General features: G+C 40.5%; 4 protein-coding genes across 17 annotated transcripts in view; 1 reads left to right on the top strand and 3 right to left on the bottom strand.

The window, feature by feature from the left end:
* Positions 1–10026, bottom strand: part of LOC139813579 (uncharacterized) — an 11163-nt gene extending 1137 nt beyond the window's left edge. Inside the window, exons 1-6 of one of the 2 annotated variants that reach the window (XM_071779162.1) lie at positions 9848–10026; positions 3140–3226; positions 2407–2784; positions 1898–2066; positions 1528–1712; positions 1–20 (exon numbers count right to left, since the gene is read on the bottom strand). The exon at positions 1–20 is cut by the window's left edge and continues 1137 nt beyond it. In XM_071779162.1, coding sequence (XP_071635263.1) covers positions 1–20; positions 1528–1712; positions 1898–2066; positions 2407–2784; positions 3140–3160 — 773 coding nt within the window. In that variant the 5' untranslated portion in view covers positions 3161–3226; positions 9848–10026. Of the gene's footprint in view, positions 21–1527; positions 1713–1897; positions 2067–2406; positions 2785–3139; positions 3227–8838; positions 9062–9847 lie in introns of those variants that run through there. The other variant, XM_071779161.1, reaches the window with a different exon arrangement.
* Positions 10027–40344: 30318 nt separating this feature from the next.
* On the bottom strand, positions 40345–101427 carry LOC139813341 (WD repeat-containing protein 47). 4 transcript variants are annotated; one of them, XM_071778819.1, is made up of 11 exons: positions 101348–101427; positions 86322–87021; positions 85403–86000; positions 84762–85113; positions 77780–77890; positions 77338–77413; positions 49030–49229; positions 44249–44418; positions 43583–43890; positions 43036–43276; positions 40345–42909 (listed from the first exon to the last, which is right to left on the bottom strand). In XM_071778819.1, exons 1-11 carry the CDS (start codon positions 101410–101412, stop codon positions 42764–42766), a joined length of 2967 nt encoding a protein of 988 aa, XP_071634920.1. In that variant the 5' UTR covers positions 101413–101427; the 3' UTR covers positions 40345–42763. The 4 variants fall into 4 exon arrangements, with proteins under 4 accessions (XP_071634920.1, XP_071634921.1, XP_071634922.1 ...); XM_071778820.1 differs by having other exon boundaries at positions 43036–43258; XM_071778821.1 differs by lacking the exon at positions 101348–101427 and adding an exon at positions 96758–96928.
* Positions 101428–108205: 6778 nt separating this feature from the next.
* Hiw (MYC binding protein highwire) overlaps positions 108206–144179 on the bottom strand; it is a 175329-nt gene continuing 139355 nt past the window's right edge. The window contains exons 17-41 of one of the 10 annotated variants that reach the window (XM_071778807.1): positions 119888–120110; positions 119432–119794; positions 119076–119282; positions 118621–118826; positions 118408–118558; positions 117980–118334; positions 117721–117901; positions 117243–117433; positions 117053–117079; positions 116794–116859; positions 116337–116426; positions 115736–115965; positions 114047–115591; positions 113802–113973; positions 113326–113711; positions 113112–113241; positions 112640–113046; positions 112447–112561; positions 112089–112279; positions 111590–112015; positions 111138–111509; positions 110852–111076; positions 110007–110779; positions 109558–109925; positions 108206–109479 (exon numbers count right to left, since the gene is read on the bottom strand). In XM_071778807.1, coding sequence (XP_071634908.1) covers positions 109364–109479; positions 109558–109925; positions 110007–110779; positions 110852–111076; positions 111138–111509; positions 111590–112015; positions 112089–112279; positions 112447–112561; positions 112640–113046; positions 113112–113241; positions 113326–113711; positions 113802–113973; positions 114047–115591; positions 115736–115965; positions 116337–116426; positions 116794–116859; positions 117053–117079; positions 117243–117433; positions 117721–117901; positions 117980–118334; positions 118408–118558; positions 118621–118826; positions 119076–119282; positions 119432–119794; positions 119888–120110 — 7516 coding nt within the window. In that variant the 3' untranslated portion in view covers positions 108206–109363. The remainder of the gene's footprint in view (positions 109480–109557; positions 109926–110006; positions 110780–110851; positions 111077–111137; positions 111510–111589; positions 112016–112088; positions 112280–112446; positions 112562–112639; positions 113047–113111; positions 113242–113325; positions 113712–113801; positions 113974–114046; positions 115592–115735; positions 115966–116336; positions 116427–116793; positions 116860–117052; positions 117080–117242; positions 117434–117720; positions 117902–117979; positions 118335–118407; positions 118559–118620; positions 118827–119075; positions 119283–119431; positions 119795–119887; positions 120111–144179) is intronic. The other 9 variants (XM_071778808.1, XM_071778811.1, XM_071778812.1 and 6 more) reach the window with 9 other exon arrangements.
* Positions 122961–141703, top strand: LOC139813342 (uncharacterized). The gene is made up of 4 exons (XM_071778823.1): positions 122961–123724; positions 137909–138328; positions 138705–138997; positions 139259–141703. Exons 1-4 carry the CDS (start codon positions 123518–123520, stop codon positions 141045–141047), a joined length of 2709 nt encoding a protein of 902 aa, XP_071634924.1. The 5' UTR covers positions 122961–123517; the 3' UTR covers positions 141048–141703.

Genomic DNA, 144179 nt, shown 5'->3' with positions numbered 1-144179 from the left:
GTGTTCATATTTATGATTTCCTGTAACATACATAATGCGTTTTATTAAAATTTGTTAAAAAATGTTTCGTTCTTTCTCTTTTTTTCTAAAAATATTATATAAGATATTTTGTATCATAGACCATACGAATATTTATATATTTTACATTGCAGAAATAGTATATTGTGCACCAAAGGGCGAAAGTAGCGTTTTTCAGACGAGTGTGAAAAGGCGAGGGCGGCAAATCACATGAGTCCGAAAAAGCTTTCGACCCGAGGTGCACACGATATTTTTCACAACACCTTTTTATGGAAAATGTACGACTTTTGAATGCCTGTAGAGTGTATGCGTTTAATATTCCATTCGTACAGTTTGTACGCGCGATGTAGTTAAATAGAAAGAGAAAAAGAGAGTGATGCGGAGTCCAGGGGCGAAGCTCCTGGTGGGGGGTGTGTGGGGCCAAGCCCCCCACATAACACAAAACTAAAATAATAATAAAATTTCAAAAAGAAATATAAATAATTTTCGAATAAGATATAAACCGTTTTCGGTCTAAGCTTAGATCTTAGGCAACTCAATATTAATTTTTGTGTATATGTATTATTATAATACATATATACATATATATTCCAACTTATTACTGCACGCCGATCACAGTCGGATATAAATAATTTTAATTATTGCAATAAATCTGATTAATTTGGGATTTTATTTAGGGATATTATGTAAATAGGTTTAATTAGTTATCTCATTAGTGATATTATTAAGAAAAAATAATTCCAAATCAGTAGTGTTTTAATACAAGTAATTTTTGAAATAGTAATTATTTTTTTATTTATTGAAATTAATATAATTTTTACAAAGAAAAAGTCTTATTAGTTAGTGAATTTAATATTTACATTTTTCAAATTGGAAGATCGGATTATTTTCTCGATTTTATATTGCCCGTTACTTTACTTTTTGCCCGCTATACGGGGCAGAAAGTACCAATTTTTCTCCCTAGAGAGGAAAGTAACAACTTTCCTCTCTGTTTAGCGGGCGGAAAGTAACAACTTTTCTCCCTGTTTAGTGGGCGGAAAGTAACAATTTTCCTCCCTGGCGTGAAATTGGCCACTTTCGCCCCTCTCTACAGACATGGAAAGTCGGACTTTCCGTGGAGGTGTTGTGAAAAGAATATTTTTTAAACTTTATGAAACACATTCATAATGTTCGAAAAATGTTCCATTTTCAATATTAAAGTTGTGCACATAGTGCATTTCATTAATCAGATTTAAATTGAGAAATTTAATTAAATTTTTAGATTTTAATTGAAAAACATTTGCGCAAGAAATCCATATTGTCCCGGTCGTAATAATCAATTAAATTTCTATAGGACAAAAATAAACATTTTTAAGCACATAAAACTTTACTACTTTACTACTTTACTATTATACTTTACTACACATAAAAATTTACTACTATAATCGTTATCGTCCGATTTCCACAAACTCGAAGATATTGCGCGAATCTCATAAAAAGTCTATATTAAAATAAATCGTTGCAACATACCTCGTCTTGGGCGACGTATGAAGGTTGCGTATGACGATTCGTATAAAACTGGTGAATTATACTTTGCATTGTCTTGGAAAAGGGCATGTTGTATGTACGTCCAGGGTGCATATTTTCCGTGTAAAAACCGAATGAACGTGGATTTGTTACATAGTCATTAATCTGACGGTTTTCCACCCGCTTATCTGAAATTGAACAGTTTACATTGAAGCGTATTAATATATCGGTATTAATATATCGGTACAATGATTTATGTTCCCGTCTCATTGGAACTCGTATAAGCTGAAGTTACACGACTTTTAAGATAAGCGGTGCATTAGGTTATTATTTGAAGATGTCAATATTTAATCTTGTTCTATGAAATATTTACCAGTAGTATCAGTAGGCTCATGTTCTGGAAGTAACGAGTCGATGGTTGTAGGATGCTTGGCGTCAGTTAAGGGCGACTTCGCGGTCACATCCTTGTCATGTGCAACGACCTCAGATTTACTCGATTTAGTGCTTGCAGAATCCGATCTTTTCCTTCGGTTGTGTACCATCTGGAGAAATATCATTCTTATGAAATATTCAGTAACTTACATGATCAATACGTGTACAAAAACACGACAAATATTAGCGTTTTGTTATATAATTAACTCAAAGAAAAGCTGTTTGTCAATAATACAGTGACGTACATATTTATCGCATAAGCAAATTGCTAGGTGTTACATACAGGTGTTTTTAATTAAATATTACACTTAAAAATATCAAATTAAATAAAATTTGAACTTTCAATGAAATAATAGTAATATAAATAAAATATTGCGAATGTGTTAAGTTAACGAAACGTTATATTTATACTATTTTCTCAGATCAAATAATAGGATAATGAGCATTTACCAAAGATTGAGGATGGCCGACATACACCGAGGGCCGTACATATCCATGACCTCCTATTCTTGCGAAATGCACATGGTGTGGCCTCGGTAGATAATGGTGGTACGATGGATGATATGGATAGCTTAACACATGCGAACGAGCATCGGCTTGGTTCGATTCATAGGGATACACCGTCTGAACTCCCGAAAGATATTGCGTCGATTCCTGGTTCGGTAATTGATCTGCGCGATATTGCTCAGTTGGAGATTTTATCCAGGGCCGCGAAACAGACTGATGTTGCAAATAGCGTGGATTCCTATCGTATTGATGTTCATACCCGGGTTGAACGAGGACATTAGCAAGTACGATACTTGCTAATGAGATAGTCACTGTTAAGAACTGAAAAAGAATGATTAAGTAAATTTTATGCAGATTGTTCTTGAATAGATATTCGATATGGCAGAAATTTGTTCCCTAAATTATTTATTTACTTAATAATTTAAAATTATTGGGAGAGAGATTACATATTTATGGATTTACTATGGAATATTATTTTATTAGTAGATAAAAATCGAATTAAAGGAAAAGTAAAATGTAGAAAAGAAATAAACGTTTTATTATATATACGTATTGATTTTTACAAAATTTATGTCTAACGGTGATGACATATGACTTTATGCAGAAGTTAAAAACTCATAAAAATATTAAATAAATATAATATGTCATTTAACATATGTCAGAAAAGTTTACTCACTAATCCTCGGTGCGAAAACATCGTGTTGCTCTTACAGTTTCACTTGATGTGACTAACGCGATTCCTCAGTGGACTAACTTAAATAACCTGAAAAATCGCTGATGTTATGTTGAATTTTCCGCATTCCATAATGTCGTCAGTTTGCACATTGTGAAATCGTTTCGAGGCAAAAATACGGACGTCGTTAAATTTTTAAAATCGTTGCTGCAACTTGGTGATTGACTAACTGGCCTAAATTTTTTAAAATTTTATTCAGTTTATAATTCAAGATTTTTTCAATCTTATAAAATAAATAATTCGCTAAACATGTAGCTATATTAATTGGCAGTATGTGAAGTGATAATGTGCCATGTATATATTTTGACAGACAATTAGGTTTCCTCGTTGACTTAATTAATGCTTAATTGTAATAAAATTAATTCACTGTTACGTGCGTATTCTTGTCGTTCTTACGGTAAGCATTATGGAACGACTGGACAACAATTCGTACTCTCTAAATCTGAATTACTAAATAGTCACTGATATCAGTGACTATTCACAGTAATATTTACTGATTCAGATTTAGAGAGTAACTTCCGTTTAATAAATGCGCTTTTCCCTAAATTTCGGGTGAATTAATTACATGTAACGGCAATATCAGACTGCAACGCAAGATGATACAAACAAAACGGCCTACTGCAGCCTAAATTTATCAGTAAAATTCTTATTACGTTATTGACAACCAACTTGAAAGAGGACGCGGCGGAACTCAACTGTTTTAGAACTGATCGTACAAAAGACCGAATTTATTTCGCGATAACGTTCATTCAGATGTAAACCTGCTTTCAAGTTAACGAACGTCTATCACAGATTTGTTGTCTCATCAACCTGCTGTTTTTAAGGATGTAAGTAGCTAGAAATATGGATTTCTTTATAACATAAAAGTCAATCCAATATTTATAATCCAGTCTTGAGGAGTCGAGACCATCAATTCTACATTTTTGCACCGATATGAAAAAATTATCGTAATTTCGACGATGCAATATTCACTGTATAATGGAGGCTTTTTGAGAATCGACGATGACCCGCAGGATGATTCGTCTTCCTTATCTGCATGGGCTGGATCTGCGCCGCGTGCGGCCAATAAAAAAAATGAGCCGTTAAATGAGATCACGACGGTGTATATGGTATTTAAACGATCTCATAAATTATTATAAATAGGGATTGCGAGAGTGATTCCTAGTCCGACAACAAGCTACGAAAATTATCCGCCCGATGCATGTAAGCCGGCGCACCTGCTCTCTCTCCTTGCACGCACCGTCTCGCCGTCGCGCGCGATAAGGGGAATCCAATTTAAACGACACTCTCGTAATTTTATATGGAGCGAACAAGCAATAAAATTCATTTTCGCAGAAGCACGGCCGAACGGCCGCGCGCGCCCTATAGTTAGCCAGATGAAATCATCAAATTCGAAAGTTATATGATAATTTTAATCGCAGACAGGTTCATTGACGTTCCCGGCAGTAATAATAATAATAATAATGTAGCGAATAATAAGATAATGACGTGCAGCGGTGCCGTATCGGGGAATAATGTTCACGTACGTTAGTACTCACATATGACCTATCATCGCAAAGATCTATCGAGTGCCAGCCACGTATTTTCGTCCCAAATTATTTCTACATGTAAAACAAACATGTATACGTTGTTATATTTTATTAGAGAGCAGAAATCAATGTACTGGCATGGACTCAAGCGTTTAAATTTTATAATACAGACGTAAATTAATTGCGCCGTAAGAATAACCGGATTGCGCTCGTGCATATAAATATCCGAATTTATGTGCACGCCGTTAAAAGCGTTATGTAGACAAGTGTATATTTGCGCTGCGCGGCATAGTAAATCGTCAAACAATAGATTTGTCCTGGGTGCAATTAACATTTCTGCTAAGTTTCGTATCTCGCGAAGCGGGAAGAGGCTCAAAGCGAGCTCGTGCTCACGCCGGCCTTAGCGCTCATTAATAACGCGATTATTAGGCGCGGCGCCAATTTACGCTATTCAGATTTTAACCCAATTGGCATCGGACAATCGGCCGCACCGCGAGCCATTTTACCTTCCCATGAGATTTATCTTCTTCTTTCTTGCGATGCACCGCGTGGCTATGCTACCTCTATAATTCTTCCTCTCTGTTTTCGTTTGCGTAGCTCGTGCTCGTCGAATAAATTTTTACCCGTCACCGACAGCCTCGGCGTGCTACGCCTACGCGTCCATCGAGATACGAGAATAATACGCCCGGAAAATAATACTCGCACTTCGAGGACATATAGAAGAGACTTGCGCCGAAAATGTCTCTTTTGCAAAATAATTCGATTGCTATTCAATCATCACTGATTTCTTTTTCATATATTATTTTTATTTTTATTTTACATCAAATGTCTCTCCAATAACTTTTGAAAGCTTTTAAACATATATTGACTTAAATATATCGTTATTTGTAGTTTTGTTAATAGAATTATCTTTTCTATCCATTAATCGTGCGATACCTTCTATGTTTCCAGGTGGGAGCTAGGGGCACAGGCGAAAGCAGCATTCCGGAAAAGAGCTCGCTTGCTCGCGCACAGCACGTTTGCGTGGGTGGAAGGTCGAAACAGGATTCACGGATCAATGTGTTTTTGTCGACGGAGGCGAAAGGCAGGACGTGTAAGAAATTTTGACATAAATCGCTCTTGGGAACTTTCATTGAACGTAATTGGATCGCGGCCAATTGCTGGCCGGCTCGTCATCGATGGGCGAAAGGTCGCCAGAAATCGATTCTTATGCCGCGGGCGAGCACCGATCGCGCTCGTTGATGGCAGGACGTCTCGCGAGGAAAGAAAATCGGGACGAGCGATTTGCCGGAGAACAGAAGAGAAAGGATATCGATATAGTCGCGGAAGCGGGCAGCGTCCGCTCGAGATCGATATCGAGAGCCTCGCGAATTAAATCGCGATGTGTGCCGGCGCGCTTCCGGTTAACGAAGATTCTATCGCGAAGTTGCGATCGCCAGCAGCTATCCTCTCGCTATCCTATCGATACAACGCGTATCTCCTTTTTTCTTCGCGCGTGATTTCTAATAAGATTAAAGAGCCGGTTGTGCCAGCGCGCGCAAGCCGGCACTGTAACAAATAGATCGTAGCGTTTGCAATAATAACGATCGCAACTAGGCCGCGGCCTAGGCGTGTAAAGCTAAGCCGTTTTGAAATACCGAACAGCCGGATAATTGCAGCGACAGGTGGCGTTGGATTGAGATCAGAATTTTTATTCATGAAATTTGCAAGCGCGGATGCTTAATGCCCGGCTCGGGTAACTCACATTGGCGTATTATCGAGCGGATAATCATCACCGATTCTGTCTGCGGCCTCTTTCTTATTCTTCATAATATATGTAAGAAAAGAAAGCTTTTCTACTCTCTTGCGATATATTTTTCTAAAATTTATTTAATTCCCTCTCTCTCTCTCTCTCTGTCTCTCTTTCTCTTTTCATTATATACGACTTATCCTTTCAGTTCTTATTCTTTCTGCATTCGTATTAAGTCTAATCTCCGATTATATATGGATTAACGTCAGTATCGATTAATAAGCACACCAGCAGAGATGTATTAAGATTAAGGCAGTAAAAATCGCGGCGCGGTCCTTTTTCTGCGGATCACGTTGACACTTTGTTTCCAGTTGCTGTTATCATAAATTTATCAGGATCCCGCAACTCGGCAGGGTATGTGTTTCTAGTCACATCGTCCGTCTAATAATCGACCGATCAAGCTACGAACCGTACGCAACATGCCTCGCATTACCGCGAACTCAACGTTTGGGATTTACATACAATCGCACGACTTGACGCAGCGTTTCGCGCGTTTTCGACGCTCTCTTCTTAGACGCTGCGTTTGTATCACTGTTCGATTTCCTGAAGCCGGTGACATTTATTACATTGACTCTACGCACGATTCAGCTACTAAACTTTTTCATCACGAATCCTCTACGGAAATGCCTGAATTATTTGTGTAAAAACATTCGAAAATTGCACGTTTACAAATAAGAAAGAAATATAATTTTATATTATTTTTTAGAGGCAAGTTTTATTTGAACATAATCATAAATTTTTAAAGAAAAAAAAGGAAAACTAATGAAAATGTAAATTAATTAATATGATGTAAATAGATAGGCTTTGATAGAAATAAAAAATATATATAAAAATAAAACGAAAACACCTTCGACCGCGTTCGAAGGTCTGTCGATAGTATAGATGGCTATCGGAATTATGGCTCCAAATTGAGCGTTATATGCACATTATAATATATCGACCGGGGTATACTTTTTTTCGGGATCAGGCCGACGAATCATCCGCGTTAGTGATGCGCCCTGGCGAAGTTCACGTTCAGAGGACCGTTACGCGAAGAAACAGCTATAAATCTGCTGGATCGACACTGATTGCGTCCATAAATCGATCGACTTATTAAATCAATTAAATCGATTTATTAATTTTGACGCAGAAATCGCGGGACCGGTCGCCATCTCGCCAAGGTGATTGATTTATCGGCCTTAATCAATTTCCATGCCGAAAGTTTCGCATGAATAAGTAATTCCTCTCCCTGCGTGGTCCTCGGCTATTAGCAAGTCGTCCGAATATTACGGATATTATCCGGACGACTTTCGGCGTCGTGACGCAGCGCGCTCCATTTTTCAAAATGACCAGAATTTCTCGAGAGGAGGAAGGATCGTTACGTTAACCCTTACGGAAGAGACACGGTTTCGTAATGGGGTACCGCGAAAGCTGATATAAAAGATAAATGATATAAAATGAGACAAATTTAAAAAGCTGTTTAAAGATCCGCTGCGCAAAGAGACGTTGCGCTCTCAAGCAATATCCGGAAAATAAAATAATGCATTGATGCTATGTCTGCAGATCATTCAGTACACGTGTTATTAATCATTTACGCACAGTTTTTTTTACAAACATCCCATTTCCTAGTTTGATGGATTCTAATGTTAGATAGGTGGTTTAGAGCCATTACTTATCCTTCGATTTTATCTGTCCGTGACTCCCGGTCGTTGTTTAGACACGTTATACTTATACAGCGATCTTAGTCACGATGATCTGTTATCGTCGCGAGATAACAACATTGTGTAATACACAGCGGTACCGATCGCTCCTGTCGGTCGCTACTGGAAGGTCGGCAATACGTGTCGATGACTATCTGAATGACACTCGACTGTCTTCGAGTGCTCCAATTTGTTTACAGACGCGCGCGAGTATTACCTTGATAGACCTCCTGTCGAGATCGACCATTTTAAGTAGCATTCAGAACTCTTAAATCGCGTTGAAATTATGGTGAGAATAGAGATCCGTGTCTGATGTCTTTCCTAAAAGCTTTGTGGAGTTTAAATTAGATTTTGAGAGATTAACATCTAGCTTTTTTTTCTTTTGAGTAGCTAATGATACTTTCGTGAAATGTGATCGATTACATATTGACTCATTAGAAAGATTAATATTGTAACAATATCATCGAACGATTATAGGTATTATTAGTATAATTATATGAGGCGCTCGGTGAATACGAACCCGTGATTAAAAATGAGCCGTGACGATGTTTTTACAAGCACTTTTTATCGAGGATTCTCTCCGATATGGAAGATTGTGAGCTATGAACATGATGCCTTTTGAATTAACGATCGCTGTGAACGCACCTTTAATTGTCGGACCCTGCCAACTCCGCGGGATGCCATGCCTCGAGTCAAGCATTCCTGACACCCTGAAGTGACTGTCGGAACCAGAAATGGAAGGCGAAAGAAGGAGAAGCAGAAAGAGACTAAGAGTTAAACCAAGAGACCGAGAAAATATCTAGAGTTCCGTGGCAATAAAAAGACACTCTCGTCATCTTCGCTCATTATTTGCGTCCGACGATTATCCAGAATCAACAATCACGTAATAACACCTTCGTCGGAGTCTTTAGGCTCGCCAATTGGTGTCCTCACTTGGTGCTAAAATAAGTGCCTCACGGCGATTCAGTAATCTAATAGTTTTTATCTAGAGCACTACGTGTGATTTCTGTTTTATTTATCTTGTTTATCACAGAGAAAGAGAGAGGGAGGAGGAGAAAGTATTGTACTAGTAAATTAGCGTGATTTCGCTGCGTATTAAAAATATTTTTCGTGACGAGGATGGATTTCACACGAGAATGCAATGCGGAAATTTCAGGAGGGATCTCCGTCCCGATCTCCCCACTTTACGCCGCTTTGGTCACCGTGCTCGTTGACTCTCTTAGTAACCCCATAATGCACCGGCATTGCGACGCCGAAATGACATTAAGAAATAACGGCGCCTCAGTCTCCTCGTAAATACCACACGCGACCGCTCAAGAGTGTGCCTAGCGCCTTCTTGAAATACTTAGTCTTCGACGCCACACATAGAACTCCAACTGATCTCACCTGATCTTTTACCAAAAGAATTCTCTAAGTTTATATAAAATTTTGTACTACTTTTGGAAAGTGAGAGTCATCTTTGGAATTTATTCCGAAATATGCCACTCAAGAATTGGATTTTAATATATAATGTGCAATTGAAATAGTCTTGAGTATTTATCTCAGGAGTTTCAACACAGACATGAGATTCTCTTTAGAAATTCTTTTTGTGTAAAAAGGGTACTATGTTAACTGCACAAGAACGGTCGTGGATAATATAATAGCGGATTGTTACCGTTGTAGTCTCGTACGTTGTCGTAAATACGCGTGTAGTAAAGCATGAAAGCTAATCCGCGCAGTTTTCCAGCGTCGTCGATTAGCCGTTAGTTAGAGAAGAATTACGGGAGGGAGAGACGGAAGAAATCGCGCGAACAGAATCAACGACGTGCGAGTACGCGCCAAAAGTCGTCTACGACGGCGTCTCGGGCGTATACTGTTGGTCGGCGGTCGAGGAAATAAGAGTGCATCTGCCGCAATCCCTGACGGAAATAGTAGCCAGACTACAGACGGAGTCTCGTTGCACGATATTTTAAGTGATATCAAGTTATTAATACCACGCGATAGGTATCCCGCGCCTAAATATACATTTTTGGCGCGAGCCCAAGTCATCCCCGGCTGGTTTTAATCGCGGGGGGATAATGTTTTACTCGATAATTGGAAACTGTTGGTTTCTCGCGTGGTCTCTCCCTCGGTACATCGGCACTTGACAACTTTTAATTGGGTCTTATCGATGTTTACAATACGTCTCACATCTGCTATACTGTATGCCATCTCGATATTCATCGGGGAAAATAGCGAAGTATCCAGATACTTTAACGAATCCTTAAAGTTTGATCGTTCCTTCAAGCATTCTTTCATGGTTTTTTTAATTCTTTTTTCGTCTTGCGTCAGGCAAGATATCACTCCCCTGATTTGATAATATTCGGTATTGTTATGATATAGTTCCAAAAAAAGAAGGAAATTATCTATATTTTTTAAATATTATATTTATACATATATATATCATATTTTACACAGTTGCTTTACGCAATTATTAAGCGATCGATATTTATTGGAATGATCAATCCTTCGCGATTAAATGAGAGACGACGGTTACGTCTCGCGAGAAGGAGGAGGTCAATGGTCTATCAAAAGACGGTCGAAGAACCCTCTCGCGACAGCTTTAATGGTGGGAGGGTTGGTAGTTAGTAGCTGAAGAAGCATCTGTTAGCGCCAAGCATTCACATGTAAATCAAGCACCACTAAGAGAAATAAACAATTGGAAACAAGCGTGCGAGACGAGCCTGACGTACGGGAAGATGCGCAAGCAAGTTTCTGCTTGAAGAAAAAAAAAAGGACGAGACGAGGAAGATCCGACGTCGAGTACGAGAAGGGTGCGTATGAATTAAAATCGTTGCTCGCAGCACCATTGTCACTCGATCTGTCCGATCTCATCCGTGAAAGTCACTGTAATATTATCTAAGATTCCGCGCTCCACTTTGTGAAAAGCAAAGCCTCCTGCATTCAGTGCCCGGACATGGGCACTTTCCGAGTAACGTTATAAATGTATTATTATACACGCATCAATGTTGGTGTAGTTGAATGGCTTCCAATTCGGCTCTTGGATCCTTTTCAACATGACATTATATATTATGAAACTTATTACAAAGATACGTGAAAGAATCTCCATCTCAGAATTTGAAAATATTCTTATTTTTTTAACGTAAGATTTAAGTTTAAAGCGAGCTTTTCCTTAGCATTTTAATAGTCCGTACTTTTTTATTAGACTTCAGTAAATCAGTAAATCGAAATATCCACATTTTATTGCGCCAAAAACAATCTCGATAGCTTAAGAATCGCGTCACGTAGGAAATAGCGGTCAAGGAAAAAGATTAAACGCCCGCTCGAAATCGGACTATAATTACCCGAAGAGTAAGGTCACCGCATTACATCGCCTCTCTACGCTGCGCATACGTATATTGAAGTTCGGTGAACCCACACGCTATCAATCTTGAGACGTAATCGTCGACATTTCATTAGAGCGGCACAATGTAGGCGCGCGAACAATTTCCGTTCGCGTTCCTCTCGGACGTATGTTCAAATATCGCTGTAACGGAGCGGCGGACGTTAATTCGCATCTTCCTAATTTCGAGTTCTCATTATTTATTCTCCCCGCGTTTCCAAATAAAGCGCAGCATGCCGTCTGCGTCTCTCTCGTATGGTTCGGCGGTAATTTCGTATTTTCTCTCGTTAAATCGACGTCATTATTGGTAGCTCGCGCGCGCGCTTTTGAAGGGCGAAAGTGCCAGTAATTGCAGGTGTAATACGTCCTTCGTTACGGACGATTTATTCGTTTCTGTTAGTCGCACGCAGAAGTCCGATCGCGATCTGTACAAATATTTCAGGATCTCGCCCCGGTCTTCGTTTCAGCTTGCGTTTCCGCCTTTTTCTTGTTTCTTACACTTCGATACTGGGACGCATCGCAGATATATGTTGACGTATGATAATAGCCAAGCAGCAGCAGCAGCTGGTTTTAACACTGTACGTCTTGTCGACTGCATTCTGATAACAGTAAATCCTTGTCAACTCTCTCTCTCTCTTTCTCTTTCTCTAACACGCCTTATGTTTTTGTATAAAATAAGAACATATTCCTATGCTTTAACATCTTCCGAAGTAATTTCAATAAAATGTTAAAGTATATCTCTCTCTCTCGCGACTTGTACAAATAATTTTATACACATCCCGGTCATTACATAAAATGTAAAATGTAAAGTAACGCTTCCTCTCTTGTGTATTTTAAGTTTATTAATTACAGCTCTGGTCGTATTCTACCGCCAAACGCGCGGCGCTTGAAAACTCACGATAACCGATACCGATAGTAGCGCCGACCTTGGCGAAGTGAGCGAGGGTAGCAATTTCGTCGCGACTTAATAAAATATCAAGCACAACTCTCGTTTCTCTCTCGACGAATCCTTTTCATCTAAACGAGCGGGTACGGGGATTAAAGTGAGTTCATTGAGAGTTTCTGAATCACGTTTGCCCCATTCCCGAGGGGCACACTCGTGCCCGCCAATTACGAGAGAAGCTGCTTCCCTCTACGGTTCTTCCCGTACTCCAGCCTCGCCTCCTGCTTGCAACCGCGAAGGTCACGATATGCGCTCGACCGCAGTTACCGGCCTCGGGGAAACAACGAGAACGAGAGGAGGTGACGGTGGGAGGCATCTGGGCACCTGGCCTTTAACCCAAACTCCTTCATACCGCGAGATCCGCGATCCTATATTGCTTTCCTTTTTATTTGTCTTGTGAGGTCATCGATTATTATTGTAATCGAGAATATGTTGACTGTGAAATTGTTGTGTGAGATATATATGTATCAAAAATCAATTATGTGTTGAAAAGATTTCAAATTTATAGGAAAGTGAGTGTAATCTTAGTCGAGCAATTTTAATTGTTTAATTAAAGTTACTTTTTCCATTAATTACAAATAACTTATTTTTTTAACACATATATTATGCCGTAAAATGTTACAGAATATAACTCTAAAAATCCATTAGAGATGCGCGAATCTAATAGAAACTTTTATCTTCAGATTCGAATCTTTTTGAATTTAAAGCCGAGTCCGAGTAATATTATCTGATAGAAATCGACGAAACCGAATACGAATCAAAATAGTAGAGGTGAATGAAAGATATCATGTGGTGTAACGCCAGCGTTATCAATCGCGTGTAAATCACTTTCGTTCCTTTTTATCTTTTAACGATAATAATATGAATCCTGTATTCCGATCTTGAAAATTTATCTCTAGCAAACAGCATAATTTCAATTTTTGTTGCAAGTTATCTTTAATTAAATAAATAATTCACACGACAGTCTTGTAATGAATTATTCTAGAAAAACAAGTAGTAATTTATCGAGAATTTCTAAGAAGCTAGCGTAAAACTTGGCATAAATATCGGTATGAATATAAATATCATTTATACGCGGTGAAGAGAGTGAAGTAGCGGTGGAGAATGACGTTGACCTAATTTCAGATTAGTAACTGTCGCACATGAAGATAGACCGCACATGTTTCATTTGATTTGTGTCATAGCACCACGAAGACAAGTTGTCCAAGCATCTCAGCCTTTCCCCATCTTATCTTAATTAGACCAGCGTAAACATAATAAATTGGATGAATGTTACTACGTATTGACAAAATGATAATTACAAATCCAATATATTAATTTTGATTGAACGATTAGATTCACATCCACTATAAATTTAAAATCTTTTTAACGCAATGCAGGATTTTAACCTTTAGAGCGCCGGCATTTGATGAGCTTTAATTCTCTTAGAAAGTCCTCAAATTGTTGTGCTTATATCTTATATATAACATATACAAAGTTCCGATCATACGTAGAGTCTATATTTAGGTTTTCCGGCGGTCTAAAGGTTAATATTATATTATTATACATATATATGATGATTATTACATTTCGATGATTATTATATCTCTAGATCTTTTCCATTCTTTATTGAAGTATTAACATATTTATAATAATATTGCAAATTTCTATTAAAATCTCCATCAGATATATATGGTGTAATGAAATAATGAAATAAGGTATAATGGTATAAAGGTATAATGACTATAATGAAATAAGAACCAAGAATGAATTATAACAAAACTGTATATATATAACGCTGAAAATCGATATAGAACAAAAGCTTGGAAAATTTGACTGTTAAAGAAGAAATCTGTCTGAGAGAATCTATTCCGATAAATCTATGAATCTAAAAGGAAATGTTGAAGAAACGCATCTATACGTGCTCGTGTCCATTCTCACGGACAACTTTCTTATAAATGACGTGTTTGTGTGTGCGCGCGCGCATCCGTGCATGTATGTGTTTGATTGATAAAAAAAATCAATCTTCCTGTAGAAAGTCGCCGTAAACACTCATTTTCACGGTCGAGGGAAATCGTGGGTGTACGGAAGAGACGAGCGATAGGGAAGATAAAGGTGGAGGCGAGTATGCGCGCCCTTGCCCGTTACGAGAGAACGTGCGCCGGCTTTCGTGCCTCGCCGAGATAAGTGGTGTATGATTTGGCGATGATTGATGGGGTCATAGGTCAAAGTGATCAGCGGCGCTCCGGGCACCTCGGCTCACCTGACTCGGCGCGAACCTGAAAGTCTGGAATACCGGGGGCCCTCCCGGCCCTCCCCGCGTGTAATACGCCTTCGCTTATATCCTGCTTCGCTGTTCCCCTTGCGGTTTTTGCTCTCCCTTTCTCTTTCTCTTTCTCTTTTTCTTCTTTTCTTGTTCGTTGGTGCCACATGCGAGTGCTCATCGCGCTTGATATCGCGGTGCACCGTCGTTCTCGTCGGCACCTTCGAACGGGCCTCAAGCGACGTAACGATTTAAGACTTCGATGCGTGTTTGGATGATGTTTCATTCGCTGCAAAACGACATGCCGCCGGCTTGGATTGAAAGAAAATTATCGCCGCGCTTTATAAATGCCGCGAAGGAAATGTACTGTGTCCAAAGAACATTTCGACGCAGTTTTTGATCACTGACTTTTACTACGTTTACGCGAGTGTGTTACTTCTGTAGTAACTTACGATATATCACTCGTTTACGCGGAATAAATTATCGTATTACTGCAAATCCTGTTTACGCGAAGAAAAATCCCGTTTACGCGAAGGAATTATCGTAAGTTACTACAAAAGTAACGCTCGCGTAAACGTAGTATTTGTCTTGTTCATCTTACTTGAAAAAATTTTATGAATCTTTGACATTTGTATACCTGAATAATAATAATACTCTGCAGTGTAAACGAATAATTATTGGCAATTTAAAAATTATTTTATAAAGTACATTGTAATATTAATAATGATTGAGATTTTTAAATTGTTTTTGAGCGCAATAGATTTAATTGTCAAATTTAATCGAGATGCATCTTCAAATGTCCCAATCGCGAAACGATCATAACTTTAGCATCTTCAAACAGATTTTTAAATTTACAAGAATAGTCAATCATTACGCGGGACAGTCGGTGATATACGCAGTAATAAATAAACACCAGTGAAAGTCTCCATGTTGAATACAGGCATAAATTTAGATTTATCGACAAAAGTTTAGCGACGCCGCGTCGGTGACTTCTGCAACCCTCAGGGGCGAAAGGAGAGAACTCGCTCGTCGCGCCATTAAAATATATCGACATCCGCGTGTAATAAAATAGAATCTCGCAGGTACGTGTTCCCCGCAATCCATTCAATTTCCACCTGCATGCGCGCCGATTAATTATTCGATCGGATAGTTAATCATCGACACTTATGATAATGAAATAGATGGATTCGACCAAGTGAGAAATGCTGCCCGTTGCACCTCTGACTCCTCCCGACTCAATAGTTTTAATTGTGGCGTATAAAGTGCGTTTCGTCTCTAAATGTGAAACGATCCTGGGTATCGACGAGAAAAATTACCGTCCTGGGTAATCGACGAGAAAAATGACCGTCCGGCGAAAACGGACAGAACGAAGATCTACTCCTTACAAACTCTTTTCAGCTCCGTGCATTACGAAGCCTGCTCAAGCAATGTCGACCGCATTAATTCGGGATAATCAATTTGGGCCTAATTGGGGATTACGACGAACCGCTCGAGGGCCCTTAGTCCCGCCTCCTCGTCCCTTTTTCTCCGTAGGAACGCGGGCGCGACCGCGGCGCTAATAGATTAATTTATTACGTCAAAGCCCTCAAAGACACCGCCCGACTTCGTAGCTCGGCGACATATTAGTATCGTGTCACGGCCATCGTTAAACGAACTCAACGGAGAACCGCGAACCTTCTACCGACGGAATGTTAATTCCGTCGCAATGTACGCACCGGATGCATCCAGGAATGCACGCACGATGTGGGTGATATCGGACCTTTTTTTGATTGCACCTTTTTTCTGAATAAAGTTTCGTAAAATTCAAGGTTTACAATTTTTCTATTTACTATAAAAACATAATATCAATATATTATATTAAAATAATTAACATATGGCGTAATTCAAGTTTCTAATTTAATTACGGTTATCATGTAGGCAACAGATATATCCTATTGATCTCGAAGATTTGTACACGTCGCAGATCTGAATTCTTCGAAGTTATACGCTCTCAATCTCCGGAATATGCAAACGTGACAAAGCGCGCCCATCATATAATAATATTACGGTCCTTTACACACAGTCTAATCACAATTGCCCCGTTACGGTTGTCTCCCTCGCATTTGTTAACGTTAGATCTTATCCCTTTTCATTACGTTCTTATGACATTACGATCATGCACGGAATAAGCCCATTAGTGCTATCATAAAACCAGCGCCGCAGACTAATACTGGTCAATATAAACGATCTATTCCTGTCTCACATTGCAGTTTTCTCTTATCGTCTCCCGACGATCATCGTCAACGTCTTCACAGTCTCTTCCCCGCGATTGCTTTCTGCGATTGCCAATTGAATATTGAACGACATACTTAACACATCGAGTGTTACGAGAAATATCAGCCTATGATGCTAAAATTATTTATGTAGAACGTCTGATGGATTGAGAATTGATTACAACTTTGATTTATAGTTATGAAAGACGTATTTCTAGCATTTCTCTAATAATAAGTTATATAAATACTTAGAATAGTTATTTTATTCGTTGCAATAAATATAATTGATTATGTCGTGATCTCGCGAATCGAGCATATATCATACATTTTATATATATCTTCCTTTTTCTTCAGATTCTTTTTCGACAGATTTTTCATTGAATCACCATAATTATGATATTTCTCGCACGTCCGACTATTTGTCGATTATTTGTCGGGGACGTATAAAAGCTTCCGCGAAAGCTCGATTTACACGTGGCATACTCAGTCCAGCATTCGTTCCCCGGGAAGAAGCCCGCGTGAAATCGCGAGAGGCCCTTAACTCTCAACACCATAAATCCAGGCCGCGTAGCGTCATTAGCACCGAATAACGAGGCCGATGTTATGGTTGCTCCAGCTGGAGTCCCTATCGCGGTCCCACGTCCGAAATAACGATACCCGTCACCGATGCAACCGTGGCGCACGGGGTGCGTCACATTCCCGGGAGTTCCCAAAATAAGCCCTCTCCAAACGCGACTCGTTTGCACAAAGATTCCGGGATTCGCTGTGCGGAAATTTTTCGCTGTTTTCCTGCGAATTTTTTTGTGTCTGCAATCGCTCATTACGAAGCGTAAGATTTTGACAAAAAAATCACTCAATATTATTAAAAAGTTTTTATGTGAAGTATATCATGTGCTTTCGATGGAACATCAGATTTATAAATTATGTTTAATTATTATACTTAATCTTGATTGATATAATACGTCGGTTCTAAATAGTTTTTTTTTACTCTTTTTCAGTTTTATGTAATACTCCTTTCCAAAAATGCTTTGCGTAGGAATATTGTGTAATAAAAGCGATGACTCATATTTACGAAGAAGCGTCGCTTGCGATCTCGCGAAATTCATTTTTGACGTGTTTGGTTTTCGAGAGTATACCCATTTTATATATGCTACATAATTTAAGTTTCCAGATTATAGAACACGTGCTCGCGTAGCTTCCTTCCTTCACTTCTCTCGCTCCTTTTCTGCTTTCTCGATTTCTATACACGCGATTGAGTTGGAGAACAACGCACTAAATATAACGCCGAAAGCATTTAAAATTATACGCAAAAATTGGACGTTTATCTTGATATTAAATTTATTTACCCATTTTGAATAAACATAAAATTTATCCCGTTAAAAATTAAAAAATTCCATTGTTTACAAAAATGTCTGAGGCTGTCTGTCGTACCTTTAGATAAATAGAGATAACTTAGCCCAGAGATCGCGCGCAAGCTGAACCGAAGGACGATGACGTAGCAAGAACGAATCGATCCCGTCTCGTCATCTATTCATATCGATCTACGTGGCGCGACGAGAGTCCCATGGAAATTTATTTATCTTATACGATCGGCCGGCGAACGACAACACCCACGTACTCTCACGTCCCTCATTTACGGCCGTCTGAACGCACAACGCGCATTCTCGCGACGCACAGAACTGTCGACATCGCTCAGTTCCGCCAATGACGATTACGCTCAAAAAATTAAAATCGTCGTTGCGTATCCTGACCGCTTTTACACGGTTTTTTTCCCTACGCTACGTAAATCTACACACAACGAGGTAAGGTGACTCACACAGTTGGGAAAGCGTTGGAACGCCGGGCTTCGTCATCGTCCAACGATCCTCTTTACGGCTAACGAAATCACGTTCGTGGACGGCGAGTAATTCGAGTTTAATATTCTCGCAATTTTGAAGAAATTTTTTGGATCGCTTTAATGGTAGCATCGGCCGCGATAATCAGGAGGGCTCGCGCGCGCGCGCGCTCATATTATTATCGGTGTGCTCCATATTTTTCCGCCCTCAACGCCGTGAGTGTGCACGCACACCGGCACCGAAATCGTTGTGCAATTACTCGCCCATAAACGAGCGACGCTAAAGGAAGTTATGCGCCCGGCCAATAAAAGCACCGTCAATGACACACACGGCCGCTAGCAAAAAGCGTTAATGGCCGCCGCGCACCGTGCAAGGCCCACGGAGCACAATGTGTACGTTATACAGGGTGCTTCTTCGCTTGTCTGCTGTTAGAGAAGCGGGGCACGGAGGAGCCCCGGCGATAAAGCCGATCGGTCAAGCTGCCGCGCCGAAAATTAACGCGGTCAATCACCGCCTAACGATTCTACTGCCAGATAAGAATGACATTTTAAATATCTTTATTGCGCTTTTTTACAACGTATACCGTCCATTTAGGCTCGTCGAGGAAACGTCAACTCTTTTATATCTTTCCACTTTGAAGTATAGATAATTTGCGAAACGAAATGACGAGATGTTAACATTAGAAGTGTGCTAATGAACGTGCTGAGATAGATAATGCAGTAAATAACTAATTAAGAAATACTCTTAAGTAATTAAATTTTTCTCGTAAAAGAGAAAAAGATTATTTTTATTATACTGTTATCGTCAGACTAGCAATCAAGTTACAAATTTTTGAATATTATTGATTTCATTCAAAGAGAATACAAGAATGTAAAAAAATATATATTATTATTATTTTAATATTGATATAACGATTCATAATTCGAATATAATTATACGATCTTTTTCAAGAAAAACTTATTGTATCTGATTGTATGTAACGATATAAAATGAAAAGCTAAAGGTTAAATAGAAACTCGTTATTAATTAAATGGACTAATTGAATATTTATTTCAAACATCGCTCATCCTCTCTTTCTCAGCGCCTCAATTACATTACTCCATACGATCACAAAACAAGTAATAGATGCAGCGAGACCATTCGTTGTCTGCTCTATATACGTATGTACATCACGCATATCTTCGATAATAAACATTCGCGGGCGCTGCATCGCGCACACCATCTCTAATTGAACTACTTCGAAAGTGACACCCTGTGTGCATCCACGCATCCGCGATTAAATCACTCGGCGACGTCGAGAGCCACCGCGGTCAACAACACGCGGCGGCGGGCGCCGCGGCCGCGCCGATCGGCAGCTCCCCTTGCTCGCGGACCATAAATGCTTCCTTTGCCGTGCGCGCTCTACGCGAATATAATACGCTTGTCAATAATTTATAACGCGGTCGTTAACGGCCGCTTTTTTCCCTCCCGAAGGTTCTTGCCGAGGAACGCCGACGACGTACTGTCTTGCGCACTTTGCGCAACGACGCGCCCGCATTCGGACATCTCTTCTTTCTCCGGATAATCGTTTATGGGTTCGGGGCTTGATTCCCATCGTCATTAAAATCTCTCGCTCGCTCGCTCGCTCGCTCCTCCAATTAATTGCGCGCGAAATGCTTCGGCGATCGGCGTGAGCGATGGCATACCGCGGCTGAACTGCAGTTGCGCGGTATGCTTTCCATCGTGGGCTACTGTATATGTACGGCTTATACCGATCGCGGCGAAGATTACGTCGGAGTTCCTCTTGCCATCTCGAGTCGGCGGTCACGGTCTACCATTGAGATCGATGATAACTGCGTATAGACTGCATCGGAATTAATTAAACGAGAATCGTGGAAGCTTCATAAGAGTGCCGAAGAAAAAATGAAGGAAGCAGCTCTTGTTGCTATAAAACTGAGATTAAAATCGCTACAATTTTGATAGGAATTTACTTTCCGTAGATAGGGGAAACGTTTTTTCATTTTTGAAGTCAGTTGCTTCAAAATTTAAAATTATATTTGAGCGATTATACATTTCTCTCTGTTAAACGTATCCCTAATGTTAAAGAGAGCGGTATTAGTTCTGGTGAATAAATTGAGATATTGGCCTCTCTTGCATTAAGACGCTGTGGACGCTGCTTAAGAAGGACAAGCAGTACGCTGGCAGGTCAACAAAAGCATATTTTGCATTCGCTGGGCATAAGCAGCATTAACTCCAAGAATAGTGCTAGCGTGGGCAGCTCTCCCACATGCCTCCTTACACGTCACACGCGCGTCACGCGAAAGAAGCAGGTAAAGCATTCTGTCCTGAGACAAAAACGAGCATAAATACGATATCTGTCCGGAAAAGTTGTGAATTTAATTAAATCGTATGGTATCTTAGAATCAAAACGTCAACACAATATTATTAGGGACTAGTTAGAAAAAGTTACAATAAAATTCCAAAGACTATCTACTCTATTTACAAATTACAAAATTTGCATGATTTCTTTACATTTACTTATTTAAATTATAACATTACATGCTCATGTGACAGACATTTCATAATCATAAATTTCTAAAATTGAGAAATTAATTATCTCCTTGATACACCAAAGTACATTCCTTTCTTAGACTGCACATCATACTTTTACTACCGCTATAATATACAAAAAATATGTAAATAAATAATTACAAGTATATTTCCGCAAGAAAGTATTTTAATTATTAAAAACAAATGATATTTGATAATGAAAAAAAGTTTAGTATCCCCCAGTCAAGTTCTCCGTGGAAGTATCCAGCAGAGAGGTGATTACAAAATTTAAAAGTGCTCTGCAATTACATTTATAGTATCTACATTATTATCATCAAGAAACTTAAAGTACCAACGAAACGATCAAAGTATAAATCGTTCTTAACGTTAATGCTTCCGAACACGCAACTGATATTAATCGGCCCTTAATGAACACCCACTTAAGACGAATCGATAAACAACTTTATTTTCGAATCGAGGAATATCTCTCTCTCCTTCTCGTAATAAGATGTCGCGCTATCTCGGAGAGGAGAGCAACTCCCTGCGGGAGAGTCGTCGTTCCTCTCTGTCGGTCCGTCACGTCGTCCGGAGCGGTCGGCCTCGATTAGGCCTACAGAATAAATTTCTGCGGAGTGTGGGAGCGAGGCGGCCGAGGTCCTCGTCTCCAATTGACCCCACTTTGCTGCGAAACTCAAGTCACTACGCGGGCAGATTTCAGTACGTATACGCGGGCGCATGCCTAGATTTTCGCAGATTACCCGCGGGTCTCCCGCAGGTGAACCGTGCCGCGGTAGATCGCGCCGGATAAACACTCTACGCGCGCGCTTATACCTTGGCCAAGATTAAGAAAAATAAATTTCAGCGATAATAATAAATAGTAATAATATTAATAACAAATTTATGATATTAATAAAAATATAATTATAATAATTATGTAAATGTACAATAATCTTCTTATTCGCAAATGAGAGAGAATGCATGTCTACACTTTAGAAATCAGAGATCTTACAGAATACATTCTCAAGTTTAGCGCGAGGCAATTCCGCGAAATTTATTTACCGTTTGTTACATGGCTAGATGGGTTATCACTGCAGTCGGCCATTATATTGCGCCTACAAAAAGATTCGAGGGATCAAGCAATCGCAGAGTTTAATTAAAATAATATCCTTGTGAAAAAAAGAGAAAGATAATGTTTCAAGAGAGATTTTCATTTCTAAACTCTAATTTTTGTATAATATTGCACAATTTTATTTTATTTATTATATTACCATCTTTCTTTCTTTTAAGCATTTATTCCTTGATATAAACTTTCTCAATACGGAAAAAAATTTCAATTTAAATAATTGTTTTTATATATTGAGAATTTAGGTCAATTATATTGGTGTTCGTAATATTTGAAAGTTTTTATGGATTATAATTTCTCTAAAAATAAGTATTTATTCGATCGTCTTCGGTAATTGAGCAATAACACGACTTATTTTACATGTGAAAAGAAAGTTCAATAATCGAGAGAATTTTCACGGTTGCAACATTGCACACGTAATTTCTCGATTTCGACATTAAACTTATTTTCATTGACGTCACGCAAAATTAAGATCATTATCACGACTCTCCTTATAAGATAACGAGTCGGTCTCACGCGCAAATATAGTACATAAATGACGTAGTGGGTGGTGGTTTCGTGTGGACGAGTGTTTAAGCATTAATTGAGACAAGAGCCGCGCGTTGGTGGTCTAAATTCTTCGCTATTCCGGGAAAGCTATTTTAAGAGACGTGTATCTACGACAATTCGCCAAGTCCAAGGAAACGAGGGGTGAACGATGACGTGCATCGATATGTAGGCTTCCACTATTTGCGAGATGTCGCAGACGTGTCTCGCAGCTGCATTTTATTGCGTTCGATAAGTACTGACACTTTCCATGAAAATATTTGTTTCGCTTTTGCTAAACGAAACTGATCGATATTTAAATACCATTTATTTGCATCCATATATAATAAAGGCGACTTTGCTAGAGATAGAACAAAACTCTATAAATTTTTGAACAAATTAAAATACATTATTAGAATATAATTATGGCAATTAATGCTCAAGTTTCATTTATTCCGATGTCTTTATTTACTTATTACGAATCATTAATAATCCAAGAAAGATGGAACTTATAGTCGAAGTATAATTTTATTTTTCTCGTATCGTAATTATGGCTTGTATATTTTTTTAAATTATATTTTAATTACATTTTTTATTCTTATATTTTATTTCCTTATTATATATACTAGTCTCAAACACTCAATCCTTCCAACACTACGATTACCATCAATAAAATTCATGCTCCTTTACAGGCTGACTACTTGATAATTTGATGGCACGTGAAACTGATTATATCCCTTGCTGATAAAATCAATGAATCTACATATATTGAATAAAAAGTAGTAAACATGAAATAAAATACATCTCCCAGGTGTATCACAAATCCATTTTTTTATTTGCGACAGATTTGTGCCGATCATTAATTCAATAAATCATAGTTGTCGTCCCGGTCGCTGTCTAGAGTTATTAGTGTCAGACGTGTCCAATATCATTTAGATTAGCTCGAAATTGTCCAGCTCGGAGCAGCACTCTCGATCGTGTCGGGCGGGGAACGACGCCCACACGCGCAACGCTACGTCGCGTCTTAAGTGGTCCCAATGAAAAAAGCACACGCCCGAGTCTCCGAGGCCGGGTTCCCCGACAGTTGCATTATAATTACTACAAATTGAATCGTTTAGCCGCTTTTAAGGTCGTGAGATAGCGCCCGGCGGGAATGGAACGCACCGAATAAATCCGTCGTCGCATCCGTCCTTGATGTACGCGCTCGCGCGCTCGAGTTTATCGGTGTGAGGCCACCTTTAATGAATGTTATTTGCGCAAGAAAACGGCCGGTCCGACGTTAAAACCGCTTTACCACCGATCATCCATCCGCAATCTCCATCGGCTTAAGAGAATATCTACGATAAAAGCAATATTCGATAGGCGTCTCCAATTTGAGACTCGTTAATGGAATAATTAAACGATTACTTTTCTCTATTTACTTCATCCTTCCTTGCGAATGTGCAATGCCTGAAATTGATGGAAAAGTCGGTTAGTCGTTTGTAACGTGCTTTATTACATACATAAGACATTTGAATCTGATCGTTACTATATAGTTTCATAAAGAACTATAAATTACCAGGGAAATTGCTATTTGCTACGATGGGCTTATTAAATAAATTCCACAAAATAAAGTCATTAATTTTGTTAAAAATCCGTAAATGAACTTGATAAGATCTTATTTTGTCTCTTTGCAATCAATATTTATTGAATTATTGCATGATTTTTATTTCTCGTCCTCTTAAGTATTTTTATTGAGTGTATTTATAATAAATTTTTTAATCCTTCATAAAATACATAAAATATTCGGATGTTCTTAATTTTGCGGAATTTTTTTCTCAACTTAAGTTTGCACTGAAAAAGTAAAAAATAATTAACTCTTGATATTTACAAAGTTAATTTTGCTATGAAATAAACTTCTGAATATTTTGTAGGTACGTTATATTTACGCTCCAGAATTTTATATTTATAATATATGCTAGAGGCTAAATTCGCTTTAAAGAAACTAAACAATTATTAAGCAATAAAGTAGATATAATTTTAGTTGACGCATTGTGTTTCCGTTTGCATTCCTTCGAATCTTTTGCTTGATGAGGGTCATAAATGCCTATAAATGTCTTGCCCTCAGATCGGAAATTTACGGCCGCTGTTCCGTAAAACGAGGGACCGGCGATTATCGCTCTAATTGTAATTAACGTCTCGCCGCAGCGACATGAACCCATAATTTTTTATTCATATACGCGTATTTATGGCTTTTCTTGAGTCGACGATAATGACGCTTGTCGCGCGAGCGTGTTGCTTTTTAATACGAAATTACGTAATCCCGATAACATCGGAGCGCATTACGGTAGACGTCGGCTCTCGTGAATGTCTCGTCGTCTCCGTGACTACAAAGAGTGATGGAGGGATAATTAGCGACATAAATTAAGCCACTTCACTAATATGTTACCTTAATTATCCCGGCTACTAAAAGCTGACAAATTCCGTGAGATCGTAAAATCAGGAGCTACAGTTTTCAACGTTAATGACTTAACTTGAAGCTTCGCAGCAGAAACCGGCGCGATTATCGATGGTCTAAAAGCAGCGCTGCTACAAAAAAAAAAGAAAATAATTTTTACGCTTTGGTATTCGTTCGTACGCGAGTATCGAATTACGCTGCGTCTGCGCGAATCCTATTGCGAAATTCCGCGCGATTGTCACGAAAAGAAATCCGAGTTGACGCTCGCGATCGATTTTATCCGTTCTAGCTCGAGGAGAATCTCTCCACAATGTAAATATCGCTTTTTCCCCCGAGGCTGACTCTCTTCGCCGAGCGGAGCGCGGCGATGAATATTCATGCCGGTAATGACGCGGATAATTGTGGTGCGCGCGCGGATCCTAAAGAAACTCGAGGGGGACTACGCCTTCTCTGTACGCTCGCGCCTTCTTCGAGGGCCCTCGGGGCGGATGCGCGCGTAACTCGGTGGTTAATTCAACAACCATCGGCGGATTGGAAAACACGATTGCAATCACTCCGCGGCACGGAGGTGGAAGAAACGAATGGGACGTGCGCGCGCGCGACTCGCCGAGGCGGATTACGCGGAAGGAATATTAAGCGCGAGCAGAAGCGAGCAGCGCACCGGTTTTAAGGCAATAAAGATGCCACCGTCCGCGATTTGTTTTAATATTAACAAACTTCGTAGCTTAATTGACTTCGTCCCGCGCGATCGTAAATTATATAGGGAGAACGGTAGCAGCCCGCGAGACAGTAGCGAGAGAGTAGCTTTCATGCGTTTTCATCTACTCGATAGGCCACGGTAAATGCTCGCGCTTCAACGTTAACGTTCGCATAATTTCGTCGAATGACGGTAAGACCGACGTATATATTAATGAACAGCGGAATTTCATATCGGAATTAAATATTAACTTTACAACGTTGATACACGCATAAATTAGGAAAACGATTAAAATCGTTTGCGCTCAACAGCTTCGTCGAAATCGGAGACGAAATCTGCGCGCGTTTCTCGCGAGAGTGCGAGTGAGTAAACGAGTTGAGAGAAAGCCCGATATGCATCGAGAGGGGATTGGAGAAAGAGGGAATGAGAATATAGAGAGCAGCAAAGTGAAACGTCTCGGGCACCCACGCGACCGCCAGTCCAGATGAACTGTTTGTGCGTTTCAGTGAATTTACGAGCGGGCCGTGGCCTCGTGCTATGGAGCCGTCGTATATTAGCAGCTGAAAGCCAGCAAATGAGATCCGGGAAACATTACAATTACCATCGCAAACAATATTCCGCGGCGCTCGGACCCGAGAAAACGGTTATTTACAGCCCATTATAGTCAAGGGACAGCCAAAGAGGGAGGAAGGCGCATAACGCGAACCGCCTCTCGACGACACGCGTCGTGGACGAGCCCCCTCCCGAGAGGAGAGTAACTCCGAGAGAACCGGTGTGTAGAGCATATAGAAAAAGATTCTGTGTCATGAGAATAGGAAGCGGATTATTATACTTTCTTCCGTTTTAATAATCACATTTGTAAGGTATTACATTAACGTGCATATCGAGCTGAACGTTAATTGTACATGTTGATATTTGTGATTTAATTTACTCTTTTATAAAATCTATTACAAACACCAATGGCTTTATACTAAATCTATTTAAAAACCATTTGTCGAATTTGTGAACCATATCAATCTATCTTTGACAAATTTATGAAGCAGGCGGTATAATAATTTTCAGCGTACAATTACCACACAGAGAGAGAAAGAAAGAGAGAAACCATCGCACGGAAAATAATGAAACGCCATTAGTTCGCGGGAGTCGCGATGATTTACGCTAAGCTCCTTGTCATTTCTGTGCCGCGCGCCGCGGGATGATAAATTCTACAGCGTCGCTAGAAAGACTTAAATCCGGCGCCGGTAAAAGTAATGAATAAAATGATCCCTCTCGCGAAGTATCATAAATAAATCGTCGACGACGTCGCGGGGGCCCTCATTGTACTCGAGCGATTACTTCGCCGCGCATTGACCACTTGGCAGTTTAGCACGGTAGAACCGGCGGTTTAAAGGAATTTTTCTCGAGTCAATCCGTACGCACAAACACCGGCTTGCGCATTCCGCCGCTTGAAAACAGACGTGTACAATCCATCAGCCAGCAGATCATTTCGCGGCACGCTGTAACGCGTCATGCTTAGTCGCGGATTGGAAAAAGTGCATCAATGCAACTGGTTATTACATGGACGAGCAACGCAATCCTCTATAATATCTGAATTCACACATATATCGAGAAAGCTGCAACTATTACGCGGCATAAATAAATGTAAATATGCGCGGACGCACGTCCGTCTCCGTTTATCTATACATTCGATAATCTATCTTGTATAAATGCATGACGCAAGTGCAGTGATGCAACGAAATGCGCACGTGTAACTCGTCGAACGGCCTGCAGAAGGGATAAAAATGAAATTAAGGAGCCACTGTTTTATGATGCAAATTACACAGTGGATTTGATATTAATATTGATAAACAATACAAGCGTTCTAGACATGTTGCGTTAAAGTATATTAATGGTTTCCGAGATCGAAATAGCGAGTTGTATCAGAATTATGAATATGACAACTGGATCGATTGAAATATCCGGCGTGTAGAAAACAGCGTAGAAAATTGAGTCATTAAATTGTGAAGTTATATAATAAGAGCGTGTAAGTGTATAAATACATAAATATATGGAAAGCAAGATGTGAGTGTGAGTATGTGAGAGAGCGCGAGAAAAGAATTGTAATATTTAAGGTAAGGAGAATTGGTATGACTTCACGCGTTAAATGTCACGAGTCTAATGCCACGTGCGGCACCCTGATGGACACCTAATATCTAATAGCTATGTCACAGACACACAAAGCAGTTGTGAAACAAGTATCGCGACAGCCTTTCTTCTTACTCTCTTTTCGTTATATCCATGGTGCCCTGTGTATACCGGGACACCGCCTAGACATTAGGCGCATTCAAAGCATTCCTCAATGTTTCACGGCAGAATTTATAACATATTTAGTGACCGGTGCCGCGATACAACCAGCGAGATAACGTCGCGCGGTTCGCGGTTCGCGTCACATGTGCACGGGCGTATGCACATGCGGACCCTCGCGAGCAACCCTCGGTCGGAGATTTATGTACGGCGCATGGAACGCGTCGTTGTCGCCATTGTGCGAGCATTAGGTAACTCGGTTGGTGCTTCATCATCGCCGATATAAAGGGAATAAAAAAGCACGATCGACCGGACGCAACCGGCGCGGCGCGGCGCGGCGGTCTCGGCTGTAACGAGAATAGCTCACACGAGCGGGATGAAACGCGGCAAAACAAACTTTGAGACAAAAATTCGAACCAGCTAAAGCGCGACTGAATAGAATAGAAATCGTTATGGGGAAACTTTCTTACTGGCTACTTGCTACCCTTATGCTATATCAGCTATATAATGCAAGCGACAGAACTATCATCGGAATAAAATCTCTTCCCCTTAGCAAGCTTAGATTGTGACCTCATTTAATAAAATCTCAGCCTCACGTTTTTCGATTCATGCAGCGCCGTAAAACTCCATAAATCGTTTTATGATAAAATTACATTATCAAAATTATATATATTTATGATAAAATTAAAACTTACTTTAATCGTGATTGAGCTTTAATAAAGTACCGCAATGATTCCTTGAAACCGTTATACGGTCATTCTTCGAAACGACCAGAAATGATCGCGCTCAACGCGCGCTGTTGATCGTGCAATCAATCGTGGACTATTAGTACGTAAGTGGTAATTTCTACACTGAATAATCACGCAGACTATTTTACGGTTCAATTACCCGCGGCAATCGCTTTTGGAAGACGTTACGACCGATCATAACCAGTCGGGACGTCCGTCAACGGAGCCGCGAAGCGTATAGTGACGATCTCATCGTCAAAGTGAACGAGGTCACTTCCGATAATTCTAGCAGCTAGATCGGCTCGATCTAGACTGCCTTCGGCCGCCTGCGAGAATGCGGCCGGCATCTAAATAAGACACAATCGTATCGAACAATCGCATACCGCCGCTCTGCTGGCGGTGTACGACTTTCTAGCTTAGCGCGTCGTCTCGACCGGCCTTGCTAGGACTACCGGCAGTCGAATCGACCAGCCAGCCAGCCAGCCAGCCGGACTCGGACAGTCTCTCCGCTTCGTTCAACAACCTGTTGCTTTCCGGCGCCGCGCGTTCGCCGCTGCGCGATAAATCGCGTCACTGGAATGCCAGCCTCGGTCCAGCCGTTGCCAGAAGGGTAGATTTCTTTGCAATGTAGAAATATTTTATACTTGCAACCCTAAAAAAAGAATGAGAAGATCCTTAACTCCTGAAAACGTATAATTATCACACAAATCTTCGTGAGAAATCGAGTATGAACTCTTCGTTTTAAAAATAAATAGTGATTATTGTAAAGAAAGTTTACGATCGCGTTTAAAACGTTATTCATTCTATTTTATCGTGGAATTTTTTGAGTGAAAATTTAAGAAGTTTTTCACGATGCTGGGTGAAGAATTTGTGAAAATGTGGAGAATTTGTATATAATGATATTTCGAAAAAATTTCATTAAATTCTTACAATGTGACGCGCGGGCGAGACAAAGAACGAGAAAAGACCCGATCCGAAGAGATGACTAATGATCGGGAATGGTGCCCGACTTGCTTTCGATGGCGGTTAATTAACATTAAGCGGGCGTCTGTTACGGGCTGTTTTCGCTCACTCTCTCTTTTCTTTTTTCCCCGAGTGACCACGCAACTATGTATGTATATAAATACGACGGTTCTCTCCTTCCTTCCGCGGCTCGTGTCTCGTGCTGCCGCGTCGGGATTCCGGCGATAATGATACGCATCAACGCATATATTTGGCCGATAATTAAAATTAATATAAAGATTAAGAATATTTATGATGCGCGGTACCGGCTCGCGGATTCCAAGCGACGTGCTCTCGACGGCCACGCGAGCGCTCTCTCGAATCCTCGCAATCGCGCGGGACGAAATTAATGATATCGTTCGACAAATGTTCGTTCATACCGAAGCCCGCACAGAACGTGCCCTATCTATTTCAAAGCAGTTTATTTTGTAATACTATTTGCCCAGGGTCTGCACGGGTTTCGCTCGCATGATACACGCGCCAATTTCCGCTATCGCAAGTCTGTCCGACATAACCGCTTAATATAAGTAGAGCGAATAGAACGGAAGGATTTGAGTAATTAAAATTGATACTGCTATCTCTTTGCACAGGTGTGAACGTTTAATAAACGAAGAGTAAGTCTGTAAATTCTGTAAATAAGCGTGTAAAGTCTGTAAATTCTTTAATAAATTTCAAACAATCACTTAAGTCAAAACATAATTATTTGATAGACTAATCTTCAGGCCTAGCAAGATATTATGTTTCAATTTTTCTTTAAATCTATGTTAACGCAATAAGATCCTAGTTTCAGATTTAACTTTGACCATTCAGAGGTTGCAAGAAATGTTACTAATTAATTTAATTTTATTAAATTTCGCTTCCCAGAGTCACCGGATACTCCTAAGGCGGTTAGACGAGTCAATTTGTCGCATTATCCACTTCTTGTTCACTCCTTGTTTATCGCGATTGCAGTTCGCGTGAGCACGATGGAACCTACAATTTCGCGACGTTCGTTTCTGTGGCACTAGCGGATAATTTCATCCCATCGGCGTGGTTTCCGGTCGCTCTCGTGGGATGACATAGGAGGACGATCATTCCACATCGTAGTCGAGCAAACACCTCGTCATCGTCGTCGAGCTGGTCGCGCGAGCGAAACTGCCGCCTTCTTGTCGCAGGCACCATCGAGCACCTGACATAAGTCTATAAATACGCGGACAGTTCGCATAGCGATCGTGATTATGATCCAAAAAAAAATCTGGATCGACGATAACGATCGGGTTTCATTCTTCCTCTATTCACGACTATCCGCATTCGAATGCCGCAATTTTTACTTCGGAGATTTTGTCTCATACGTTTGCGTGTAAATAGTGTTATGTTAGGATTTATTTCCGTCACAGTTAAAAAATTATTAAAATTTCACACTCGACAAAAGATAAATTGTTATTTGAAAATTTAATGTATCACTTCTCTTGTCTCGATTTAGAATTGCCTGCTTTTAACTCAGCAAATGTCGCGAATCTTTTCAAGCGCGCAGTATATTTTTTAGAACCCTCTTTTTGAAGTCTTTGGACTTCTTTTCGTATAGTCTTTTTAAATTAAAAAATTAACACTACAATAATTGTTTATTTATTTTGATTCTGTCTATATTTATCGTTATTCGATATCGGTCCAAAATTTTAAACAGGTGCTAGTTTCCTCAATCGCACATTATTATAACTGCATCGTCGTCAAACCCGCCCTGATCACGTGCCTCATTGATAGAGCCTAGACTTTTCGAAATGCAAATAGGACCGGTGATATTCAATAACAGTCCGCGATAGGAACACAGGAAGCTTCGCTTCGTACGCGCTCTCGCGAGCCTCGTTTCGTTTACTTTTTTCCTCTCGCGCGCGAGCCATCGTTTCTTCCTACGTGGTAGCTCCGGCGGGTCCTTAGTTGCGAAGTTTATGCGACGGGTACGGGATGCGTGGCGGATCTGTCGGCAGGCTCGTTCGCGAATCGCAGGCGACAATAATGCTTCTAGTAAATAAATAGCTTTACGTGATCTTCGGCCGTTACGGGGGATCTCGTCGTCTTTCGTTTTTTTTTCTCTTTTTGCGGGATTCCTTTCCTCCCTTCCTCTTCTTCCGAACCTTCCCTTCGTTCCGCGATCTCTCGTTATCGGACTCGACCTGGCCTAACGCTAACTGCATCTCGTCGGGAACTTAAGGTACAACTTACGATACGCGCGCGATGTCAACTCCGTGCCGCGTAACATTTATGCATAATACAATGTGATGTAATAATGTCTCGTGCCGCGGAAAATGTGCCCGGGTACTTGTTCGTGCGGTCTCTGGAACTTCTACGGTTTCGCAATTAGAGTAGCCTGGCGAGAACGCGCAAAAATTCGCGCGCGCCTATTGAGTCAGCGTCGGGATAATACGAGCGAGTGAAATAGCAGGAATGCAAACGACGATATGTATAAGTCTCAGTTTTTATTAATAGCACTTAAATATTTCTCTAGATCCGAAGGCACGTGTTTCTGTTCTTACGAAGGATATTGCCTGCTCCGGTATGGTAATGTATTCATAAATTTCTGGCTACTTCAGGTTATAGGAAAAGCACCAAGCGAGCAAAACGTTTGCAGCGTGCCAGAAATTCGGCAGCAAGATTTTATCGACATATTATTTGCATCGGATTGTATCAATCACGTCGCGGATCTGTTTGATCTCTGTCACCGATATCTTTACCGTTACACTCTATTAGCAGATCTCTTTAGATCTCTGCTGGAGTTCTTGCGAGCCGACAAAATTTGCAACCTCGCAAAATCCGCTTTCGTCGGACATGGGGTTCCCCGGGGGGCATAAATGATGAAGAGAGGGATGCTTTTTGTATCGCCACGTCGTACGCGCATGTTCTATTGATTGCTTCGATGACCATACACAATATAATATTGCAGAAAAAAAGCGCAATTACGCGAAAGCGTACATAGTAGCCCATATTTCGACGCTTACGCCGCGCGCCGCCTCGCCTCGGGACGAAGCAGGTGCCTCTCGTGCGCCTCCTTCGTGTTTTATTTGCCGAATTTCGCGCGTCATGCGGCTTAAATGATATTTTTATTCCTCGACAAGAAAAAGAAAGACGCGTACCTCCGATACTCGGTGCAAAAAATAAATGAGTCACTTACGAGACGTGAAACTGTGAGGCTCGCGAAACCCGCTGGGTGTGTCTGAAATGCATTAGGAAGTTTCCCGCGTTCTCTAGGTCTAAACGAAGTAGCTGAACGAAGTGTTCGAAATCTGAGCGACATACAGAACGAGCGGCTTCAGAATAAAAAAGGACGGGGAGAGATGGGAGGAGGCAGACGAGAGTAATCGTCCATTCACTTCTTGACGTACCACTCGTCCTCCCGCTTTGGCCGTCGGCCTCTTTCGACCTAGTCCTCCGTTCTCGTCTGACGCGGAGGCACCTGTTGTGCCCAGACTCGAGTCACTGCCGCTGTGTGGCGGCTGTGATCAGTGCTGGGTTCCGACGGCGTTCGATGATTTTTCTCTCGTATTGTTTCAATAAAAAATTTAAGTACATAATCGAAAGATCGAATATAATTGTAGCATGTAATTATATTCGATTTCTGTCAGTGGTCGGCCTCGTTTTTCGACAACAGAAGCAATTATCCACATGTGATGATTTCGTAACATTTGCTTTATTGTACTGCGTAACACTTACTGCAATTGTTTATCGAGCACTCGTGAAATGCAATTCTCCAAATAAATTCATAAATTTGCACAGTTCACGAAAACGCAGTAAATGTTACGAAGTAATATGTCCATTAGATTCGAAAGTGATGAATTTACGTTTTAAAGTATCTGTACAAATACCGGATCGTAAACTTGAATCAAGTGTGTCGACGCTATTTAGCGTTCGCCACGTCCGTGAACTTTCTCGCGTCATACGGCCAGGCCCATCTCGCCTGGACTCTGAAAATTATCCGCGATGTCGAAAGCGCCGTTGCCTATCTCCGGGGATCGAGCCATTTCACTCGAGTTTATCGTACGGTCGTCCTCTCGCCGCTTAATTGACAGTAGCGCGCTCACGACAGGGTTAAACGGAGTCGCGCATTACCGAGGCGCGTTCTTATTATCGTTAATTTTAATTAGGGATTACCGCGGGTGTCCGCGGTCTCTTGTGCCACGGTGATGCACGGGGATGCGGACGTTCGCGGAAGCAGCGGGACGTCCGTCCGCCGGAAAGGAGGCTGCCCCCGCCGCGGAAGGTGACGCGATAGGGACCCGGGGAACAAGATCCTGATCCTGGGTTATAAACGACCACACGCTGCTCATCGCGAATAGGGAGTCCCGCGGCGACGAAGCGCGTCGTGGGACCACGTTTTCCAAGAGAACGCGGGACCGGAATCCCGCGAGACGTTCCGACTCTCGGGGGCCACTTCTCTCCCCTTTCCCTCCTCCTTGGGTAAATCTTCGACTTTCGACGACGATATCTGATCCCGCCGACCGCGGCTCTCGACGGCTCCCGGATTCCGGTGCCCATGCCGCGGAGTGTCCCACTTAAAGTCAGGGAGAGCGGAGCGTCCCGCGGCGGTCTCTAATTCCTCTAATTTGGCCGGGGACGATAAAGCGTGCGTGCGTGTGCGCGACCGCCTTCTGCGGGAGTTAAGTCGATGAAATTATTGACGTTGTTAAAATCCTGATTTTCGGCCGATCACGATAGGCTCATAGAATGGAAAGTGGCGGGCGAAGATAGAGGGATATCAGCCTCTCGATCGCGGAGGATATCCGATTTCAATGCTACGTTTCTCTAAAGCTAAGTTGGAGGAGTTAAGAGGATCATTACTTGTAGCACAGTTATTGTTGAACGCCGTTGTCGTTATTGGACGTGCCTGTTTGCGATTGATGGGATAGACAGATATAATCAAAACATCATTATGCCGTTTTTGTAATTAATTATATTTCCGTTTTATATCCTATGTCTTGAATAATTGCTTTCCTGAAGTTTCTTAACAAGAATTTCTCGTTCTGCAGGTACTTCTTCATAAATTTCCTATGATGCTACTCGTCGTTAAGCGAGTTATCATCATCAGTTATCGTCGTTAAGCGTGATTTCTTGCGGAGCTGCTGCTTAAATTTCTTTATCCTACGGAATAATTGCTTTCGTGGAAATGAAAGATTTCTCGGTTTGTAGGTACTGCTTTGCATATCCTTTAACTGCCCTTCTTCGCTAATCGCTCACTGTCACAAGTTACCATTATCAGTCCTTTTTTCCTCCTTAAAATTACCGCGAGAGTCCTCATCAGATCTCGAATAGAAAGAGAGAATATCGCGAGCTTTTTACTCCTTCAGTTTTTGCATTATTCCCGTCGTACTTTGTCGAGTCATAATGACGGCGAAAAATTTCAGTGGGCTCTATATCTCCGCTTCACGAACATCACTCTACTTCCCTCACGGGAGAGAAGAAACGTTCCTCCTAGAGCGAGGTTCGGCGCGTCGGACAATTAAATATTTTTAATCGCCCGGCGTAATTGGCGCGGATTAGAGATGCCGTCCATCCACCGACGGCCGCGGCCCTTGATTATCGCTGATCGTCAGGGCAAATAACAGTGAGATAAAGAGCAACCGAGACGGGCAAATATAGAGAGATGGGGGAGGAGGGCGAGAGCGTGGACCAGCCAGCCTTCTTGCTCGTCGGGAGAGCGCCGGTGGTGGCATTCGGGGCCCGGAGTCCGGGGGCCCCGAAGTGCGTTTCAACGGAGGGGAATACTTAGCGGAATACGTCCCAGTGATTATTGGCCGTGATAATGATCGAGTCGCTGCGAGTTGTCTATGGCGTGATTGCAGGTCGCGCCGTTGATCCTTAGGCCATGTGGTGCGAGGGTGGTTATTAAGAGCGACCGGTTCCATCTCGAGCAGCGCAGCGGGGACCGGGCTTAGAAGGGCACAAAAGCTCTCTTCGGCTTCTCAAAAGAATGCATCGTTGACGCCGCAACGCGGCGGGTTTTCGACGCTATGCGAAAAACAGATCGAGAAAGAATCGGTAGCAGTCCGACTAGATCGGAATCACGTCATGTTTGAGCGAAATGCGAAAAAAATATCATAGATATTTCTTTGCACTTTATTTCTTGAATATATTATCCTTGTTACACAAAATTCTTATTTTTCTGTCTAATAAGCAGTAAATACTTCGTAATATTGGAAAATATTTTAATAATAATAAGTGAAATAGGACCCCGCTTTGATATACAATCAATCAGAGAAAATATTTATATATTAAATTATAATATTTTACATGTTAAGTTTTATATATTAATTTAAATCATATTATACATTGTATAATTTATATTATTGAAAAGTATCACATATTTGACATATTTCTAATGTTTTCAAATTTCTTTCTACTTTGAATATCTTTTACCGTTCGTCGATGATTTTCGGGACTCCACAAATTCTTTATTTTGACATGGGTATTTAGCTCGACGTATTTACCCTCGAGAGACAAAGTAATGGGTCTGCAATTAGGCGCGAACGATTAAAACGGGGCCTTAATTGGCCGTAGTGAAGGCTCCTAAGAGAGATTTGCACTCTTCATCCCTCTTCGCGCGTCCATCTTCTCTCCTTCTTGCCGCCTCTTTCTCTTCATATCTGCTCTTCTCGCTTCTTCCTCGCCAGTCTCGTAAGCGGTTAATGCTAGGCGATAAATCATGTTAACTCACGTAAGTAGTAACTAGTAACCGATTCGCGTTTGTACGACTCTCGTGAGATATTGGCTATTACGTGGAGTTATGGCGAAGATGCGCGCGTCCGACCTCCACCCGCTAGCTACGAAGTTGCAAACGATCCTAGATCATCAAGTCTGTGCAGATCTTGAAACGTATCTACTACAAGCTACGTCGGTAGAAAAGAATTGATGCAAGATTTAACAATGCCGACGGAATTTCAACAGAAAGAAGGTAACAGAGTATAAAGAGGCCGATTCATTGCCATCAATCGTATGAAAATAAAAAAATGTTAAGCGTTTAATAATTTGCACGCAAGAAGTGTTTAAAACTGGCTTTTTTAAATATTATTTTATATTATATGTTACAACGTCACAGGATGCGTTTCATCGTCTAGTCTTCTATATCGCCTTCTTTTTGTGTGTCTATCTAACGGCTAGACATGCCATCCAAATTCATGCAAATATTTTCGAACAAATACCTATAATAATCTTCAGCTTGCCAATTAAGCGAATTTTTTCACTTTGTGTTTAGTAGCGGTTTTTTCCTGCGTAAAATTGTGCTGCGCTCGACATTTTCTGTCACGCGAAGTTATGTTCGCTGCAGGCTACGAACGCGTAAAAACCATATTTAGAAAGAAATAAATTAGCATTTTTTCTAAGAAATATATTAATATCTCACATGATATATAATAGATAACACAAAAGTTTTTATGTTTAAACGTAGGCTTTGTCTTGCTTAGTTAAACTTGAATTTTTTTTTGCTCACTATCCTATTACTCTTTGATATTCGATTCGCTCTTGTGTATTTAACAGTGCAGCGTGTAGGTGCCCGCCGTCGTCCACCTACCACAAAATGTATCCTTAAATAGCCACGGGGATAACAACGTCGTCTAACGCAATAATTTACGACGAACTAAAGTACCGCGAAGACGCTTTTATGCGAAGCGAGAAAGAGCGCCGACCGATTCTCCCGAAAGGTGGAATGCCTGGACGAAAGGGCCCCACAAATTACGCGCGTTTCGTCGCATTTTATTCGGGTCGTGTCTTTGGGCAGGCCCCCGGGTTCAATCCCGGGTCGGTGATTACGAATTTCTGGGTTCGAATGGCCAGGCGACTAGGAACCGTCTCTCTGTATACGCCATCCTCCGCCGTCTTCTGCCAGGACGACGACGACGACGACGACGACGACGGCGGCGACGATTGCGCGCCACGACGAGGGCGAGGAGGACGGAATCGTCTTAAGCGCCAAATTGCACGTATGCTAAGTGGCCGCGATTCAAATTATTATTATCATCTCCTGGCCACGGGAATTACTCTTCCGAGAATGGTTATACGCGGGGGTCGGGGACGCGCCGCGTTTATACGGCAAGGATCGTTTCGCTTTTGGGGGCCCCACGACGAGGGCAGCTTCTCTTCTCCTCATTTGAATGCGATTTGGAGACTGCCAGCGATGCGCAATTCTTCGTAATCTCACCTCAGAACAGTTTTCTGAAAACAAAATCTTGCGCAGATATAGATAGATCGATGTATAACACAACAATAAGATAAAACGACAAAAGAATTTGCTGTTAAAAATATTTTAGAAGTAAGAATGTATATGTTTAATAAATCAATTTTTAAGTTCGAATTAATTATAGAAACTGTGTATCATTGTGGCTATTTTTACTGTGCTTTTTATATTAAATTTCGCAATTTAATTAATTTTTTTCTAAATCCAATTTTTAACATTTTAGGGAAAAAAAATGTAACAAAATGTAGAAACGTGTAGTATCGAAAAATTTGTTACGATGAGATGAAGCATGAGAGTATGCATGAGAACCTCTGCGGAAATGATAGAGTATACAAAGCAATTCGTGCGCTCGAGCTCGATTGGAGGTGATTCTCGTAATACGTTATTAATTTGAATACCTCGTGCGTGATGAATTATTTAACGGCGCGATTAGCCTAATGCATCATCGCATGGCCTTTCTTTCTAAGTTCCCTGGTTCTTGTTCATAAGCGCGAAATCACTTGTTCGTGATCACAAACACTAATTTCTCTGTTCAACTCTAACTAAAAGCCCATATTTACAATACACCATATCGAAGGACTCGACCAATTTTCAGCTTGAGAGTCAGTTGGATATTCGCGACATATTCGTAATATTTCTTAATTACAATTCGAGCGAGGAATTTGGATAATATATGTCCTGAGACTAATGTAAAATTTATTTTCTTTCCGGCTAGAAAGCATTACGACGAGTATAGTTATCCGGAATCCCAAAAATTCGAATTAGAGCCGATTGCCAAATATCATCGAGCAAACCGCAATAGGAACGTAGAATTAGCGAGGAAGAGAGAGCGTCGCACCTCGGGGGGCATTCCTGGAAGACTGCGCGAAGCACTGCACGCCGAGGCCCCGATTTTGTAGGTGGGCCCCGATAGAATACAGAAAACTACATTTGTCCTCGGGGACCCGGGTAACGTGTCTGTGCTCGTCCCGGGGCCGAACATTGCGCACCGATAGTAATTAGGGCTCGTAATATAGCCCGCGGTGAGGATTTCGAAAAATCCCCAAGCGCCAAATCAACCGAATTCGTCGAATCGACAGATGGTTCCGACAGACGCACAGGAATTCCGTGGGTGGATCCTCGCCCCGGGGACACTTCCCGAGATACAGGATTAGGTCCAGAGATCACGGAATTGGTCTCCGCGACGGTTGCCTTCGCCCTTCTTTTCTTCGCGCCGGCGTCGATGAAATTTATCCCCAAAAAAGGTGCATATAATATAAAATATATTATTTTTTACACAATTTTCACTTATCTTTTATCGTATATTATCACTTATCCAACTTTATATTCAAAAATCTATGCTTCTCAAATGATATCATTCTGCGTATGGCTATAAAATGTAGTTTTTAAAATACTGATTCTTCAAATTTTTATACCCACCATCTCTTTCTTATGACCATTACTTAATACTTCCCTTTAGGGCAAACAAATTTGTTTCAGTTCCACGAAAATCGTGCGAACGTACATCGAGAATTTTTTACCTGTTCGGTGTGCAGTCGGTAGACGTGATATATTATAGCGGCAGTTTTTCCATAATCTACAAAAACAAGCTCTATCTAAACGTCGAAATTGCCGGTTCTCCATTTAAATGATTCTCATTAAAAATTTCTTTTCGAGACTAGAAGGGTTTACGCTCACGATCAGCGTATCTCTGCTTCACGGAATCGGATCCGTAGAGCGCCGAATTCGGCGCCACAGGTAATACATGCGGGTGGAAGATTACATGATTACAGTTATTATGGGAAATTTATAGAAAATCGACCGAGCTTTCATCTCGCGTATATATACCATACCGTACGAACCCACACGCCGACGTAATTTCTTTCTTACGGGGGCCACTAATCGGTCCGATTACCCGAATTTCTGAAAAACTGGCCCGATTGAGATTAGCGGGGGCCTTTTAATGGAATTCTGATGGGTTGTTTGGGTGTGATTTTCGTTATCATCAATACGACCACTTTAATAACGTAATTTTTATTGTTTAAATTAGACGTGACATATTATATCGTATCTACAAGAAAAGTACAAAGTTATAAGTTATATGTCATATGTATACCTATAGTATAGTGCGTTACGTGGTAATACTCGAGTACGAGATAATAAGAGACTTTTACTTTAGACATTTACCAACTCGTTTGGAAATATTGATGAGGTGAGGATATTACTGTTGTAGGATGAGGAACGTGAGGGAGACGGGAGGGGGAGGAAGAATAGCTCACAAAAAATACAAAAATAAATGTAAATTGCCGAAAGCAGCCACGACAGAAGGCACGATAAATTGCTACATGGAAGCAGATGAGCTTGCATTGAGTCGCTATTAACAAATAATCGCTTCCGTCCCATTCCGTTTGCTCGCCATCGTCATTCTGATCTGTTTTGTCAATCATTACAAAATGCAGTGAAGCAGAAAAACAAAGTTGTTGGATAACAAGATACGAAACGCACAGAGTCGCTAAAAATCGTGTTTTTACGAATGCAGAAATATTTCGCAACTCTGTTATCTTGATTATTTACGAAACTTTGAATTTCTGCCAAAGTCATTTAGAAAATCGCAAACTGGACAACACAAAAAAATAATTAATGAATGGAGTATTCGTAACAATAATTTTGTCAAAAAATTTGTTCTCCAAAGAAGAAAATAATTAACGGTGATCAATATTACATCATGCGATCTTGTGAATGATTGAACGTGAAAAATCACGAATTTATTTAGCAAGCGGTTAACTTTAACCTTCTTATTATTCACCCGTTTTCCCTTTATTTTGCTTTTACTATCTCTTATTATTTCTTTAATATCTCTTTCCCATTCTCCTTGAATACATTCGCGATCTTAAAATATGATTTGTCCGTACGCCGAAAAAATATGCTAATAGGACAAAGTAAAAGCTCGCTCTTAACAACGTTGACGTCGAAGTAGGATAAAACAAATAATGATATGATTGCATCATCACTCAACAAATTAATGATTAAATCAAAGAATTGCCGAGGTCAATTGCCGATGAACGTGTATTTACAAAATCTTCGTCCCATGTTCAACCATTGAATCACTACATCGATGAGAAAATTGCTTTCGACAGTGTAAAGTAATGCGCACTTTTCTCTTTTTCTCTCTTTCCATATCGCTGCTACTGCGAGCTTTGGCGATTGCGACAAGCAACTTAAGTCTAATTGTTAGTTCTTACGATTTTATTTTACTAAAGAATACTATCTTCTTTGCGCGTAAACTTAGTCACATGTCGCGACGAATCGCGTATATAAATTGCTTGACGCTCGGATAAACTCTCGCGATTTATATTATTTTAGTCCGTAAAAAATAGCGATTAGTATGAGCGTACGTATATAATTTCTTTCGCAGATACAGATATATATCTATATATATGTATATACTATGTACTAGAACGCGTGTGTATATTTGGCTTGTGAGTTGATAACATGAAGATGGAAGTATGAGCATCTGTGTAAATTAAATGCGCGCGTAAGTTGCAACAATTGTGGCAATAAGTTTTTCAATAAATCAAGAATAAAATAAGTAGGACAAATAATTCTATTTAAACGTTGTGAAACGATGCAACGATGCGGTACTGAGCGAAAGTAAGAGAGCGTTAAAAACTAGAAATTAACGTCCTATACAGGAGCGTGAGTATCGTATTCCTAAGATTTTCTTAACATAGCTCAACGTATCTACAATACAGGCATCTCTGATTATAACAAAATATTTAAAAAAAGAGACCGGGAAAGGGGATATTATCGCACCGCGGTTCTAATAAGTACGCGTGCGTTGTTCCTGATAAAAACATCGAAATCTGAAAACCTACCCTCATATTGTGCAAAAAGAAGATATTTTAAACTCACGATGTGTATACGATCCAACTTCGCGTAGCTGTAAAGTAGCATCAAAGCGAGGGATTATTCATCCGCAGTCTTGTGACTCCCGATATTTAATTCATAGCTAAAAACAATCTTACTGATGCTCCTCATCTTATATCGCGCGATTTACGCGTTCTTTATTCCCTTTTAACCCGAGTCTTCAAAGCGTGTTACGTTTTAATCGTTTAAATGATTTACTTTCGTATCAATGTATTACGCTGAATTAATAACGTAATCGTACAAATTAGAGTTTTAATTGGTCATTTAACATAATTAAACTGTATGCAAATACGAAAATATGTTAGAACATTAATATCGCTTAAAATTTCACTTTTTGCGATTGTAATGTTTCTGGGATTACTTAAGAATCGAAATCAAAGTATGAACCTTTTGTAAGAGTCAATGTAAAAAAAAAAAATCTAGACAATATTGTCAAAGATGAATTATTATGGTAAGATGTTCTTAAAAGAACGGACAATAAATAACGGTGCGTTATCATGTCGGGCCTTTTTAAACAGGCGGTAAGGCCCACAGGGTTGCAGTTTTGTCAGCGGAAGTACTGAGAAACGAGAACTCCGTCGGATGCCAACGTCCGGAGATGACTTTGTCCTGATGTTGAGCGACTACGACGCTAGGTAGAGGCATTGTAAGATCGCCTGCAACATGTATTTCATTATGCTTGTGTTATTCTATTGTTATAGACACTTGTATCACAACAGTATTAAATGTTTCAATTTCCGTAAGTAATGTCTCTTAGAAATTAAAATCAATGAGGAACCCACCTTGCAAGTCTGTGAGTACCAATTTGTTATCGTATCCCGCCGTCAATAAGTAATACGCCGACGGTGAGAATCGTATGCTCCTGATATCTGCCGCATGAGGTTTAAAGCACTGCACCGTTCTGCCGCCGCGAATGTCAAAGAGAATGCAGCTGCTGTCCTCGTGACCGGACACCAACAATCGGCCAGACGGATCTACGCACAGCGCAGCTACGGGACTGCCGACCTGTAATGGAATCAGATTCTGATCAGACAAATAATACTGCTTCTATTCTTGACAACCAGAAAGAAACGTCCGATAAAAATCCGATTTAGAGGGAAGTGACTAATGCTGTGCGATCGGGAGAGATGGTGGTGCAATTTAATAATGTAAATCGAATATTTTTATCGGACGTAGAACTTAATATATGACACTAGAACGAAACAGAAAGATGCTGACGATGCCAAGACGGATTCTAAACGATGAAATTTCTTTTCTAATTTTATCCATTCTAATTTTTATTTTTGATGATCACTATATACAGGCATATCGACGGAGAACCCGACTCACCCGGCTGCCAGGTACCGTCGCAGGTGTGACCATGTTGACGCAGCTTCTCGTCCTCAGATCCCAGAACCTGACTGTTTTATCCTGCGATCCGCTGACGAACATCGCTCCGCCCCAGTTGTAAAGCGTCAGCACGTGGCCGCTGTGGCCGCTCAAGGCCTGGAAAGGTGTACCGGTCGTGCAATCGGTAACGTAAATCTTGCAGTCGCCGGCACCACCGCTGATCAGAAGGCTCGACTTGTTCGACGTGTCCTCGAGGAAGCACAAGTCGCGCACCGTACCATCGTGCATGGTCAACTCGACCTCTTGCCCTGCAGATTAGAAAAATATATATAGAATCGATCATTTAACGATAGTAAGAAAGATTAATTTTTAAGAATTAAATAAATCCGAGTAATAATAACAAACTAATTACGTATCATGATAAATTTCTAAATTATGAATTACTCTTCGATGTCTGACAAATACAGATTTTGCGAGAATTCAAAGATGCAAAAAAAAAAAAGAAACTCAATAATTCATGTATTTAAATATATGAAAAATTTAAAATAAAAATGGGCTCAGTCTATAGTCCATAAAGCCTACTTGTCCCTTTTTTTTTTTTAAGTTTTTTACGAATACCAAGATTACATCTATTTTCATCTATTACGTACGTATATCAAACAATACCTTCGAGATTCGACGTATCGGCGTTAAAGCGCATTAACTTCACAGTTTTATCGTTGCTTCCGGTCGCGATCAACCGTCCGTCCGGTGTCCACGCGAGGCAGTATATGGAGCCTTTGTGATGCTTCGTTCTCTTGAAGAGAACGGTGGGTTGATACGTCTGATGATCCTCTCTGAAAGATATGCAATGCTTCAGTACTAAGCGATGATAAGCAATAAACATTTCGACAACTCGGAACATTTCGACATAAATCATCCGTCTAAAAAAAAAGGGGGTTTTCAATTTCGCTCTATTCCACGAGACATCAATCTTCCCCAAGGAAAAAGAAGAATGCTCGGGTTCTCTCGGACGTCGCTTTCATCGAGCAATTTTCCTTCCTCGTTCCCAGCCTTCATCAACCGCGTCTCTAATTGAAGTCGATATCGTTGCATATTGTACACGGAGTTCGGCCGTGGAAACGAGGGAGAGGCTCGATGATCTCAAGGAGCGTGCCGTCGCTTTCACGGCGCCGGTTTTTTTCTGCAGATTTTAATTAAGCGCAGCTCTTTTCCCACCACGCGCGGCCGACCGCGCGTGTGAGATCGCGAACGTTCGCTCCTCTCTGCCGATCAAGATGTTCGCTCGTAAAATCTGCCCCGTTGTTAATTATCATTCGTCCCCTTGAGTCTATTCGACTTGAGCATGACGCGCAAGATTAACGTCACTTCTGCCGCAATTTCCAGCGAGCGCCGAAGGGGAACGACTTTCGAAAGTGACGATACGATTATTCGCAGAGGCGGTTTCTCCGGATAATAACGACATAATTGGAGAAGAGGTTCGTACTGAGTGATAAAAGTGATGGAACAAGTGAATTATTGCGCAGTTATTTGAGAGAAGGATTAACAGAAGTAGTGTCGTTAAAGAGAGAGAAATTCTCTGCTGAAATATATGTAATGAGAAATTTTACAAAAAAAGGCTCTTATATTAAAGCGCCGAAAGAAAATTTTAAAACTCTAGATTTAACTTTTAGTCGCGCGCGGTCAAAATCCAATAAGTTATTATAATTATAAGTATGAAACAATTTAAAAAATTAAGCCTTGTTATTTTTACTTAATGAATAACTCTTTTGGCTTTATTTTTGATGCATCTTCCTATGGTTTACAAATTAGAAAACAATTATCAGAATGGTAAACTATAAACGTCGCCAGAAAAGAAATCCATACTGCTATTTGCTAGAACAAGTATCTATAATATTCGAGATTAGCAATTTTTTTATATTTTGAAAGTTGTTTAAGAAAGAAAAATATATCAACAAAAAGTAGAAATTCCTATTTCAAGCGACATATGTAGAAATACTCTCGTTTATCAATGAAGCAGGTATATGTGCACATCCGTTATGTTTGCATGTGCCTATAATTTACGTTAATTACAATTATGATTTTCACATCTTGCTTTTTAGCATTTCTTTTCGTTTGTATTAAAATTAACTGCAAATTCTCACGAGCTTTTCAACGAGTGTTTTATGTATCCTCTACTTTATTCTTAGTTAGGAAAATCTTTTTCTTTACAATCTCGACAACAGCACTTGCCAACAACTTTGATCACAAGAGCACAAGTAATGAAACCGCAGACTTATTGACTCTGCAACACGAGATGAAAATGTCGACGGTATTAAATTCGTGATATCTCAATTTCAAGCCGAGCAACAGAATTATAACGTTCTAATTGAACGATCACGGAGTCTTTTGATAGTCAAGTTCTCACAGAGACCTCCCGTCGTTCGTATCATTGACTTTTGCTCCTATCGCAACACCGAGTGTCATGGAGGACAATCTCCTGGCGCCTCGTATTTTACGCAGGTATATAATTAACGAGCTCGTGCGTATCGTTAACGTTATAATTGCGGCAGCATTTCGGACGGCGTAGTCGCGTTCTTTGGGACCATTAAGCGGATTTTACGAGTCGTTTATTCGCGCGCGTTGTTGTTACGACACATGATGAACTTATACCGCGGTATGCTTGAGAGACGTTCCGTGTTCGGTGGCTGTCCCGCAATTTCGAAAGTTACGCAAGACACACGCATATGTTGTCGCACTTTATGTTTCGCCGCGAATACGGAGTATAGGTGCAAATTTTCTGTGTGGCGCAACGGTAATGTATCTCGCGCGCGTAAACTTTCTCGACGCCGCGCCGCGCCGCCGACGTGAATCGTTCCGCCCGTGAAACAGCAGCGGAGCACGAGGCCGCTATCGCAAACGGACAAATGGAAATTGCTCCGCGTTATTGACTTTGGACACAAATTACAGCTCGTTGAACTTACCGGAACACCGTAATACAGCGTTAAATGTGCATTGTCGTGAATTGTTAATGGTAGACGGAATATTTGCGAGTGAAAGGTGACCGTTTTTTGTTGTCTACCTTGTAATGCAAAACAGACTGTCTTGAACTGTAACGTGTAATACTACCTCAAAAAATGAAACTACAGTTCCGTTCCAGGCAATTCCTACGCGTCGTGCGAGCACGATTTTTGCCTCGTTATTATTCTTAATTATTACTTCGTTATTTATTCACCCGCGACTACTTTACGTTCTCCGGTTGTTCTTATCGCGAGTTAACGTTACTTTTTATAATCCACTTCCATGTCCCGCAATGTTCTTTCTCGTTCACTGAAATTTACAAATTGATCTCAAAACTAATCTGAATTTGTGTGATTTTCCGAATTTTCCGATTCTTAACGTATTTTCAGTTAAAAAATAATATTCAAGAAATCATCATATTAAAATTATGCGGGATTGTTCTGAATTCGGTGCAAATATTGATGGGAGGAAAGATGAAATATTGCGAATCGCGTTCAGGATGATGTAAACGGAAACGACGTGCTGCAGCGTGGTGGTAGCCGGTAATGGAAAAAAACTGTACCGGCAATCTACATTCGCTGAACACGCAGGAATGCTCCGTTTGGCATGAAGGCCTCTGCCGCTCGTTAGGCCAGCATGCCCGCGTAAAATTAGTTTAGCGGACGCGAATTTATACTTGACCCGCCTCAAATTTACATACGACGAAGCTCTTTTGTTACGTATGAGTGACAACGGAGACTCGATTATAATAAGAGTAGCTCATAATCGTGCAAGATTATTTTCTTGGCTTTCTATAACATTAATTTAATTTAATACATACTCTTTAATACATATTTTTCATACTCTCAAATAATCTCGGATTTTTTTAAATGCTAACCGGCAATTAGCAAGAACCTTGTTCCTCGTTAATTGCGCTTTTAAAACGCTAGAGAGTAATTATATCTTTGAAACTATGAACCTCTCTCTCTCTGTAGAACGGCAGAACTCTATGTAGAACTTTTGAAGCACGGCAAAATATTCATTACCAACCTGTTTTCCATCGATACATATTTAAGTCTGAAAGTTTAGCAGTAGAGAAACGATCACGATAAAAGTTTTCAGCCCGTGCAAAAATATTATTAAGCGTATATTACATATGCATATATTACAAAATAATCCCGCCAAATTACAGCTCATGAATATTTGCAATAATACCGGGCTCCTTGCCTCGCGGTAAGTGATATCTATTGCAACGTGAGAGAACACATTTGATTAATCGCGATCTCTGTTCTAATTACATCGCGCGAGCGAAGTTGCGTTGATATTATCGCATCAAGATGATAGATAAGCCGGAGCTTATTGAATAGCGTGACGCGTTCCGCTGTAAGAGCCGTGATTTCTCTCGCGCTTCGCACCGCGAAAAATGTTTCGAGGTGCGCGCGCTATCTCGGGATCCGAAACGTGTCCACCGCGAAGGTAGAAACGACGTCAAGCACGGCTGAGCAGGATTTATCGTCGCCACGACGAGCGGCGAATTTTAGCTCGCGAAACCAGCGCGCTTATCGCGAACGTGAAGTCATTTCGTCGTCGACGATTCTCCCCCCGACAATCCGGGATCGGCTTTTAGCCGACTCGTAATTTACGGTTATTTACACCGGCGCCGCTAAAATGTATCACAACTCTCTCTCTCTCTCCTTCCCTCTCTTTCTCACTCCATTTTTCGCGGGAGCGTGAATGTAAGTTCATCTGATTTCTCTCGGCTGGACGGGCTGCCGTGATGTTATTCGCCTGTCCGAGTTCGATAATCGCATAACGCAAACCCGTTCGTTATTTTTGCATAAGGCCGCTGCAACGATACAGCGATACCGCGATTCGTCAAAACGCAACGCGTATCGGAGACTGTCATTAGTCGTCGACATGCCATCTCGAAATATATAGCTTACGCGCCATCGAAAGGCTCCGTTGCGAGACACGCTCCTCGAGACAGACGAAGGCGGTAATGTTACGATCGCGTTATTTCTCCGCGCTTCGATTGACTCGCAATCGCAATTTAACGATTTCCCGAACGTCCGGTGCGAAACGGCTTCCACCCGCTATCCTATCGGACTTCCGGCGCCGATATGAAATGCATTTTATAAGAAAGTTCAGTATATCAATATCAATATCAGTAACTGATTGTCGATGCATATTTAAGTAGTAAATGTGAAATTGCATTATTCATAAAAGCATTAATCAGCAGAATGTTCGTGAAAATATAAATCTTTAGGCAGCAGATCGATCTATGTATTTCCGAATAGCGATTTTTCGAATTATTGCAATTAATTTAGTCTCAATGAGAATAAAAGTGAAAATATCACGAACTTGTCAAAGAACCCACAAATGCGATACTTATGGAAATTATCAAATTATTGAACGTCGGAGATAAGCTCCTCGACAATGAATTGTCGCGTAACGAACGTGATTCTCACCTGACATCGTGCAGCTTCGGATAAGCGCATATTCGCAGCGTCTTCGAGTTCGATCCCACGGCGTACAGCTTCCCATGGGGGTGAAATTCGGCGCAGCGTATCGCCTGCACGTCCTCCAAAGCGGTGACGGGGACGAAACGCGGTCTCCCGCCGCCGTTGCTGCTACCATTGCTGGTCTCGAGTTCCGGTCTCGGCTCTTGCTGCAAAACGAGATGCGCGATCGTGTTACTCAATTTGATATTAATGCGTAATAATTATCGTCCGTGCGAGCGAGCGCACGGAACTAATAATATGCCCGTTGTGTTTGTAGCGCAGACGATTAGAAGCCACGCCGTTGCAGCTCTTGCAGACGGAATGCAACGCGGAAAGGTAACTACAACTATCGCGATACACAGCGTACTGCTCTAACGAGATCTAATGAATGCCTGCCGGCACAAAGTAACCGTTTTTATTTGCGGATAGGACAAGTACCGTCGCAAATTGCGGATGCAATTCTGCGTCCGGTTGTAGCGATGAATATGGAAACGTTGCAGTGAGATGAACGTAATATCCAAACAATATCATTGCACTTGATACTCGCATTCTCATTGCTTCCTATCCACTTACAAATTACGTAGATATGGTGGCGGAATATACAATACAATTATATTTCCACATGTTAATTGCATATAGAAAACAGTAATTTTAATATTGATAAAATATTCAAATAAATAATTTAATAAAAGTGTTCAACAAAAAAAAATAGACATCAATGTGAGCCGTGTACAACTAGAATTAAAAAATTTAAAAAAAAAGTAAACTGTCAAAGAAGAATATTTGTAAGAATTGTTCAGATTATGAATTACGAGGATAATTTTTACTTTTTTGAGGGAAAAATATAATGAGATGTTAATTACATTTACCTGGATAGTTCTATGATAATTAGCGCTTTCAATTTAACTCTTTCGCCGCTACTAAATTTCTTTTTTGAATCAATTAATGCCTAACATGGAGATATGCATGTTTATGTACACATAAAGAAATTTCACTTTCTCGTTTCGCGCAAGACGCAAATGATGTGCTCTTCTTGTGAGACAGTTATTACTCAGAACTCGCTAAACCAGCTCGCGCATTGCACAGGCAGCGAACCGAACGGAAGGTGAAAAATTCAGAAATACTAGAAAGTTGGACCTTAGATGAATTTTTACCTCACTAAGCTTTTGCGTATAAACAGTTTATTTACTTCAATATTTATGCGATATAATCTTCCAGCTAAATCGGAAAAATGGTGATTTTTTTCTCTTCGACATTATCGAACAAAATGCATGAGTTGGCACTATCGATAAAGGTTTTCTATTTAAAAACAAAGAAAATACGCAAAGTGCACGCGGTGAAACTAATGTAAATCGATAATTTCACATAGCCATTTTCCGCGTAGATAATCGTAATAGCCGTAATTTTATTTCTTCAACATCGACAGTTAAGCAACGGTTATGGAATTATTATATTCATAGAGAAAAAGCTCGCGATGTTTTTTTGGCGCGAAGCACTTCTTTTGCTGAAGCTACAGGTCCGGAATCGTTTCGCGATTCGTGTTTGCGCAACGACGCGCTTCGCCACGCTTTTACTTTCAAACCACGAGATTGGCCGCGACCGTTTATCTAGATGGATAAATTAGCAAAGCAAATGCACACGCTCTGCCCGCTGTTGTTCTCTTCTTGGCAAACCGTGCAGCACGAGCGGAATTATTAGCGCTCGCGTGCGTTTTATTCACGCGGCGGCGTACGCTTAACGGCGCGCCGAAGCTACTTCTTGCCAATTGGAATGACTTACGTACGGGTAATTTGATCTCGAATGCGTGCGTGACAGGAACATCAGATTCTTACGAAAAGATAAGCGATATAAAGAAGCCATGAACTAATAAAAATGTTTTCAAGTTTAATCGTTATAATTTAAAAAAAATTTCTTAGCAATGATTCGATGTAAAGATAAATTCACAAACTTGTGAAGAATATGTATATCGTTGTAAAAAAAAGTAACGTATAAGGAACAATAGAAAAGAGATTGCAGTAGGAATGGTATTCGATATGTCAATCTTGTTTCACAATTCCATTCTTGCTTGAATAAATATCGAGTCAATAACCATTGTATGATTCATTGATTTCTTTCGATAAAAATTTATCTAGTAGTAGATTCAATGAGTCAATCCGAACAATAAGTGAACGGAATTGGATGGTGAATCGGACTGGATTTTTACTTACAGTCTCGCTTGCTAATTCTACCTTTCACCTCAAGTTGTTCTAATTTGCTACGAAACAGTCATATTCTTACGTTCAAAACACGTTATATTTTCTGTGAAAAATCGGATTTTAATTCGACCCTTCAGTCCTATTCGCCGGCTATCGTTATTGCGCCGTGAAAAGGGAAACGACAGTCGTGCACTTCGACGATCGCTCTTTTGCAGCCGAGCAGACGTCCGCGTCGTCGCGATTTACGAGCGAGAACGGGGCCACAGAGGAGAATCGATCGTAGATCCGAGAGAAATTCCCATTTCCGCGAAAATTCTGGCATTCTCCGCGATCTCCCGGGCGGCTTAACGAGCCGGAAACGTATTCTCGATCGTAACTCTGTTGGGAAAAGCAGATGAAACATCGCGCATCGGTAGGAAGTATATCTGAGAAGCCTAGTTTTGCCGATCGGTCAATCAACCCGTCTCGACCATCGCTATAGACGTTCGGTCTTAATAGCTCTGTACAGCCTTGCGAAAGCGACGATGTAGACAGAAACTTTATAGCATATGGATGGATACTTCAAGATCCCGAACGAAAGCGGGACGAAGATGATGCAAATGCAGTTTCGAACATCGTACTGTTTCGCATTCGCTCTTTCGGCAGTCTGTATATCAATAGAATCGATGAATGAAAGTCTTGCCTAACATGGTAACAAAGCGTTATTCTTCAATAGGATTGTAAGATATAATTAATAACTTAGCAATATATAATAATTCTTTTATATATTCTTATGAAATAAAATATAACCTATATATGAACAAAAACTATAGTTGTTTAAATTTATCTATCATAAATATTAATCGAAACATCGATACATCCGGACGATTAGTAATAATTGACATCCGCGACCTTAATTCCCTTATAAATAGTCATCTCCTCCGTACTCTTATAAGGAGGAAAAGGGTGGATCGCGAAGGATCCGCCGGATGCCCTGAAGGCCTTCGGACACGCGTCTCCGATCGAAGATTGGAGGGACGGATCCAACGACGCGTGGCACGATGAAAAACAACTAATAAAGAGGCCTTGACCTGATTGGCGACTCCGGCTTTTTACTTTCCTCCATCGACGCATCATAAAAAAAAAACCGATGCGACGCGCAAGAATTTACGCATATCGCGCATATAAAATGTGCGAGATGTCAATTATAAATTCACTCGCTCTAGATGCAGCCTGCAATGAACGTAAGAGATCGCGACAGCGCAACGTACATTAACGATATTAATGGTATTAAGCGATTTTTGTCCCGCGGGTCGTCGATGATCATCATGATCAAAATTTTCACTTTTCTCTGAAAAACCGGTTTTACCGGATCTATTCGTGATCGTTTTCGATCTCGGACGTCTAGACATCCATCGAAAAAGAAACACAATTTGATGATTAGTTTAATGAAATAGATGCGAAGAACGAATAAATACGGAGTACGCTCGATTATATTTCGGATAACAAAATCCGATGCAACCAATCGTTTTCTGTATCTGGGTTACGGCATACTTTTTCGTCGTCAATCGGTATTCAAACCGAAATCGAAGGTGCACGCGTGTGCGCGCGTGGGCTTAAGGGCATTCGAGATTCCGACGCATGAATTTCACCGTGTAATTTTACCGTGACATCTTTATGTGAAATTACAAATGCCCTGCAACCGGGAAGAGAACGCTCGTACCACGACCCCCACATCGTTCTTTAAATGCATATTACGTACAATTAATGTGCTCAACTCCTTATTTAGCGTGTTACATTCAATTAATGTGATTAATTATTGTTACACTCGCCTTAGCTTCAGATTTTTTTTATCAAGATACGAAATGCGAAGTTATATTAAGAAGTAATTTCTCTTATATTAATGAGAATAACGACCGAGAAATTTATTCAGATATGCTAAGCGAATGCGGAAGTGAATTAACCATCGCGGATATAATGCTCAATTCTCAAAACAATTCTCGGTGGTGTCATGGGACGCGGAAGATTTTTCTATATACAATTGGCGAAAGATATGGCCTTAAAAAAATTAAAGCAGATTAATGAAAAAAAAGTCACATTATATCAACTCAATCGAAAATGGAATGTAAAACGATTCCAGAATTCTGGCGACATTTCATAAGAGGTCACTTGCAACCAACAAGTTTTCGCACTTTTTTCACCTGCGAACGAGATATAATTGCAATTCGGTCTCAAACGAGCTTGATATATGCAATATTTCCCGACTAGAGACATTTAAATCGATCGGTCACTTATGGAATTCTTGTATAGTTCAAATGATGATATTGAATCACCTGAGAAAACCGAGGCTAATGTGCGCATAAGTCCTTAGACATCGCAGCCCTGGTTATTACGCTGGTTATTAATTAATGCGACTGTTATTACCCGGCTATTATAAAATCATTTTTATTCTTGCGAGACCGTCGAAGTACGGTCTGCGGATGTATCGTCTTGAATTACGAGCGACGTCGCATTAATTTTCTTACGTAGCGGTAATTTCGACTCTCGAGGAAGTCTCCGTAACTTTCTAACCGTATGTACGAAACGCACGCGACGGAGATCATAATTAAATGGTCGATTACAACGTGGCGCAAAACGCTCTTAGTTAATAGCAGACTCGTTGCGGACCGGAGCGGGAGAGGAATTCGAAAATTATATCGTCGGTCCTTTCGACATATACGTGTGCAATTCGTGCCCATTCGCCGAGAAAAAAAATTGCCCGGCCAATATACGTTCTTCCTCTTAGTCGTCACGAACTAATGTGTCCCGTCACACCGATTAATTGCGCAACGCGAAGAATACCTCGCTTTCACTGAACAGTCGCTGGATTGCCGCGTGCGCACCGGTCATTTACCGCAATAAATCTAGTAATCAATCCAATTTCTCAAACAATTGTTTTTCGCAACGAAGTGTGCGCGCCGAAACAAGCAGGAAGTCGGGGAGCATGATGGAGCTTTGACGAGCAACAGAAACCAATCGACATCGCCGATCAAGCGGAACGGTCTGTTTTTCCATCCGTACGCCCGTAATTGAGATTTATCGATAAAGTCACAATATGTAACTTGTGCTTGGACGCAACATCTCGCTCTTGATCGATCCACGAGCCTACCGATCCGCTGATCCGGCAATCTGTCGATCCGTCGACACGGCGTATCTAATTAGCGACGAAACTGGCTAACAATGTAACGATTTAATGACCGGCAGCTGGTTAACGACACTTCTTAACTGCGAGCACAATGTATACTAGATTGCGATGGATCACCGAGACGCGATCGATCGTGAGAAATAATGGAATATAATCTCGTGATCGTCAGCGAGAATCTCTCCGTGGCTCCGCGGAGCGTGGAATAAAAGGTCGAGATTATTCGCGTTGATTAGCGATTATTTCGACGGGGTGAATTAACTTTCTTAATAAAGAAGTAACGGTTGATTAACTCGGTACCTATCAGGAACACTTTCTATCCCGGGTTAGTCGAAAATATGGCTCATTGAAGGTGCATAATTTAGAAAAAGATATAAACCGGAACGTATTAGTAATAAAAAAAAGAACAGGACCTGTGCAACCACTTTGTTTTTGACATTTGCAAACATGAATATGAATGAAGAGACATTTAGAAATATAAAAAAGATGTAATATATAGAAAAAAAGGGAAAAAGTATTAGAAATCAAACTGAACTATCTTATTAGAATTAAAAAATTCTTTTTACAAGTCTATGATTATTATCAATACGCCGCTATTTTCTTGGTTTATTTTGTGCATGTCATTTTATACAAAAATACACCCTATCGTTCCTGAAGCATTTTGTATGACACAGCTGTGTAATCTGCATAGCTCGTCTGTGTAAGCTACTCAAGCGGATATTCCTCGAAACAATTAAACGCGACTTTATTTATTTCCGTTCTGTGAGCAAAGATGAATTCCACGGAACACTTTCTTCGACCGACATTCACGATTGCGACAGACGCGAGAAAAAGTGACTTGTCCCCATGTTGAATCAAAACGCCAAGTTCCGGAATTGTATAATTGGCAACGAGGTGAGTGTGAAATGAATGTCGCGACGTGGTTTCTCCTTGAAACGAGCATTTTGTAAACTCATGGACGATTATAATTCTATTATTGCGTACCAGATGATATTGCTAATTCAGTTTAGAACGCAAGAAGCGGCACGTTTCCGGAATTAAGAGCGTAAGAGTCGCGGATTGTGCAACCGGTCGGTCACCCAGACCAGATTAGCAAACTCACTGATCTGTAAATCTCAGTCTGAAAGTCGTTCTAGCAATTTACGTGTGTGCGAAATTGTGCATTAGTCACGTAGTTAAACACATAATACGGGGAGACACCGCGATAACTTGCACGAAAAATTATATCGAGAATGAATGGCCTGTCGCTCAGTGACTTACGAGATGACGCAAATAGAGTCACTAATTGCTTTTATAAGCTATTATTAAACAAGAAAATGTACATAAAAGTTTCATACACAAAAGAGATAAAATGATATTACATATGTTGGACATCAAAAAGCGCCGACAAGTTAATTAATAAAATTAATGAAAACGTTTAATCAATTACTTATAGAAGGGACTTAACACAGTTTTTAAAAATGTTTTAACTCGTGATATAGCAAAATATTTCTATTACATATAAAAGGATATGCGCGTATAATAAGCAATGTATTAAATATTTATTGCGAGATTTTTACTTGATACGTATAACCCTTTCGACAATACAATCAAAAATTATTATTTTGCGCAAAGAAAATCTCTCATATTCCTTCCTTAAGAAAAGTCCGCTTATAAGAATCTCAACACACCATATAGCTACCGCGTCGCCTCCCCGACTTGTCGCTCCTATTCTCCTCGGATTTCCTGCAGATTTTGCCGACTCTCTCGAAGGTGTTCAGCGCGCGTTCCTCCGTATCAACATCCAGGAGATTCTCCATAGACTTGCGAACCTGCCGACAAACGTTCACGCCCTTAGGGCTGTTCCGCTGCAAATGGTTGCCATTCTCGTCGTGATAATCGTCCCACTCGCCCATCTCGCTCCTGACATCCTCTAGAGACCTGGTTCTACCGACGGCACACGTGCAAGGTGGCATGCTCCTGGTAAGGCCGCCCGAGCTCTTAGCTCGTCCTCTCGGCCGTTCCATCAGCATCATGCCAGGTGGTGGCATCGCCACCGGCGATACTTGAAGCGGTGACATCGCTTGCGGCGGAGGTGGCATGGCATTTCTGTATAACGGGGCCAGGTAGTAGTAGTCCCGCGATTTGTTGGGATTCGCGGTAATCCTTGGAGCGGGCACGTAATTGTAGTCGGGGATGTGAGGGGTTATCCATTGGGCCAAAGTATCTAAGGGCACGGGTCGATAGCAATAGGACGGCGCTCGGTTGTTTCTGTACATCGGCGGCCAAGGTCGGTGCTGCTTTAGATCGAAACGGGGATCCATACGTGGATCCAGCACTCGGATGTCACCCATCGTAAATTGTGATCTGTATTGCTCCTTATACTAGATTTTGGAGCCAATTACTTTAAGATCGGTTGAGATATACTGTCATATTTCCTCAACTAATTTCTTGGTCAGAAAATACGCTTTATTAAATAGGTATGCTCTGTAATTATATTTCAATATATATTTTGTATATCTTAATATAGATATTAATTGTTTTTGTAAAATATTAAAGTTTTTCTTTAATGGTCTTTTCAGTCGAAATAATTATATGATTTTCTTCTCAAGTAAATCTAATATCCTTTAAGGAACCGGCTGCTGGAATAATTTTCTTACGTGACAAACGATTATCACGTTTGATTATTTCAACAATTATTGATTGTTGAAAACTTTGGAAAAATCGTTAACAATTCGACGATAATGACGTTGTCAAAGATCAATGTCGTTGAAAGTGGTGTTTGATGATCGCGCACTTAGAGAGTTTAGCACGCTCGGTCGGGTAATAGTAATAGAGAGATTCTGGATTAGAAACGTTTCTCGTGGAACGACGATGAAGCGAGGATCGATAGAAAAGTTCGATCATGCGCGACGAGAAATTTCGGTTGATTTTCACTACTGTTCCGGTGTCCCTCCGGGGAATTCGCGGCGAGTCTCCAACGAAAAGAAAGATCACTTTCAAATTTGATTCGACACCTCACTTCACTATCGGACGGACTTGTCAATTTTCTAAGTTGTCACCGAAGGTTCTGTCATTTTGACTCAATATCGTGCTCTTTTCGATCGTCGCTCTCGGATCTCAATCTCCTAGCTTTTCTTCTGCAAAATTTACCGAGGAACACCGTAATTTCCGTCACACTCGAGAAACACTTGAGGCGATCGAAAAACGCGGATCGCGAGCTATCGCGGCCCGTGCTCAGCTGGGTACGACGAAGGAGTGCGTAGACTACGTTCTCGCCGAGCCACTATGGTCCGTTGAGAAACGACCCACTTCTCCTCGTCCGAACGCGAAAAGACTTCGTCTCTCCTACCACCGCGAAACTCATCCCCCTTTCTTTCGCGCGTATCGTGCGAAGCGAGAGTAGTTCGCGGTTCCGTTTGGGGGGAAGATTGCTCGGATCTTAAATAACTCGTTGTCAAATAATGTTGATTTATGGATTTCGTCACACTCGCTAGAATAGGATAAAATGTAGTATGTTTTCAACATAGATAGAAAAGGTTGGGAAAGCAAGTAAACTTATAATATTTGCCATAATGCAAATGAATCATTTTCATAAGTACCAGAATTTTAATAAAAATTCTAATAAATAAAGACTTTTTTAATTTATTTATCTACTCTGTAATATTATATTTCGATTTATTCACTGTACCCCTTCCACAATTTAGGAATACCGGTCATTACATGGTGCAATATAACAGAAAATAATAGTTAATGAGAAAACATCTGCAGCTACAAAACTCTATAGAACAGCTCCATATAAGTGAAATTTAATTTAGTGTAAATTGCCACATTGATGTAACAAAGATATAAAATTGAAGTTAAAATACTAGAATAATTATATCAACAATTATGGCGTGAAGAACAATGGTGATTGCATGATAGTCTCGCAATATGCGTGTGATCTCATTTAAAAGAATCAGCGAAGGATATCTTCGTTAGAAACGTAGCATGTAAAGATCACGCAATAGAAATAGAATTCTGAAAAGGACTGCAGAGGTAGAGACGCTTTGTTACAGAAATGCAAGCATTGGCACTTAAAAGAATGTAGAATTTTCTTCAAAACTTCAAGATAGACGGAATATGAACTTTCCATGTGAAAATTTAGAATCTTAATCCTGTTCCATCAAAACTCACAAGATCTTCAAGATCAATTTTCGAGATCTGCGAACCGAGGAAAGAGATAATCGCATCCATCGGGAGAGTTTGACGTACATGACGGATGAAAAAAAAAACACAGAAAGAGGAGCAACGGCAACATTCGTTTTCTATCCTCTCTCGCTTTCACTGCGCCATCATCTTTTCCAGCGACAACCACCGGGGCCCATCCGCTCGTATTAATCTTGTTTCGAGATAGAAATCGCGTCATTATTCGCAGGAAGTGAGAACGAAGGTGGGCGTCGAGAACCGACGTGTCGGCTCGATCGTTTTCATATCGCGAAACGCGTTGCCTCCGCGAATTCAATCGCGAATTGTGTCGCAACAATTCTCAATGTGCGTCAGGACGGAATTGAAGGTTGCTGCAGAGCTGTGGCAAAGAACACAGAAAACACATGCATAACAGCATGATAGTTGATGCTGTTTTTCCTTTTTAGTCTGTCCTTCGGACTTAGGCGGCTGCGAATACGTGCGTGTTTCAAGATTTTTATTTAGATTTGTAAGTACTTCAATTGATACGCTTGAATTTTGTTTTTGATGTAGAAAGAGATTAAGAGAAGACTATATACGGGTACATTTTAAATTTTGTTTCAGAAAAATCGAAGAATTTCTCCATACACAAAAAATAAATATTAATATCATTTACATAAGCTATTTATCAAGTAACAAGCAACAGATAAATTATTCTTGTGTTTTTTTATGAAGATTTCTAGATGAAAACGAACTTTCTATCATTTTTACCGTTTTATAGCTATGAATATGAATGAAGTAAACCTGAGTATTATTAATAGCATAGCTAGTATCTATTCGTACTACTAGTATAGCTAGTTTCGATTAATTATGGGTAGTTTTATTCTCAATTCCAAAATTTTTTAATCATCCATGCATAAATTTGTTTTCATATACAAATATTATATTTTACATAATTGTTCTTTTATAGACAGTAATTATGTTCGTTTATTGTGCGCGCACGCATGAGATCATTTTCTTTATATTTAAAAGTTCTTTATTCACGCAAGAATGCATAAGTATGTAAAATTAAGAGCATATATATTTGAGAAAAAAAATGTGAAAAGAGAAATTAGTTTATATCTATTTATTTATTAACAATGTGTGTGGAGTACAGATGCGCACTACTTATTTCCAAGGCGTTGCGACGAATCATATATAACTCGTTTATCCTTGCAGCAGCACCGTATATGGCCCGTTGCACTTTCTTACATTGTGATCGATGCCGTTAACAGCCAGGAGTTAAATCGATATTATCACATGTGTTTTACAAATTTCTTCGGTCGACTGATTTTACGAGCGTTCTGCGTATATCGCGCGAATGGATTTATCCCGACGACTGATCCGGGCAATATGTATATTTTCGTCGCGGCACAAATTACCGGATCTCGCGTCTCGAGAGAGGAGCCTTTCAGATAAACGCGAGTAAGAGTTTATGTGATTCATGGCATGATTCTCGGATATGGATGATGACTTTACAGCTTAAAGATAATGTTGTTTATTGTATATATGCATAATTTCACTTGAACACTTTTCCTAATTTTATTTCTCACAATACTAATTTTTATTATATACTGATTTATTAATATTATATGAGAAAAATCGCTTTTTAAATAAAGAAAAACATGCTTTCTGTTGATATTGAAAAATTGGAGATATCTTTTTGGTTAAAATTATGCCGTGCGAGATCCATTGTCACTACGGGGCTTAGTTACTTAGTAGCATTGATACTCATAGACCCACGCCTCTGGCGCGCATTCTTTGAAGAGAAAAAGATGTCATGTGTTTTCTTCAACGCGGGACGCCGCGCCGCCCTGTCATACGATCACGCCAGTTTAATTTTCCCATTGCTGCTTTCTCCGATACGCTCGATGTGCGGCAATCTTCCACTATTTTTCTTTCCGGTCTCTCTTCCTTTTTCGCGCCGCGGCATCATCAGTCGCTGATGGCGCGTACACGCGAAATTTCCTTTCGCCGCGGTAATTAGATAATTACGCACGCGCTCGTAAATCGTCATTCGAGTAATCATCAACCGATTATTAACCGTGTTTTGCGCGTCGCTTCAATTTCACTTGCGTTCTCAGAAAAAAATACGAATATATAATACTCGTTGATTATATACCGAGAACGAAAGTGGTTCGATCCTTTCGCCGTGTTCAAATCAAAAGTCACTCGAACAAGATCATCAATGCAACAGATAAAATCAGGTCTAATAATATCTTAACTAATCAGAAGAATAAAGCAATCCTGGCACTACAAGTAATCTAATAAGTGATAATACCTACAGCGACTAATATGTGATATAAAGTCCTTATTCATTAATATACAATTACAATTTTCTACAGTTAGGTATATTAATTCGACATTGAACGTTTCGCCTGTGTGACATAATGTATTATATAATGTTTCTCAACTGAGAAACTTTAATTTGTTTAGATTCTATGTGAACCGGAATTGAATTTGACGAATAACCGCGAGATACAAATGTTACGAATGAATTTCTCCAGATGGACACTCGAATCAATTGACACAAAAATCACGGAAAATAGACCGCGAAGCATATAATCGACGCGAGACGTCGATGCGTCACCTTCGCAGGACATCTGCGTTTTAGAGAAAGTATCGCGCGACACAAAAAGTAAATTGCCGTGATCCGGTGGCATGAGCACACGCAATTTATCTCAACTTGCGAAAAGAGGATAGGGCCTTTCGGATATCTTTTTGTCACCGCGTCGATCTTTGGGCAATTATCATGGTCGGCCGCCGTTAGAAACGCTCGTTCTGCAGTGACGTTGGGTCGTCGCGTGCGAGCGTCGATGGCGGACTATCGCGCGTCGCTATTAAAATGGCGATGGCTCTCTATGTGGGATGTAGATCGCGAGAAAACGAAATCTGGAGCAGGCGTTTGTTTGGGAGACAACGGCGGCAGATTATCTCATGACGAAACCGAGGGTGATTTACACGAACCGCGAAAGAGTTCATCTGATTAGGTGAAAGATTACCACCTTGGAAATTGGAACGTAATAGCGAAAGGAAGACGATCCGCATCGTTAAATGGATATCGCATTATTAAAAACGTAACAGACGATATTAGCAATATTAGCATAATGTGTTATTAATAGGTATTAACTACTGAATATTAATTACTTTCTTAACGAATAATATACTTATACGTTAAAATGTCATTCCGAATTTAATTTTTTTAGCACAAAAATGACAATTTACAATCTATAATAAAAGAAGACTAATAACTTCAATAAATATCTTCCTTTTGTTCAGTTTAAAAACTTAATTTTTGAATTCTAATAATATTGTCTTCTCGTGTAGAAAAAATATAATCGCATTCCTTTACACGACTGAAGAGAAAAGGTCATTGGTTAAATATTAGTGCGTCTACGTAATGCCTACACGTGTCCAATACGATTTCTTCTTCCTCAAAAGGAAAACGTCATGACTTGCGAGAGCGCATCGACAAGAAATGTTGTCGAGGTCAAAGTTATCGCAGAAACAGGCACACATTGACCGAGTTTTCGGTACCGGAATTACCAGCTACCAAATTCCTACTTCAATTCGCGCAATGATTTTGCATTATACAGCTGTCAGCCCACATGAAGAATACATTTTGTTTTTTCTCACGGTCCACATTCGCTTCTTTTCCTTATCCATCAAACTTGATTCACATCTTCATTATCATGGATCTTGGAAAGTTATTTGTATTGGAGGTGAATTGTATAATTCTACCTGATGATCAGTCCTTATTTCTTGCGATCCGGTGGCTACTATCGCGAGCGCGAATGAAAAATTATTTTATTTGCGCGTGACAGAGCAATCGGATTGACCTTTTCATTTTGAAAAGTTAATCGATGGCTGATACTTGCAGTTGAGAAACAACTTACCGGCTCTAACTCATTGCGCACCGCGCGAATAGAATTCGACGTGCTGCACTCGTACGCGCGCACCTTCTTATCCGAGAAGCCGCGCTTGCAGCGTGAGAAAAAAAAAGAAGCGCGACCAGTTTTCTTGTAAAACCGCTTGCGTAATGCTTGCGTATTGCGACCAACCGCGACTTCTTTCGTTCGGAGGTTCAGAGCGGAGTTCGGAGCGGAAACGAAAAATGTAATGCCGAGTATGACCGGATTGCCGGCGTATCGTGTACCGTTAAAAATACTAATAACAGGTTGACTGGTGCCTGTCACGAAAACGGGCAACGCGATAACCGGCATAACGAAGTATAAACCGTACATTACCATTTACCAAGTATACACGCGCCACGTTGCAATTATCATACGTCCTGTCTTGATACGTGGACCATGACTTAAGCCGCCGCTGACGGATTGTACCGAAAATAAAAAATATCGAAAGCGATATCTCGGCATAAAAAGCGGAAGGATAGAGGTTTCACACGCTCGGTTCACGCGATGGTTCAAAATCAGAATGTTTCCAACGAAGTTGATATGACGTTAATTATTGCTGCGTTGATATAATACGTATAAATCATTGTACTTACAAATTTAATTTTTAATTATACTGTATACTTAAAATGTGGATAATATTATAATTTACATTAATGAAAGAGATAAATAATTTTCATTTTGCTGGCTAATTAAATTAATGTGTTGCTTTCTAACTAAATTAACGTTAGCCTTTTTTTTTAATCTCCGAATAATGAAAAGGTTATTAATTATAAATAATTAATAAAATTGTAAACAACATATATTTATGGATATTAAGCGATAATCACTGAGGATAAATGATAAGTATAGTATTTGGCTTAATCTTCTCTTACGTCACTTCAATTAAATGAAAACTTGAATTCCGTTAAATTTCTGATCTGTCATTAAGTGTCTTAAATTAATTTACAGCATACACGAACATTGCGGTGTATCGCGTTTTCACAAATTACGAACATCACGATTGAGAGAAAAAATCGCGCCGGTTTGCGGCAATCACAAGAAATTTACAAGAAAGTGGATTACAAGCATTAGATGCGCCTGGTCGAGCTTGCATCCATCAGCGCGAAGATTGCGACCCAGATTTTCTCGACAATTTAGCTGTTCGGCCACGTTTTGAGTAGAAAGTAGAATTTTCAATTTGCTTTTCTTCTTATGAATGACAAGAAAAACTCGGGTTTATTAAGGCGTGTTTAATTATCGCAAAATTAAAAATTAAAATTAAATACCAAAAAAAGAAGAAAAAGAAAGACCGTCATATACCGATAACACAGAACCCGTCAGTGAGATAGGAGAAGTCTTGATCAAGGATCGTCGAGGTAGAGACTGGTGAAATCGTTTACCATCAACCTTCTGGTACATTCACCGAGCTAACATAGGTTTCTGTTTTATCCACGTTAAAGTGTGGTGTTTGTCACATCCGGTGTATTACATATAAAAAAAACCTGGTAGTTTAAAAAAAACGTTAAAAAAAAGAAGCAGTTGAAATGATTCAGATATACTTGAAGATATGCTCTTTTAAAAGATATATTAATAAGTGATACCAAAGATTTCAAAATACAATTTTTTAAATTTTTCTCATAAAATACATTTTCATTTGCAAAAGTTAAACAATTTCAAAATTATGAATTATAATTTTTTTCTTAAAGAAAACATGATTCGAGAAGCAGTATTTTTAAGACACACTTACTGATGTTTTAAGAGAATTACAATGTTAATAAGAGGATTTTATTTTATATATATATACTTATTTGTATTCAAGACATTACACTCGTATATCAAGATGTTATATCCGTGAACTTGAAATTTTTGCAGACGCTCGCATAGTCATCGCCGCGCTTTTTATTATTCACCAACGTCAAAGTATAATTGGCATCATCATCATTCAAATGCGCGATTACCGTTTTGATGCCGCCTACAAATGGGAGACAATAATCGTTTCGGCGGCAACAAGCGGATGATGGACTATGACATCGTTAGCAATGTAAATTATCTCGTTTTCTGCGCGTGTAATATATTCCAAAGAGAAGCGATATTCAATTTACGATTGATAACGCAATTAGATACTCTAAAGCGTGTATAGAAACTGTATTAGAAGTAATCTGGATCCCGTAATTTGCAATCGCAATTTTAAGAACGTTTGCAGATCGTGATTGTACCAATCTCGATTCTCATCTTTATTTCAAAATAAATTTGAGAATAGAGGAGATACGTTCGCGTCCTCTAAAAAAACGACTAGAATATTATTGTGCTTGAGAAGCAGAAATATAATGAAGTATACTTGAGAAGATAAAAAAAACTCAGAAAGAAAACGAATATTCATAGGCGTTGTCGGCCACGTCGGCGAGCAAAGGTGCAATGACGACCCACGCGGATCACACCATACATGGAAATCCGACTGACCAAGTTATTACTGATGACGAAAGAGGGATAACCTGCGCGTCTAATTTTAGAGTACGAGAAAAATACCGATCGTTGCAAAAACATGTTTGCTCTGGTAAGCCTCATATTAAGTCAATTACTGTGTAATCGTTATTTCCATCTGCCAGCTTGACAACTAATTGACATTCGGTTACATAATTCCATTAGTATCCGCAAGACGTTTCAACGCTTCATTTAAATCTGAAAGCCCGGCGCGGCGTTACGATGCAATATATGAAAGAGAGATGCGCTAAAGTTGGTTTTACGAAACTAAAAACAAAACGTCGAACCACAAGCATCTCTCGAAGAAACGATAGATGTGTTCGTTCCGAATGATTGAATAAGGTTTTATCGTCGTAAATGTCAACCATTTCACTTGGCAAAGAAAATGTTCGCCACGGATCATGGTCATAGCAGAATACAGTTTGTGGTACCGATAAAAAGGTCATGTGCCAAGGTAGAGACGAAGAAAGGAACGCTCGATTTCACTGAAATGCAGGATAAAGAGGACGGTGATTACATAGAGGACTTTCACCAAATTAGCAAACATTTTGCGTCGTGTAGGTCTCCCGGTATAATGTTTCGAAAAGTATCGGAGACTATACGTGACGCGAGCTCGAGATCTCACGCTTTCCCGGAACAGTTTTGCACACATTGCAAGATTGTTCATCAGATTACAAATAATCGAAACTATACGTTCAAGATAAATTTACACATATTAATATAAATTATTATATAAAATTTAATTTTAATTATAACATTAGAGTATTACTATTTAATGAATCATATTAATATTTAACAAAGAGCTTTTAAAAACTTTTAACGGCGAAATCAATTAATACTATGAAACTCTAGCATGAGTGGACGATAATTTGATAAGTCTAATTTGCACGTTAATAACGCTGATAAAACATTCTTTTATTAATTGAAATCACAGCCGGCAGTAACCACGCAAAAATCTTTTCTAGAGTTAATTAGTGGCGTTGAGTACCGCATGAATTTGAACGAACATTTAATAGAGCCTTATTGACGTGTGCTTCATTTAATCTTAATTATGTTGTTAAATTAGCCGTTAATTCCGTTAATAAAAGCCAGGGAATACTACAATAAGAGAAATACGAAAAACTATTAATCTTCAAAGAAATTATAAGATAGACACGTAAAAGACTTGTGATATTCTTTCGATCATTTACACCTACATTTTCTTATAATTTGTTCCTGATAAGATATGTGTATATGCGAAAGTCTCAAATAAGTTTCCTCACCTGAAACTCCAAAGAATCCATCGCACCATCTGAGAGAGATTCGTAACCGATTCGATTCTTCCGCACGAAATACGGAAGAAACTTTTTCTCAAAACACGGTAGTCCTCGCATGACGATTGAAAGAAGTGATGCTCTTCGAGGTCGGTTTTGCAAGGTCACAATTGAGATTTTCGGAAATTAACACCAGCAGTAGATATAGATACCCGCCTAGCCTAGACTGTCTGGCTGACAATAGCAGAGTGAATGACCCTGCCTACTTGAACCGATTGGAACGTGGATCCAAGTCTTCGGTCTTAAAGACTCGCGAGCGCAGTCCCCCGGATATTCCGGGCGATCGAGAAGATCGACTTTCCATTTCTATAGATCCAATCCCGGATCACTTTCGAAAATTTCCAAAAATCTGAATCCACAAAGACTACCGTAGATATTTGTATATATAATTCTGTACAAATTTTCGTATCGATTGAAAAATTGTGTATAATTTTTGTAGTAGAAAAATTTCAAGCTGTCTAATAAATAACTTTTACTTTACGTGAAAGAAACCGCCATCTTGAGTATCCTGTACCTATCTTCTTCACAAATAATTTAAAGTGCTTTTCCATGTTCCTGTTAGATCATCCGCTATCAGTGCTGCACGATACGTGCAGCACTTTTGAGTCATCGAAGTTGAAAATTAACATGTAAAATAGAGTAATTTTTACGACCAATTCATTGCAAAATTATTACGATTTACCTAGCTGTTTACTTCCGGCCAGTATTTGTTATGCGTATAAGAGAAAACATATTGCACTACCGCGGATGGACGTGCGTGACACACGAAGTATCCTTTCGTAGGTCAATTTTGGCTAGTTTGTGCGCCAATAAGAGTCAATTTTTCATAACGGTACCGAAACTGGCGATCGGTCAATCATCTTGGATGTCGTCGTACCGTGAGACGGAACGGTTCCGGAGCCGTGTGACACGCGGGAAATCGCGCGTGCTCGTCGACCGTGAAGCTGCATGTAGGTAAAGCGCATCGCTCACGAAACACGAAACACACGTGCGGCACAGACCGGATTGAGGAATTTCGATATCCCGCGTGGTACAGCAACGATAAAAATATGCACTAGCCGAATGAAAAAACTCAACCTTCTTTCTCTTTGTATGAGCTTAATATAATGATTATCAATATATCAGGAATATTCAAGAAGAACACCAAAAAAATTAATTTCAGATCTACTTGAAAAACCAAAGTTGCTTAATATTTCGAATTGAGCAATAAGTGTAATAGTGGTGATAAATGAATCCATTTAATATTTTTTACAATACCACACAAAGATATTAAAAGAATGAAAAAGCAAGAATCTTTATCTTGTATAGTGCATAACTTGAAAAACTTATATTTCTTGACAAAGTTTACTTAGGTATCATAGATTTTTTTTAGCATTGCTATATCAATGGGTAAATTCATGTATATGCAAAAAGTCACTCATGTATATGCAGCGTCGCAGATATATAAGTTCACAATGAACTAATATAATGATGTAATAAGCTACTTTTAAATTCTCGTGTTCGAAAGACCATATCGAGCGCACCGACGTGGATCGTGTGTATACAACCGTAATTCTCGCGTTATATAGAAAAACCGAGCGTCCACAGAGGAAGGAAGCGAGGGAGAGGGATAAGGGGGAGTCTGTCCGCAAAAATGTGAATTATCGCTGGAGCGAGCGCGTAGGCTTAACCGCTCAGGGCCGAACGCTGTGCGTAGGTTGCACCTGCGAGGAACTTGTTTCAGGAAATGCTCGGGATCCATTGCCTACAGGGCAAACAGCCGGAGAACGCAGGTTACGCCGTAATAATGCAAGAGCTAACGTATATTTGCCGGAAAAAGTTGAAATTATAAAATATGTCTCTCTTATCTAGTATAATTTATCAAACATATCAGAATATCATGAGAGTAAGATTCTGTGCAGGCTTTAATTCCTTCTTTTATAATATAATAATGTATATTAAATAAAAACTAATTAATTGTAAAGAATAAGATTTTTTTCTTTATCAAAATGAGATTATTTCAGTAAAATTTTAATTCTAGCGCATAGTTCTTCCTAATTGTGCACCTAATAAATTATACAACGTGACAAATGTTCGTGCAATATGCTAATTTTAGGTTTATTTTTAAAGATTTCAGCGATTATTGTGCATAAATATATATAATATATATATATATATATATATATATATATAAAAGACTTGAGTGGATGGAAGCATTGTCGTATCCCCTATCTGCAGTGCGACGCTATCACAACATTTTGATGACTAACACTGCGTGACACTTTCATACCATGCAAGGCACGTCGATGACGTAACCACGTATCGGAAGTGTGTTTGTTCCCCTCAGTGTTACGTGGAATCAATCAACTTAACAATAAAAGTCATTCAGTATCGTGAAGCATCTTATCAGAAAAAAAAACACTTAAATAGAGCTATTTAAAAAATGCAGTATAATTTTAGTCGGGAAGGCAAGCAAGAATTAAAATCGGTATAATATTGATGAGTCCACAGTTAGATATTATAAACAAATAAAAATGATTTCATAATGCCTTATTCGTGATGGCAATGGCACGAAGTATATTTTTTCATTTTATAAAAATGCAAATTGAAATTACGAAATAAATTTTATCAGTTCCGAAATTACATCGCAAATTTAGCGAATCTATTGCGTCATGAAATGCCTCTAATCATGGGATCAGTTTGCAAAACCCTGTAGGTTAGATTTTCTAACATTTTTTCACGGACTCCAATTGTCGAAGAGCGGGTTACACGGCGTAACTGTGTTCCGGTAGATACATACCGCAATCTAATATTTAGCGTACACATTAACGGATCCTGAGGTTTTCCCACGCGTCAGCGCGAGTCACTCGTGTGTGTAGGATCGCCTAACAAGGACCGATAAATTTTTACTCGCTCTCGTGCAGCAATCCAGTCAGGTAAGTCAGCCTCCGGCTGACAAACCGACGTATTTTCCTGTCGCTCGTGGCATGAGAATGGAAAATAATGCGAGACAATTCGCGCAACGTAGATACGAACGTTGTAAAAGTGCTTTTTACATCCTACAGATAACAAATATTTCTAACTTTATTACGAGAATAATAATCTACTCATGTGACAAGTCTTTTTCACGTGGACATGTTTGCCGATCGACTTTTTCATAATCATTATCTATATAACCGCGCTATAAAAGCGATATTACCGCATAGCTTACTCAGCTCTTCTACTTATCGATGGCATCATCAGCGGCCTTTCACATGATCTCTCTCTCTTTCTCTCTCTGGAAGTAAACAGAACTCGTTACCTGATCGGTACCACCGCCGTAGCTTCCTTCCTCCCAAATCGGATCGTCCCATCCGCCCGAGGAGCCTGAGGAGCCTCTGCGACCTGGATCCCACGAGTTTCTCTTCAGGTTATCCAAGGAATCCGTGGAGAGTCTCCTCCGGTCATACGAGCCACGTCTGCCACTAGAAAGCGGCATCGCCAACTTGCCATCGGGCCTTCTCAGGCTATCCGAGATTGAACTTGTCGTCGATGACGGATCGCCGCTCAAGGTCACGTTCAGGTGGCTCCTCAAATTCCCGCTGGAGCCGGCGAGGCAGCTCTTCAGGTTCCCGTTGGAGTAGCTGCGCGTCTTCAGATCCCCGTTCGACGTGCTCAGCCCGGTCCTGAGGCTCGCGCGGGGGTCCGCGGAGGTAGCGAAGAGGCTGGCCAAATTCGGAGCAGCGTCGCGCCGCGTTGTCGCCGGTCGCTGAAGATTCGTCATCGACTTCGCCACGTAATCCCGTCGCAACGGCGAGTTGTAGCTCGATAAGGTGTCCTTCCTGAGACAGCCCATGGAGCGGCCTATGGGGTCTCTTCGTAAAGGCAATCCGCCGATCGTGTTCGAAAAAAGATCCTTCCTGGTGTTGTTGATAGCGCTCATAGATGATCCCAAGGGATTCTTTCTCAGGGTACTGGGAAAGGTCGAGGGGTGCAGTTCTCTCTTGGGCGGCGACATCGGTATATTCAGCGATCCTCTTCCGGTGGGAGACGTGCCGGTGTAACTATAATAGTCGTGACGTCCAAAAGAATCTTTCTTGTTTGCGTGATACAGACTACCGACCGATCCTCTGCGATTCCAACAGTTCTCTTTCGCGTGCTTGCCGTGTATCTCGCAACATTTGTCGATCTTAATCTCGTGCTTGATTAATTCAGGATTGTTCTGCAGTTGCTCCAGTTTAACGTCCCTGAAGAGCTCCTCGAGGCGACGTATGGCCGCTTGCTGGTGTGCCGATGACATTGTGAGATTACGATGAGGAAATATTTTCTCTCGAAATAAATGTGAAATCAATTGGAGATCACGGAATCCTCTCCGAATTTTCCGGACCTTCTCGATAAAAATGTCTAGTATTCGACCTTGCAGGTATACAATTTCCACGCTTCGCTCATACACCACATAATTGCTTTCCAGGTACTTATGTAGGAATTCGTCCGTTCAGATTGTCTCGCTTGGTGACTTTTACGGCTACCAGGATGTTAATTAGCTCGCAAAAACACTCCTCGACCCCGATGTAAGTCAAGACGGAAGATATTTCGTCTTGGTCTTATTGTTCATCGACCATATATTCCGTCATAATATGATAATGCTTCTGTATTCCCGTAACAATAATAATCTTCTGAATGCCTTAGAACATTATTCGGTACTGACGAAAAATCCTCCACGCTTTGTTTTGTAGATTCTCGAAATTTTTCCAACCACATGCACTTTTGCTAAGTTCTATTGTTATATTTCAGCGAGTTTCAGCGGCGCACTCACGTATTTATACGTTTTTATAGTGACAAAAAAATGCTCTATTTTATATGTAGAGAATTGTTAACAATTACGTAGCATCACGTAGATTTCATATAGATGGTGTCACAAGATAGATTTAATTTGCAGTATACCAACGTCCGTTCGATATACAATTATGTACTCACAAGACCACGTGAAGGGACTGGCGATCTTCGATTCTACCTTCGCGGCTCGTTAAGCAACCGGCGTATGTGCAACGTGGTGGGAGTGCGATCGTAACTATATGAAAACGCGTGTGCGTCGTAACACACGTCTGATGAGGTACTGGAGTACCGCGGTACGCGCGAGACCCGGTGCCTCGAAGGAGCTCTCCGCCATGCGGTGATCCCCACCAGACCGGTGTGCCATTCGTTCAAAGCCGAAGTATCCATATTAGGTCAAACCTTATGGGTTTGTCACGCAAAACTGCGAGGGAACCGTCGATATGACCTTGGCACGTCGCGGAATCAGGTCGCCAACGAAGGCGCGCTTCATGACTATGGGGTCCAGTTACCATCTTGATAAACGCCGATGCGCGATACACATGCATGCGCATCACTAGCGAACTCTGCGCTAACGCATCAAAACGCGATATTTCCTTCTTCACGACAGACGTAATAAATCAAAAAAGTCTTAAAGAGATCGTTCTGTCAAATCCATCTTTTTACAGGGAGAAACAAATACTAAGTATGTTCGCAAAAATACGATTTTGTAAAGCTCGTCAAAGGCCACACAATAAATTTCTTTGTGGAAATATTTTTAGATCTGTACGTATAAAGTGTTGTGTGTTTCAGAATCTTTATAATCCTTAACAACCGATTATGTTAATCCGCCGATCTATCAATCTATCGATCTATATCAATTGGAGAACAAATGATTATAGAGCAATTATTTTTTAAATGTTTAGATAATGTTCAGAGCGAGGTCAGGTAGATAAAAAGTAGATAAATGAAATCGGAAAAAAAAAGAAATAAATTTATACTAAACGTAGTGCAATTATGAACGTCAGCATTTATCTTCGTACCTAATTATCACGTAATCAATCAAATGTTAAGGATAAATTCATAATTGTAGTAGACATAAGATATATCACACACGGCGGAATAAAAAACAAATCACAATTTTTAAATTTTGAGATGACTCAAACTGGTTTAAACATCTCTAAACGAGATTTTGTTGTAGCGTCGAATCTCGATGTGCAAGAAAAAACATTTCCATTGCAGATTGTTGCGAACTAGAATGGCAAGTGACTCATTCCTCAGCCTATGTAAATTATGCTTTTACCGCATTATGCTTTTAAGGAATAGTGTTATTTTTTCTCTTAAAATACAGATATACATTGTAGGAATATCATAAATTGAAATAAAAATTAAATAAATTAAAATCAAATTATAAAACATGATCTGAGTTTGGCGAAGAAACGTATATGAAAGTAAAGCGGAAACTAAAAAGAGAGAAATTAAATTAATTTCGAACAATATATCAAATTTCTTTTTGTAATTCTGCTAATTTCACTTAAATGATGATCATTTGCATTATTTTCTTCTTTATATAACAATCTCGACGAAATATATGTTTTCGAAACATCCGCAATAGCATTATACTTTCACTGATTGTGAGTAAAATGACTTTTGAGTTCACTGAGGAACACAAAAAGATTCCTTTACATAAGATACATCATTAAACATGAACGCAATAATTAATACGTTCATACTAAAGCATTTTTTATTTGTGACAGTGTGATCGTAATTGGCGCCATCTACTCCTGATTACCGGGAAGGCAGAAGAAGGATTTGCGAGCATGGTATCTGGTGAACGGAAACGTTCTTTCGTGCAGTCAACGAGATGGAGCCGCAATTGCGTTACACTTCATAGAGACGACACAGATTGCGGCGAGTGTATTTGTGTCCTACCACATATATCGCAATCATGCAAATATGTATATAATTTCTGTAAATAAAGACTACAATGCACCCAAAATTACATTTACACAATCTCCTAAGATCAAATTATGTTTTCTTAAGCATTATACTAAAGCATTATATTAAAGCGAATTAGAGCGAATTGTATTAATAACTATATAATTTGCTCCAAAAGAGGGACGATAATTTAACTGATTATACTGGTTAATTAAAATTGCTACAAATGTTATGATCGCATTAGTCGTAACTAATGTAAATATTTTAGCTCTGTCATAATTTTATAATATTAGAACACCACAAGCGGACATTATGCTATTTATTTTCTGATGCCATGTATTTTTCAATAGATTACACAGTCGAAAGCATAATTTACTTATAAATTTATTTAAACTTTAATTTTAAAATTTTAGATCTTAAATTAAAAAAAAAATTATCTTAAATTTTATAAACTTCTGATAAATTAAAAAAAATTTCTTTAAATTTGATTTAAAATTTAATTAATAAATAATAATCCTCTATGCTTATTAACATTTATTGGTAAATTTATGCATTATTAACTCACCCAATGTATAAACCGTCAAAACATGTAATGACAACCGCTCACAATACGAAGTAACATCGAAATGAGCAATTAGCATTACTACAGCAATTAGATGCGAATATCCCTTGAGTCTCTTTTTAAAAAATGGAATCGGTATAAATATCTTGTGCTAAAGATTAAATATAATTTATAATTAAGATATATGTGTATAGGCACGTTTGTTTAATGCCGTAATTCGATTTTCTCGGAGCATGTTGCTAAATATCACGATGACATGATGCGGCGCGGACCTTCGAGAGCAGAATCATCGTGAAGTAGCGCCACGATCATAAAATTTTATCGCGACTGTTGGTCGGTTGCAAGTCACGTATTGTCAGAAGGAAACGCGCGTGCATGTATTCGCCACGGGTTATCGAGTTACCCGGCTTCTCTTTGACACCTACACGAAGAAGCAGTGGCCTATTCCGGTTCACCTTGACGATCGAAGATAAATAACGACTTCGTTCCGCGTGCTGGAAAGGGTATACTCCCTCTTGAAAAAGCGATACATTCGCAATACCGGTGTCGCGTTGTGAACCGAACGTGAGTTGACGTTATCACAATTACGAGTATTATGTCTCGCTGCCTCTGTCAGCGGTTGTCAAATCCGTTTTGAAGGATCTCAAAGCTTTGATTGGGCTAACTTGTCTAACTTGGTTCGATTCGACCTCCCACCGTGCAACTGTCGGCGACCATGAAGTAGCTTCTACGTAATTCTCTCGGATGAGTGGATGACGGTAGAGCGTAATGCGTCGAAAAATCTCGGAAGGGCACTCACGCGATAACACCGTTTCTGTCAATAACGCGATGCTTCCTCCAATTGTGCGCAACAGCGAGATGATAATATCGGCGCTCTTGTGCGACGTAATTTACATGCCACAGCTACGTCACAGCACGGTATAATTTAACATCGAACGAGAATGGACATTAGAATTTCGAGTGTAGGCGTAGATCTCATCGAATTCTTGCCGCTGCAGTCGTAAAACATTAATCGCTTATTGGCGTCTAAAAACATTATCTTAATTAACGTCTAAAAACATTATATTGACGATTATTAGATAATCGTAATAAATTTGACAAAATAATATCATCGAAATTTGTTAAAATAATCTACAAAGAGAATTATCGTAGAAATTTGATGCTAAATGTTTCGCAATTATTAAATAAGTATAATAGAGATAATCTCGTCGTTAAATTTTCACCAAGAGAAACTGCTCTCTCGCAGCTGTTGACTTTATTAATACGAAAATCAAACGTACCGCTGTCATCGTGTTTATGGCCTTTAGATGCGCACGATTGCGAATGTAGAACGCGGATGGATATTCGCGAGGTATGTCAACATGAACTTTCATAGCCGATCTGCAATTCGCTAAATAGCACAAAGACAAACGGGTGAAACTGGAGAGCCGGTAAGCTACAGCGTCGCCGGCACACTTACGCGGTAACGCAACATTTCGATCTTCAGTCGCAGTTGTACAGTTTCCGCGCTGCTCTAACAGTTTTTTATACTGCGCCGTTGTTGCCGACGATGTATCGCGAATGAAAGATAACAAAGGTGCGTATAACTGTACCAAGCCCTCTCTCAGTAAGTATGTGACAAATAAGCGGCCAATAAACGTACATTAAAACGGGTATCGTAACATGTCGTTGCGAAGTTTAGGAAATCAGCGATCATATCGGGATCTCTATAAAACGCGTTTACTGCGATTACCCACACCTAGCTGACGTCACGGCACTTCCGCGAAATTATTGTATTGCATAATGCAAGCGTGTCAATAACGAGGCCACTGAATCCAAAGCAGTGATATTTTTTTTGCACGAGAATAAGCATTTCGATTCTTATCATTTGACATCGTTTTAATCGCAGCAGTTTTTTTATATCAACACAATTAATAATAAAAATAAGTCAATCTATGTCGTTTAAATCAAATTAAGTCATAAAGCTCATGTTTCGTTTATATATTGCATTATTTTAGTTTGACAATTGATTAAAAAATTTTCTTGTTGAAAGTTTAAAATTATTAAGTATAAATAATTTCTAAACTAGCTTTCCATATGAATTCTTCAGAGTCATGCTCTGTATATGTGGTTAGGATTAAGCAGACACGAAATGCGAAATACGGAAGCCAGAAATGATGCAAGGACAGAATGTAATAAATAAAGACCAACTACTAATAATAAGTCATCACTGTTTAACATTATTTCCTTCAAACGGCACGTTTGCGTAACTAAATAGTCGAATTTCGCGGACACATTGGTATCACCTGTTTATTTGTCACTTCTGTCCGTGGTAAACGAGCCACCATTCGACTCTTTTCATCGTTGTAACATTTCCGCCGTCGAGGACAGAAAAGGTAATTGACATGCAAATTTTCGGCTACCACCGCGCCGGTCACTATTGTTGTACTATCCGGCGCGGAAACGCGTAATTTCGTATTGCATGTGAACATTGATCACGAGTGCCGTGAATCTCTAAATTTTATAAAAAGAAAATTTTACGTAATAAACCATATAGCATTAGAACTTTAACACTATGTTGTATACAGATTTTCAATAAAATAAAATAAATAAAAAATCACTCAAATAAATGTGTGGTTAGTTACTAATTAATTGAAAAAAGTCATCGGTATCTGATATAAAAGAACGTTTTAAAAAAAATGAGCAGATGAGCAATGTATAACGAAAGATATAAGAAGAAAGATCAATCGAGTCCAGCAAAAGGGCATACGGAAGATTGTCCCATAGTTAATTGGCAATTGAGGCAATTACCGTTTAATTGACAATTTCTTGATTAGCCAAGACTAATCAATAACGAAGAGAATTAAGCCAAAAATGTAGAGAGCCAATCAGCGAAAATAAAAGACTTATATAAATTTTATTACGGTATGGATATATAATCGTATAAATTGTGAAACGAATTTTAATGTATAATTTATCAATAACGTGCATTCATGAAAAAAATATATTTATATAATTTGCTAGAAAAATACTAAATCATAAACTTAAATTTCTATTTTCTGGCGTATCTATGTTAGTATACGAATTAATGTGTGTTTAATCAGATTTATGAAGCGTGATATATTTATGTTCAGTAATTTCAATATGTTAAACAAAATTGAATTATACATTGGGCAGTTTTCACTCATATAAGTTTACATAGCCTACATACATTCCGTTGGCTTTATCGACGCATTTGTCTTTTATATTGAACATTACTTTCTTACTTGGCGTAAAAATGGCGCGGTAACAATCTTAAAATCACCTCTGAATTACACCGGAAGAGATGTAGAGAGAGATATCGATCGGTTTTATGTGCCTGCTATCTCGATCGATTCGCGGAAAATGTGGGAAGGCCGGTTTCTCCGACGGCGAATTACGGACGACACTATAAACGTGTTATAGGTTTTATGTCAAAGCCTATAGGAAATACGGAAAGACGGATAGAAAGTACGTTCTGTACGCTGTACTACGTAGTGGCAAGTCAACGTGCAATTTTTTTACGATGGGACAACGGACACATTGCCATAGACACGGTAATAAAATGACAGTATGATTTAGAGGAGTACGTCGAAGTTCATGATTTACGCTACGGTTATGTGATAACCGAATGACATACTGTCGTATTAAATAACGCAGCGCACGAGTGTGCGTAAACGTAATATTACGATCTTGTAAAAAAAGAAAGCAGCCGGAGATTCGTGGGCATAAAATAGACAGCGACGCTAAAACATGATAGAATATTTCAAAATTCACTTACCTTCGGTTTGATGACGTCGTAATGTCCTTCCGAGACCCTTGAATCATAAATGCCACTTGACACCGAGTTTTGCCTCCTGCAAACGACAAAATACACGATCAATTTAAGTATGTCATGTTGTGAAAATAAAGATCATGAATTTTTTGGAAAAGATAAAAATGTACGCAAATAAAAACATACAAATGTATATAATAACAAAGGAGAATATGTGCGTGTGTAAAAATTAATTATGTTTGTCAATTTAAAGAATATCTCTAAAGAAACAAGGAATTGAAGGAGATTTGATGGTTAGATGGTCGGAGAAAGAAAATCATTCCGACGCTAAATGTTATCGATATTAAATGACGCAATACCGAGAGAGCCATAAATTTTCGCGTATCTTCGTATCTTTCGCAGTGGGATTATCGGGGAATTTATACACGATGCGACTCGAGGAACTTACGCGACTGGATCCGATCCATTGATCGTAGGCTTCGGCGACTGGATTCCAGACCGGACAGGTGCACTCGTGTGAACGGGAGAAGGTCCTTTGCTTCCCAAAGGCTGCTTTATTCTGCAAATGTCAGAATGGACGCGAACGATAATTTTCAACGGCAATCAAGTTGCGCCGCTATTCACACGCGATCGTAAATTCTCTTAAAGTACGAGGAATTTATGATTGTGAAGGTATTAGTTTCGTCACACGCGATATCATCTGTCGTTTATTAATCTCTCATTTCCGTTGATATTTCCAGCCAGTAATCTCACTATTAAGCCGGCGTAAATCCAACTATCTATTGCACGTTATACGCAATAACTTTGTAGAGTTGCGTAAAACACATCTGAATCTAACAATAAGAAGCACGGGATCTAAAATTAATCTTTTTATAAGCAAAAGTTTAGAAAAAAGTAATTCTTGTTAGAACTACTTTATATTACAAGTAATTTAGTCGTTTCCGCTTCTAAGAAATTTTCTCTATCGAATTATTACAAATAATTCATGATATCCTGTTTTTAAGTGTCTACTCTTTTTCGCTTCTAAAGAATAGACCTAGGAATTAGCCATGACCGCGATTTTCATGCAGAAACAGAAATAAAGTCTGAGAAGTCGCGAGACCTCTCAACCCGAGCCATTACTCAAGTGAGACATGATTTATCGGGGATTCGTTATCACCCTCCGAGTTCCAACGCGGGAAAACGAGAAGTTGGACCATCTTGACCTCCGCGAACTCAGACTCGCGGGTCTTCGTGGCATAAACAGCGGATTAAGTGTCTTTTTAAATGTAATCTCAAGTGATGTGCGATGTGCATCATAAACAACATGTAATAATTCGCAAGATGCATTATCTCTCTCATAAGACTTGATGTATGTAAAATTTCTAAAGTATTTCAATTTTCCCGAAGTCTCCTGGACCTCAACTGCGAATCGACGTAATCGTTCAGTCAAAAGTGGACCAGTTTCATATAGTGGCATTTGGTCGCGAAGGAGCTGTTAGTTTTTTTAAGGTAACGGTTTGATATGTTACATTGCAGATGATTTACAATCCGACATTCTCTAAATCACTGAAACAATCTCTCCAGTCGATCACCGTGCGATGGCTCAGTTTTCGTTACCGTTATACAAAATCGCGCTGCATCACGGCGCGTGCTGCGTTCTCAATCGAAGTAACGTTTTGCGATGCGACATGAGCTCCCGGCGCAGCTCCACAAGCTCACCAAGTTGCGTCTTTGCTGAACGTGGCTTATAAGTTGTACAATACGGCGAGCGCGATTGACTCATATTCGCGGAAATCGTGGTAAACAATTTATATTTGGGAGTACTAATCATCTCTCGTTAATACATTAGCCGACATTGATAAATATATAGAAAATTATACGCGTAGAATATAACGTGGCATCGTAGATATAATGTTTATCATGTGGCAATCTAAAAAAAAGTCAGCGTTTCAGAGTATATCATTAAATTCAATAATGTCAATTAATTGCAAATCTCTTCTGAAAACAGCAGCTCTAGATTTATCTGGAAATGGATTATTCAAGAGATCGAATTAGATCAAGAACAACGGATTGTTGAAATGACTATTCGCGCGATATTAAATGCTCATTAAATCTTTGCGCTTTATAAGCTTTATAAAACTTTTAGTAGAAAAAAATTAAAACCTTAAGATTATTAAAAATTAAAATCTATTTAATATTTCGAGAACCGAGAATGCTTTGCCTCGAGAATACTCTGAATAAATCATACTGCGCGGCAAATGTCACCGAGCGATCGAACGAGTATAGGTAATATTTACCGACTTATACACGGCGGCGTGGAACCAACGCTCCGAAGACTGCACGTGCTGCTGTGACTGTTCTGTTTATTATAAGTCGGCCGATTGTTAGGAGGCTGAACGCAGACCCGCTCAGCGATGCGGAATCGCGGCGTCGTCGGTTTGTGATAAATCATGCTTCCTGCACACTTTTCTCGTCGTCAAGCCGCGACGCGTCTTCACGCCTTCATCGCCACACATACACGGGTCTCTTTTCGCGCGGACGATTACGATTTTCGTTTCTCGACGAGCGAAACTCGGGGGTCGATGGTCCCTCGCGGTCGCAAACGGATCGGAATGCACTCGACGATCGACGCGGCTCCGAAACGCGAAAAAAAGGGGCGAGACAGACCCGATACCGACTTGACCGCTCAAGAAGCCGCGGAATTCGCCGCTCGTTTCGTTTCGCAGTTGAAGGACTGACGTGCGAGAGCGGTCGCGAATAAGCGGTATGTCGTTTGCTGTCGTACAGCTGCAGCTGCGGGCGGTACCGGACCGATACTGCCGGCCAGGAGGCCCGATGTGGAGTATCTCGCGAGGGAGCAAGAGCGGCGACGGCGGCGACGGCGGCGACGGTATAGTGGCGACTAATACGATTCGCCTTGCAGCGGCATTAGGCACGACTGAGCTCAGGCCTGTCGGTGCTCCGACTCCGCTCCGTAATAACAAAGCGTATCGCGAACCTATCAGAGGCTGCTTTGATTCCCTCCGGCCGCCTGCACGCGCGGCATGGCGCGGCGCGGCGCGATGCATCCGCGGCGATCAGCTGTCGCTGTGTGCGCAACCGCGATACGTCTCGCGAATGCGATTCACGACGAGAGATGTAGAAAGTTTTGCGAGTTCTTAGGGAGCTCAAATGCAAATGTAGAGATAAATGAAATAAAGGGGGAAAACACGGTCTGCTCCTTTAACGGAGTAAATAGCGTGACGACATCTCGCTCTCTTTCTTGCATTTTGATAAATAGAAAGTTAAGGGGGAGCATCACGAATCATCTCTTTTGGATGTAACTTAATTGTCGATTGCTTGCTTGATCAATGTGGATTCAAAGATCCTAATAAACTCTTAAAGTATAATGGGATATTTGAAGTCTCTAGATTTTCTATGATATACTTTATCATCCAAAAAATCTTAAGAGCTCATAAATGTAGAAGAGAAGACGTGAAATTACAGTGTTAGCAGAATTTTTTGATCGAGCTATTACTTTCAACTGGGTAATAATTTTCGAGCGAAAGAACATCGAGCGCGCGGACAATCGCTTTCGGGAGAATCGCGCGTAGGAACATCTGGCAGATGTCCCGCTTCGAGAAACAGAAGCTACAAGCGCCTCACAGTTATTTCTCGCGTAGTTTAAAATGATACACGCGAGTTATACTCAATTTCACAACGTATCGCCACACTTTCTGCCTTACATCAGCAACGAACGTGAGACTTTATGAATTTTCAAGCGCTGCTCTGACCGCTCGTCGGCAAAGGAATTCTCCGTTCTGCTTTCTTAAATCGTTCCCGCGCATCGAGCTTTTTACATCGCCGCGAAATATTTCGAACGATATCAATGCATCAAACAATGCCCGAGGTTTTTCCACGTCCTTTCATGTTAAGGTAGGCTTGTAATTCTGCGTTTACTCACGATCAACAAACTTTCTCACTCTGTTTTGGAACGTACGCTCGCGGCTACGTACGCTCACGCGATATGAAATTTGTAGTAACGCTATTGTACCACTGCGCGAATATATTCACAAATCATATATTACCTATGTATAGATTTGTCTTGAAAAAAGGCTCGGTGAACATTTATTGTCAGGTCAAGAAACGCGTTGCTGTCGAATTAAATGGAGTAATTGAGATATTTTGATAAATAGACCAAATACAATAAATTTTGAAAGATAAAGTTGACTACTTTTTGTGATAGTCATTAAATAAGTATAATCATTAATCATTTATTTATAATAATAATAATAATTAATTTTTATCATGAAAAAATGATTACTTTATTCCGTTTATCGATACTTTGATGCCATATTTTCGATCTTGCTTAATATATTTCTAATGTAGATATAAGTATAAGATAACATTTTATCGTAAACTGTAATAAAACTGTATATGCTTCGATAAGTTTACTTATTACGTAAGTTCGCAGGCAATTAGAAGAGAAATTAATTATACAATTATATAATTGTGCTTAGTAACTCAATTATGTAATTGTATAATTAATCCTTTGACTGCATAAAAATGTACACAATACAATAAACTCATCGATGTGGAACGATTATTCAAAGCGGATTCGTTTTTCTATATTCATCTCTAACCACACAACACCTGGAGTGTTCAATGCTAACAAGGCGCTTTTAATCCAAGCGAAAGAGAGAAAGAGAGGGACTGCTTCGCGATTACTTCGTATTCCGATGATGTTCCAACAAAGCCTCGTTTGTTACCAATGACGACCGCTCGCGCGTTCTAATTACGCACTGCATCTCGCCGTATTCGCGCAAGTAGGTGGCTGCGTTACAACGGACGAACAGCGTCGAGTCTCCGCGATGTAAAGAGGATCCGAAGACCCATCTTTGGCATCGGCAATGTTATTGAGTCGAAGCAATTTCTCGCCCAAGGAAATTCGATGCGTTATATTTACGTGGACGTAATCGATGGTAAAAGCATATTTGTCCGCGCACGATATTCTCGGCAACGCGGTATAATTAGTGGAAAGGAAATTATTAGAAAGACCAGCAATTCATTCTTGTATGTACGACTCATGTGTGTGGATTTAAATTTTATGGTACATTTCCGACACTTTTTAGATATTTTCTAGAAATAAGTACTACATTATATGTATACTTTTTCTTAATTTTATTCGAGTCCTTGAAAAATTCTTCGTTTTACTTTATATCTGTTTTCAAAAACCACTTATATTTTTAGAATTTTATATTCCAGAATAGTTTTAATTTTGGAGATTTAGTTTCAATAATTTTATTATAAGATATCTGGTCTTAATTTCACTGACAAATTAAACAATTTAAGAATTTTTTTGTTTTTTACGTTTTCAGATTCATAATAATACGAAATAATAATACCAAGAATGTTTGCATGAAAATAAAAATTATTTTTCAGCAATATCATTGTTTTGAAAGAAGACAGAATTCTTCAAAGATAGAGTGTCTCAAAGGAAGCTTTATATGTCGTTAACAAAAACAGAACGCGCCGTCCGATAAATCTAGCGAATCATCAAGAATAACCACGTTTGTTGAACTCGCCGAAGGATCAAGGGCTCTCGTTCGGCCTCCATCTCGTCGACCGCGAAATGCCGTCGTCTAAATACGCCGTATTTCGCCGCTAACGAACTGCCAGACACTCGAAGCTCCTTTGGACCGAGTTAATTCGTCGATTCATTCCGCGAAAACGTCGACGCCGCCGACTGCGCTAGCTATATAGTCTCATTAGCACGTTCGTGAAAACGTACGTAACCACCAATGAAAATACTATTCAACCGCATACGACGAAATAGTTATTACTCGGAAAATATCCCGTAATACACTCATATATTTTAAGCTAGCTCTTCTAAACCAGCTAAAGCTTTCATATAAATGAAAGATGAACGATAACGATAATAACAATTTTATATTGCTACAAATTATGAACGTTGCATCAAAATTTCGATTTAAATAAAAAGTGTTGATTAGAATAATGCAATTATGGATATTTAAATAAATGATGAATCTAGTTAATAATCTACGCTATTTCCCAATCCATATTACCACATTCTATTTTTGAACTTTCTATCGCGGCATCGTTAATTTTCAAGTTAAAAGAAACGTGATAATAGTTAAATATTAATTTTTCGTTTTAAATAATGTGACGTATAACGTTCGCAAATTCGAAATAAGTATAAATGTACGTAGTTTACGTGTTGGCACACACTTTGCAGGATATAGGCACGCGTATGAATGAAACAATGCGGCCATAAATATAGAGGTATGCGCGTGAATCATCGATAGGGCAGGACCGTTGGCGGAATGGTACGGTCACCGTTTTGCTGTACACGCATCCGGTATCCGGTTCGAGCACGATATCAGCGGTCGATGCCAATGAACCGTAATCGAATTCCGATTTCAATCGCCGGTCTCTGTGCGAGTAACGTTCGCTTTCTTGCAGAATGTTTCAATTGCAAAACGGTATATCGACACGCATTAAAATTATTTATTGAGATCGATCGTTGTATATAGCGAGAAAAAACAGGTTTATATAGACAAAAAACGCATTAAAATCATTTCCTGAGATCGATCGTTGTATATAACGACAAAAAACAGATTCATTTAAAACTTCGAATTTTAATCAGCGTTAATTTTATACAGGAATTATGTATGAATGAACCAATCGACTTCTCATGTTCAAGTAACTTTTAATTGGAAATAAAATTAATATAAGTATCAAAGAGAGAGAATCTTGTTAGAATATTTTTCAGATAAATTATTTCAAATATTTAATCAAAATTTGCTTTAATACAAATCTGTTTTAAAAGATTACGGGTATTGAATAATTTAATAAATTCAATATTACGGTGTTAAATGATTTAATATTTAATATATTACTGTATAGAAATATAATAAATTTCTGAAACGACTGATTCCATGAATTTTTATAGAAAGACTCATCTACTCAAGAATTTCTTAAAGGGCTTTTAGATCGGAAAATCATGTAGAAGAGATCGAAATAGTTAAAATAATCAGTTTTTTCCACCGATTCTCAGAGGAGGGTAACAGTCTATTTTAATCAGTGCTTCATCGGAGTCTAAATCTAAGCTGCTATTCTCGGCACATGTTTTACTACAATAAACGTGACAAAGGCATTTAGCTATCGCCATCTGTTGGAGAATGCAACGGGCTCCGACTTTTCATTCAGTACATTCGATGCAACAGGACCGATATAGACAATATTGACAACACACATATATTAACTATGCGGTAATCCTACTTAAAAAATATCGCATTTCTTAAACTGTGCATTCTTTTTATGCTTTATTACGCAAAAACAAATGTACCTTTCTGGCAACTTAAAAATCGTAAATATTACCTTTACGATTTTTCATTGAAAATATCTACTTTTTAAATAAAATATAATATTTTTAAAAAATTACTCACCCTTCTCCCTGAAGTCTATTATCTGCTACTTGCATAGGTAACGGTGCAGTTAGCTGCCTGACTAATTCGTCCCTTTCCCTTTCCTTTTGTTGGATAGTCTCCTGCAATCTTTGCTTCTGTTTCTGGTATTCTTTAAATAGGCCACCGTTGTAACTTTGTTCGAGGTTGTCGCTAGGAGCCACCATCGCTCTAATCGGTATTACGGATGGGTCTGTAATTTTGGCTGCGATTCCCGTGGGTTTTTCCGTCAAGGAGTCCCTTCTGGAACTCCTGGCAGTCGAAGGCGCCGGCGATTCCCTTCCAGCCACTCTGCGTTCCGGCGTGGATGTCGCTGAAGGATCCACTTCCACACCTATAAAGAAAAACATTATAAAAATTACGGGTTACTTTTAAAATAATTTAGAAACTTTCTATGTAATATGTAACTACTTTAACAGATCCGTCGTAGAAATAATAAAATCAATCAAAGCTAAATAAATTAATTGAAATAATTAAACATGTGTTATTAAGTACATGCTATAAAACATCGATTAAAAATCTAATCGTTCTTTTATTCAAATGTTTTGTATGATATGTGCACGTAACGATATTATTTAAATGTACTTTTAAATGTACTTCTAAGATGTGCTTTGTAATCTTACCGTCAGGGCTTTTGGAGTGCCCTCGAGTTCTCGGCGGAGCCTTAGGTTGAGCATTCATTGTGGTCTCTTGTATCGAGGGTAGTTGTTGAAACTCGGTGTAATTCGAGCTAAGGAAGACATCACCCTCGTTTTCGAAGAGCCTATCGACGCTAGTATTCATCAACTTGTTGTTCTTGAAACCGGTTAAGTGGAAGCTAGCGAATGATGACCTGGACATCGGGTTTACGTCGCCGACGGATAGCGCCATAAGTGCCGCCGATGGTATGGATGTGTTCTTGGGACTCCTGGGCCCGAGGCCAGCCTCCAGAGCCGGCACTAAACTACGAGACATCATATCCGCGGCGGATCTCGGCCTGGTAAACGGCATGGCGCTGTGCGGAAACGTCTTCGGTTTGATCGGCGTTATTAGCATATGTTCCGTCCACGAAGTCTCCAAGGAGGGCCTCTCCAGGCGCTCCACGTCGACGTTCAGGGTTCTTTGTGCAAAGGGTACAGCGAACGTCTCGGGAGGTATACTTTGAAGCCATGAGAGCAAACTTAAGTCCGAATCGCTGAACCCCACGGACCCATCCAGTAGCCTCGAGAAACTCATCTCTACCTATAACATAAGAGAGAATGCACGGAATTAAAAATCTAAACAAAACAAAATTAAATTATAAAATATAAATACTATAAATACTATAAATAATATAAATAAAAGTATAAATACTATCAAAAATGAAAATAAAAGTATAAATATATGTAAATATTATAAATATATATGTATAAATAAACAATTTACAATTGTATCCAGTAATTATATAGTTTACGTGTATACAGAAAAAATAAAAGTAACTTTAATTTTAATTTTGATATAATTTTGGCAAATTTTATCCTTTAATAAAATAAAACAAAAAAAAGATAAAGAGACAAAAATCACCTGTTCGCTCTCTTTCGACCCGGTAGCTTTCGCTTGGCAATAATTTACGCAGGATTCGTACAAGATGCCTTTGATGACGAGCTGAATGAGCCGATCGTTTTTCGCTGAGGTGATCGGATGCGCGGAGTCGGCGCTCTTCCTGTCGCCCGGCAGGAACTTCTCTACCAAAGGGTGAACCTCGCGGAAACATTGCACCCTCGCGTTACTGGGATTCCAGTCCTTGTACTGCAGGTGATCCGTCAGCCGCGGCAGAGTAAGCAACAGGCACAGGCTACTGTATTCTTCCTTAGAAGGCGCGACCTTTTCGAGGTCGCTCAACACCTTGACAACCTCCTCCACGGCGTTGTCGACGCTGCCGTTCGTCCCGGCGGCGATAACGTTCGCCTCGGACTTGATGCACAGCAGCTCGACATATTTGTGGCGCAGGATCGAGTACGTGAACTTCCTCATGTCGAAATCCGACAGCGCTTCCAGCGGCTGGATGAACTCGAGCACGTCGTCCCATTGTCCGTCGAGGATCAGCTGGCGCAGGAACAGCACGTCGTCGCTGTACTGGCCGTTTATCACGCCGGTCTCGCGCTCGAGCGAGAGCTGCGAGATGTGAAGGTCGCGGCTGTGGAGAAACTCCAAGGTCAGTCGCACCACGTCCTCCTCGCGCAGCGTCAGGTGCGCCGCCGGCATCACGTACCGAATACGCAACCTGGATCATTTCATTAAAAACATAAATTGGCGTATAGTGCCTCGCATCTTCATGCACTGCACGAAGTCATTGAGATATATTCGTAAAAAAAATTCTACCGAAGAATAAATGAAAGATTTTGATGCTGACATTGAATTTTGATTATTCATGGAACGTATAATCGTCTTCTGATAATGAAGTCATTTTACAAAAATACATTTCAGTTTCTGCAAAATAATTGTGATCATTCGAATTGTAATAGGTTTGTCGAGATACAGAGAAAATTTGAAAAATTCATAATATAACGTTTACGATTTTATAATCGGATATGACATTATGGAAAAACATGTAATTGTCGCACACTTAAAACTTAGGAAGAGTCATATTAACACGAGGAAACTAAAATGATGTAAAATTAATATATCAAATTCGTTTGACTATCAAACTAAAACTTTTGATTTTTAACTTCCTATCTTAAAAAAAAAACTTTGCACAAACTAGGCAATACGTATTACGAAAGTGATATTTCATTCTGAGAAATATTGAAGTTGCCGCGAATATTACTAGCAATTTAACACGATGTTACCGTATCGCTAGTAGATATTACTATGTAATATCTGAGAATTATGAAATTGCTTCAGGAATTTACCTCCTGGTTTCAAGTTTCGCGTGCTATAATATAATGCGGGAAAATGAAACGCAGACGAAAGATTGCTTAGCGATATTTATATTCAGAGTGGCCCGCAGCGAGAGAGAAGTCTAGGCTCTAGATCAACGTCTCGGCATCCAGCCACCCACTTATGCGATAATCAGGGCACGTCTGTGGATGCGCTGGCCCCGTAGTGCAACGAACTTTCGAGGAAGTGCTATTTCGTGCATTCCATACATGCATATCATTACTGAGTTTCGTAATCGTGCGTTTTACAACAAACGAAAGTCCGCGCGCGAATAGAATTGCGTTCACACGAATCCTGATGATCGTTTTACAGTTCTTTTACGAGCTGGCTGTTAGGCAAATGCGTGGTGTTTACGACATAACGCAAGTACACGCTTTTTTTGCCAAATATTGCCCAATAAATGTAGCAATTTGCATCAACCATATTTTCAAAATACATGAACATTAAACATACTTTTTTTTAATTTTAATGACGTCTGTACTTTTTGTCCAAGGACGGTTTCACAATGTGCAAACTGATGAAATCATGGAATACGCAAAATTCAAGCTAACGTCAGCGATTCTCTTTGAGTTATTTAAGTGGGTTATTCAAGTTAGTGGGTTATTTAAGTTAGTGACAGTGAAGAATCGCGTTAGTCTCAAGTGAAACTGTAAGAGCTACACGATGTTTTCGCATCGAGGATTAGTGAGTAAACTTTTCTGATATATATTTCACATTTATTTAATATTTTTATGAGTCTTTGTCTTTAACTTCTGGAACTAGAATTTTTCAATAATTAAACCATATATCATCATGTTGATATATGGTTTAACGCTGCAGCGTTAAACAGAATATTTGTAGAAATTAATACAATAAAATATTTATTTCTCTTTTGTATTTTTCCTCTAAATCGATTTTTACATTACTACAATAATATTCCATAGTAAATCCATAAATATATAATCTTTTTTTCGATAATTTTAAATTGTTAAATAAATAATTTAGGGAACAAATTTCTGCCATATCAAACATCTGTTCGAGAACAATCTGCTTAAAGTTTTCTTAATTATTTCAGTTCTTAACAGTGACAATCTCGTTAACAAATATCGCACTTGCTGGCGTCCTCGTTCAACCCGGCTATGAACATCAATATGAGAACAATCCACGCTATTTGCAAGATCATTCTGCTCGGGAGTACACAGTCTCCGACTGAACAGTATCGCGCGGAACAATTACCGGACCAGGAATCGACGCGATATTTTTCGGGAGTTAAGACGGTGTTACCCTATATGAATCGAACCAAGCCGATGCTCGTTCGCATGTGTTAAGCTATCCACATCGTCCATCATACCACCATTATTCACCGAGACCACACCATGTACATTTCGCAAGAATAGGAGGTCATGGATATGTACGGCCCTCGGTGTATGTCGGCCATCCTCAATCTTTGGTAAATGCTCATTATTCTACTACTTGATTGAAATTTGAACTTTCAATAAAATGATAGTAATATAAATAAAATATCGCGAATGTTATGTTAATGAAACATTATACTTATGCCATTTTCTCAGATCAAGTAATAGTATCCTCATATTATCATGAGCATTTACCAAAGATTGAGAATGGCCGACATACACCGAGGGCCGTACATATCCATGACCTCCTATTTTTGCGAAATGCACATGGTGTGACCTCGGTAAATAATAGTACGGTGGACGATGTGGATGCTTAACACATGTGAACGACCATCGGCTTGGTTCGATTCATAGGGATACACCGCCTAAACTCCCGAAAGATATCGCATCGATTCCTGGCTCGGTAATTGTTCCGCGCGATATTGTTCAGTTGGAGATTGTATCCAGTGCTGCGGAACAGACTGATCTTTCAAATAGCGTGGATTGCTATCATATTGATGTTGGTAGCCTGCAGATTGAACTAGGCTATGTTCTTCAATACGATAGTAATCCACGCAAGAACGTCGGCAAGTGCAATACTTGCTAACGAGATTGTCACTGCTAAGAACTGAAAAAGAATGATAACGAGGAATTATCGGCAACCAACGAGACAGTCGGTGCGCCATATGACACAAATGACAGACCGTCCCCAAATTATAATTTTAACTATTTACATAATTATCCACAATATTGGAACAATGATTGGGGCAATGCAGAGGGAATGGAAAATTTCTTTATCGAGCTCAAGAAGAAAAACGACACAACTTCAACCAATGCTCCAAACAGGGGCATCTAATCTATGTCCCTAATTATATACTTTTCACAAGTAATGATCCCAAGAGCACTTTCCCGATAACCACTGGAGATAAATGGAAAACAATGATGCCTTGGGATCCATTTTACCCGCATAAAGACAACGCTCATACTCGAATAAGTGTCAAAGACGAAAGATTCAAGGACTATAAATATACATCACCATTTGAAATGTTTCCTGGTAGTAGAGTTTTCGGGTAGTAAATGTTACAGATATGACTCTGTTATCAATTTCTGCCACGTTACCTTGAAGCAACGAGTTGATTGATCGTAATGGTTTTCATGTTCTATTTATTACACATAATTACTATTGTACTATGCACGCATAATTTTTTATAAAGGTGCATTCCTTCTCAAACTTTGTCCGCCCGGTAGTCAAACTTTTATATACGATTTTCTACATAAGAGATAAAATGTTTCATTTCGATTTATTATAAATCTACGTATATGTATCACGCTTTTAAACAAATATATTTTAATGAAAACATGTTCGTTTCGTTATATTTTTAACACGTTGTAAACCTTATCACGTCATAAAAAAGACCCTAATTACTATTTAGAATTATCCGAATTTATATACAACTATACTCGCATATAATATGGTAATCTTAATAAGTTTACTATAATCTTTTAATCTTTTAATTAATCTTCTGGATATGTGTTTAAATCATTAAAGTAAGTAAATATATAGTATAATGGCATAATATAAAGTAAATAATAATAAATGTATAATAAGTTTAAATCTAAAACATTCTGTATATCCTTTAGATAAGTTAATTAATAAGAAGATAGTTTCACGATTAAATAAAAACCGATAATATCCGGATTGCATATCCAAAACCATCAAATTTCATCATGGAATATAAGCACACCGGAGCACTTTCACTAACAATCCCAACTTTGACTGTAACCGGTAAGCGCACACAGTGATGAAACAAAAATTCAATTTCAGACAATTTGCCAGAAGAGTTAATTGAGCCGAACGCGGGAATCGAGGCACCGCCCGTACGTCTGTAAAATATGCGAATGCCAGAAAAGGAGGGCGAACACTGATCGAAATTTCTGACTTGCCCCCGGGTGCATCTCTCTCTGGTAAATTGTAATTTCCTCGATTCCGCGGAAAGCTATTTTCGATGACATGCGCGAATGTTTATCTTTTGTTATTTTTATTGACGCGGCAAACATCGCAATGTTTGAAACGCGATAAAAATTGGTCAGAGAGTTATATTTGTTATATTTGTCCAAATAGAATTGAATGGCAAATCTCAGCAAACTATAGAGATAAACAGATATCGAATGAACATTACATCATAACCCTCGGCTAATGTTTTGCGGAATCAATTGATATAATAATCGCAAGATCCATTGATCCAGGTGCATCGTTGATCTCTTTAAATGGATACATAATGCGTAGTTGACGGCTGCCGATTGTAGCAGGTCGTAAACTATCGTATAATAACGCGTCGAAGTAACGGAGCACTGAGGCGTTTAAAGTGCGAACGAAACGTAAAAGGCACGCACCGTGTTCACAGCGATGTAATCATCAGCGCTGGTGCGTGAACTTTAATAAAATGTATTTTACAGGAAATCACAAGTATGAACAGCACGCCAGTCAAGTCCAGACAAGACATTACAAATTCCTATTCACCGTAAAATGACACCGAAAGGGGTGCGTTACATCAAACATCCTGATATACCTTTCATTATCTATATGCCAAATCTATACAGAAATAATGAGGAATTATCTACCACCGATGAGATTATCGGTGCGCCATATTTTGACACAACTGGTAGACCGTCCCCAAATTATTATTCTTACTATCCATATAATTATCCGAACTATTTAAACCACGACTCGGGCAATGCAGATTTCTGTACACAATAAAAAATTTAATGTCAATTAAAGTCCACTCTAAATTTTGTGTTAAAATAACTCATTCATCGTGTTACTTGTTGACATTTAGAAATGTTATATCAACATTTTTTACAATGTATGTTTACAATAAAATAAAAATAATTTGTAAAAAATGTTGATGTAACATTTCTAAATGTTAACAAGTAACACGATGAATGAGTTATTTTAACATAAAATTTAGAGTGGACTTTCATTGACATTTGGTACACAAAATTTTTTACTGTGTATAGCAATCTCAAGAGAAACTCAAATTCAGACGATGATTCAAACATGCCTGGAATCAAAATCAGACTCCCTGAGAATTGGTTACATTACCCGAAAAGTGCTGACAACAGGGTTGGAGTTCCGGAATGGTTCTGGCCCTGGGCTAAGGAGCTGGTTTTCCAGAACCGGAATAGATGTCCACAACCGCAAATTCGACGACCACACTATTAATCCACCTTATGAAACGTCTTCGTCACCAGTTTATTATTAATAAGGCACTGTTATAGATATGACGGTGTTATCGATTCCTACCACACTACCTTGAAGCAACGAGTCGATTGACCGTAATGGTTGTCATGTTCTATTTATTATAATTAATTTTTTATAAGCGTACATTCCTCTTCAAACTTCGTCCGTCGAACTTTTACTTACAATTTTCTAAATAAGAAATAAAATGTTTCATTTCGGTATTATAATTATAAATCTACGTATATATGTATTACGCTTTTAAATAAATATATTTTAATGAGGACATTATGTTCTTTTCATTTCACACACTGTAAACCTCATCATATCATAAAAACCCATTCAAAATTATCGGCATTTATATAAATATATATCTAATATATGGTAATAATTTTACTATAATCTTTTAATTCTTTATTTAAAGTTCTGAGTATGTCTTTAAAACAAATAATTAAATTAAGTAAACAATATAACAGCCCAATATAAAATTGATACTACTAAATGTAAGTTCAAATCTAAAATTCTGTATATCCTTTATAGATAAATTAATTAACGAGAAAATAAGTTTCAGGATTAAATAAGAACCAGGCTGCTTATCTAAAATTATAAGGTTTTATCGTGGAATATAAACACATTCGAGTATACTTTTACCAATAATCCTAACTTTGATTGTAGCTCGTAAGCGCACACAACGATGAAACGAAAATTCAATTTCAGACAATTTGCCGGGAGAGTTAATTGAGTCGAACGCGGGGATCGAGGGGCCGCGCCGCCGCCCGTACGTCTGTAAAATATGCGAATGCCGGAAAAGGAAAGCAAACACTGATCGAGATTTCTGACTCGCCGCCGGGTGCATCTCTCTCTGATTAAATGCAATTTCCTCGATTCCGCGGAAAGCTACTTCCGATGGCACGCGCGAATGTTTATCTTTCGTTATTTTTACTGACGGGGCAAACATCGCAATGTATGAAACGCAATAAAAATTGGTCAGAGAATTATATTTGTTATTATATTTGTCCGAATAGAATTGAATGGCAAGTTTCAGCAAACTACAGAGATGAACAGACAACGAACAAACATTAAATCATAACCTTCGGCTAATTTTGCGGAATCAATTGGTAGTAATCACGAGATCCATTGATCGAGATGCATCGTTGATCTCTTCAAATGGATACATAATGCGTAGCTGACGGCTGTTGTAGCAGATTGTAAACTCATCGTACGCGTTGAGGTAACCTGAACCTGAACGCGTCGTGGTAACGGAACACTGAGGAGTTTAAAGTGCGCTGGAAGTTATGAAACGAAACGTAAAAGGTATCGCACCTTGTTTACAACAATGTAATCATCAGCGCTGATGCGTGAATGCTATCGCGAAATAAATTCGATATTTCGTACGTTCAATTCTAAACAGAGATCTTTATGTTTCGCTGCGCCCTCTTTCAAGTTGGTTGTTAATAACGTGGTAAGAATTTTAGTTACAAGATGTAATTATGGCCGTTTTATTTGTATCATCTTGTGCAGCAGTCTAATATTGTTGTTACACGCAAGTAATTTATCAGAAATTTAGGGAAAAGCACATTTATCAAACGGAAGCTACAAATTGTTGGCCAGACGTTCCACAACGTTTGCCGTAACAACGACTACATGCAGAAATCGGCCGTTACGCTCGTAACAGGTGAGTTAACTTCACTATAATTAAGCATTAATAAGTCAACGAGGAACCTTAATTGTCTGTCAAAATATATACATAGCACATTATCACTTCACATACTGCCAATTAATGTAGATACATATTTAGCAAATTATTTTTCAAGATTGAAAAATTCTTGAGTTATAAATAATATAGAATTTAAAAAAAAATTAAGATCGTTCTATAAAATAGAATTAGAAAGAATAAGATAAAAAATCCTTGAAATAAAGAATTTAAATATTCAAAATCGTAGATAGATCACACAGAAATATATAAAATTATGTTATATATATTCTATTTCGCTCTATTTTATTTTTTATCTTCCAAATAATGTGTAAAATAAAATATTTATTAAGCGTTTAAAAGTTTGTTAAAGTTTTATGTGCGTTTGGTATTTCAGATCTTCAAGACTGAGAGAATATCTTCAATGTACTTATTAGTCGTTTCTGCAGGAATCTTTGGTTTTTTTAATATGTCCGTTCTTTACTCTTCGATAATCGAAGCGTGTCGAGGTCTCTTGGCCGGAAGCCGGTTTCATTATAGAGAACGTATAATCTCAAACGTATAATTTCAAACTCAGATTCACGAAAGTGAAAAAACTTCAAACGTAAAAAACGCCGTCGCCGAGTGAATTTCAAAGGGAACGTTCCTAAGTTCGACGAGCCCGAGCATTTTGTCGTCCCCCTCCGACTTCAACTTTGACATCTCCTTGACTCTTTGAAGCGACTTTTGCTCCGCGTTTCCCGCGTTCGTAATTCCAACTTGCCGACGTTCACATATTCCGATTTTCTTCGCGATATTATATATGCGCAGGCGACAAGAATCGTTTGTTAATTTATACGACCTTTGAGGCAATCCAATATAACGGCGCCGCATCCTTCTGCAGGACAGAATTAATCGAGTATGCAAATGAGAGGCAAGTATCGCTCTCGCAGATCACTTTGTTTTCCCACACATATCGATTTTTCCGGTTAAATGAACAATGAAACCTTCACAATCACAGGAAGTACGGATATGAGAGAAGTCTATAATTTCTCATTCTAATTCTAATAAATCAACATTTATAAGTAATGTTAAGCTATTACTTTAATTCTGTCATGAGTTTCATATTAACACTAAAATATCATTAATAGCGGAACCTTGAAGAAACTAACGAGTTTATAACTCACGGTTGCTCCTTAAGTAACTTCTTGATTAAGAAATTTCAAAGTTTCAAACTACAGCTTTCAATATTAGACGATGGCATAAATCATGAAAAAAATTAAATTTAAATTACAAATAAAAATTTACATATCTATGATATGGCAATCAAGCTCTTAATCTAAGGATTATTTTCACGCGCGACAAAATAACCTAATTAATCTTTTATTTCTCAGTTTTTGCGCACTATATAGCAGAAAAACCTCAGATTACTTTGATAAACTCGATGTATTTTAAATGCTTCGGAAAATCCTTTTATTTTCAAAATGAGAGAGAGAGAGAGAGAGAGAGAGAGAGAAAGGAAAATATGATCTGTGTGCTATTATATATAGTAATGCAAACCGCTTATCTGAGAAGAATTCGAAACTCACGATTTTGGTGGAAGCTGGGCGCGAATACGCTAGAGAATTTATATTGCCTGCAGGAAAAAAACGGAGAACACTGTCGCGTGACCTATCTCTGTGAGTAAATCAAGCTTCGAATACCGGTACCCCGGTCTCGGCTTACGGGGTCAAAGCTGACCCGCTGAATACCTCCATTACAGGATGGTTAATGGTTTCTTTGCACCACGAAGAAGATTCCCTCTTGGAAATGTTGCTTCTGGTTGGTGAAAGAGCGGAAAAGCCTTCCACCACTCGGTCTTATCACGCTAGCGCAGGTTCAACGACTCAACGTACTGATACCCGAACTTAACATCACATCGTTACAAGGTTCTAAATTTAACACAAACGCTGCAGTGCATGAAACGCTAAATTAAATCTGTCAACGCTAAATTCGTCGCTAAATTAAATCTCACAACATTAAGTGGAACCTGTCGACGCTAAACCTCGCTAAATTAAGCTGCCAACATTAAAGATGTCTCGCTAAATAAAAAAAATCTATATTTCGGTTATATATATAGCATATATGTATGTATTTAATATAATAATAAATCACAATGTTTCTTTAAATAATAATTACACATTCTTAGTAAATCGCAAGCAATTGTAATAAATGTCGCGTAGAAAGATTAGCTGTAATCAAAGTAAAAACATTGTTAATAGTACTTTCTCACATAAAATATACCAAATCTTCGCTATATCTAACGATGACTCATGAGTGCATTTACTACCATGTGCGAGAAAACAACAACTACCAATGGATATTTCGACGACAGGCGATGTTTGCCATTATACATATACATGAAACCGTCTTTAGTTGTTAGAAAGAAAAGCTCATATAAAAATAAATTTACAAACGTTGATAATCGGACGATTGCAGCTATTACCTGATCGTTCTCGGACTGCATTACGAAGGAAAAGTAGAGCCGCAGCCTTAAGATTTTTTGCTACTGGTGCAACGTGGAAATCGAGCTATCGAAAATCCGTGTGTTATAAATGAGCGAAATCAAGATACATACAAGGAGGTTAATATACCTATCTCAGTAAGTCAACTCAGGCTGAAAGATCGTATCACTAAGTCAATCACTTAATTCGGGAAGAGTTTTTATTTTTGGAGTAAAAGAGTATCGGACGGGTACCAAAGGGAACGAGAAAACAGGAATCATGCATAAATTATCACAAGTAATTAACATATTTACGTCTTCTGGACCGCGCGTTTATACGTCGTGGCGAACATTCACGCGAGAAGGAGGGCTCAAAAATTCCTGAGTAATGTACACATTACACGCACGACGCGAACATTTGGAGCGAGATGCACGAATAAAATCGACGGAGCACGTGATCGAGGATGCACGTACGAGTGACGTCGCGCAACGCACTGACTCGTCGTCGCCGGACGTCGGGGCGCCGTCCGTCGCGACGGCGCCGACGTATCGGCCGGAAGTAATACCCTTTGCGATTATAGTCACGAGAATGAGCGCGATGCGCATCGAGATCGCGCGTCGCACGTGCATAAGATACCCCACGAGAAAATCGATCTTTCCGACAGTCTCTAGGAGCGAACCCCGTATGGTCGCGTCACGAGGCGCAAAAGGAACCCAATGACGTCAGTGGAACATCCGAATGCGGTTAAACAGTATCCGTTAAACGAGAAATAAATCGCGTGTAAGGTCAAGACATTAATGGGAAACCACTATCCACTTATCCCTCGGTGCACAATGTAATCATCCAACGTTGAGAATCTTCTTTTCAACATTTAAATATATACTTCGGTTTATTTGTTCGATTACCTGTCCACGGTTGTAATTAAATTGACTTGAAGATTGAAGAAAACGATACACGAGTTGCTTCTCCGAGAAGTGACCGTCTTAATTGAGATTCTAATTAAAGACAATTACATCTGAAGACGAACCAGTTGCGGTGACGGGTTCGTGAATATTGAGCGTTGCATTAACGCGAAGAATTTTAACCCTTAAATGCCACACCTCTCAAGAATCTCGTAAGTTCACTGAGGGGTCTAAAAGACCCCAGCATGAAAAATGTCTCCTTACTCATTGATTTTTTTATCCTTAGTTATGACAATTTTAATCAATGTTGTTCAAGGTCTAGAGAAGAGTATAAAATGCTAATATTGTTCAAATTTCAATTTCGACATAGTATAAAAAAGGTCAATCACTCAACTATCATCAATGGGAGCATAAGCTCCATTTTTGGCAAGAACATTTGAAAACATTTCATTCTAAAGGGTCTGGGGTCCGCTGGACCCCGGGTGGCATTTAAGGGTTAACAAGTGACTTCGAGATAAGTCTTGCAGTTTTGAGATCTTCATAAAACCGACCGTGGAAGTATAAGTCTCTCCTGTGACCTCTCTTACACGACCTACACCTACGCAAGCACCTTCTCCGTATTACCTGCGACCAGGTCGACTTCCGTGTCGAAGAAACATATCTCCACGGCCGCAAATATCTTATTGCCGAAGGTCAGTATTCACCCATAAGCGCTTTTTGCATAATCGCGTCGAGAAATGGTGGATAAAGCGAATAACGGCGAATCTCACAAAATCCTGCGAGCGTGTCGGACGCCTTACGAAAAAAAAGAAGATTGCACACTACGAGCTGCCTATGCGATAGTAATTATCAACAAATTAATATTGCTACTCGCAATATAAAGCTAATTGAATAGCGCGTTCGTTGCGTAAGATGTTTCGAAAGAGGTTATTTATACGGAAATTAATTTACTGTATTAGCATGTACCGTTTCAAATCTCGGAAGAAATAATGACAGATTAACATGCAGGTTTTCGCCAAAGCGCACGCGCATAGAAGTTAATCAAAATATATATGCATATATTAAAAAATCTATCTTATATTAAAAATGAATATTCTCCTGTATATTCTATGACATTTTTATATAATTTTCCGTGTATAATTTTACCTATAATTTTATTATTTTCTTATATATTTGCTGTTTTAATTACGTATATACCATTATAAAAAGTTCTGACAAAGTTAGGTTTCTCTCTAAACTCATAACAATATAAATAATCTTCAACAATATATGAATAAATATGCTTACGCATTGTTTCCTGGATAACACTACTTTCTCAATTAAGGATTGGCATTAAAAATAAATATTAAATTACAATATTTTTACAATGACGTCTATTTATGTATAGAAATTAAATCATCGACATTAAGTTAAGTGTCAAATTAAATGTTCCTAAATGCAGCTTTTGCCTTTGACAAATATCAAAGCGAAGAATGTAAGAATGGACTTGACGAAGTCGGTGCAGCGCGACGTGTTCTAGAGCAATGTTCGTTCCGGGCTACGTGCTTCCCTTAATTGAGCGTGCACTAATCCCCCTTTCCCCCGGTTGCTGGCCTGGAGGGGTCCACGCGGCACAGCGATTTCTCACGTGTGGTCGCGCCTTAATTGAGCGTGCGCCCACTTCGAGTCAGACGATTCTTTTCTCATCTTCCTCGCCGTCTCGACATTAAACGCGTGCTCACGTATACGCGTGATAAATTGGGTTTGTGCATTTTGTGTGCTTGTGTGCGAAATTGTACTGCTGACGGTCCTAGGACGGAGCAGCGACCGTGAAGAATAATTAACTCCACGTAATTTGGTGTGACTATTGGTTAAAATATACCAATTTTCGGTTTGTCACGTTAGCACTGCAAAAGCACAAAGTGCTAAGGTTTTTTAATAATGTCTTAGCCGTCTTGAATTCTGACGTAAGAAACGAGGAGAAATACATAAATAATTATTGCGTTTTATAATTATTAATATTCTATTTAATGGAGTTTGTAAAATATGGTAGAAATTTGCGTATTTTTTATTTTTAAAAAGAAAATATATCATATAATTATAATATTATAAATGATTATGTGTGTGTACCTATGTTAAGATCTTTAGAGAAATTATAATGTATTAATATAAAAAATATTTGATCTGAAATAATCTTGTTTTCCATAAAAATAGCAAAAATTTAGAAAGTTAAAATTAAATTAAATCGCGTTTTGATTCTAATTAAGAATATTTAATTCGCGTGTTAAGTGCTGATTTATTTTAATCGGGAGAAAGATCGTACAAGATCGCTTTCTATGGCAATCGTGTAAGATTTAGGCGAAGCGTCAAGTTCAAGGTATTCGATGAGATATACGTGCTATTTTAGCATGAACCATCGACTCACGATGACATTTACCGAAGTTCTTGCATTCGTTTAAAAACTCATTTATCAATGTCGCAACTCGTGTAACTTTGTTACCATAAGCTCATTACGATCTGTCTAAAGTCAAAGAAGCAAGTCACATTAAGAATTATCCCATTGACACTCGCGTAGAATTAAATGTGACTTTTTCCTCAAAAGATGATTCAGATATTATTCCTGACGTAATTTATAACGTTCATGACGATGACACGATACGAATCTACAATCAGCACAAATATTGCCGGAGCGACATCGCAAGTGCCATGTAATCTCGGAGTAGACCTGTTTATCAATGATTCATCGCTGCGGATCTTCCTGAATTTATTATAGAGGTCAAAGCGAATCAACTAGTTGAGTAATCCGGCGGTTTCCTCATTTCTCCAGTATTAACTAATGCCACAGAAAAATTGATCAACATAAGTCATATTTATGCTGATCAATTTTATGCTTAAATGACGATTTATGTAAGATGATAACAAACGTCTTTCTTTACTATGTCTATTTGTGTCTATACGAGAGTATTTTCTGCAATTTTTTTTTACAAAATTCTTACTAAAGCTTTCCACACACGATATAAAGCTACTAATACTATATTTTTCAACATTACAATTTGAAGTAGAACAAGACTTTTTCTATTTCGTGATTATTAAATGCCGATTTATATCAAATTCAAGGGAAAAAATCAATTGTTTTAAATATTCATTGTTAAATAAAATAAAATAATTCTATTTTCGTACATTTGTTTTAGTTAGCTTGTTGTATTATTATCTTGCCATCGATTTCTCCCGAGCTCCCACAATTATCGGTACGTCTTCCACCGAGTATCAGGAAGAATTCGCTGATCGAGGCCAAGTTCGTGACGATGTCCGGCATCGTCTACGTGATGCATCGTCACGATCGGAACTAAACATACTTTCGATCCACCGCATGTGCGTTCCGGCATGAACGACGCGTCGTCATGGGGCGTTTATTTCTCCGCGAGGAGAAACGATCTGGTAGAATTTCACCGACCCAAAAAACGACTTTTCTGACGTCGCACGAATCTTTTTTCCCCCCCTCGCGGAGATATTCCTTCTTCCTACGACTGTTTCTTACGACATGGAAAAGAGATCGCGCGATGAATCGGAACTGATCGCTCGTACTTGAGCGATGATATTGTTCGACGCAAGGAAAAAAAAAACGATACGAGACCGCTTGAAAAAAAATGAGATCGCGCATTATCACGGGAATCATACGGGACTCGACGCCAAGTCATTTGGAGCAATTTGCGTTGAATCAATGCGTATCGCGGGGACTTGAATGCGTAACGGCTCCAAATTTATTACCGTTGCCCGTTCTGACCGAATTCACATAACGCAATGTCTTGAGAGGTCAATCGTCCCACGATTATTGAAACGATTACTTTCAAAGTGCTTCCTCAATATACGATGTAATATCGCGATAAGCGCGTGGTAATTTTACGCGGTAGACACGTAGGAGCGCGTGCTAACTTTACATCATAAATACCGTGGTTAATTACCGAACCGTAATTGTTGAGAATGAGATCAGCATAATAGCACGGCTGTAGCGCTTCATTATACCTTCCTAGGGTATCCTTTGAGAAATCCTCAATTACAGCGATCGCCGATGACATTACGACGACCATGGTAGGGCTCGTATCCCATATCTCGGCAGATTAGAAAATCTTAAACGTTTTGACGCGTACAATCACCGCACTGACGATTTGATTCACTGCACATTCGCACAAATTGGCATTTGACGACACCAGTTTTCCTCTCGTAAAATATAATTCTTATAACTCCGCTTCGAGAGTCACGATTGCTGTTCTATATTTAAAAAAACATCGAGGAGGTCCTTCATAAATCCGATTAAAATGCGATACGCGGTAATGCGTCGATTATGCAAATCCGATCACGATCGTGAATCACCTTGAGGCCCGACTCCTCTGGAATTTATCAATACTCATCGAGTCGACGACCCTAGATCAGTTGCGATCTGAGATAGATCCTGGTCGATTTCTCGGAAGATGAATACCGAGATACCGGTGAGAGAAACGCACGTTGCATGGGCCGGCACACGCCACTAACAATCGGCGAAGCAGGATCGAAGAGGCACATAATACGACGACTGACACGGCAAGCAAGTCACGTCGATCGGCTGGTCGGCGCGCGAATAATTGTTTTCTAAATTCAGATCACACGACTCACCGCGTTTTGTGTATAAACGACCTAGTAAAAGGTAATATATCAAGGTAACTCGCGATCTCATTAAAAACTACTCGCTGCACTAATTAAATTAATTTCGATGAAGTTCCAAGTGACAAACATGTTTCACTTTTATTCCGAATTGACTTTTAAAATCCCGGCCGAGAGATGTATGATCGCAAGGTAAATCAAAATAAAAATTCCTGCTCCATTTTTTGAGCCACCGAGTCGCGGTCCCACAAGGAAGAGCGTCGTCATCGACGGTTACGGTTTCGGCGAGCGGCGGACTGCAAGTGCACGCGAGATCGCGGGGAGAACCAGCCGGTGCGCCGTCCGCAATGTCGAGGAGGAGAGGAAGAAGGTCCGAAGCACCGAAGGTGCTCGCGCCGGTTCCGAGGAGGCGCATTCACCTTGCCATCAGGCTCTTACGCACTTGTGTGCACGCGTAAGCGAGCCTGCGTTGTTGCCTCGGTCGCCCAGCGGGTCGTTGCGTGCACGGTAAATGCGCAATGTCGAACCCGTGTGACCAACGAGTTTCTCTGTCACGATAACTCCGAAGCGCCGGGCTTCCACAACCTTGATCTTGATCTATACGTTACGAAGTGTCGCGCCTTGGTCTGGTACAGTTATAGTACAGCGAGAGCTCGTCAATTGGAAGCCACTCGGCTATTATGACCGAAATCGATATCAAGAGTAAGGAATCTTTATTTTTAACTACCATACAGAGGAAAAATAGCTCAGTCTCGACTTATCCTTTATATGGAATGGAAGTCTCTTTAATTTTCTCGAAACGGCACTCAAAAAGACAATAGCAAAAATTATTATTATAAGATCTCCGATAAATGAAAATGTCATAATTTATTTATTCATAAAGATTGCTTTATGATAATTTTTTAATGTTCTGAAGTGTTAAAGCTAAAATTGTACATAGATTATACTTTAGATAATAATATTTAGTACACTAACATTTCCTTCTAAAGCTATTCGTACGAAAGTAACTATCACGTTAGTCTTGTAAAAATATTAAATATATATGTCATTAATAAAAACGTTCAGAAATCAAAAAATAAGTTGAGAAAATTTATCTCTTAGATAAGTAAATTAATAATACAAGACACATATCACCATTAAACTTAATTTTAAAGTATAACGTTGTTCAGTCTGTTACGATAAAATCTTCACGAGCGAAAGAGGAGGATCAATAAACTAGCAAAGCTACCGACAAGGAAAGTCATAGATAAGAAGAACCCGTAGGGCACTTCGTTTCATACGTCAAGAGGCAATTAGGCGAAGAAGGAATTCTCTGTTAAGAACCGGTTGGCAATTGTAAGATTGCTACTGAAAGAGTCGGGAAGTCTTTGTTCTCGCTTAAAGAAGAGAAATCGCTACGACGAATCGCTTATAGTAATGTTCGAATAACAGAAGATAAGAATAGACGCGATTCTTGGCCAACCTGTAATTACTCGCAGCCGATTACAATGCCGTTAATCGCGCTAATGAGAGCACGCTTTGACGGAACTTATATGCGTTTAGAATGCATCGTACGCACACCTTGGTCACACTCTGAATACGATGAAACGACGACATTTAAATATCGCGAGCCGCTCTGCTGGATGATTACGAGCGACAAGGAAATTCGCGTGAAAAGAATCTCCTGCCGTTGCTGCACAAAAAATACCGTATAGTTATACGCATTCACCGAACAAAATTGGCGACTTTCTACTTCACATCTTCATTATATTATACGAAAATTGCATGCAAATTATACCACTGAATAATATATTTCATGGACGTATATTATAATGAACGCGACGTTTAAAAAATTTCAGACAAGCCCTGAGTCAAATCTCTCTCATTACTGAAAATCAAAGTTTAACGTATACAGTTATGTATACGTTTAAAGGTCTCTATACAGTTCGTTTCTCGTTCATTTTAGAGTTTTTATATTTAGATTCCTTGTTTATAAAATCATAAAAAAATGTCCTTAGAACAAAGCAATCATATTTTATTATATACACTTCCATAAACTTTCCTTTCCAGTTTATAAACAGGAGAAATGTCTTATATTGACTTATAACACTTTTCCGCCTACATAACAGTTCATTTATCAATCGATTAATTATCTCTAGTCAATCGGGCAACTTGTCGACAAAGAAAAGGCGTGCATATATACGAGATACGTTCGCAAACACATTTACATAATTAATGCACTTCACGTACCCACTGATGCAACAAGTTTGACATCTTTTAACTTTCTATTCTAACAGCAAACGCGAAAGAAAAGGAATTGAACCGAAGAGAAAATGTAAAGTTGTCTTTACACTTTCAAATGCACATACGTACAAAATGAAATATATCAATATATAACGACACAGCTGATTCAATAATTTGCACATGGTATAGTTAATTAGCGTCATTAGATCAAATATTAGGATTCTCTACGCTTTAATTTAGAACGGGGAGACATCTCGCGTGTTAAATGGCGAGCACGTGGGCATAAAGGTTGCGTGTTGAGCAACAACTATATATTAGCATTTTACATAAACATTAAATTGCGCCATTGCCACAAAGATCTCATCGTTTATTATATTCATCTAATCTTTACATTTCAATATTCGTATTTTAGGCAGTGTAGAGTAGTTTTATTTTAACATCGCAATATTTAAGTTATATAAAATACTAAATTATATTCTAACAATTTAAGAAGCCAGGGTGCCTTTTATTAGATGACTCAAGAATTAAATAAATTATATTTAAATAATAAATAATCAGATACGCTTACATAGAGAAACAATGTTCCATATGTGTAGCATCGTCACAAAAGCAATATTTATCCCACCCGAATATACTTTGTATCAATAACGCCGATCCAATTATCGGGCGTGGCGATCGCAACATGTGTTTGGTTGCAGTTCGTAGGTACCTGTACGGCTAAAAATAACGGTATAAGTACGATGCGATCTCTCGTCGCCGAAACTGGTTCCCCGAATGCCTCGGAGAGGCGATTCGATTAAGAGGCGGTCCGCGCGGCGCGTTAAAACCAACCGCGGCTACGGGAAATAATCGTAGAAAGAACGCCTTCATGAATTTTCATATCAAACGAAACGCGGTTCGCGTCCCACGCGATTCGCGGCGAGGTGACAGGTAAAGCACGTGCGTGCACCTTGGTGACAGGTAATTCACTTCGGTGGAAAAACGGTGAGCGTTCTCGCTCATAGGTATACGACCGAGAGATAGGTGCATTGTGTGCATCTAGCGCTTCGTCCAGACGAGCGACAGGCGCGCGTGCTCGATGTTACGACGCGTGCTACGCACGTGTCCGAACCAGTTTCGCTTCGCGACGGCTCCCCCAAGAAGGTTCTCGAGGTGGAGCCTATCGTCGTCTGAGTCGTCTCGTAAATCTCGTTATACAACCCGACGAGATCGCCCGTTCTATTAAACGTTCTTTCGTGTGTCCGATTTCTCGCGTGTCTCACGTGAGAGAAGTTTTATTTTAATTTGTACACAACTGCATTTGACAAATGAATCCCGCTCGTGCTTTAAATAGTTTTACATTGTAATTACGGAGTTTAAGTACCTCTGAGATTTTAGCGCCGATTCGGCTGACACATGCAGCAGAGAAAAACGTTTCGTCTGCGTTAATCTCGATCGCGATACGCAGTCGGGCCATGAGCGAAATCGATTTAAATCTCGAGACGCCGCGTGATTTACCGTTCATCTGCACTGAGCGTAAAACAAAAAAAGAATGAACGAAGAAAAAACATCAGCAGCAAAATCTCGTCGGAATCACGGGACTAAGAGGCTTGATGAATGCGATATTAACATTAACCACCTGTTCGTGCGGACGTCATTACTCGGCAATAAACACACACGTATAAATACAGGTGTTCACATTTTTTTGCGTGTATCTTTGCCCCGAAATTCAAAGCGCGTTCTGCTTTCAAATTTTTCACGCATTCCGTTTCTCTTTTTTTTTCTTAATTAAATAAATATTATTTAATTAGCGTCCCGCACGAAATTTGAAACAATTTCTCTCTCGTATCTGGCTTCAACTATAAACTTTCAAGCGCAACTCTGCAGTAAATTATATTTATATAAATGAAATATGTATAAATAAGTCATGTTTTACAAATTAAATATAAATATAAATTACATTAACCTTTAAATGTGCAATTTTTCGTAGCGTTCTGAGTGTTTTTACAAATAAATAATGATTTTCTGGGCCTTTGCATCTAACAAAAGAAGGGTCAGAAAGACCAGAGAAGGCCCTTTACAAATGTATATACAAGGCCACGCGTTTTCAGTTCGAATTTCATAAAGGAGAGTACACGAAGCATCAGAGCATATATGCAAAGGTTTAAATAAGCTTACTCTATACAAGTTATATGTTACACGCAGAATGTTGAGAAGCAAATATAATTTTCATACATAAACAGAAATTAACCCAGCTCGCAGTTATTTAAATCCGAGATGAAGTCAGGTGTAAAATATTAACCGAAAGGATCTCGAGCCGGCGCACTGGATAACATGTCATGTCGCGACGAGAGTCGTAAATAAAGCAATATCGCGGAGCAGCTAACGGCAGCTGACAGCACGTCCAGTGCCGCACGGTAAGGTGCAATTAAACGCACGTTATGAATGAACCAGCGCAATGTCAGGGACGGTATCTTCCGAGGACGAGGCGACGTCGCGCGCATCCCCCGCGAGCTGACAGAACGCGCCTTGCAAGTGAGGTTAAGACGTCGTCGCGGGGGAGGAAAGTACGAAGCGAAGTGATCGCCGGAGGGCGAACGACCGGAAGTCCGCGCCGTTTTCACGACGAGTTAATTTCCTCGCGGGAATCGCGTGGGACGAGGAATCTCCGAATCTGCTCCGAGTCGCGCGACGACTGAGGGAGAGAGAGAGAGAGAGACTCGCGCGCGATTGACGGCGAAACGTGATTTCGCTGGCGACCGGGGACGCGACCGCTATTCGCGATAAAAATAAACACGGCGATGCCGCGGAGGCTATGACAGCGGAAATGCCGCTGTCAGGGTGGCACGAACGCGCGTAGGAGCAGCTCACACGTCTCCTCGCCCGCTCGCCGTGTCTCCCTCCCTCTCTCTCTTTCTCGGAGCAGAGACGTCTGCCGTGCCGTGTCGGTTCGGTTGTCGCACGACGGGAAACCCGCGCTCGCCGCCGGCGGGCGCGCGACGCGTCTCGGAGATTATGTAACTATTGTTGAACGGCATGTAAATAAAGGCTACTTACCGCTGATCGAGGCGAAAAACGTCAAGATCGCGCGCACACACACACACGTTACACGTTCCGCGGAGACCGCTCGCGGCGCACTGCCGCGCGATGGCGCCCGCGCGTCGCCGCCATCTTGGATCGATCGCCGCCGCGGGCCGCCGCGACCGTCGGCGGTCGACGGCCGATGGCCGGGTGGGACGCGTGAATCCGTGAATTTTCCAACTCGTCCGTGTGCGGAAACAACGATGGAACGATTGTGTGAGAATCTTTTCTATTCTTGCAGATATTCCGTAATTTGCATTTTAAACGAATACGGTAGTATTACACAATAATTGTAATCCGATTAATTCAAACTCAACCGGCAGAAATTACTGAACAGCGAAATTTCAAACTGTGTAATTCGTCCCTAATCTGTAATCTCCTTTCCCACGTATGAAATAACGAGATTAATATTTCTATCCATTAACAAAATAGTACAACGTATTGATAAGTTAATTTCCGATTAAGTCAATGCTTGATCGAATTTATCATGGAAATGCAATATAAATATTATATATAATAATCATAAAACTTCAATTCAACAGAAATTGCTTACAGCAATATCTCTGACTACATAACTCATCGCAAGCTCTCATTTCTCTCTTCACATGTCAACTAATAAAAGAAAATATATATATCTATCCATTTACAAAACATTATTATTTAATAATTTAATCGCTGAATTTATCGCGAAAATGCAATATGATAGCGCGATTGATTTTGCAAAGTTAAAGCTAGGACATTTCAGTTTCAATCTTTTTGTCTCTACATTCCCAGCCAACACAGAATATTCTAATAATATTGTAGCAATAGTATAACATTTGGTTATATTGCAAGAATCTTACACTATTGCTGTTCTGCGTTGCCAGAATTGCAAAGTATACTGTAATCTCGTCTAACGCTAATTCTAATTATTATAGTCACCGATAGTGGAAGTCTCGCGATGCGAAATAAAACGACCCGTTTGATTCTTCGCCATTTAATGTTTTCTTATACATTTAGAACATAAATAACAACAACTAATGCGCGTAACATGTATCACGTCGGTTCATTTGAGAGGGGATTATTGGTGAAACGCAAAATATAGCGAGGTTTCCAAGTTCTGTGTACGATAATAATAAATAAATAGTATAAATCTCGGAACGTATCGGCAAAATGACACTCGCAATTGTCATTTGATTCTTACAAGCTTCTAAGCTTAGAGCGTAAATAGTAACAAACGACGTGCGCACGCAACATTCATATACACGACCATTAAACACAGTTATTTGCGGAAATAATGTATTTGAAATATTATGAGCATCGAGCGAGTAATAGGAATAATATTAAGTGCGTGTACATATACAATAATATACATACACGCGACTGTTGAAAAAGTATAAAAACAAATGAAAATCGCGAAATGCAATTATTAGAGTGACTTGTCAACTGCTTTATCGAGATGCATCCAGACATAAAGGATTTTATATATATGTATATAATTATATAGAATTATATATATAATTATTTGTATATATATACGCATATATACATATATATATATATGTATGTATGTATAATTATATATATTGTATATATAATGTATACAATTATATGTTAATAATATATATATGTATATATAAATTATGTAACCTGATTTTATCTATCATCATCACCCGTTTCTATTATTTAAATGATATTTAGAGTAGCATAAGTTCTTAAATATACATTTCCTTTACATACAATAATTCTCATCCGAGTATCATTTATCGGTACTAAATATTCAATCATTTCTTATAAATAGTACAGAGAATTACATTATTTTACGAAGTAAAATACTTAAAAGTCATAATTGTATATGGATATCTCTATTATATCGTGCATGTGACGTACAATCCAAACTTGCTTCTTGATTTGCATAAGAAAGTTTGATACACAAGCTTACGCGTACTTCTGTCTACCGTCAATAGCTAAATTACTAAATTTACGGAGATAGAAACGGCTTATTCATTACTTAACAGGTATATCCTCTCGCGTCGTAGACTTATCACCGTATTAAAGGGATGCGTTTCATTCTAATATCCTACTGTAATTTGCGTCAATTCCAAATTTTATGAAAAATCACAAAACAGCACTGGAAGCTTAGAACGTGTGCGCGTTGCGGCAAATGCCGCAACCTAGAGCAAACTCTTCTCCAGTCGGTGGATGTTTCACATGCAGTGGACATTCGTCCCCTTCCAGTTGCTTAGCTTTGGGACCTTCGAAAGAAAAAATCAGTGTTATACGTTTGGAAAATAATTACCGTTATGAGAATCAGAAAAGCGTATTTTACGTACCAGCGGGACACATAGGCAGCTCACTCTTCGGAATAGTGGTAACACGCTGAAAGTCATCGTGGCAGGGCTTGCAGAAGTGCGTGGTTCCGAAGCAGAAGAATACCGCCACTGAACAGCAATATCGGCATTTATACTCGAGGAAGTCTGCCCCGTGTTTCGGGCACATCTGTGCCCTTGCCACGTCGCTACAACCGCCGCATACTAGTTCGGCAGGGTCGAACGATTCTCCACCTAACTGTGCGTCGCAGCGTGCCTCGCCACCGTAGTAAGCCTTCTGACACTTGTAGCACACGTAATACGCATACCGTTCCATCGCGTAAGCAGCGGGGTCTTGATAACGACCGCCAGGTGCGAAAGCTCCTTCGGCCCTGCGGAAAAACGAAATAATTTCAATACAATTATATATCACGTCGATCTTATGATGTCAAGTATTGACGAGAAGATATTACTTGTGCAAGCCTTCGTATTCCAAGCGCATTAACGCCTTCCTTCGTACGTCTTCGTAGAGCTCCTTCACAGTTGCCAATTGTTCGGACAATGTCGGATGATCCATCGGTATTTTGCAGATCGGACACAGAGAGAAGCCGAATGTGATTCGTGGTCCCACCCAACGCTTCATCAGGACGTGTCGGCAACAATGCAGATGGAACACGTGGCCGCACTGCAACTGAATCGCCGGTGCGCAAGACAGGGCCTCGGTGAAGCAAATCATGCACATGTCATCGGCGTCCTGTTTCAAATCGGTCCCTGGTAAGCAACGATGGAGACAAGGCAGGCAAGTTCTCTCATTTCTAACACCCCCACAAATGTGACCGCAAGGGTGGACCATGTTACACGCGTTTTTCGCGTGTTCCTGGCAATCGTGATCGGCGCAAATGTTGCCTATTGCTAGTAACCCCGTGTTTCCCGTGGTACCGCAAAATCGACAAATACCAGTAGTGGCGCCAACCGGCTTCCTGGGCGCGCCGTCGCGAAATTCTATCAGTGCCTTCAGCGTCCTGCTATCTGCCAAAGCCAAGATCCAGAAGAGCTTCGTTCGTCCACAACCTTCGTGGAGATCCACCCGTATCGCTTCTTCTTCCTCCTTACACACTTGTCTGAGATGCGTTCTCGTTCTTCTGTGAAGGTGTAGAATTCTATCGCATTCCGCGCACAAATTACCGCAGACGTTACATTGAATAATGGCCGTGGTTTCGTCATCATCGTGATTACTACACGTTGGCTATAAAAAAAAAACAAAGTTAGTTACTCTTACACTGTACATGGTAGTTTGAAAATGCAATGATAATTTTACCCGAGGTGGCAGTGGTTGTCCTTCAGAACCGCTCCATTGACCAGACGACAATCTTTCTACGTGTTCCGAATTCAAAACGCACAGAGAAGCGAGTGCTAACCATAACGTCGGAGATCGAAGGCATTCAGTAGGATCGCGACTTTTCTCGTCCAGTCTAGTTAAGTTTAGGATATTTTCCGCTATAGCCGCTTTCGTTACAGATGCCCATTCGTCCGATAACTTACCCTAATATAAAGAAGAAGACATTAGTTTAAGTATTACAAAACGAACCAATCGTGATACTCACCGATGCCATGTCCTTCAAAAGTTGAATTATCACTTCGGCCAGCTTACGCGTCATGCAGCCCCGTAACCACCATCTCGTTCCAACATAACTTTTCGGATGAATGCTGGTAGCTAACGAAACAGTTTGAAGCGCTTTTCCGTTGTTTTCCTTTCCTTTTACTTTGACTTGCACAGTTAATGCTTTCGCAATACAGCTTAAAAATACATCGAGAATCCCGGCGGAATGTTCGTCGAATTCCGAAGCATGAGTAAAACCGCTATTCGCTGCGGATACGATGCTGAAATCAGTAGGCGGCAGTCGTTCGACGTTTATAACGTTCGCTAGTGTTTCAGGTTTAATTTCGGGCAATATTCGTCGTAAGAGAGATGTTACCTGAAAAATATAAAACAATATATTGTAGCGAAAATTATTTCAAACCTCACATTTAATTTTACAACGCTAATAAAACATACTTGACGTTGCACCCTTGCCGATCCGGTGTGCAATAAGCTCAGTAAATCTTTTAATAACCCAGTCTGATGCGATAAGTAATATTGTCCTACAGAACTACCGCTTAGAGCAAGAACCATAGAAAGCATTTCGAAGCAATAAGTATCGGCCGCTTTTGGAAGATCACTATTGTCGCTCAACACGCTATTAGCGGGCGTCGGCGAACATAAAAGTGTCTCCCATTCTTCTCTCAAGCGTATAGTCTCCTTTCTAATCGCTTGCACGATATGAGTACACACTTGTTTCTGCAAATGTGTTAAATTGCTTCTGCTGAACAATATTCCAACCATATGCTCCCGGAGATCGTTACTGTCCTCCAAATCCTCATTAGCACCTTCCGTCGGTTCCATCTGTTGTTGCTTTTCTCCTTGTATAAGTTTACCAAACACCTGTAATACGCAACGCGACATTGCAGAAAATGTTACAATGAAAGGTAAATTACGAGAAATCATGTCTAGTCACCTGAGATGTGATTAGTCGAAACACCTTCAAAGTTTCTGCCTCGCAATTTCTTTGTTGAATAGTCTGTGCGCTTAGCTGTTTTCCTACTTTCAGAGATCCTCCTTCAATCTCGCCCAGCATTCTGATTTGACGAACTCTCAGAGAGTTATCTGGGCCCTTTAGTTCCATACCCACAACTATATGGCGTTGATCTGTGAAAAAAATTTTACAATCCTAAGAAAATTATATTATTGCATACTGCATATAGAGGGACAGAATTAGCATTCTTGAAAGATACATCTTCTTTGAATATGTTCATGTTTGAATTTTGAATAATGTTCATCTTATTACATTAATAACTATAATTTTTTTATATTACCAGTGATGGGGCAATTAATCCAACCAGCTGATCTACTTTCGATCTCTACAGATCTTAATTTTATCATCTCGTCGGGGTTGACACCAGACAGGAAAGTTACGCTGGATACTTTATGCTTGTGAATAAATTTCAAATTAGACAAATATTATTTGACAAAAGCACGTCAGTTTTATGGGGAAAAAAAAGAACTTACTGTTAAATCGCGGCAATTATCGATGTGTACATACAACATCCTGGGTAAAGAGTGAGCGCCACAGAGAATTGTAATCACTTTAGTTTTATTACGATCTTCGTCTCCAGATTCCCAAAATGTTTCTGTTGAATTGTCTGTTAGGCTACCAATCATGGCTTGTCTACTAGAGGCTTTGATCTCAACGCTGGACGTTAAGTCTTTCAAAGCTTCTACCCAACTGCTTATCTGTTGTGAAACTGTCGACTGATGGCTCTCGTGCATACTCATCGTAACATCTTCTTCTTCTTCGGATCGTGAGAGAATTTTACTGATGTTGCTAAATACGTGACTTCTATGTAGAAACATATGATCTGCTGGCGTAAATCGAATACCCCAACATCGAATCGCAGCTTGTTGTAACGGAGATCCTATAAATTAATATTATTATAGTATATTTATTAAATATTTTTTTTAATTTGCTGAAGCAACTTACCAAGTGGTGGTAATAGCATTAAATCCGCAATTGTTTGCAGTAAAGTATGAAACACAATAGGTAGCGGATGTACGGACTCTCCGGCTATTACTAAATCACTTAGAGGATGCTCGCTGACACCAATCATATCCTACAAATTAAAGTATATTATAATATTAAATATCATATTCGTTTACATTAACAAATAAATTCTTATTAAAAATATATCACTTACGTGATCTTCCTTCTTCTCTGTTCGGTTATCATCATCGTTCGCATCTGTACTGTCAGAAGGAACAACCGGTGTAAGAGACGAGACGAACCACCAAAGTAAGTCGTGCAAACAAATTGGTTGCGTCACGCTTCTCAAAAGCCAATTTAACGCCTGCATCGCGTAAACTCGACAGGCGGCACGGCGCAACGCTTGCTTCATCGCAAGCTGCAGATGTTGCAAGTTGTGCTGTTGAAGAACGAACAACATTACAGGTCTCATGAGAATCTCTATCCGATCGTTACTCGCTACTTCGGTTTGACTAGTGGATACTATAGCAGATTGATCCATTGATGGCACTAGTTTCTGCAGTGCAGCGGATGGATAACATAGAAGCGAAGAACCCGCCTCTGAAAAGTAACAAAATACATTATCAATATTTATTCAGGAAAAAATTATCTCCGGCTTATTTGTAATTATCATTTAAAGTAAAATCGTACCGTTATTCATTTCGCTACTGCTGTTATTTCGTTTCCTCATCATAACGACTCTACCATCGTTACTATTTCTGGCCCAAGGTGCACCGGTAGACATAGATACCGATCTATGAAACGTGCTACGATTTTTGCCGCTTTCATTATCACTATCACTCGTTGGATATTCTGATAATGGCTGCAAGTAAGATGATGATAATTAAAGCGATGCCGATTATTATAAATAGAAAAAAAGAAGAATATTTCTTTACCCTGCCGTTTGTATTGTTAAACGTGCCGCTGTTTCCTTCATAATTATTTTGTTGTCCATTTTCACGTCTCAGAGTTTCTTCGTAATACCTTTCGTCGTGACTCTGCGAGTGATGAACACCTAAGGCTTGCAAACATTGAAATGGTCCAGTTGGCGGAAATGGTCCTGTTGCCTCGGGAGGACTATAATTCTCAGCTACGGACGATAAAGTCTGTGACGGTCGTCTCTGTTGTTTAGGGATATTAAAGCCAGAAGCGCTAGCCAGATCCAACAGAAACATCGCATTGTTCTTCATAATTATGTGAGTTTCGTTTCCGCCGGGACTATTAATCGGAGATAAGACTTTGCTCGTGCCGTTCTTTCTTTTGGAAATCCCGCTGACAAATTTCTTCGCAAACTTACTCTTTCTAGCTTTCAGATATTTATCTCTACACGTGTCACAGATTAGATACCACGAGCTACCACCGACCCCGCCATCGCCGCAATTGCCTGCCCACCCCACGCAATAATTTCCGCCACTGTTGTATCCTTTTCCGCCCGCGTGCCAGCCGCAGCCTGGATGCATCATCTTCATATGATAAGTGACTGGATGTGGGAACATCAAGCCACAAAGTTCACAGATAGTCTCGCGTTCAATTCCCGCTAAAACCTCAGACGCGTTTGCTCTGCCGATAGGCTTCCATTCCTTCTTCTTCCGGCTGCCTTTCTTCTCACGTTCTTTCACTTTCTCCTCTCTAGGACGTTTCTCCGGGATCGGTCGTTTCGCCAGCTTTATCGTTTGTATCTGCGATATGGGACTGGGCAGAATTGATTGTTGTTCGATGGCTTGCAGGCAATTAGTACTGAGTTCTTCCCATAGAAAAACTAGGCTCTTTAACGCCGGTGGTAGTACTGCGACCGTATGAAATTCAGGCAGGGAACTAAGCTTGCCCGTACTCGCCTGAATTTCTTCTTTGATCGTGATCTCCTGCTTTTTCCTACTTCTATTGGCATTAGCATTTGCGGCTGAACGCGTGAGAGTCTCCAACGTGCTGGGCTGAATGTGCAAATAATTCCCGGCGTTCGTCACCTCGACGGAGTGTCTCTGACGTGCTTTTTGCTCCTGTTGCTGTTTATCGCTGGATTGCACCATGGTTTGCCTGGTTACGACCAGTGCACCCTGTTTCGGTAAACTAGGGTGAAACTTAAGGAAACTAGCGCAAGCCATGGCATCGTGTACAATTCCCTCGTGCCACAAAAACGCAGCGAAAACAGCTCTCAGGCACTCCGCCACGGAAGGACTGATCGCTTCTTTCACCTTGTCTTTACATAAATTTAGAGTACGATTAGGACTAGGACTCTGTTGAGCGTTGGCGGGTGACATGGCACGTTTTGCTCTCGTTTTCACGGCTTTCATGTGATCTCTCCTGTTCATTTTCGGCGAGTGTCGCTCGTCCTTTACTCCGGATGAACCGATGTTGAAATGACCCTTCATAGCCGTCGTAGCGCTCTCGGGGCTTGTCTGCGTTTGCGCTTGAGATACCTTGCGCGGACTTTCTTGCGAATCCTTTAAGAAACAATATACTTCTCAATTCTTTATATAATTCTATAGACGCTATTATATATGAAAGTCTTCTCACGTGTCTTTTCTATCGAGAAAGATAAGCGTTTAAGCTTATCGGAAAGAAGGCTTTTACGCTACATTACTTACAGCACATTCCTTCTTGGGAGTGTCGGGCGGACTAGCTATGCTGCCCTCAGATCTCATATGTAAAGAACTGCAACTTGGACTCGGTGATAGATCACGCGTATTGGCAGTAGTGCTAATACCGCTCGGTGACTGTGATGGATCTCTCGTCAGGCTGCTAACCAAGGCACTTGTATCGCTTTGCGTTGAGCCGCGACGTTGCGACGTTATGCTGTCAACCATCCCTCCTGACACTTTAAAAGAAAAACAACAATAATGTATTAACAATCAAGTTGCACAATTTTCGGAAGATACATATTTCGGATATTTAATTCAGATGGCAAGGATATCGGTTTCTCACCTTACTGGTAGTGACAGAGCAAGACATTTACAACATTCGCTTATTACAATTCATTCAAAGAGTTTAAATCGTGCAGACTCTTCGTGCGAACGTGTTGAAAATTAAAAGTTTCAAAGGATATGTAATATGTATCTTGATATGTATTAAAGTGTAAAAATAATAGCAATATGGAATCTTACAGCTTGTACTATAACTGTTTGTAGTATAAATCTCAATGTATTGTAAACTGGGATAGGGTGAATTAGCGTGTATTAGTGATCTTACCTAACGGGGAGAGGCCGACACTTCGGGGGGAGCCGCAGAGTACAGGGCTGCTACTCATACTCTCTCCCCCTCCTATCGCGCTTCTCCCACCTAATAATTTTGATTAATTGTAGTATATTTATGTTGTGTCGAGTATATCTTAATCGCAAAGCTTTATCACATTCTCGGATTGCGCAATAAAGAGTTTACTTTGTGCGTATGTAATCAGTCGTATCATGCGTGTGCAAAGAACGAAACGATGTCGCGTGCCATTCCGATTACAACTACGTTATCGCGCATGCATAATACGATATCGTAATATTCACTGATCAATACAAAGTGAATTCTATCGTGCCATCAATCCTATATGTAAAGTAAATGGTGATAATTACAAGAAATCTCCGAAGATACAGAAATTGTGCACTATTCGATATCTTACAACTCCAGTACGGTAATTCAATAGGATAGCAGCGAGTACCTGGTGCGTTAACAGCAGGAGGGAAGAGGCAATTGCCAGAAACAGCTGGCTGTCGACTGGACCCAGCTAAGATCAACATGACTAATTTGTTTTAACTAATCCATATAGAGCGTATTCAATATCATAGTTAATATAATTGTCTAAAATTGTTCTATTATCTATCGTATATTTTATTATAATATTACTATATCAAATATTATGTCTTTATTCTAATACACAATAGAGAAAAAATACGTGAATACATAAAATATTATCTTACAAGTATCAGCATCCGTTCTCACAGCTTCTGAAATAATTTCATTTTCAAAGCGATTGTAATGCCAAATTATACAAAAGTACACACACGGACGTATAATGTTAGAAATGAATTATAGAAATAAATCAGAGAGAGTTTGATAGAGAAATGATGATCACACGTATTCAACGCAATGCAAGTAACACATACGTACCGGGTATTGGGACTGGACTGGAAGAAGGGCTGTAAAATCTTGGTGACCCACCTTGGGGATTCTTTGGCGAAGAACTTCTTGACATTCGCCGCGGAGTTTCTGGCGGTGTCGCTCCATTGCCATTTGCGCGGCTCTCTCCCATCGCTTTTACCAACTCCTTCACAGATACGCCCATGAATTCAGAAAAATCTCTGAAAATCATTAATAATACATGCTAAGATGGATACTCGTATATTAATAGGAAATTTTTAATTTAAAAAATTTAAGAATTTGCAATTTATGATAAGAAGAAGCAATATGACTTAACTTTTATGCACGAAAAAATCGATAATCTCGAAGTTCATGTATGAAACTCAAAAGAAATTTTTAAAATTCAAAAAAAACTGCATAAATAAATCCTTTAACTTGAAAAAATTGCACTCCATTGAAGATTGAAATATTAAAAACTTTTCAGAAGAATACACATGCGAATAAATACCTGCCCGGAGAACTTCTTTTCTCTCTATGACATTTGTCATCCCCTCTCAGCCATTTTTGAAGAGCACTAAATTTTCCTCCGCCACCTTCTCTTTCCCGTTCCTTCGCTACTCTTTCCTTGGAGTGAGGTTTCGGGAACTTTGGCGTGCCATCAGCTTTTTCTGGTGTGAAGCGTTCGCTCCCTAAAGCACATACATTTAAAAAGTGTTTGAATGCAACAAGTTATTTAATTGGATTTCTTTTTACGATGATATGTATACCTGGGGAGTCGTGTTGATTGTACGAGCCAAAAACAAATGGGTTTGTGTTGCAACCATCAATAGATTCCGCCGTATCTGGTGTGTAATTTTGCGTGGTAAAGTTGAAGCCTTCATGACTAACGGAAGGTACGGAAAAATCAAAACCTTTATTACTTGGTGATAGGGCCGGGTCCGGTATCATCGGCTTCTTCTCAATCGGATCGTTTTCTAACTCCTGCTCGAGTTTCATATAAATTACGCTGGTCTGTTTATTAATCGCAAGCGACCATGCCTCTACGCCTCGACCCTTATCGAAGCAATATTTCGCCACTGAATCATCATCGATGCGCACCCAAGTTCCTTCGTGATTTACGCACTGTAAGAGATGAATCACGAAGTGCCATATAAAAGGAGAGATGCGGGTACTTAACAGTAATAGATCAACTTACATATTCTTGAACTGTCACGGTATTTCCAAGCGCTAACATTCCGATCGGCGCGCCTTTCAAGCTCGGTTTGCTTCTAATGTTGTGTCCGGAAGCCCCACATTTCACGACTATCATACTTCTTCCGGCGTCGAAAGTTACCGTTTTTCTCTTGCTGCAAGCATTAAATTAGGAAATGGTCGAAAATGGATGACAAATGAGACATTTCTTACGTACTCATCGCTAGTGTCAGGACGTTTCCGCAAAATAGTCTCCTTGATGACTTGATCCAAAATGGATTTTGGTTCCTCCACAGGGAGAAGCAGAGTTTTTCCTAAATGTTGATTGTATTGTAAGCACCAGGCCTCAAGATGACTACTATTACAGTATTCCTTGATCGTCTCTGCGTTTAATCGCAACCAGACACCATCGTCATTATGAATCTAGCCAGACGAAAGCAGAAAGAATTTATTATCTTAAACACTTGAACATTAAATTCGTCTTAAAAATGTGTAGAGAAATAATTTAAATGGAAATTGTACAAGATAAGAATATACAAAATATTTTTTCCGATTTTGCTTCCCGATATCTTCGATTTTAACGAAAATGTTTTATTTGTTCGTCCTTAGAGCAAGCTTTAAAATAAATTCAATATTAAAGCGTCAGTAATTAAAGCTTGTTAATGGTATTACCTCATCAACGAAAGCTATAGTGCCGTTAACCGAGACGAATCCAATCTGTTCGCTTTGCAGCGACGGATGGGCTCGTATTCTCAAGCCGGCGCTGTTCTTCGCTACGAATTTTCTGAGTCTGCTCGGCTGAAGCTGAGGCTTTTTAACAATGTTCTGAGTGGGTGGTTGCATGCCTTGCGGAGGTTCCTTCACCTCGACTTTGTAATTCTAAATAAAGCGGAATTGAATTAGTCTACCTAAAGCCTATTTTAATTTCAAAAGCTTATTTCCGACTACAAAAGCAGAAATTAGAATTGAATTCCGTCTAGCCCTGAATATCACGAGTATTCTCGGGAGATAAATGATCTACTACGCACATCCTCCATGTTGTAACCATCCACCGTAATCATCAGCGAGTACCATCCGACGGAGGATGGGGTCCACGTAGCGCTGTAACTTCCATCGCCGTTAGGCCTGACCAGCATACTCTCGCTCGACCTCTTCACGGCGGGTGACATGAATCTCAGTTCCTCGAACGAGTAATTCTGATAGGCCTTCATGATGGTAATGGCGTAGAAGCACATTTTGTTGTTGATGGTCACCTCGTACGGAACGTCCAAGGATGGTTGCGGGTGACCGCCAAATGTCATGGGGTCCGGTTGGGAGACACGACGGATCTTTCTACTCTGGTCGGAGTCCGTGATATCCGTCTTGTCGATCGGCACCGCTTTGACTTCGATCTGTAAAGAGATGATTTGCGTTCTCGACATATATCTTAGAACTTCACCCGATGCCGCGTGCTTCGCATCGCGATATCCGAGAAGGAGAAATACCTTCAATCCGGGCACGTGCACCACTTCGCCGTATTGATCTCTCGTGAGTACGGTGACGATGGCTGGCCATCCGCATCTCATTTCTTCTCGTGAATATAACGCCTCGCATTGAGTGGGATCCACGAAGCTGTCCGGTTGCAGCCATCGCGCGAGTCTGCCGCCGCTGGTGCCGGCCGAGCAGGAGACAAAATCGCGCAGGAATAGACGTTCGTTCGAGTGACAACTGAAAATAGCACGGGTGCGGAATTTTAGAAAGATTGAAAAGACGTCCCCTTTCTCTCGCTCTCATAAAAATTAATTTTTTATATCGCTAGATCTATATATACAGCTACAACTGTGTTTAACACTAATTAATTCTGTCCTTCTTTTCGTATTGCAACTCGCAATTTATCACGTACACATTTATGAACTTCGATCGTTCAATATAAAATCTAGTAACAATACAAAAGTCTTTTATTCTGAATATACGAAATGTACAAGTTGCACGTCAACTTAATCGTGTATTTTGGTTAAGCAATATGACATAAAATTACGTACAAGAATAGTGAGCGGAGAATTTCTGCTAAAACTTTTAGTCTTTCGTTAGTCACATTAGAAGGATAAAATAGACTACAACGTCGGGAATATCAGACCATCGTAATGAAATGTATCGGAATATAAAACATCACGAGAGTTCGCGAGGATTCATCTTTATTACGAAATCTCGGTCTGAACCCATCACGAATACAAGGGACGGCAGCGAGTACGGTTCGTTAAAACGAGTTTGAGAATCGCGATGCCCCTAATTGGTCGGTGCCTCATATCGCGGATCCCGTCCGGGTGGATCGCGGAATAGAGGACGATGCTCCTCCGTCAGTCAGACAATCGTCGCTTCCCCATCGTTCGGACTCGTCGGGCTCATCCCTAATAAGGCGCAATCACGCCGTTCTCCTCTCCACGAGTCCACGTCGACGTGATCCGCGCCTCGCTACCTATGTACAGCGGAGTCGACCCCGTGTTTTTACCGCGTCGCGAGAACCGGTATTCTGGGAAAATCACGCGCGCGAAAGGTCTCGCGAGAGTTCAGTCATTACGGTATCGCCGCGTGAAAAATAAGGGTCTAATTAAAATTAACGGCGAACGGGAAACCTCGACATTTTCTATGACGACTTCTCCGCCGTTGATGAATCTACGATGCGTCGAACGCAATAAGCAAAAACTTAATTAAACTCCGGTATGACGAGCATGTGTAACTCCTTTCAGACCTGTATTATTTTTTATGAAAAGAAATCTGAACGTACGACGAATCATCACTGCGCGATTGAAATGATTCCTGGAGTTCTTAAAGAACTTTCGTCGAGGTAAATAAAATGGAGAAGAGTATGAGATTCATGTTTATGTTGCCTTTCTTGAACTACATTCGAGGTTGTTTTATTTCATTTAAACTGATATGTATGATCAATTTTGGGACCGTTCCAACAGACCTCACCCCCAGAGTCAGAAGGCGTTAAACTCCGATAATACCCCGAGTCACGACGACGACCTCAGGACTTCGGGTGGTTTGCGGTATCAAATCATATAACGAATGTAATTTTCACGCAGTCAGATATAAACGTCGCGGAAGCAGGGCGCTTTCGCCATCGATCATAGTCACGATGAAAAAGATGAACGAGCGGCACGCCAAAGATAATAGACGCCCAGAGGAGGACGAGCCGGCATAATGCGCGAGAGATCGCAGCCCCGAGGACCGGGAGGAGATCGGGAGCGTGCGGCTTTAAAGATCGGTATCCACGTGACGTACAGCCGGTACGTGACCATTTCGGAAATGGGCACTTCGCGGACGACGTCGCCGCCGCTGCCGCATCGCCGCGTTCCTCCCGGCCTGGAGGAGTAGCGCGTTATGAATGAATGGACGACGTCGGACGTGTACGCGGGGCCCGGAGGAAACACGCGCAATTTCTCATGGGAAATTAAATGGTCGGGTTTCCGCTCATAAACCGAAAAGCTACGACGGTAGCAGGGCGTTTTAGGGAAACGCTATCTGCTGCCACGAAGAGCGACGAGGGCGACGGACAGCCGTCCTCCGGACCCTAGGCTGTCTCCGTTTTTACGGGTATACCACCCTCTTCCCCCGCGTCGCGTATTTCCGGCGACGATGGCTCGCGCCCGCTTTTTGTCGCCTGCAACGTATCTTCCCTCGCTCTCGACAAGAAAAGCGTAATCGCGGAGATTACCGGCGCGGGGCTTAACGGGATCGCGGAAAAATCACGAACGCCCGCACAAAAATCCGCGCGATATTCGTACTTGTGGGATAACAGTTCTCTCTCGATTTCACTTGCGGAACTTATATACGTAAGAAGATAAAGTTTCAGAATTTTTAGGAAACTTTGCGAAAGTTCACGTATTAGGGTCGGAAAGAGTTCTCCGGTAACTTCGAAATCCCTTAGACAGTAAGTTTGATAACATTCCAAAAATAGAAATTCTATTTCCGTCCAATACCGTGCGATGCATGTATGGATACTGAAAGGAAACGTGCATTTTCACTAATAAAAAATTTAATGGTTAATTTGAGTGATATTATCTTTTAATGTTAATTTGGATAATTTTATCTTCAATTGATTTGGATAATATTATTTTAATGTTTTCAGCCATTAAATATTTTTAAGATTTCGTAATGAAGATTGCAAACTTCGATAAATACTCTTTACGTTTAGCAACTAGATTTACGGTACAACATAACAATCATATTCATGATCTTTATAGCAGCGGCACCGATTGGACTTCATTGACCAGGATTACGAGCCCTGAACACGGTTTACGCAATTAACATCCGTGACGAACGTGGGTCATCAACGTGGCCGAGGAACGTAAGTTGGTCAAGGTCGTCTTCTCGCAGGTGCGCGCCGACGGTGTGGGCCAACGCGCTCAAAAAAATCGACGACCGCGCTCTCGCGGTCGATTCTCCTGACGAACGTAGCGAACCGATCGGACCCCGAAGAGGGCACCGACGTCCGTCCCGTATTCTCGAAGCCCGATGACGAGTCCTGGCGTTTATCTCGCCGAAGGCCGAAGAGGGAGAACGCGCGGCGAGAGCTGAAGCGAGCGAGTGGCAAGGCGAGTCGAGCCACATGGATCTATGGTGGGGAGCAGACACCGATCGTGCATGCCACCGGCTACAACAGTTTAAAAGCAACCTCCGTGATGATCGCGTCAGCTGGCCTCTAAATCGTCCCACCGCTTCTTCCTTTTCCTCGTCTTCTTCGACAACGAGCCGACCGCGCGCGTATCGAGACAGTCCGCTTGAGTCCGCTCGAGATAGTCGAAGCCAGCAGTTTCTTCCACGCAGCCGTGGGATGTCGATCGTTACGGATCGATAAGTGAAGGAGATGAGCCTCCCTCTCCGCCCGGATGCGGAATCGATCGATGGAGGAAGTTGCAAGTGGATGAAGAATACAAAGTGGGTGATACTCGCAGGCGCGGTGTCTTCCGATCGATCGATGGAGTGAATCGATAAAAGGGTTTCCGCTCCGCGCGAGTGCGCCGTTTCTTCAAACCGCGCGAGTGAATCGGATCGTTATGAGAGAGGCGAGGGATCGACGCTGATCGGCTGGTGATGATCTAACCGCCTCGATCGGAGGAGATCGAGTCGCAATGAGCGTCAAGCGAAGAGTGTTCAGCGCCCTGGACGGGCTTGTTAAATGTGATCGTGCGATCGTATGCTCGGTGTTCCTATGGCATCTCGCGTTCCTGCTGTGCATCGAGGCCGCCAAGCCGGGGATATGCGCTATGAACGGCTGTAACTGCACCGTCATGGCGCATACCTGGATTAACATCAAATGCGTCTTCTCCAAGGAACAGGTGAATGCGTGAGCATGTTCTAACTCGTTACTTCGCTGCCGGGGCGATAATTTTGCGTTCGTACACACTAGAAATATCGAAGCGACGGCGAGACGTCGATCATACCGAGATTATATACCGTAGGTTCTTTCTTTCTTATCACGCTCCTTTGAAGACAGATAATTTACGAGCTTAACGGCAGCATAAGATTCCTGCCGAGTATAAATATATCTGTTCTATATCAGTGCATTCCTAAGATAATAAAGTTTAAAGAATAAAAGTACCAATTCTCCGTTTTTATTCTTATCGCGTTAGAAAAGTATTATTTGTTAGTATCGTGAGACATCAACGATCGCCGTCGAAGCAAAGTAAGCGGACGAAATAGTTTTTAAAGTTATCAAAAAGAGATTGCTTTTCGCGTGCTGTACGCGACGACACGCGATATCTCGAGATTACGCGAATTCGTTCATTTCGGCATGTCGCGTTCCCCGCTGCGAAAGAGGAATTCTTAACGCACGACAGTGAAAGTTTGCCGGAGTCTTGGGAGACTTGGATTCGCCTTCTACGCGGGATTAGCATATAAATCATTGGCCCGTGAAGACGGTGGGAATCGCATGCACGCACGCGCACGCTCGATTCGTGCGCGTGCACGCAAGGGTATGCATTCGTAAGCATAACACTGAAATGGGCCTATAACGTTCATTTCCACCAACGCAGATTTTAATTTTAATCTCGGTTCAACTCATTTTTAATTTTTTTTCCCTAACTTCTAGAACTAGAAAAACTAAGCATTAGTAGAAATGGACCTAAAAGCGATCTAAAGTTTAAAAATAATTGCGAATTGATATTGAAAATTAATAAGAGAATAAAGACATATATTGTCATGTATATTATTTCTGGGGCTTATGTGAGGGCACGTTTCTCTCTTTGTATGTATTTCCGTAACAAATGCATCCTGCAGCATCCTTTTGTATTCCAATACAAACGGTAGTGCCGTATTTGTAATAGAAATGAAACAATTTTGAGGATATAATAGAGACGTTGGAAGAACAAAAGAACGTAGGACCGACCGTCTTTGGCCTCGGGTCCGTCCCTGCGTAAGTAGGGAACAGGCTGTAACTTGTACTTGCCACGTTTCTGCACGTCGCAACGTGCAGCAGCCGTAGCTCCACTTTGCCGCTCTCGTTGTCAGCTGCACTCAGCTGGATACCATCCGCACAACCGACGTATTACGAAGCTCCGCGCTTCGTAATTCACGCCAAGTTTTCAACAAGGGAGAAGACTTGGATAGAAAACGTGATAAAACTGTGCGCGCGTATAACTGTCTGTAGGGATAACTTGTTCAAGTGCAAGACACCGTAAGACGAGAAATGTAGAGTAGCAGCTCGTTGATTTGAGATTTTAAGGCAGATCTGGATACAACGCTGAATATTATAAAAGAATTTCTATGGTATATGTTGCGCATTATGGTGAGAAATTCGATTTGGTTTCGAGCATAAATCTTACGATGCGTTGCAAGGTAAATCTTTAAATAAGATGGTACATTATATCAGTTTCTGATGCGGAAAATTGCTTTTATCACAAAAGATTAATGATAACATCGTTCACAGAAACGCGTTCGATATATTATATAATATTAAAAGTTACAGTTCCTCTCATTGAAATTTTAAAGTGAAAACATCTAAAGAATTATTTGACTCGTCGTCAAAATATAATGCTGATATAAAAAATAATAAACACATAAAAATAATTGTGCGTGTTGATTTAATGCTGCGCGTAATACGCAGAGCTGATAATCCAGAATTCTTCTTCGGAAGGGGAGAAAAATGATTCATTGAATTTCTTGTACGCTTCTTGACCGCAAACTGGAGTGAGGCTATTCCCTATCTACGCTACAATCAACCGCTCGCATAGAAACGCAACGGAAACCAGTTTTAAGGGGCATTCACACAGCACGGCCTTCTCTCTCTCGCAGTAGCCCGACGCACTGTCTAAGGACCTTATTAAATCGTTGCGTTTCATTGCTTTATCGCCATTCACTATTACAGTCTTCGGACTGCTCCGTTTTAAACGCGCTCCGAATAATCGGCCACGCAACAGAATACAACACACATTTTTCTTCTCATGTAATTTCTTCATTAAACAATAAACAAAATCCAATTAGGAGCTACAAATAAATCGATTTCACATATTTGAAACATTTATTAGATATTAATCAAAGATAACGATAAAAATGGATATGTCGGATTAACGTGAATTGCTCATCGTCAAATCGACATTTATGCTGAAAAACGTAACGATATATAAATATTTCGCCGTGTGCAAAAAATTAAAAATTTTTTAAATCAATATTTTAACGCTGATATTTAGATTCATTAGTCATATCAACTTGCTTGAATAAGATGTATAGTTAATATGATTCTTTAACGTAATTTCGTACAACTTTTAAATCGTTGAGAACGATTCTTATATCTGTCAGATAAACGCCTACCGTATTAAGCGTGGGCGTGACGCACAGAGCATGTACTCGGTGTCCTCGGCAATTGACAGACAGCAAAGTGACCGGTGTCGATGAATCAAGTCGATAATACGGTATCTCGATCCTACCCCCTAAGAGTAAAGTAATAAACGCGATGGCCCCCGAGAGCCATTGGTTTCTTTTTTAGAGGGACCTTTAGAAACACATTTAGCTTTCAAGGATGATATAATCGGGAAGCGAGAGCATTGACCAAACGAGTCGTGACGAGTCGTTTTGCTTGCTCAACGGTGTCTACAGAAACAACAATTGGCAGCGTTAGGTCACTATTATACTACCGGACGGCAAATACTTGGTAATCAAATCAGATTCAGCCACGGCGTCACTTATCATTCCAACGCCATTAATTCCATTTACCGTGTAGCCAGCATCGTCGCGCGGTAACTGGCCGGCAACTCCTTGCCGGCTCGTACAAGTTCACTCGTATCGAAACAAGGACATTCTAATTTGATTGGCGGAAATGGCAAATCAAGCGATGATCGAACACTGAAATCACGATGATTTCAGAAGAGCGCAGAAATGTGTGTATTTCTCGCGTATCTCCCTCGCGAGGGAAATAATGGGATGTTTCCTCTCGTTGGTTATCTATCCCATCAATAAAAAATGATTGAGCTAAGCAAGGATAAGTTTGTACATAGGCTATCCTCCGCTATCTTAGAAATCACTAAACACACTACGAAAGAAAAATACGACGTTATACGTTTACGTGTCTCATGTAGATATTAACTTTATCTTACGCTATATATATATATATATATATATATATAATTTCTTATATTTTCTTAGAAATCACTAAACACACTACTAAAAAAAAGACGTCGTTATGCGTTTACGTATATCTCATATAGACATTTAATCTTATCTTACGCTTATTTCTTATATTTTATCGTACTTAGATCAGCTCGAGACTGTTAAAATAAATTCATCTATCATGTTTCAAGAAACTCGATTAAAATATTAAAGCAATGCATACTTAACGATGCACCGGCGTGTTACATCGCGTCGTTAAATCTGATTACGACTTACTGAGGCAATTCCTCGCAATGACCCTCGCGCGACTTAGATATGTGAAAAGATTTCCGACAATAGCCAACTTGCTTGGCACTTTGCACGAGTAGATCGACCCGATAGGTCCCTCGCATTCGTCCTCACGCATTCGGTTGAACCTAGGCGATTTCCGGCGCATGCAATTTCCGGTCGGAGGGTCCATTACGGTCAAAGTAGAGGTACGATGCATTGTCCGAGCATAGCTGCTTCACGACTATTTTCTACTTCGCCTGTTCGAAAACCTGGAATCTATTTCACCATTGTCGCTTAAGTTTAATAGTGACGTAATTGTTTCTTCACTTCGTCTCGGCTTTAGAGTCGAATATTTTTAAGAGAACTTTTCTTGTTTTCTTTTACTCTTAATTTAGAAAGAATGATCAGTTGACGTTAAGCAATATTGGTGAAGGACTCATAAATCAGATCAGAGAACGATTCACGAATTTCTGTGCTGATGTTTTACGCGGCTGATTTTAAGCTTCATCTTCAGGTGCATCGCGCTACGCTAAAGCCATTTAATTCAAACGCTTCGCGACACCGTTATCCGGTGGTCGTCGACCCGAAATTACACGTGGAAACAACAATTAACGTTGGCGTACCACGTGTTCGGCCACTGCGCCGAAACAATTTCGGCATGGCGGCAGTTTAGGCGTGCGATTTAACGCTCACGGACCCGTTAATAAGCGGCGGCTTTTCCCGACTAACTCGATTACAAGCCGATCGCGTGATTATGGTCGGGGGAGGCGGCTGAATCTGTTAATGTAAACCGCCGAAAACAATGCGCCGCCGATTAAACCGCGGTTGCGTGCATCTCCGCTGCTGGCCCTTTCTGCAACGGTCTAGCAATGCCACTCCTCTTTCTCTCTCTTTCTCTCTCTGTTCCCCTGCCGTCTCTCTTCTCGCCTCTATACCTCCCTCTCTTTCTCTCGCCACAGTAATCATCTCGAGTGGAGCAAATAAACCTAACAATCGGAACTGGAAAATAACACGTCGCGCGAAATCGCGCGAGAGCGATAGCGGCACTTAGGACGGAAACGATGCCACCAGATACGCGCGCATGTACCACGTCCGCGCTGTACACGTTCGACGACCCCGCTATAGAAATATCAACTTGTGCTAGTTGTGCTGTGTGCAATTATTATTGGAGAATTCAGGGAAACAGAGCCGGGTCTCGAAAAACGAGGGAGCGAGGTGAACGATGACGCGTCGAATTTTACATCGACGTCGACGGGGACAATGCGTAACGATGTCCGCATCATCCTTTTCGAGGACGGTCGCACCTCCGCGGCCCTTTCATACGCTTCGCTTCTGCTTCAGCTGCTTCGATGGATTAATAAATTGACGGCTCACGTGGTTGCTTAGGACCCAGGGGGACGGCGCGAGGGGGTACAGCGGGGTAAGGGCGTCGCGCGGTGGGAATTTCGTGCGGACAAAACCGCGCCGCGATGGAACGCCGGGTCGATCCTCGCCTCGGCTCAATTTATTCACAATAGGCCCTTTCAACGAATTACACTCCGGTTCACGACGTATCTCTCCGGCCGGGGCGTCAACGCGAGAGAGCGTAGATGATGCGGGTTTGGTTTGCATCAGCGGGAGGCGAGAAGTGTTCGGGATAATCTTACGTAAATCGATGTCTACGAGTTTCCGACCCTCGTGCGAGCGAATAGAAAATTCTATATGTTGGCGAGCGACGTGGGTGTACGTATTAGAATTTATATTGTACGGCGGAGTAGTGAAGTAGCGCGGTCGCGACTAGAAATATATATATGGCCAGGACGCATAAATAACTACGATAATTAAGAATCTATAAATAACAGTTGATATATTTGCATCTAAAGATCTCGGTGCATATTGCGTCAGAGATTAACGTAAAATTATAACAGCAGTTTCTGAGGTATCTCATATAATATAATTATTATGGTCGATTGCGATCTAACTGGGGAAAACATTTCCACGTGGAAATTCAACGATCGCCATCCGATAAGTCATCACTATTTTCCGCCGTAACTGCTTCGACCTGCCTTCGTGCGCCCCAGCGCAATATTTCACAATTAAAATTGGCGAGCGTGCAGCCGCGAGCGTCGATTCGAAAACAATTTCCCAGCTTCACATAGCCGCACCTACGAGGATAGAAGCGAGAGCGAGGGATCTTTTATCGTACTCGTGAATCTCGGAGCCGCGCTCTCTCGCCGACACACTACCGGCCTCGATAACTTCGATAACCCAATAAACGGCTCGGAGGGAGGAGAGATGGAAGATGCGGCGCGATCTCGATCGCGCCATTATCACTCGCGGCTCCCCTCGCGGCTCGCGCAACCCTACGATAAATTATTTTAGGATGGCTCGCTGCGCTGCGCACAATACATGCACGCGCATCCGAGAGCCGATTGCGGTTCGCCGGCTTTGTCTGGAGAATTTGCTCCGGGGGCGTAGATATAGCCCGACGTCCTGCTTCGTTCATTCGCAACGACATCTCTCTCACTCACTCTCTCTCTCTCTCGCTCTCTAACACACCCCCCGCGAGCTCTCATGAGTTATCGCGATTAGCCACACGTGCGAAGTGCCTCGCCTATCTGTACGAACGCATTCCTGTGTATGTTACGCGTATGTGCATGGCGGAGGCCGACAATCGCGTAAATACACATGTGCACATTTATGCTCGCTCGACCTGGATCATTCGCCGTGTATCTTCCGCGTTGCGTTTGAAACCGTATAATCCGGATATTCCGATGACTGTGCGCGCAAGGGTGATCGAGTTAACGTTAGAAATGGCCTCTGCAGTGCACGTTTAAATTTAGAATGTCATTGTCCTAATGGAAGATTTTACACTTGAAAGAACGCACGCATATCAAATTAGATCTCTTTGTTTGATCAGAATATAAGATTATATAAAGTCAGAAGACGAGCCATCGGATAGAATAGTCGATTTTCTCTCTCTCTCTCTCTCTCTCTCTCTCTCTCTCTCTCTCTCTCTCTCTCTCTTTCTCTCTTAACAAAGAAAATAAAAGTTTATAAAGATGCTTAAAATAGTAGTATTTTACTCCAGCAGGTTCTCTATTATTTTGTACAGAGAGAAAAATTTAAGACATCATACCGTTCCTAATAGTTGATCAAATGTTCATCTCTTTATTGATTTATAATATCATTCAGTCTACGATTGTCAATCTCTTTAGCATGATTCATATATTTATTAATTTAATTATTAGAAGTAAGACGGAACTCGTTCTCCGGGAAACAGAGCACGTCGAAAGAGACGCAATCGATAAAATCTTTCCTCGATTCGATGTAGCGAAAAACGGAGATACAGGAAGTATAGATCGCATGAGATTAAAGCGATAGAAATGAAACGGGAGCGATTGCTGCGCGCGGCTAGCACGTCGCACTTAGCAGATCGCAGGCCATCCAGTACCCGGTGTGCTGCGGCAATTAACCGAATTATCCCTTGACGCGACCCGGCCGAGGCCCCCGGCGGAATAATGGCGCTCGCTCGCTCGCTCGCATGTCGGCAAAGGCAGGCGTATCCTACCGTGGCCGCATATGCGAGGGCGAGTAGTAATTTCATCCCGTGCGAAGCGCGCGGCGAGAGAAGGCAAGTGTCAGCGGGTGCATCGCCATTCCGCGAATTAACTTCCGGCATTCCCCATGGCGATCACCGTAACGCCCCCGCTTCGAGCTTCGCAAATTTCGCAAGAACCAGATATCACGGTCCTGGTGGAGAACTTTGCGTCTTGTACCTTGATCGTTTCGCAAGAAACACTAAACCCATATCGACAAATGTTACCGAATATTAGTAAAACACGCGATAACGCCGTCCAGAAAGATAGAAATTAACTAGCGGGAGATATCACGGATATCATTATACATGTTTAATCACATCCATGCCGCGTCGAACGTTGGATACAATAACCAGTAACCACAATGCATATTTAAGTAGCAGTACCTATATATTCAGAAACAAATAATTGTATTCTTCCTTCGATTAGAAACAAATTTCTGTGTTCTGTCAGTAATCCATAGTATATTTTTTTATTAATTTAATACAAGTTCCGGTGGCTTCGGGAAACAATGATATGAGTAACAAATTTTGCCAAAAAATCCAGTAAATTTATCGTCGCAATGACGATTGCCAAATTTAATATTTAAATCTCATAATAATGCGCTCTAACAGGTAATTAAATCGGAATTGTTTAACAGTCGCCATTAGAGGATACGAGAGAAATGCGTAATTGTAATTTCGTTATGTCGTGAATAGTATTAAATATTCAGCCTCATTACGCAAAATTATCCACGGTATATCAATGACCGTATCGGATAATTAACAATATATTTTATTTCCGAAATAAACCTCTCGATCTAATTTCTACGGTTTAAAGTTAATTTAAGAACGCGAACATCGTTGTTCTCGGTCGGCCCATTAAGAACCGGCGACCATTCTCCGGCGTTTTTTAAATTAAAGAAGAGGGCTCATTACGACCGCGATTAATTTCAACGAAGAGAGTAGACGGCGGCGCCTCGCGCCTGAGGGATCTCTACCATGCCGGAGTTTAGAATAACTCGATTGTCGTCCTCTCGTTCACCTCGAACTAGAACTAGACACAGTGAATTGGGTTATTTTTATACGCCGGAGACACACCCGAGCTGTTTCCCGACTGCGTCAATTAGCCACGGCGCAACTTCGACGGTGACGAAAACGGAAGCTTGCGGGGCCTTCCATACAGGCCTCGGCGGCTCCTTCTTCGCCGCGCACACCTTCCATTTATACGGTTCATTCATCTCGCGACGATTACCTCTCGACACCTCGATAAACGGATTTACACGTCGTGGATGACGAGAATTGTCGCGGCGCGGCGGGAACGTCATCTGCGTTTCGATTAGCGCTTGCATTAGAAGTTAATACGTCGCCCGATGATATACGGCCGTCAAATATCCACGTCGATTCCAATTCAAACGGCGGATCTTTGATGTACGTGACTTGACTGCCGTGAATTTCAACGCGCGAAATCGACATGCGCGACACGTACTACCAAGCTGCTTAATTATTTATCCATTCGACGCGCGGTGCGCTTCTCATCGCATAATTTGGGGGTCGGTTGTACTTGATAATGATGGAGAGGACTGCCGAAGGCTACGCGGAGAAATTCAATAGAAAGGCGCTCACCTTATATTTTCCCATATAATTCATCTTACGTAACTTCTCGTTCTTCTCGTTTTATTTTTATTCATCCGTCATCCGTGTCGGCCATAATGCACCGGCTTAATTACAGTTCTCTCACTACCTTCCCCCCCCCCCCCAATAATTTTTGGATTGGATCGAATATCGTAACACTGTTGAACCGTAATGTAAATTGGGAAAGTTTACAATTTATTTTTATCTTTATTTTAAAACAACTCTTTAGTATAATCGCGCGGGTAAAAGTACAAAATTTGAGGAATCTGACAAGTTTCAACAATTCAGATCTATCTCTGTGTTTCTCTGTCGAGATGAATTTAACATAGAATTTTGGCAGTCCTTCGCAAGTTTCCCAAATATTAAAAATGATATAAAATTACGCCTTGCAAAATTATAATCAGCATAAAAAAGTATTTCTCTGTGCAGGTAAATTTCTAGAATTTTATGTACTGTTTTTCAGTAAATGTTTGGGTCTCGATGGATCTAATTTCGTACAGTATTCTCGTAATAGCTGTTCAACAACTTGCTCAGTTAATTTATAAAGTTAACTAAAATAAAACGGCAAGACATTCTATCACATCTAAATTTTTTGTGAAAATTTTCAAACAATAAATTAATTTTTCGCACTGAATTGACAAAACAAAAATACATTCAAGATACTTAATTAAAATTAATGAACTGCAACGGGTTAACATGCTGTGGAAACTTGCATCGTTCAGCATCGTTTTCTCTCGTGTTTACGCTGGCAAGCGACTAACGCGGGCGAAAATATTTTAACGTCGGCATAAACCTCTATACGAGTTCTATTAGACTACTATAATAAGCAGGGTTTCGTGGTCATTTCCGTTCGTCATGAACGTGGCGTCCGGCCAAAACTATCGAGTTTTCTCAATGCCGCATAGGACAAAGTCGGTTACCACAGATCCACGGTCCGACGGCATTCGCGCAATCCAGCTAAAGTGGTCCGTTCCCTTTATTTCCGCTCCGACGCATTCCGAGCAAGCGCCGGTCGCGTTGTATAAGTCGAAATAATGTTTCCTCCCGTGTGCGCCATGCCGACGATGGTAACCCTTGCGAATCATCGATATTCTAGACAGTCGGCTTGAGATTCTCTTCGGCTAACGGTATATGTACTGCAACCTCCGCGTTGCGATCCACGTTGCAGTGCTTTCTCGCCAGAAAGCAACGCTCTCTCGATATTATGGGACTTGTTTTCGTCGCAATATTGCCGCGTACAACTGTTTGGATAGCTGATCAAATAGCGCAACATTAATTAATGCATTCTCTTTACCGAGTCGCGAAATAAAAATCTTCGTCGTACAAATTGATTTATTTTAAGAAATATATATTAAAAATTGCACGTTCAGTCTTAAATAAAAGTTTCTCGTGTTCAAATCGAGATACCAGACACAGACATTACTAAGAAATCACAATGCCGAACTTAGCGTTAAATGTATCGTAAAAATGCCGGAATTCGAAGAAATCTCGAGGTTTCCCTCTCACGAAAGTTTTCCTCCGAACATATGGAACCAGACTAAACCGAAACGATAACGGAAACGATTCGACACGCTCCGTTGCGGAACGAAGCGAAACGAGGCGGAGCGATATTAAAAAATTTCTACTCTAAAATTTCAGGGCGGATCGAAACAAATTGAGTAACCGTTCTCGAATAACTCCAGCTGGCAGAAAATTTTTCGGAAGCTCATGTTTCCACATGGATTTCTTTGTCGAACGATCGTTTTGTCAAGAATAATTTAAAGCGAATGATAAGAAATCGCGCGGTCTTTGATAATTGAAATCCGGCAAACATTTTGACGTGTTAATTAGCATGAATTGATCCCACAATATGTTTTCCATATTCAATAGCGCGGCGGCTCTTGTTAAAGCTCGTCAATTATATCGCAACGTGGACGAACGAGCGCGGGCGGGTATGGAAATTAAACTGCCACGTAGAACGCATCGCGGCAATAGAAAATTCTACGATGGCTGCGGGCCAGCGCGCGATCCCTCGTCCCCGGTACCGCGAAATTAATTCGCACCGGCGTTTTAACGTCGTTCGTAACTCGCGCGGGACCGAGAGAGAGAGAGATAGAGAAAGAGAGAGAGAGAGACGCTCTTTGTGCCCGAGGCCCGCGATGCAGAAATAACCGGCGTTACCCGCGCGTCTCGACCCTTGAGTCACACCGGCCGTGTACGAAATGACATGACTTTCCAGAAGCGGTCTTAGTCATTCATCGAGGAAGAAGAGAGAGAGACATAAAGTGAGAGAAAGAGGAGAAACGAATTTTCCGACTTATGTCGCGCAGCGTTCGCGCCTCCTTCCCGCCACACCTGACCGCGTTCCTCTCTGTTCCGTCGAAGAACCGTCGACTGCAACAGCTGTTTCACGGCACGACGCATCCGAAGTAACATCACCGATGATACACAATGAAAGCAAAATCCGATACGAACGCGCGCAAATAGCTATATCGCGCAGCACGCTTCGTTTAAAGCTGGGTATACACTTAGCGAACGAGCACCGAACGAACAGCAAACGTAAACGTTCGTTGTCATTATTCAACAGATACAATCAAAAATTTCAAATTGCTATACATGCAGCAAACACCGAATCTGGTCGAATTCTAGTATTTGGTGCAATCGAAAGAAAAAACAACCAACGTAGGAGCAAAAACGCGAATGTCCAAACATTCGCGTTCGCTGTTCGTTCGCTAAGTGTATACCCATCAGCTTTATACACTCGACGTCGCGTATTTCCCCGTGCTTCTATTCCGTTAATTAACTCTGTCCGCGCGGAATTTTCACGCTGGATTGCAAGGAAGTCGCGCATATTTTTAATTAGGAACAAACTACCGCCACGCCGACGCCGACGCCGCTATTTACTTTGTCCGCGGCGTTATCAGCCGGAGCAGCGTGTATCTCATGGTACGCGAGGTTTAACGCACAGGAAATTCGCTACACATTACAGCTGATGTATATCGGAAAGCAATACGACTTCGTAAGAACTTAAAAGAAAACGAAATCACGTGTCATTAAAATCCTCATAAAATGTCAGGTATATCGATACATTATCAGAGGCAAGCAAATTGATAATACGCATCTCATAAATTGATTTCGACTGGATTTCGCAACTGTGCCTGGTACGTGTTTCTGAGCTTCGCCCAAATACGCGTTATCGGATGCTGTCATGAAACTGAATCCAATATTATCGGAGATCGTATCTGTCCGGATAATCTGAGTCGTAATGAAGCTGCAGTCACCGTGATCCAACGAGATCGTCTGGCATATAGCTGCCCTCGTGCGCTCGTAATCGCGATACATTTCATCTCATTCCGCTCGACATTTACATTAATCCGGGCTATGTACGGACGATATCGATGTCCTCTTCTTTCTTCTTTTTCGAATAGAGAGCATTCAAGGGTGCACTCGTCGGTTGAAATCGAACCGCGAATTATGGTGGATGGGAACACGATGAAAACAAGACTACGACGAAGCAAGAAAGAATAAACCGGAGCCTCGTGTTACCCGTGGTGTAACCGAGAGACGGGATGCGAAAGTCGAACCGCACGCATTACTCGACGCGACGAGCGCGAACAGTGGCGCATGACTCATCGGCGTTCTAATGAACTCTTGAAACGATTTTCCGGTGCTTTGAAGGAACTAGGGCCTGGGCGCCGCATTATGTGGTCTATGTCTGTTTGACTTTTTTCGCATGAAGTCAAACGTGAAAATAAACCAGGATGCGCGGAAAAATAATTCTCTACGGAAAGTAAACATCGCGCGCATGCGAATCTGGAAGATATCCAAACGGGAAGAGAGTAATAATTTCGTCCATTTCGGTAACTGAAATTTTATTACGCGCAGATAAATAATCGTTTTGGACGAGAAAAGGAAAAATGTCAAACGAATGGCACCTACAATAGCCGCGGCAAAATTTTTTAACAAAGTAATAATTTTTAGAATACTGTAGTATCTTTCTACGTCAAAAGTCTTTGATGTCAAAACCGTAAAAGAATGATAGTTGTAAGAAAAGTTAATTATCCCGTGCTTGCGCATAGCGACACGTACAAAATAATTCAATCGTTGAATGTTTGCACCTTAACATCCGTCGTCACATTTCTCTTTCCTTATCTCGGAAGACATTATAATGAATCAACTCATCGTGCAGTTAAGATTACTTAACATGTCGCCTAACACGTCGTATTTCCCGAGCATGTTTAACACGCGCGTGTAAACAGCGTTGTGATATCTCAGACGAAAATATCTCAGATAACGGATTTAGTTGTCGGGGGTGGGTCAAAGGTGCCGGGAAGAACCGGATGCGCTCGCGTGCATCACGGCAAACAAAGAGCTCCGGTCTAAAAATAGAAGCGAATAAATAATTTCTAATAAGCGCGAGAAAGGATATCTCCCCGAGGGGCGAACGAAAAATCGGAACGGCGCTGATGTTTATTCAAGGTATTTATTTAGTGCATGGGATCGTCAAAAATTCATATCTCACGAGAATCGGATTTTTCGAAGTCAGTTTTCGGCAGCGAGATTCGGATTATCGTTCGCGGGCTGGCTGCTGAATATTTCTCCATTCTGTATTTTTCAGCGATTTTCAGCGGCGCGGCGCACAGCTGTTCTATAGTCGCACAAAAGATATTGAGGGCATACGGGGGTATCAACTTTTAGAAAGCTTATCGCGATCCACCTTTCTGATATAACGTGGAGAGAAACTGAGAGACGTTAAGAAGTAGAGTGACATATATGATCGGACTAGCTCAGGGAATACACCGACAAACTGGCGGCGCTGAGATAAATCTATAAATAGCCGCCAGGAAGTCGATGCAGAAATCAATGGAAATATTTCAAACCTAAACTCTGAAATTCTATTATTCAATAAGAATAAATCAATGTTTTGTTATTTATTTTACTACTTATCTAGGTATCCTTAGAAGCCATAAATAAACAAAATTGCTCCTTTTTTATAATTTACGAAACCATATCTACTAAATCAATTAAAATGTCATTATCACAAAATGCTATCCTTAAGACATAGGTACTAATTTCTAAAATAGCTAAACGATTTGGCAGTATCGCTGCAAATAACGTCAAACGTGTTCTTTGTTCTATGCTGTGTTAGCCTACAAGATTTTATGGTTTTTGATAGTGTAATAATCCTCGACAAGACTGCTGTAAATCATGCGAGGTCTTAAGTAAGGAAATGTAAACGCGTTTATTACGTTTCCAGAAAATAATCTTAGTCAGTCGTCTTGTTATGATACGCATTACGCAACCGAGATGTAAATCTGGAGATGGAGAATGACGAGGCACACGGCCTTGGCAAGATATCGATGCCGTGGAGCGTTGCATTGCAATCTTCTTTAATTGTACTTGTTAACGTGTAAATCGTAAACAATAAGAGGCTCAATAACACCATCATGTTCTATCTTTCGTTTCGTTTTCACTCTAGAGCGTGGAGTTGCTGGAAGGGACCATTCCGTCGAATGCAACGGAACTCGAGGTCTCTCACTGCCAAGAATTGAGAATACAAGCGGGCGCGTTCGGCGGGGGTGCGCCCTTGAAACGCGTGCATGTTTCGGGGATCAACAACGTGGTCGCCAAAACGCAGGCCTTTCAGAATCTCAGCACACCCAACACGCATCTCGAGGTGTCGGAGTGCGACAGCGTGTTCCTGGAGAGCCACGCCTTCCGGAACACGCGCGGCACGCTGAGCGTCTCGATATCGCGATGCAAACACGTGGAGATAAAGCCGAACGCCTTCACGTGGCTGCTGTGGCTCAAGATGAGGGATGTACCATCCTTGGAGCTCTCCAGCAACGCCTTCAAGTTGGAGGCGCCTCAACCCGGACGACACGGACCAGCGACCAAGGTCGGATATCTTGCAAATTATTCTCGTATCCATTACACGCTGTTAAACAATGCTCGTATATAATGTCTACATTCATTTTATCTTGAAAATTACAACCGATATTAATCTTGATACCGATATTGGCATCTACATAATATTCGCATCCCAGTTACATTACGCTATTCACTTCTGATATCGGATAACATATTAATATGAATAAATCACATAATATCATTCATAATGCTCCGTTTTGAATGTCACTAAATGGAGCTCAGAACAATTTGAACTAACACGAATTGTCAGTTAATTAAATCTAAAAGTCCGCGAATAATCCTTAGAGCGGCCAAGTCTCGGAAATGTTAATTACAATTTTATATGAATTATACCTTTGATACAGATTACGTTCCAAAATGTGAGGATTGCGGAGTTACCCACGGCGGTCTTTCCTTCGGCTATCGCGGAAATTCGCATGGACGACATCTCAATGAGGGTTATACGCAAGGATGCCTTTTGTGCCATGACTATTTTCAACGTGATTATTAGCAACGCGACTATCCAGGAGATTCAATCCGGCGCTTTCAGCGACAGGGCTCTTATCCAAAACCTCGAATTTGTCGATGTGCAACTTAAGAATGTCGACACGGCGGCCTTCAGAGCCGGCCACGATAATCTCACGATCCAACATTCCAGGTTGTCAACATTAAATTTACTTTACGACCCTTACTGTTATCGCGCAGCATAAATTCATGGAGAAGGAAATAAAAACTCGTAGACCTTTTTCCAGAAGGCAGATTCATATTCAATATTTCTAAATTAACTTTTCGATGTTTTTCAATTTTTATATTCCTTAATTACATTTTTATTCCTTAATTATATTCTTTAATTTCTTAATATTCTTTAGTGAGTGCTAACATGCGCTATAATCTTTTTTATTTTATCTTTCTCGTACAGATTTTCCGAGGTAAACACTGGTGCTATCAATACATCGGCAGCGACTGTAACCTTCAACAACAACGAGTTCCAACACCTGAAACAGGGCTCGATCGTGTTGCATCAATGGAACCACATAGCGATCGACCGCAATGTCTTCGTCGATTTGGAGAGCGACGCGATTAAAGCGGAGGTCGGTGCCACTTCGGCGCCCAAATTCGAATTTTCCTTCACGGACAATCGTATACGAAAAGCACGGCCGGGATCCCTCAGGTTCGCGGCGATCTCGCAGAGCGTGAACTCGGCGCGCGTCGGCAACAATTACTTCAACGAGAAGTGCAGTTGCAATCTCGAAAGCTGGGTACGCGGAGTGACAGGTCGCAACAGCTCGGTCGCGTGGATGATGGACTCCAGCTATTGCATGGTCGACAATTTCCTGAAAAAATGCCTGAATCTGCCCGAGGGTTACATGGCTATGCGAAACTTCACGCAGCTTATATGCACGCAGCGGGATCACGTCAATTGCGAGAAGCCGTCGCCGAAGCTAGAGCCGAGTGTCAGTCCACCCAGCGTAGGTCCTCACATCTATCCAAGACAGAAGGGATTCTTCGACATGGAGATGGATGAGTCGGAGCAGGTGTCACACGAGAAGAGGATCATCGTCATCGTATGCGTCGTGGCGGTCTTCGTCGTCGTCGTGGTGATCCTAGCCTCGGGGATCCTCTATATGCGCCGTCGCGGCGTATGTCCCAAACTGATATCCGGCTCATTGATGAATCTATCGAACTGGCTCTCGTCCAATAACGGCATGACCGCCGCGACGTCCGCTAGATCGATATCGAGGCTGAGCGTCCACGAGTACGCCGGTCTCCAAGCGGAGACTAGGATTCTCGAGATGGACACGCAGACGGAAGGTACGGAGGACGACGACGAGGAGGGTGACGTTTACCCGTACACGGAGAACAAGGCGACGCAAACGTTACCGGAAGAACTGACAGAGGAATACCTGAGGGATCTCCAGGAACGGCTGAACGATCCCGACAATCATAGCCAAGCGAGGGACATGATCGAGCACCTGTACGATCTTATCAAAGTCGAGGAGAGTTGCAACAACAACAATGACCGGCAACCGACGGGTGATCGGGAGGAGAATGCGTATGACGTGATCCGACCGAGGATCAGGAGACCCCGCGGTGCACCAAAACCGTCCGTCAACATCGGCACCAGAGCACCGTCCTTGGATAAACTGCTGCCGAGCGGGATGCGTATCAGACCGCCCATCACTGAGTACGCGCAACCGCGCGATCAGCTCGGTCCACCGGTCAAAATCACCGATCAGAACCATCTGTATGCCGAGTTGCCGGGCGACGAGACGGTGCCCAGTACAAGTCGACTGTCGCAACCGATGCTGGAGAGCCTGATCGGCAGGGGGCCGCAGCCGTTACCGCCGGACGTGGTGAACGATCATCTCGTCGGCAATGATCGTCCTCCGCGGAACCTCGGCTACGGTGCCGACGATTGCGGCCCGCCGCAGAGCCCAAAGCTGGACTCGAGGAATCAATCTGCCAAGCCGATGAGCTTCCTCAAGGCTCTCGGCGAAAGTATCATGGGCGCGTCCGCCGGCAAAACGAACAACAAGAGGCCGAACTCGCTGCTGTGCGAATACGCCGAGCCGTCCGACACGACTCATCTCTACTCGGAGCTGTCGGAACCCCAGCAAACGTCTGCATCCACTAGTAAAATGGCGAACAGGCCACTACCCACCAAGCCCGACCAGGATTCCGTCGCCGCGAACGCGGCCAAGGCGTAGCGGCGTTCATTATCTGTGATATAAGTGTTACGTGTTGTCGAGAACGAAGATTTAAAGTGTTCTCTTCTTTTTACCGGCTGTATGAGGAAAGTGCTCGCGCACGTGTGCGTGCGTGTGTTTGCGCGGTGCGATTGCGCAAGAGAGTTTCCGGCGAGAACGGGTCGCTTGGAGTCTCTCAGCTCAGAGAGATTGTGTGCCTGTATTACAATGGCGGAGGAAATACGCGTCAGAAATTAGTGCAATTCATGCGTACAAGGCTCGAGCTTGTCGGCCTCGGGAGCGAGAAGTGTCCTTATTTTTAAACCGTGTATGAATAAAGCCTTGTTAGAACAATCGCGTACAACGTTGCGCACCATTCGGATGATGTTCCTGCGGAAGGAGAAGTTACATCGCGTCTGGATCGACCAAAGCAACGTTTACGCGAAACGTTATCGCAGCGAAGTTGTGCCAAAATTAGTGCATCGCATACGACTGTATATTCGCGCTCGTAACGCGAATAAATCGATAAAACCTACCTACTGCTACACGTCCGATTAGCGAAAAGTCGAGAGAGAAATCAAAGGATTTATTTATGTTTATCTGTGACAAATGGATGTAACATAGATTTATATATATTTGCTTCGTCAGGTATTATTAAATAAGTATTTTACAACTGACATCTGAAAGAAATTAATCACTATTCACACCCCAATCCCTGCTTTTAAACGTTTGAGTTTATTTCTAACATTTTTCATTCCGTACAGACTGAGGGCCGCATTCAGAAAAACCGCTCTTTAATATTTCACAATAATTTGATTTTTATTAAATTATTAAGAAATCATCCATCGACGTATCCCCATCTTTTTAATGGCTTATTTGTTCCGAATTTATATCGCATATTCTCATCAGATTATATTTTCTGTGTCAGTATCAACCTACGTGATTTATTTTCGTAATACGAAAGCTCGCATAGAAACACGGATATTTCTCTTTGTTTCCGCAATCAACCAGTCTGAATGGGCGATAAAGTACCGGTAGGTCCAACAATCAGATCTCCCTCCGGCTGCTCTCGGACAAGTATCTCTCGTTTTAGATAACGCGCGCGCGTTGCTGGAGAGCGTATTTCTCCAATTCACAAAGTACTTATTCGTAAGTTCACTGAGCGCATCGATTTCTCCTATCTAAATCTCTCATGTTTAAAGTATCCCATACCATCGTTGTCTTATCTCGAGGAATTTTACGATTCAAGTAGTTTTCTCTGGACGCGGCCTTCCGCTTCGCTCCTCGAGAATGCTTCCGAGTTCACTGGTTGTCACGGCGCAACGTACTCGTCCCTTTTATCAAACGGCCCACAGTGGTGCTTCACTCGAAGGGAGAAGCACCCTGGGAGTGATGCAGTCGCGAACCAACGCCAATTCGCCTCGGAACGTCCGACGAGAGCCGAAAGATATTCTTAATCCCTCTCGGGGCGCGCAGTCACTCGGTGTATATCCACGGCGAGACCGAACTATTCCATGAAGAATGTAAGAAGAACAAATAGAGACGACTAGCAGTCGGGGCGGGCTGCGACGCAGCTGTTGACGTCTAAACGGCCGCCGTTCTCCGCTTCCACGGACAGTAAAATCCAGAGAAAACTTCGTTCAGCGAGTTGCGAAGGCGAGCGCGACAAAGACACTCGGGTTTGATGGAAAAAGTATCTGCGCGAAAGGATCGTGAACGGAATATGTCTCTTTACGCCGGCGTACAATTAATTTTCCTAATTTCGCGTCTCGCTCGATACTCGCATTCTGCCTCTGTATTCTCCGGCGAGTCTCAACCGAGGTGTAAATTTATAAAGAGCACTCTTAGTAATTCGTAGTCAATTTTTCCCTTAGCGCGAATTTAATCTAAGACCTAATTATCGCGCTATTTAACGTTGAAAATTAAAGCGCCCCGGTAAATTAAATGTCAAGAGCGTGAATGAATAATGGGACTTAGTTACTTTTCAATTAATTTAGAGAGCTAAATGTTCATGGAATTAAAATTTAATTTGTTAGAAGAATAATTTAACGTTAAAAATTAAACAGCTGTAGTAAATAATACAAATCAAATAATCAAAAAATTATTTTTAACTGACAGAACATCACACTAACGCTCTTCCTACAAGGAAAAACGTTACTTATCAATGTGCATTTTTCTGAGAATATCTATGAATCATATCTGATTTTGATAATTCCCTATTTTCTCCTAATAGATAAAGAACACTAAGCTTTCTGTCAATATTTGTGTTGCGCGGTACATCTTTGTGCCTTTGGTTATCTCATAGATAAAATGAGGAAACATTCATTCTTTGTCTCTGGCATTGTGTTAGAAAATTTTGAGAGTTATTGCGTAAAGACCAGAGAGACCATGGAAAACTCTAATGTTTCAACAAAGGATAATATTTAATGACACGCGAACACGTGATACGCAAATGTTCGCTGATAATTGAATATTTATCTTATCTACGCGAAGACAGAGCGAAACTTTTTATGTCCGTGTAATTTTTCTACCGAAGTCACGATTTATCCCGAATTTTATCACGCGGTACTTTGTCGACAGGTTAAAGAGCGATACCAAGACGTGCGCTATACGAAAGCAGCAGCCCGCCCGCTATCGTACACCGATTCGCGGGATTGTTTATGGCCGGCCATTTTTCAGATAAGAGTGTCATTTTTCTCGAGACCGGCTGCTCGTCGTGGAAAGTCAAGAGAGATGGCCGAACGAGTTTTCAACTAGATGCAATTTGTTGCTTTCTCTTCCCCCTTCGATATCCGCTCAGACAATGCCCCTCGACTCGAATTTATGGATACTTACGTATTATTTAATTTATGATCAACGTACACGTCTATGAATAGCCGTATTCCATCCAAAAGAAAATACAAATGTGCCGATATATCTATTTAAAAATATGGGATCTTCTTCAAGAAGATACCTAAAGTTGAAAAATATATATCTGAGTTTCGCTCAAAGCTTATTACAACAATTCTCTTTAATAAAAATTTAAGTAAGATTTTCCTCAATAACTAGAAGCAGCATAGTTATAAAAGTATCACAGGAAATATCTATCGTACTATAAAAGTGTCTTTATATTTGAAAAGTAAAATACATTCCTTCGTATTTTCGTAAGTGACG

The sequence above is a fragment of the Temnothorax longispinosus genome, chromosome 5 (genome assembly GCF_030848805.1).
Source record: "Temnothorax longispinosus isolate EJ_2023e chromosome 5, Tlon_JGU_v1, whole genome shotgun sequence".
In the NCBI taxonomy this organism is placed as follows: Eukaryota; Metazoa; Arthropoda; class Insecta; order Hymenoptera; family Formicidae; genus Temnothorax; species Temnothorax longispinosus.
This window is presented reverse-complemented; position numbering and strand designations above follow the sequence as displayed.

What these genes read in the sequence shown, in the direction of transcription:
- LOC139813341 (XM_071778819.1), bottom strand. Translation starts at nt 101,412, where the DNA reads ATGGTCGTCGTAATGTCATCGGCGATCGCTGTAATTGAGGATTTCTCA. An exon ending in GGTCGAAAGAGAGCGAACAG is followed by an intron (nt 86,001 to 86,321) that starts GTGATTTTTGTC and finishes CTTATGTTATAG; the next exon opens with GTAGAGATGAGTTTCTCGAG. An exon ending in GCACTCCAAAAGCCCTGACG is followed by an intron (nt 85,114 to 85,402) that starts GTAAGATTACAA and finishes TTTTCTTTATAG; the next exon opens with GTGTGGAAGTGGATCCTTCA.
- LOC139813342 (XM_071778823.1), top strand. Translation starts at nt 123,518, where the DNA reads ATGAGCGTCAAGCGAAGAGTGTTCAGCGCCCTGGACGGGCTTGTTAAA. An exon ending in GACACGGACCAGCGACCAAG is followed by an intron (nt 138,329 to 138,704) that starts GTCGGATATCTT and finishes CCTTTGATACAG; the next exon opens with ATTACGTTCCAAAATGTGAG. An exon ending in CTCACGATCCAACATTCCAG is followed by an intron (nt 138,998 to 139,258) that starts GTTGTCAACATT and finishes TTTCTCGTACAG; the next exon opens with ATTTTCCGAGGTAAACACTG.